A 127,881-nucleotide genomic window follows, 5' to 3' on the forward strand; every position below is an offset into this window, starting at 1 on the left:
CCTTGGGTGGGCCAAGTGTGTTGGCACAACTGGGGCATGCTTCAAAGAGTTGTACCAAGGCAGCCTGCAGTAGCTGGCACTCTTACAGAGTTTTTACATGTGTAATATCAGAACTGAGGTTTTCTTTAGCACAGCAATTACTAATTTGTCCCATTTTTGCCAAAAGCTGATCTTTTTCTCCAATATTCTGCTTCTGGAGTAAGGTTTTGTTCCACAGAGGCACAGGAATCTTTCTACAGCATCAATGGGTACCCTCCTGAGCCACCTATTGCAGTGCCATGATTTTGTACTCTCTGAGAAGGCAACTTCTGCTCCTTTCATCTTGGCTCAAGATTCTCTTGAATTCCTTGAGCACTGTAGAAGCAAGACTCTTCATCTTCTCCATGGTCTAGGCTGTGCTGTGTGGCACAACAGCTTCTGTGCCCGTGTTTGAGCAGAATTGAGCAGAACTGAACAGTGGGAAAAATAAGGTGAATAGGCAAGGTAAGGCTAAGGTCACCCTGATAAGAAGCACAGCTGCAGGGAAGTGGCCTTGGGGAGGCTAGCAGAGAAGCTGAGAAAGTTAGCTGCTATCTCTAGCTGAGCTGTGCGATGGGGCCTTGAAGGCGGGCAGGCTGGTTGGCCCTGGGAACAAGTGAAAGGTTGCTGTTAGTGAAGCCTATCAGAGTTACATACGTCTATACTGAATCCACTCTCAGCTTCAATAAACAGATTGACCTTCTGTGTATCACATTGGTATAAGCTCGTGTCTTTCTGATCTCCTGCACGGCCTTTGAGCAGCCCAGTGCTTCTGTATTCATCCTTCTGCCAGGTGAGTGCCCCTGTGCTTAAGAAGGGCAGAGAATTACGAGCACTCGTTAGTTATACCAGATTGTGCTGATGGACTAGGAAACTAATCATTTAATTGTTCTGATAGAAATGATGGGCACGATTCACAGGAGATGTAAACTGGCACAGCCCTTTTTAAGCCAGTGAAACTACCCTGACAATGGTCAGCCAAGAATCAGGTCGCTTGGCTTTAAGCAATTTAATGGTGGGCTGGCCAGGTCATTAGAGAATACAGTTACTAGAACGGTCCACATGGAAACTGCAGTGGAATATGGGAACTAGTAGTGGTAGAGCTTTTGCCTTCTCTCCCTTGTCCTTTTCGGTAGTCAGGGCTTAGGTAGATGCAGTTTGAGCCTTGAAGTGGCATAACAGTTCACTTAGCAGATAAGCACAGGCTGGGGGAAACCTGGGGGACACTTTTGCACAATACTGTTAAAACAACCCACTTTTGGGTGACTTTGAAAATACAATCCTTTTACCCCTGCAGCTGCTGATACTGTTGAGTGCTTTGCCCATCCTTAGACTTCAGTCGCTGCTGTTAAATTAGTGAATACAGGAGGAGGAGTGAAGGAGGTCACTGTGATGCATCTGGGTCTTGTTAAGGGAGGAATGTTCCCCGGTAAGCATCTTCATTTCGCGCTCTGGATGCCTGTCCTGGTAAGGAACTTGCATAAACATGCTTGCAAATATTTTTTAAAGTATCTTAAATAAGAATGATGAAATTGCAAACTCTCCCTGGAACTACAACACATGTTTCTTCTCATTTCCTGCACCTCTGGGGCCATAGCACTGGAAAATGGATGCAAAATCCCATCAGTTTGCCAGGTGCTTGGTACAGGGGTCCTGGCATACATTTAATTCCTCACTGTTTTTGTCCCTGGAAGTGAAAAAAACCCAAACAAAACAGAGAAGCTGGGATTTATTTCCATGTAAAAGCTGTTCCTGAACTCAGGTGAGCACATCTGCTCCCTCAGGGGCTGCCAGAGGGGTGGGAAAGCTGCGGCTATGTGTGCACACATCCCACCCACGGATGGCACAGGGAGTGCATGCTGGCACAGCTCTTCTTCCGTCACTTGGCCGTTGGTGTTCCTCTGCAGCAAGTGGAAGTGATGCCTGCAGAGGATGCACCTTCACAGCAGGCTGGTTTCAAGAACTCTGCTGTCAAGCACACAGAGCCATGCTGTTTCCTACACCTTCTGGCTTGTTTTACAGGCAGTATTTTGCCCTGCTGGAATCCAGCTCAGTTCTGAGGTTGCACTGCTAGGCTGCTTTATTTCCTAAGTTGATGTCATGACCAGGAGAGAAGTTAGGCTAAAAAGAGAAGGAAGGACTGCTTCACTTGAGGCCCCGCTGCAATGTTCTCTAGTGCTTCTGTCAGTTGTTTACAGTTCTGGTACTCTCTGCTTGTGTAGCACACTTGGGGGAAAATTAAGGTTTGAACTCAGAATTTGGAGTTTCACAGAGTTCCTGAGTCTGGATCAGTGTCACCAGGGCTGAGAGAGGATTTCAGCCAGTCTTACTCACAGGGATTTTGGAAGTAAAATCAAGTAAAGGAAAAATACAGACAGACAGACATGCAGAGACACACACCACAGCCAGGCAGCCATGCACAGTTGTGCTGGCACTCCTCTGGGCATGAGCACAGCTGTGTGCCCTCTCCAGGTGTGATTAAATATTAATTAGGCTGCTGATGGCAGCAAGTGAGTTCACAAGCCTGGGTGCTGTGTCAGTAATGCCTGAGGTACCCAAAGGCTTAGCCTGGGACTCCTATTGGCCACCTTGGATTTGTATAATTAGGAAGTTTCATTATTAGCAGTGGGTAGATCTGCCTGGCTTGAGGGACTAGGAGAAAATAAGCTGTCTCGTTAGGGAGAAGGGAATGAGGCAAAATATGCAAACTTGTTAATAAAAAGAGAAGGAGGAGGGGGCTGAGAAGGGATCTTTAGCAGGGGCATTTTCCGTGTATGCGCAAACATCTCCGAGCGCATAAGGAGCTGAAGTTCAAGTAGGTGTGATCTGCACTAGTGCTGTTGGAGGGACTTGTTTGTGAGGGTCTTGCTGGATGCTTCTCTTCTCGGTGTAAAGCAATCCCATAATTTACAGAATGAGCCACAGGTAGCTGAAAGGGTTGTGCAGAGCAGGAGGTGTGGAGGTCAGAGACTGAAGCAGTCCGGGGCTGCCGCCAGAACTGGTGTTGTGCATTGCAATTAAATCTCAAGGTCAAACAATTTACAGACAATTACTTTTCTAACATCCCCAGAAATGCCTGCTTACACGTCTTTAATTTTAAATGATACTGATATTCCAATCCTCCCCAAAGGTTAATGCTGACTAAATCCAGCTGTGACCTGACACGATGCGACAGCACAGCGCCTAATTATCCTCTGGATAGTCATTTACTTTAAACCATTAAAGAAATAGGCTGAGAGGAAGATTTAGGACCCAGAAAAAATGTTAGCCTGACTTCTTTCTTCTGGAGGATGGGATGGGCTGAAAAATACAAATAAAATCTCGCTAAATGTTAGCCATTTGCTTTGATGGCAGAAAATTGTTCATCCCACTCTGTTTCTTTTCCCAGGTTAAATTGCTAACTAGTTCATTTTATCCATTGCCTACGGCTGGCTCTAAATGTCAGTGACAAATTCTGTACTTGTCTTGAAGAATGAATTAAGTTATGCACAAAAGCTGTGGTGCTCTTTTTGAGATGAGTGAATTGCGGGGGGGGGAGCAAAGTTGCTGGTTTGAAAAAGGATTCTTTCGATTAAAGGCCTTTTCCATTGTAGTGGAAGACAGGTAGTGGTTTAAGATAATTCTGACAGTTACCTCCCACAGAGGCTGCAGTCCTCCACTAGAAATTTCTTTAAGAGCACTTGTGTCAGATTATATACTGTGATTATTATCATAAGACCGTCTGTGACAGCAGAGGAGGGGAACAATTACAGAAAATGGCAACTCGGATTCATTAGCTGCGGCAGACCTGCGCCTTCCCCCGCGGGGGCAGCGCTCGCACCGCACGCAGCCGCTGCTCGGGAGCGCTGGCGATGAAAAGCCCCAACGTGCGCTCTGCCAAGGGCTGCTGGAAGGAACAGTTCCTTCAGCCATTCACACTGAGACGGCCCAGCACAGACTTCCCAATCCATCTGGCTTTTAGCTGGCTGGCTCTGGGAGCACCCCAGCAGCTCAGAGGGAGTCGAGGCTCTCAGTCATGGCTCCCACCACAGCGTTTCAGCCTGAGCTGGTTTGCTGCCCGTGGGCTCAGCCTAAGGGAGCTCTGCATGGTTACGCTTTGTGGGGTTCTGCTTCCACGTGCACTGTGTCTGTTTATTGACACAGACCTTGGAGCTGCATCTGTTACAGGGGCTGGCATCGGCAAATCAGCACCTCTCACCCCACGGTGCTCTGCTGCACTCACAGGGCTTAATTTGCGCTGGAGGTAATTACTGCCAGAGGGCAATGACTGTTTTTGCTGTGTTTGTTTTGGGTTATGGAAGAGCCTGGCACCTGCAGCTTTAAGCAGAGTACCATTGTGCTGTGCACTGTACAAAAACACAGCTCTGAAAAAAACATTGTTTTTAGTGGCACCCACAGGTTTTGGCAGCTACTTTTCTCTTCTCACTGTGTGCATAAATATTTTCACTGATACCAGCTGTAGAAAGTGATATGGTAAATGCTAATCTCTGTACAGTCATAGCAGTCACAAGTGGAAGTTAGATCTGTAGCTTCCAGTTGAAAGACAAAATGAAAACTCTACTGCCCTAAGGTTCTGCAAGATTCCCCTTCTCTCTGTGCTCTCACGCTCAGGCAAGAGGAGAAGGTTTCTTGCCCAGAGGGAACAGAAATACAGACGATCCGTTCTCTGGTGATAGCACTGCAGCTCCTGAAGGCAGCCTGGCTCTAAAAAGTGACCTGAGCTGGCATGCATCTGCCCTGATTTTAGACACAGGGAGCACAGTCTGATCCTGTTCTCTTGAGAGAAAGAGGCAGGACCTGTTCCATGGGATTGCATGGATGCAGTCTATGGAATTTCAGGCTTTAGGCGGAGCTGAAGGTGCTTGCGGCTTCCCATTAACTTGCAAGAGAACCTAACTTGGTGGCAGTTTTAGATTCCCACATTAGGCCACATGCATCACACCACTGCTAGTCTTCCTTAACTCTTCTTCCCTGGCCTGCCTGCTCACACTTGAATAATTCATTTCCACTCCCTCTTCCTGAAAAAGTGTCCTGCAGAGTTTATGTGAAGTGTATTTTAAGCTGTTCTCTGACATATCCTTTCTGTTTGTAAATGCCCACGCTGCTGACCTTCCCTCTGACGAGCCACTTGGAGCACCTTCACTCCCATCTTTCTGGCTTTTTTCTCTAACCTGCTGTCACTTCTGTAACTCTCTTCACACCTTCTTTGCAGTGTGAATACATGTTAGGAGAGAGTGGTCTCACCAGGGCTGTGGCAGAGCCTCTTCCTGGCTTCTGTTTTGTGCCATGTGAAATGTTGTTAACTGTTAGTGCCACAGCATTGCAGGCAGCAATTTCCCTGAGAGAGAGTTGTGGTTCCTGCAGGACTGCTTTAAAAAACATTGGGATTTGCTCACAGGCTTTGCCTTAGGCTGCAGGAACAGCTCCATCTGCAACTGTGCACTTTGCCGGCTGTGCCACTTCAGCTGTGTGTCCTTTGCACTTAAGCTTGGAAATAAACTACTGCAGAAGTTCTGCTTCCATTAATTCTGTTGAGTCATTTTCTCTGTGAGTATTTGGCTTGCAGTCACTGGGAGCTTCCTGTAAAGATGAGTAGCAAAATATTTTCCTCACAGACAATACCAGGATGCAAACAAGTTGTGAATCCGTATGTCCTGGTTTGGATGTATCAGCTGATCAAGTGGGCATGTGGCAGGGTTCTTGGTGGGGCAAAGGGAGTAAAATCCAGCCACTGAAAGCAAGCCTGTTGTTGTCCTCAGGGAGGAAGGTGTCATTTGCAGAGGGAGTAAGCTGGCATGTTGGAAATACCGCATGTGCTCCTGACACAGGCTTTATGTTCAGAGCATATTCCTGCCCTGAGATTTCCATTTTTCATCTTGCATTCATGTCAGCGTAGTTTAATTTCTTCCCTGCCATGCTGCCCTTCACCTGTTGAGCCAAAGTGGAGGTGCCTGACAGCTTGGAGCATCAGCAATTCTTCTTCCTCTTTTTTCTGGAAAGATGTTTCCTCTCAATAATGCATTGACAGCATATCCAGACAGAGAGGAGTTCAGAGGGCAAAACCCCCTCCTCAGCAGCAGCAGCAGAGGCAAAGCTGTGTCCTGTCTGCAGGCACACCAGCAGCAGGGCAGCAGCAGGCACTGCCCCTTCAGCTGCACATACCCGAGGTAGGCTGGTGACAGCAGCTGCCTGGTGTGCAAGTGGCTCTTGGTCTGAAGTGCTGTTTGCAGTCCCTTTCAGCCTTTTCTCTGGGTGACAATAATTTGGTTTACACTTCCAAACATCTCTCCTGGGGCTTCTTCGTGACCCATTCTAAAAAAGCCCCAGTGACCTGTCATGAGTGAAGGATCTGTGATTCCAGGTGAGCTCTTCCACAGAGAGTGTTCAGTTTTATTTTAGTACAGACTCTCTTTCATTATTGCTTTATGTTTTTCACATTGCCTATCTCGGATGTCTGCTGTGTGAAGCACCACACAGGCTCTGAAGTGGTTGGGTAGCTCAGGCTCGCAGGGTGATGGAAGGAGCCTTTGCTGCCTCTCCAGCTTGTTCCCTTCTTTCAACTTCACGCCAGCACATGTGAAGGTGTTTGGTAGAGACTCTAAGGGTAACAGAGGCAATGTACAATCAAGAACAAAGTCAGATTAGTTTCATTTTGCCTTTTTAAACGCTGTCCTGGCATGCACAGTGCTGTGAAGCCGAGGGCATTGCGTGAGCAGTGCTCTGGTGTTTATCAAGTGCTCCTCATCTACCAGCCTGCCCCCGTAAATCCACCAAAGCCTTTATTATTCAGGGGTAGGTGAGCAGGCAGGATGAAGGGAAAGCTGCAGAATGATTTAAACTCTGGGAACGTAATCAATAAGACTGTTGCAGAGAACTCCCAGGAAAGAGTTTTGTTTTCCATCCAGATGCTAATGAGGCAGACTAGCAGCAACCTCTGGAGGAGAAGGAATGCTGGAGAAGGGATTTTGTAGCGCAGTTTTGCTAGTCGCTAATTAATAGTTTGAGGCCAAGGGGATACCTTCTTCCCCTCTGATACTTGTAGTTTCTTCCTGTCTTGTCCCACACCTCCTCTGCCTGCTGGGGTCCCTCTGTGCTGGGTTAGGTACGGGAGTGTTGTCCAAATTGAACACCAGTGCTACAAAGCTGAGTTTACCTTTTGTTTCCTTCCCTTGTTCCCATCTTTATATTATGGTATAGCTCTTCATCCTTCAGACTGCCAAGAGACTGCTCTTGTGTAATCTCTCAATCTCTGTGACTTGCACCCCAGTTTCTGACAGCTGAGCTTTGGTTTTGACACCTCTGGTCTGACCCAAGGTGGAGAGTGATTAAACATGACTGATATTTGTGATTTGCAAAATTAAAGCATTTTAGGTGGTGTTAGCCTGAAGAGGTTGAGGATGTTTGTTTCATGGTAGTTAAGTTCAGGATTGATTTTTCTCAGCTATATCTGGAGTCCAAAGCAGGGCAGGATCCACTTTGGCACAGCTGAAGCCCTGGCTGAGCGGTGCCATTACACCTGCATCTTTGCGACAGGTATTTGCCTTGCCTGCTGGTTAGCAGCAGTCCTGCAGGCTCCCAGCCCAGCAGTCCCTCTGCTACATCTCCTTGCTTCCATCAGGCAATTTCCTGCAAGATTCTTGGAAGATTTTCTTTAAAAGTTTTCCTAAGCTGCCCTTCCCCTGACTCATTCCTGCTGCCAGCAGAGCACACGGATCACACTCTGTTGATGCTGTCTTGATGCTATATTGTGGCTTTTGGTGCATTGCATTTTGCTTCAGGTAATTTCTTCCTAATTGTTTTATTTACCTGCCTCTTGGTGGTCTCAGCAAGTGCTAGGTTGTCCCTGCTCCTGCAGCCATCCAAGGCAGGAGTCTGACAGCAGAGGAGCAGTAGGGTGGTTGTGCAGTAGCACTGCAGTAGCTGCACCTGTGTGCCAGTGGATTTCTCCCAGTTTCACAGCAAAAGGCCCCTGGGACCATGACTGCTCCTTTGGTTCATGCTGATATGGGAGGTCTGTGCCATCTTTGATAATTTGCCACAGCAGATCGAGCTCTACTGGATAATAAAAGCTACAACTTTCAAGTGTTAAATGTTGTTTAAAGGATGTGTTTAAGCTTGGGGGAAGTAATCCAGAGATTTTTTTTTTTCACTGAATTAAACAAACAAAAAAAAAAAGTATAATCACAGTCTGGGCACTTAGGCAGGTTCAATACCATTTCTGTCTTACCTGGAAATTCACCTGATAGATGCAAAATCAGCCAGAAAACTTGATTTGGATATGGAGCTTCTGTAAGACATTGCATATTCATTCCTCTAGGCAACTGTCAGCATTTGAACCTAAAAATAGCACACTGTCAGTGTAATTTGTAATTAATAAACTCAGCTGTTGTTTGGGGACCACTGACTGTTCCACAGCAGGGCTGCTGCCTTGGCTTTCCTGGCTTCGCTCAGTGCTGGGAGTCTCTCTTGGTCCCACGCTTCCACAGGAAGCTGTTGGAGGCAGAGATCTTTGCTTGGGTCAGGGCAGCACCTGGTGCTTTGGTTTCCCGGTTCAGAGGTGGCATTGTGAGAAACAAGGACTCCATAAGTGACTGATGGTAGCACTTGAAGTGTCTGCCTTCCAGTTCCTTGGTGCTCATCCTATCAGGAACTCAGGCTGCAGGAAGGTTCAATGGGCAGGGCTGGTAACACATCACCAGACAGGAGATCTCTTCAGAAGTGAAAGAAAGCATCACTGTGAGACACAGAGAACAGGGGTGCAAAGATCAGACCCAAGGTTGGAGCTCAGGGTAGCCACAATGGGCAGAAACTGCAGCCGTTGGGTCAGGAGTGATTCCTGGTGGACACCACAGTGACACACACGTGGGTACACCCTCCCCAAGCTCACTCTGCATTCGCAGTAGGTCTCCAGGCATTGCTCAGCATTTCCAGTGAGGTTGTTTGTGAGCCATTTGTATTTTCACTTCTTTCGTGTCTTGGCAGGGTATAATTATTTCTGAAACACATAATAGGATCAAAGCACGCTTCATTATTAGAGAAATTACTGCTTTATGTTAGTGCCACCTTGACTGCATGAAAACCTTCATCCACTTCTGGGTTTTATTTTCAGATGAGAAGGTTTTTCTTAAGAAAAAATAGTGAAATTAATTGTTTGCTTTCTCCCAACCTCTGAGGGGTCTGTAGCTTCAGAAGATACCAGGTAGAGGATGATGACATGTAATGAGAGCAAAACGTAGCTATTGAACTGCTTTGACTCACTTTAAATATTGATTAGAGAAACACTTCTGAGCAAATATTTCTGTTGAGCAGTAATAGATCTGGCAGTGCTTTCCAGTCATCTCTGGAGTAGCGTTGCCCTTTCAGAGGCAGGGAACTGAACAGAGACAAGGAGAGCTTCCTGGGAGTAGCCAGCTCTCAGCACACTCGGAGCACGCTGCCTTCTTCCTCAGCAGTCTCGTCCAGGGTGAGGCTGGGCTGGAGCTGTCGGTCGTGCACACCCTCCACAGAGACTTGAAAATCATCAGTGCTGGGGACGTGAGCACCACTCCCTGCAGCCTCTGTGCTGCTGAGGCCTCAGACCTGCCTGGGGCTGTGTCTACAGGTGCTGGGGGGTAGTGCTTCAGTTAGCATGGAAGATGAGATGAGATAGAGAAGCTGCATATCGAGTGGAAAACCATATTAGAAGGAACTGTTTCAGCCTGTTGCATGCATCAGAAAGGAAGATCAGCTTGAGAGATTCTTGTTGCTACAACCTGAAAACCATCCTTCTGTGGGGCAGTTCTCCCAGGCTGAGATTCTCACATTCCCTTTGGAATGGCCCTTTGGAAGCTGCTCTAGGTGAAGAGGTGCTCACAGGGACAAAGTCTATTTTCTGTTGGCACAGTAAATTTGCTGCCTGCCAATTGCCCCTAGTGCAGCAGGCGTCAGTTCAGATCTGTCATTGGACTGAATGTTCTAAGTGTCCCCTTGAGATGTGCTCACTGACCCTAGGAGCTGGCTTAGCAGAGAGAATGGAACCAGAGGGTGCAGGCCACAAAGCGCCAAGTCCATCACCTGTTGCTCTGCCTGGGAAGTGTGCTGAACTCCCTGCCTGCTTCACCCTTCCATGTGCTTCATGCTGAGGTCTGGGAGGACAGATCTGCTCTCTGTAAGTGCTGGCTCCCAGAGAAGGAGTCTTTAGCTTTGGACTGGGAAGGCTGACTTTCTCAGTTTGGCAAAACACGCTCCGCAGACAGGCGGGCAAGCAGAAAACTCTCCCATCCCTAAACCAGAAGCTGTGGCCTGGGAGGAAATACTTCTCAGAACTGAGAAACCACCAGACACTTGAAGTACTGAATTTCTTAGACTCCTGTTGGCTCTTACTGGGTCATTTAGGGCTAAAACAAAGAAATTGGTAGAATCTGGACCTTAGGCTTGCTTGGGAAAAGAGGCCCAGAGCCATTCTGTAATTCCTAAATCCTTGGATTGTGTTTTTGATTACCCAACTCAGTAACTCCTGCGGCCCAGGATCCTTCCCTGAACCACAATGATTTCTGCTCTTATTTCATCTGAATGCAGAAAACAATCTCTGGAATATTACCAAAAGCCAAGGCTATGGCAGTGGCTTTGTGAGCTTCACCTGTAAGCACCAGGGCAAGGAGCTGGAGGTCTGGCTGTGCACCAGCAGCATGGCAAGGGCAGAGGCAGCCGTGCCCATTGTTTGGCACCACTGGCACTGTGCTGAGCCTTTAGCACAGAGAAAATGCCCAATGAGAAATGTGGCCTCCAGAGTCCAGTCTGCTTTATTACTTTGCTGCTTCTTCTTTTCTCCACCCCCCCCCCCCCCCCCCCCCATTTTTTTCTTTATACAGCACCTAATTTTGGCCACAGACAAAAAGAAAATGTATCTTGAATATGCATCACGGGTTCCAAAAATGAAAAGAAATTGGATTTGGATAGCACTTACTCAATAGACAGATATGATACATGGTAAGAAGGTGCACTGTCTGCCCTGTGATAGATTAAACTACTTTGTAGGAAAATTACTGTGAGCCAGTCACCACCAGCACCGTGGCTAAATCTTTAATAAAATTCTCTTCCATATTCAAGAGCGAGGTATGAAGTACACAATAAGCAGAGTGGAGTAGAGTGCCATTTATCAAAGCACAGCTAGGTCTGTAATCTCCTGCTTTATCCTTCTTTAGTACTTTATTTGTCTTTATTGTTGCACGGGAGCACATTTACCCAGGGCAGTGGCTCTGGTGCTGATAAACTCTTTGTTTTAAATTCTACCTGTGGGCTCTTTCTCGCTCTTTGTTTTGCTCGTTTAGAGTCAGATAACCGTCCTGACACTCTGTGGGCGTTTGGTTTGGGGGTCCCTTGCTTGGTAGGTGCTCTTTCACCCTTCTCTGCTTGACCTGAACCTACTTCTCCTGTCTCTCCGCTGCAAAAAAGCACTCCAGAGGCTCCAAGACACTTGAGAGAGAGCGCTGGAAGCTGCGCAGGCGGTAGTGTGGCTGTGCGCGGTGCTGGCCAGCGGAGGCTGCCTGGCAGTGTCGAACTGTGTTGTGCTTGGCCCCTGGGTGGCACTACGGGGCCAGACCTGCGACCAGCAAGAGCGGTTTGGGACGAGGGCACAAAAGGTAACTGGAGAAGTGTTACGTTTGTAAACTAGACAGATCCTGAAGCTGAAGCTGCCGTTTGTGAACTCCATCCCAACACACTGCAGTGTTGAACTGTGCTCCTTTGACTGAATGAGGCTCCAGAGCCTGCTCCATCTCCTGACTACCTGTTGGCATCTGGATCATTGTGGGCCACAGGCTGGCATGAAGTGCAGCTGCAGGGGAAGGCTCCTGTGGGGAGAAGGATGTGACTAGAGCTGCTGCGTGCTGCCTGCATATGCACACTGCCAGGCTGCGCTGCAGCCCTGGGGGTGGGTTTTTTACTACTATTATAACCCTTTTTATTGTTTGAATAGCAGTTTTATGACAAAACATTTATATTCAGCCTGCCTTTGTACTTGACTGAAAGAGAGCAATCACTGAGAATGATAAGGCAACAATGGTAATGATAACTGCATTTATGGAGGCTTGCAGAATTTAAACAGGCTTGCAAAAAGAGGCTCCCACTTGTGTTCTACCTGCAGCTGAGCTGCTTTGGGTGTATTGCTGGTGCTGCCCTGTGCCTGCTTCTAGTGCAGATGGTGCCTCTGCTCCCCTTTTCCTGCCCGCTGGCATTTCCTCCCTGGGACTCTGACATCTGTGTATATCAGGTTTATCTCACCCCGGAGAGGTGCCAAACTGGGATGGAAGAACATCACCACCCTTCAGAACCACATTCTTAAAGTTATTGCCCAACTCCAGTGTCAGGTTTTCAGTGCCTGTGGCTGTAGGTCCCTGCAGCATGGCCATTAGGTGTCCGCCAAGGACCAAACAGGCGATTCTTGCACTCTCCCTGGAGAAGTGAGGGACAGATCGGGACCCTGGGCATTTAAGTGCAGGTCATCTGTTGCCAGAGTATTTTAAAGCCAGATCAGTTTTCCTTTTGCCTCGTTTTCTCCCCCATAGCTTTTCACCGGCCCAGATCCAGGTATTTCCTGAGGTGATTGCTTGTAGAAGAGGATCAGAAGGCTCAGTGTACTCTGGGGGAGAGAGCTGGTTACTGGAACCCCAAATTTTGTGTGAGGGGAGCAGAATAATGCCCAGGGCTGCTCCCACTGTACGTTGTGTGTGTGTGTGTGTGTGGGGGGGGTTGCAGTGCCTTTGGCTCTAAGGATGGCTGAGCAGGCTGCGGGAGGCTCCTGGGGAGCAGCCTGGCTGTGTGCAGGGGAGTGGCAGCCCCAGCCCACAGTCTGACAAAGTAGTGTGCTGAACCGCACAGGAATTGGCTCAGGAGGCTGTTGTGCAGCAAAGTCTGTGCACAGGCTCTGCCTGTAAGACAGCAACGTGTATTTTTGTAACAGTGACCATTTCAGAGGCTGCTAAGTGCTGACCTGTGCATTGGGAATGTACTGATCCTGAGAGCTGGTGGTCTCAAGATCACAGGCTCACAGGATGCCAGGGGTTGGAAAAGACTGTCCTGGAATCCTGTATACCCCTAAATTCCTCTCCCTCTGTGGCTTGAATGGGAGAGGAAAAGCTGCATGGTCCCCCTCCGCCTTGCCCTGCAGGCGTGAAGGGGGCAGCAAGGGGCCCTGCCAGCACGAGGGGTGCAGTGCCTGTGCAGTGCCCACGCTGGGATCGGGCTGGGACTGGCTGTGCTCTTCCCACCCAGGCAGTGCTAACTCTGCTCTGTGTCTGGGGAGGGTATGAATATTGGGGGACTGCCCACCCTTGGGGTGCCCACCTTAGAGATCCTGCCTGCCTGAGACTTCTGCCCCCCTTGCCTGGCCTGGATGCAGACAGAGCGCAGCAGCGCTGCAAAGGACTGCCTCACCCATTACCGTCTTTGTGCAGACCTTAACGACTCTTCTGCGGCATCAGAAGAGAGCGAGAGCACAGCCGCGGGACCGAGCCAGCCTGACCGGGAGTTATTCTGGCTCAGCTTTGTTGTTAAGTGGGAAATGTTATTCATTAACAGCTAAAGCCTTTTCCAACTTCTGACATCCGAAATAGTCAGATTATCCATGGCACCCTGTAGATCTTCTCAAAGGAACTGAATCTGGTAATTAAAAGTCAATTAATTTCTGTATATAGTTTTGGGGCAGGCTTTCGGGAAATAAAATAACTGTTTTTGTATAAAGTCCCTGACTCTGCCACATTAATTCCCTGCCTCCACAACAAGGACCCAAAGAGAGCATCCAGTCCAACCCCCCTGCCACAGCAGGACCATACAATCTAGCTCAGGTCACACAGGGACACATCCAGACAGGCCTGGAAAGGCTCCAGAGAAGGAGACTCCACAGCCTCTCTGGGCAGCCTCTTCCAGTGCTCTGGGACCCTGACAGTCAAGAAGTTGCCCCTTGTGCTGAGCTGGAACCTCCTGTGCTGCAGCTTCCATCCATTGCTGCTTGTCCCATCCCAGGGAGCAGTGAGCAGAGCCTGTCCCCCCTCCTGACCCCCAGCCCTCAGATAGTTATGGACATTTATCAAATCCCTTCTCGTTCTTCTCTTCTCCAGACTAAGCAGCCCCAGGTGCCCCAGCCTCTCCTCATCAGCCATGTGCCTCCCTTCTTCCATATTCTGTTTTTCCTATTAAATAGTTGCACTGTTTCCTCCACCTATATTTTAACTTTCTGTACCTACCAATCTGTTAGAAGCTGACAGCACAAAAAGCTGGGTGCAAAAAGCTGTGAGAGTGATGTGACTGCAGAGATATCGAAGAGAAAGCAAGAGATAAACCTGGGAGATGCATTTGCTTTCATTCCTGCTGCCACCTCACTCATTCAAAAGCTCATTAACTGCATTTTAGATGTGTGTGTATGATCACTGTGTGCTGACCTGCTCCTGTGTTCCTGCCTGTGCTATTTAGGCTTTAAATAACTTTAAATTAATAATTCAGAATGTTAATTATTTTTTTCCAGTGCAATCTGAGCAGTGCAAACATTGGCTGACTCTGCCCAGGTTCTCCTGGTGTTTCTCTGGAATGCTGTACTCCAAGATCTGTCATTTTAGACTAAACGTCTTTCTAATTATTTCGTGCAAATGATCCCTTTCCCCTGGGCCCAGCTACTTAGTGGAGATTATTGAACAAGTGTCTTTGAGAGCAGCTAAAAAAGTGCAGCATTATGTGGAAGAAATTTTTAGGAATATGCTTTGTGAATATTAAGCAAATACCTGAGGTTGCTGTGCTGCTGCCTAGAACAGCTCTTCATTACCTGTTACGTGCAGTGACTTTGAATGCTTTATTAGGTGCTGGGCTCTCAGCCTCTGAGGCTCCTGCATGGCGTGCACCAGCGCGAGCTCCAGCAGAGCAGAGCTCAGCACAGCTCCACCTGAAAGGTAAGGATATATTTTAATCCTCAGTTCACATTCAGAGCAGCAGAGCACCTGCAGGCAGAGCAGGGCAGAAATTGGGCTGAAGGTTGATTGTACATGTCTTACATTACACAGTGAGTCCAGGGATAGGCATGGGGAGCTTCAGGTACACCCAGGACATGGACATGGAAAGAGCAATGCCAGGATATTCACCCCCTCATTTTGGGCTATACTACATGAGTAGTGCAGTTTTTTCCAGGCTGCCAAGGAGAAAGGCTTCAACATACTTCTAGTTTAACTTCTCTCAGGTCTGTGGTGTTGATAGCCATGTTTTAAACAAGACAGTTCTTAAAGCTGAAGTGTGAGTCTGACAGGCAATGGATGCAGAAAGGGCTCCTGCTGTTGGCATTCCTTATGTGGTGTCAGCAAGAATTAATGAGCAGTAAGGGGGAGCAGAAAGGCAGGAGGAAACTGAAGAACTGAGGTAGGCAGGAAGGAGAGGAGCAAAGGCTCCACAGGAAAGCCAAAGACACCCAGGGAGTGCACCGATTGCTGCTTGCACTGAGAATGGCTTGGGCAGGCTTCTGAGGGTAAGAGACCTTCTACACAGGTCATGAGCGGTAAGTCCTCAGAACACCTCTTGGAGTGGTTCAGATCAGGTAGTTCAGGAGGTAACTGTGCCTCGGACCCCGTGGGCTGTGCTCAGCATGTGGTGATGCGCTGGTGGGCAGGGTAACTGTGTGTGAGAGCAGAAGGGAAGGGGCAAGGACTACTGAAACCCAGGACCAAAAGGGATCATCTTGGTCTCTCGGCTCCATTGCATCATAAGCTTAGCAAACTCCATCTCAGGAGGTTTTGCTTTAACAGAGATCTTGTCTTGGACTTTATTTTTAGAAACTTACTTTCTCAGTCTCATTTTTTCACTCCAGATTCATAAACAGCGTCTGTGCCAGACCTGGCCTCTTGGTTGTCAGCTGTCCTTCAGCCTGAGGTTTTACCTCTCAGAAGAACTTACTGCTGTGCAATTAAGATTTATTCTCGAGCTCAGATGAGCTGATGGTAGAATTTGATTTGGAATCCTCCATCGAAATTGTTTTCCAATAGAAACAATTGATGCTTTGAAATGAGAAGTGGCATTAGCATGGGTCAATAGCAGGAGATCCCTAATTTCATTTGGGAAATGAAGTCTTGATATTTTTGCAGTTAGATAATTGAAGTTTTTCAAAGTGCAGGGTTTTGAAGAGTAGCTTTAAAAACATTTGGTAATAATTATTAGTTCATTTGTGCTGAAGATTGCCAAATCAACGGAAAAGCATTTGGGTGTTCTGAAACTCCTGAATCTAGGTGCATGAATTTTTCATAGGTGATGGAGTTGGCCAAGGCAGTTTTCCTGACGTTTGTGGTGGGGTATTTTGAAATCTCCCCATCATGTGCTGCCTGCCTGCCCACGAGATGTCTGTCTGCAGCATGCTGCCTGCTGACCTGCCAGCACACCTCAGCCACAGAGTGCATTTAACTCAGCAGCACCATCTGGAGTTCTTCCCCTTGGCATGGCAGGGGTGCAGCCGTGCAGCCAAGCTGTGTTGTGAAGTGATGGAAGCTGGTTAGGAAAATCTTTTTTGTTGGACTTGTGACAGTTGCCTTGCTCAGCAGATGCTCGAACTGCCTGTACCTGACATGGGTTCTATAGCCTGTACTTTCTCCAGTCTCAGGCTGAGAATGCAGTTAGGCACCAAGGCTGTGCTGTTTTCACCAGCACTCAGGGGTACAGTGGAAAGCATCTGGTAGTGTTGCACAGCAGCTGAGTCTTTTCTCTGTTCAGCATAACCTTGTGTTCTGGACATTCCTCCTCCTGTCACAGCAGGGGACACTGTGTGTTTGCAGAAGGCTGATTCCACATCAGCAGTGTGGCATCTGCTTGCTGTGCCAGTCAGTGGCACGTTGAGAGGTGGTTAAGTGCTGGGCAGTTGCCCCAGCAATGGTATTCCCCCCCCATCAGTTCATATCCTATAAATGATCTGTTCCCACCACACTTAAGCGCTGCTTTTCTTGCACACAGGATGTGTGGGTGACAATCACAAAGAGGTCAAGAAATAAGCAGCTGGCATGAACGAGGGAACTGCCAAGGCTGGCACTCAAGTTTGCTACTCCAAAGAGAATCTCCCAGGGCTGCTGCATGGAGAGCTTTGGGGTGGTGCTGCGCAGGTCTGTATGAGTTTATTCAGGGAGCTGCGCAAGAACTTGGGCTGCTTGAGTCTCCCTGTTGCATGCCCAAGGTTTAAAAGGTGAAGTGGCTGGAAGCCTGTCTCAGGGTGGGCTGGGGAAAGCAGGGGTGACTGTGTAGGGAGACTGCTCAGCACCAAGGCTCTGCTCTTCCTCAGACCAGCAAAGAAATCCTTCGCCCAGGAAGAGGATTTGCTTTTCTTACAAATCTGCCAGCAAGCTTTTCCCTTCCTGCGAGGCTCACACCTGAGCTACTTTTCATGGTGACTTTGGCATCTTTTCTCTTCTCTGATGCAAAGAAATAGCTCAACAATAAAGAATGCTGATTTCCTTGTCTTCCCCATTTGTGTCTGGGAAGAGATATAATTTATGGAAGAAAATTACAGATCACGTTATGAACTGCTTAAGGATTTCAGGAAAAGAAACACCTCTTGGAAGGAGAGCAGAAAAAAGAGTAGAGAGACTAATATTTGTCCCAGCAGCTCAGGCACAACATTTCCTTTGTGGAAATGGACACAGGAAAACTGGATTGGACATTTCTGTGATGTCTCATAGGAAAGGGATAGAAAATGGAATAGTTCTTTCCATCTTTCCATCGGGAGGTTTCATGGGCAGGCCCACAGCTGATGTGAGCATTCCTCCTTTGGACTGTTGGGAGGAACATCTGCCCCCTTGGAGCTGAGCCTACCCCCATGGGCAGGGCCACCTGCACAGTTGCATCACCACACTGGTGTGGTGTTGTGAGGACACTGGTGTGGACTGGCCTTTTCCAGGGCATGGCTGTGTTGCCATCACAGGTAGACCTAGCAGTTAATTGTCTACATGTAATTAAGTGCATGTGAGTTGCCCTGGGGTCACTCCAGTCCATAACCCGGAGAATGACCAGAGCCAGCTCCCGGTGGCCTTGCTTTCAGAATGGGTGGGGCAGTCTCCATCTCTTTGGGCTTTCTTAGTTCTGTTCTTTGGACAAGTACTAACTGCAGTGACAAATGTCACTGAGAGCAGAGCTGTTTGTTCAAATTTACGAATGCAGACTTAAAAAATCCTGAGTTCCTGTGCTTGCAGGTAAGGCTAAACAAGGAGCTGGTTCAGTCCATCACTTGTACCAAGCAAGTCTGAAGCAGAGGCAATTTAAAGAGTTTCCTTACCTTTTGAACTGCATTCACATGAGATTGGACAAAGGGGAGAAGGGAAAAAATTAACCAGTGGACACTGAAGACCCACAAAGCCAGCGTCTCCCTTGAGCACCAGCAGAGGGCTGACCCAGCTGCAGTGGGATCTGTGGAGCTGACAGAGCCCTGGGTGGGATTTTTGTCACCCAGAGGCAGAGTTTTAGTGGGAGATCCTGCCCTAGAATCATATCATCAAATAGGTTGGAAGAGACCTCCAAGCTCATCCAGCCCAACCTAGCACCCAGCCCTGGCCAATCACCCAGACCATGTCACTAAGTGCCCCAGCCAGGCTTGGCTTCAACACCTCCAGGGACAGCCACTCCACCACCTCCCTGGGCAGCCCATTCCAGTGCAATCACTCTCTCTGACAACAACTTCCTCCTAACATCCAGCCTAGACCTTCCCTGGCACAGCCTGAGACTGTGTCCCCTTGTTCTGGTGCTGGCTGCCTGGCAGCAGAGCCCAACCCCACCTGGCCACAGCCTCCCTGCAGGCAGCTGCAGGCAGCAATGAGCTCTGCCCTGAGCCTCCTCTGCTGCAGGCTGCACACCCCCAGCTCCCTCAGCCTCTCCTCACAGGGCTGTGCTCCAGGCCCCTCCCCAGCCTTGATGCCCTTCTCCAAACACCTTACAGCACCTCAACATCTCTCTTGAATTGAGGAGCCCAGAACTGGACACAGCACTCAAGGTGTGGCCTGAGCAGTGCTGAGTACAGGGGCAGAAGAACCTCCCTTGTCCTGCTGCCCACACTGCTCCTGAGCCAGCCCAGGATGCCATTGGCTCTGCTGCCCACCTGGGCACACTGCTGGTTCATGTTCAGCTCCTCTCTACCAGCACCCCCAGCTCCCTCTCTGCCTGGCAGCTCTCAGCCACTCTGGCCCCAGCCTGTAGTGCTGCTTGGGGTTGTTGTGGCCAAGGTGCAGAACCCTGCACTTGGCCTTGTTCAGTCTCATCCCATTGGCCTCTGCCCACCCATGCAGCCTGGCCAGGTCCCTCTGCAGGGCTCTCCTACCCTCCAACAGCTCCACAGCTGCTCCTAGGTTGGTGTCATCTGCAAACTGACTGATGCTGGACTCAATCCCCTCATCCAGATCATCAATAAAGATACTCAACAGGACTGGGCCCGGCACTGATCACTGGGGAACACCACCAGTGCCAGCTGCCAAATGGATGTGGCACCATTCACCACCACCCTCTGGGCCCAACCCTCCAGCCAGTTCCTGACCCAGCACAGAGTGAATCTGTCCAAGCCATGAGCTGCCAGCTGTGCCAGGAGCTTGTTGTGGCAGACAGTGTTGAAGGCATTGCTGCACTCCAGGCAGACTCCATCCACAGCCTGCCCCACATGCACCAGGCAGGGAACCTGATCATAAAGGGAGATCAGGTTGGTGAGACAGGACCTGCCCTTCCTAAACCCATGCTGGCTGGGCCTGAGCCCTTGGCCATGCTGTAGGTGCTTTGTAATGGTACTCAAGACAACCTGTTCCATGACCTTACCTGGCACTGAGGTCAGGCTGACAGGTCTGGAATTGCCTGGTTCCTCCTTCCAGCCCTTCTTGTGGATGGGATCACATTGGCAGCTTCCAGTCTCTGGGGACCTCTGCAGTGAGCCAGGACTGTTGATAAATGGAGGAGAGTGGCTTGGCCAGCTCAGCTGCCAGCTCTCTCAGCACCCTAGGATGGATCCCATCTGGTCCCACTGACTTGTGAGGATCCAAGTGGCTCAGCAGGTCACATACTGCTTCCTCCTGGATTACAGGGGGACTATACTGGTCCCCTGCAGACTTTGCTTCCCCAGCAGAATGAGCAGCAGTGTTAAGCTCTCTGGAATTGTGTGAGCTTTTTGTTTGGTTGGCTTGGGGTTTGGTTGTTTGCTTTTTGCCCCAGGCTTGCAAGAGGAGCAGAGACGGAAATTGATGTTTAGGAGAAAAGCAAAGCTTCAAACGCCAAAGTGTCTGCAGCTAACTGTTGGTGTAAAGTGGAGACGTTGATTAATTTGTTAAATATCTAATTTTGTACTCACTGATTCATACCATCGAGGCCAGGAGCTTCATAAATATTTAGCATCTTTAGTAAGCTTCTGTGACAATCTGAGGCAAAATGAAGCCAATAACCTTAAAAAGAGAGCAAAAAGGGTTCACGGGTTGAAACCACTCAGTGTTGTCTAATCTGCAGTGCTAAATTATTAAATCCTTCAAGGAAGAGAAATCTCATACTATGGGAAGAGTGTTTGGGAAAATGACTTTCCAAGATGAGGGTAAATTTGCTAAGTTAGAGAGGCTGATTTCAGTCGGGGCACGAATGCTGGGGATCGAGACTGCCCAGCTGCTCCTGTGAGCCACTGCAGAGAGTCCCCTGATGTTTCACAGGGAAGCTGGGAGGAGAGGAAAACCCTGTCATGGCCTTTGGGGTGGATGTTAGCCGCCCGGGTTCGTAGGCAACTCGCATCTTTCATAGTAAAAACGCATGCCAGAAGCTTCCCAAAATATATTTGATGAGATTTGTAGTGTGGCACATATCTAAGATGTCTCTCCACCTGCACTCCCATGCTGCTGTAGGACTGACAAAGCAGTCAGGCACAGATCCTGGTCCTGGTAGTAGCCCTGTGGTACTGCAGCTGTGTGTGGGACAGCACAAGTGATTTCATTCTGTGCAGCTCCGAAGCCTGCTGACAGGTGAATTGCTTCTGACATTACCTCACTTTCTGACCTCTGTGGCAGGCAGAATGTCACAGCCATAGGAGAGGGTCTGTGGTAATTGGAAAGTGAAGCAGACTTGGTGGTGCACTGGGTTAGTGCATTAGCCTCTGCCCTCTGGAGGCCTGGGGTCACCAGCGAGAACTCTGCTTTGGAGTCCTGCTTCTCTTTGCACACTTGACAACCAAGGCCTGTATTTGGGGAAAAACGTTGTCTTTCTTCACTCTAAAGGACTGTCTGGGTGAGGATCTTGAGGCTGATGTGCACTGGCTTTGTTCTGCTCTCCACCACCTTCCCCAAAAGACCCCTCACTCAATATGGTGCTGAAAGGGGAAAAAGGACAAATTTCTCCTTCATGTGTGTGAAATAATGCAGGTGCTGGAGGAAAGTCCAGCTCCATGATGCATCCCCCATTTCCAGCTGGAATGACTCCTGCTAATCTCTCACCACTGAAGTTAATTTGTCTGTAACTGCTTAACTGGATCCTCCCTCTGCCTGGGTGTTTGGAGTGCCAGGGAGCTGCTGTTGTGCAGGCAGTGGTGTGGAGCAGGGATGCCATCCAGTGATTAATTAGCTCCAAAAGTAGATGTTTCATGAAGGTATCCTGGGAGCCTCTTTAGAAGAAACATATTGCTCTGTTTGCAGCTACTGGTAGCTGGGTGTGGATTGGTGACCGCTGGTACGCTGCCTTCTGCTGCATCTGTACAGCTTGCTCCTGTTGCTGTGTGACAAAGGTGCTGCAGCTGATTGTGCTCAGTGTTCCCATGCAAAGAGCTGTAACTTTGTCTTATCGACTCCTCCTATGGTCATCTTCTCATCTCCTTTGCCATGTCCAACTTGGAAGTGATGCCAGGGGTTTGCAGTGCTGTGTGAGCACCCCGACTGCCCACAGGACTGTTAGCTTTGCACCTTTGAGAGCTTCCCTCCTCCAACACAGCTGCAGTAGCCAGGATCAGGCCAGCCTGAGAATCTTAGTGACCAAAGCAGTCTGTTCAAGGGCAGAAAGGCATCAGGGAAGGGAGAATCACTGTTTCGTACTCTTGCTGGCAACAGGTGGTCACAGCTGTGGCTGAAGCTCTGGAGCTGATGACAAAAACTATCAGCCACAGCGCCCAGCCTTTAGCTCTGTCTCCCCAGCCTGAGGAAAGCATGGAGTGGAGGTTCAATCCAACTTTCTCTTTTTTTTCCCTTCAGTAATAACAAAACAGATGGAGAGGGATAAGCAGAGAAGCAAAGGGTTGAAGACAGGTGGGAGGAGGCTGGAGCAGAAAGCAGCAGACAGGAGCAGAGCTGTCATCTGGCTGAGAAACCATTCTCTGCGCTGCCAGACAAAGAACCCCTGAGAAGCATCTGCCTTGACTGATTGTTTTATTTCCCACTCACACCTCGTGATTTAAATTGGGCTTGTTTCTAATAGGGTGAGAGGAGTCTGGCTTCAGACCTGGGCCTGCACGAACCACCTGAGGAGCTTTGCTGGTCTCTTGGTTTTGCTTTGCCCTCTTTACTGAGGGTCCAGACCGGGGTTTGAACATGTTTAACTCTTTAGTGTTCAGTGCCGTTTCTCACCTGCAATTCGAGTGTGCTGTGTGTAGTGGTAGCTGTACAGGACTCACACATGTGTTGTCTCAGCTATAAAGGTTGTTTCAGGACTCACACATGTGTTGTCTCAGCTATAAAGGTTGTTTCAGGACTCACACATGTGTTGTCTCAGCTATAAAGGTTGTTTCAGGACTCACACATGTGTTGTCTCAGCTATAAAGGTTGTTTCAGGACTCACACATGTGTTGTCTCAGCTATAAAGGTTCTTTTACCATTTGTTTTTAATTACAGAAGATAAAAGCTGAAGGCAGTGCAGCAGCTGCAATGAAGAGCTCCGATTTCTAGCTGCCAGGGGAGGTGCCTGTACTTCTGGACTTGATTTTAAGTTGAGAAAACAACCTGACAGCTTCTTTTGACACCACTTTAGTCTGTGGATTTCTTGGTAAAGTTTCCATGTTAGGTATGATGCACAGGAGCAGGGTGAGAAAGTGATTTCATGCTCTATTTCTCCAGGGGAACTTTTGTGCTCTTCTGACCAACACTGACATGGAAACCCAAATTGCAGCTCGCAGGTTTAACAAAGGCAAATAAAAATTTGCTCACAGAAGTCACAGACAGACGTTGCAAACTTTGGAAATGATTTGATATCTTACCCTGGCACAGATTAGCTTAGGAAAAGAAGCCTGTCTTGGCTCTAGACTCCCAAATGCTGGCTGGTGCTGCATTTTTTAGGTAGATCCATGGCATAATTTTAAGTGCTATTGAAACACACCAGAAGTTTAAGAGAAGAAAGGAACTGGTGACCATGTTGGGGATTTATTTTGCAGTGGAATTACCTTGACTGTCTAAATTCAAATGAACATCCAATACTTGGTAGGACAGAAAAGAATCACAGAAATCACAGAATGTCAGGGGCTGGAAGGGACCTCAAAGGATCATTCAGTCCAACCCCTGCCAGAGCAGGGTCTCCTAGAGCAGATCACACAGGAATGCGTCCAGGTGGATCTCGAGTATCTCCAGAGAAGCAGTTTCAGGTCTAATTTAAATTCCCAGAGACTCAAATATGTTTGACAGAACCAATAGCAATTTTATAGAGTGCCCTTCCCTCTTCCCCCCTCTTTCCCAGAAGAAAGGAATTAGATGTAGAGAGAGGAAAAGGTAAGCACACCCAAATAAACAATCTCACTCTGATTGGGAAGTTAAAAAGAAGAAAAGTTTAACAGTAAATTAAAAAGGCATCTGAGGTAGGGAAGTCACAAAGGTATAGGGAAGGGAAAACAAATAGAAAATGTGTAAATACAACCAGGTTGTGATGGTAAGGGGTTTGTCTGCCTCCTGGGTGATGGCCACGTCGTAAAACAAAGAGAGCCAGGAACAGGATGGTGATGCTGGGAAGCAGTGAGGCAAGGAGTGAGAACAGGAAGTCCCCCTGCTTTTATAGACCTTTAGACAGGAAGGGGAGTGAGCTAACCATGAATCACCTGGTGGTGTTCAGACCCCCCCCCAGTGAGGGGTCAAGACCACCTAGGGTCAGATTCAAGGTCACTCCCCCTGGAGGGTTAACCCTGTGCAGAAGGAAACTTCGCAACCTCCCTGGGCAGCCTGTTCCAGTGCTGTCACTCACAGTGAAACAATCTTTCCTCCTGTTTCCATGGAGCTTCCTATGCCTCAGCCCCCACCATTGCCCCTTGTCCTGTCACTGAGCCTGGCTCCAACCTCCTGGCACTCACCTTTACACCTTTACAAACACAAACGAGGGCAGCCCTCAGGCGCCTCCTCTCCAAGCTGCACAGCTCCAGCTCCCTCAGGCTCTCCTGGTAAGGAAGATGTTCCACTGCCTTCATCATCTTTGTGGCTCTCTGTTGGACCCTCTCAAGCAGTTCCCTGAGGTCCTTCTAGAACCTGGGGGCCCAGAACTGGACACAGTACTCCAGACGCAGTCTTAGCAGGGGCAGAGTAGAGAGGGAGAACCTCTCTAACCTACTAACCACAGCTCTTCTCCTGCACCTCAGAATGGCATTGGCCTTCTTGGCCACAAGAGCACATTGCTGGCTCATGGTCAACCTCTCATCCACTAGGATCCCCAGATCCTTTTTCCCTTTCACTGCTCTCCAACACATCAGACCCCAGCCTGTGCTGGGCTATGGGGTTGTTCTTTCCCAGATGCAAAAGCAGCTGTGGATGGGTAAGGAAGAGTCTATGGCTTTTAGTTGACTTCTTTGTCCTGCATCATCAACAGATTGCAGCAAAACATCCCCAGTTCTCACTTTAGGTGACCTCAGAACTGTGGGCAGACTATGTGAGCACAGCAAGGTACAACAAGAGTGCTAAAGATGTGTCTCAGTTTAGTCAGGTCTGTATCAGGAAAGGATGTGGCTACCTCTGCAGGTATTTGAGTTCTGTTTGGCTTCAAACAGAAGTCAAAGCTTCATTCTTTCATGTGTTTAGACCTTTTAAATGGATGATTCCTTCAAGAAGACAGCAACTCCTGAAAGGATAAAAGCTCAAGAAAGCAGAGAGTGCTGAAATATGCACACAGACTGTACCTCATCTTGCCTGGTTCTCCATGAAATGTCAAAGCACCTCCTACTGCGTCAGGTCTGCCAACCTGATTAAATCTCTGAATCATATCAGTCAGGGCATCTTGTGAACCAGAAACCAGAACATTTCTGCTCTGGTTTAGCTTGAGACTTCTTTTCCCCCTCGTCAGATGCAAAGAATAAACTGTGACTGCTGTTATTTGTGGCAATTTCCTGCTCGTACAGACCCAGAGTGTCTCTGTGTTTGTGTGGGAAGGAAATGGATTTAGGAAGCATTTTGCCACAGTAAAATAATTTTGTGATTTATTTCTGAATTTTGTTGCATCTCAAAAGAAGGGAACAAAATTAGGTGTCCAAAGCCTGGAATGTGAAAGTCTCTTGAGAGCAGAACAGAACACTCAGGTTGGAAGAGGATGCAGTTTCCTCTCTTACATTTTTAACCAGTGGAACAGCAAACTATAATCAGGAGGCTGGAGGCACAGATTTGCCTATGACAGAAACTAGTGTTACAGGGCTGGTGGTCGTTTCTCACACCCCCTCGGGGTGTGTGGCTCTATGCAGGATCTCAGTTTACACATTTCAGTGGCATTCAATATCTTTGACCTTTTGGCACCACGCACCAAGGTGAGGAATCTGCTCCTCTTGAATTGCTGACTGCTGCTGACTGCAGTCTGAGCCACTGCTCAGAGGATTCCAGGATTATGAATTTCAACCTATGATGCACAAAATCAAAGTGCCTTTGTTCCCATTCTCGTCCCAGGCTCATGCTCACCCACTTCTCTCCCAGGGTGTTGTGCTCAGCTACTCGCCCTGGCATCTGAATGCCTTCTGAATGCAGTGAGTTACAGGAGCAGAGAGTGCAGCGACCATAGTGGGAACATCAGCTGTGAGAGGCAGGGCTCAGAAATCTGCATGCAGCTTGGATTGCTCCCAGCCTGCAGCTGGCTTCCTTCCAGCCGCTGGGCTGACTCCAGTGACCTCAGCCCTATGGTCACTGCAGGGACTTGCTTTAGGGATGGTGCTTCTCACAGGGCAAGGCAGGGAGGATGTGTTTGTGTGACAGCTTTTGGTAGTTTAGGCATCCATTCGTTGTTGGGTAGCCCTCAGGGTAGCTCAGGCATCCACTCATTGTTGGGCAGCTCTCCAGGAAGCCTAGGCATCCACTCTTTGTTGCTTAAAATCTGGGTTACCTCCTTCTGTTCCTCCTGGGAGTCTGTGATTTTCCCTCTTGAACCTCAGAATTCTGAAGTATCAGGCCACAGTGAGGAGAAATGAGAAGCCCTGAGCAGTGTCAGAGCCATGTGCTGGTGTCGATTGCAAAGGCACTCCTGTTTTTCTGGTTTAAAGGTGCCTCCAGAGTGAGACACCAGACATCTCCTATTCCCTCTCTACATTCTCAGGCTGGCTAAACATGTAAAGGTAGAAATTTGCTGTAAAACATATTAATGGGCATTTGTTTACATATTTTTATCTCAATTATCTATGCCCACAGGAGCCATTCAATCAATTTTTCACTAAGTAGTTTTCAAAATATAATTACTCTTATGGGTAGGCCTATGAACAGCAGTGTCATTTACACTAGAGTTCACTAATTGCACTTCCAAGCCATTCTAATGAATTATCCTGGTACATTCCTCGGGAAGATCAGTGAATGCTAATCACTTCTATCAGCGGATGCTAATCGCCTCTATCACATCTAGCGCCGCAAGGACATCCATCTAGGGCAGTTCCTGCCTTCGCAGCCTCTTCCTCCTCTCGTTTTCTTGCACTGCAAGGCGTGGGGGTGTGCTCGCCCAGCAATCGCCTTGTAAACCCAGTGACAGAGAGGGGCTTGAAGCTTAGGAGATGTGCTTGGGTTTGCTTGTTTGAAATAAACTGAAGATGGAAACATGTTTGTGTCACTGGATGTGCAGCTCTGTCAGGCCAGTCAGGAGCTTCTGGATATAGGAACAACAAGAAAGAAGTAGTTCTAGTGTGAAACTTGATGCATTTCTGACTGGGGTGTGTAGAGCAGACAATCTGTTGTGTTATGTGGCCAGATTTGTTGACTGGTTGCTTTCCTAGCCCTATTTCTTTGGGCTTGGACAAGGCAGAGCAATCTGCCCTGCAAAGCAAGGAGCTGAGTGCTTTGTCTCACTAATCCAGAGGCTGAATGCCCCCATCCAGGCAGCAAAAGGGTGAGAGAGGGTGCAACAGTGATGTCACACTCGCATGGAATCCTTCTGGCTGGCTCGGCAAGGAAAGGGCAATGTCTTGTGATGTGGGAAGCTTTGCTGGGGAGTTAGGCAGAAGCAGCTTACTTGTCCCAGGTGTGGCAAATGAGCTGCCACCTCCTCTCTCCTTGCTGCCATCACAGGATACAAGGCAGTGTAGCCTGCTGGAAGGTCTGGAAGTGGTGGTAACACAAACAGCAAGGATCTTAGAGGCAGAACAGGCATGACCAATGCATTGCTGTGTGAGCAGCAAGCACTGACCAGGATCAGCAGCAGAGCTGTTGGGGCAGGGAGGGATCTTCAGAAGGTCTCTGCAGGTGTCCTCAAGCTGGCTCTGGCCAGCCTGATCTAGGGTAGAATGTCCCTGCCCATGGCAGGGGGTCTGCAACTGGATGATCTTTGTGGTCCCTTCCAACTCTGGGTGAGTGTAAGATTCTATGTCTCTATGTCTGAGTTTTCACTAGTGAAAAGAGACCGTGTCTGAAAGTGGCAGGAACAGGAAGCAAGTGGCTCTCTGTTAGTTTCCAAGTTGAAAGGAAACACTGAGGAAGAAGTTACAGTTCAAGAAAATGCAACACAAAGAAATCTTGCAGGGTCTGAGCAGTGGAACTGCCTTGCGAGGGCTCAGAGGTCAGGGACTGAGCCGACTTGCTGTGCAGGTGGAGAGAAAAGGGGCAGTAGTATTCTAAAACTCCTCTTTCTTTGGCCTGTGGGCTTAATGCCTGCAGCAGGAGGCTCCCACCAGGCATTCCAAAGAGCTTTTTCGTGGTGCCCTCCCACTGACCGCTTCACTCCATTGACCTCATCTAGAGCTGCTCCCACAGCAGCTGGTGGCCTCTCCATGCAGGACTTCGGAGGTGTCTGTTCAGCAAAGCCGGGGGGCTGCTGGCTGACTCCTGCACCACAGTTTCTCCAACTCCTGTGGATGGGTGGAAAGGAACAAGCTTAGGGAAAGTCAGGTTGATGGGGAGTTTCCTAGCCATCAGTAGAAGATAGAGTGATAAAGAGAGGGAGATGAAGAGGTGAACTTGCACCATAAGGGAGGAACAGGCTTTGCAAGCAGCCCATGAGCTGCACCTAGGAGCTGGGGTGCAGAAGCTGTAGAGCAGACTAATCACTGCAAGAGACCTGGTTGAAAGAGGTGCTGCAAATCCTCCCCAAAAGCAGGAAGAGTCAGTTCCACACAGCTGCATCTGCTTGTCAGCAGGAGCACAGTGCCCTGAGAACATCCCAAAGAGCTTTTCCATGAGCTATCTTGTAGCTGCCAAACTATGAAATGTGGATCTTAGATGATAAATCAATTTTATGGGAGCAAGGAGAATTCCACCATTATTCTTTGTGTCAGGAGAAATCTATAGAACATCAAGTTCTCAGAATTTATACCAAGGCTTTGTCCTTGTGCATCTCTCAGAGTTTTAATTTGCCTAGTTATTAGATACACAGAGTATTCTTTTCTCAACATTAGCACCTCAGAACAAGCATTCTGGTAAAAACACCTCAGCCAGATCATTCCAATGGTTTGTGGGGGTTTAGTTATTTATTTTATTGCTATTACTTGCTAAAAGTTCTTTCAGGTGTGAGCTTAAGCTGCATGGAACTGCATTCCCCTGGAAGAAAAGCAGATGAGCCACAGAAGAAATATCCAGAGAAGATGGTTTTGCCTTCTGGAGTCCCACACTGTTTGGCACAGATCTGTGACTCTGAAAGGTCCTCCAATGGCAGGCAAATTTTTTTGAGTTCCCAATCCATTGTTCAAGGTGTGTGAGTAAAGCCCAGTATCTACAAAAGTGCTGTTAGTCTTTAAATGCCACAGCTTCAGGGTGCAGCTGTGCCCTGATGCCTGCTGGCAACATGGAGAGTGGAAGTTACCTCAGCAAGCAGCGAGGACTGGGATGCTTTGCATATGTTCTGTTCTTCAAGACCATTAACAGAGCTGGAAAGCAAAGGCAGTGTATTCAGAGAGCGAAGGGTTTGTTAAAAGAGGAAGAATAATACAAGCAGAATCTAAATTAGGCCTAAACTTTGCATTGTGCCCTCTCTGCACAGTTATTATCAAGTAGCAAGCTGTGTAAAATGTGGAAACAAGTTAGTAATAGACCAGCAAATAGCCTACAAAATAAAATGAGTAATTATAGGATGCACTTCAAAATAGAAAATGGGGTTATTTTAAAGCAATACTTGTCACTGAATATTTGTAAGACTGTGTAAAATAGAAGGAGATTAGCCAAGAGGAATTCTAGTGCATCAGATTGTTATAAAAGACAAAGGGAAGGATTTGCCTGGGAGTGAAGAAGAAGCATTTGTATCTGCCAGGATCCTGCTGCAAGCGAAGGGCAGGAGGGCAGCAGGGGAGCTGGGTGCTCTGGGCACAGTCCAGCACGCATCTCAGTGCAGCAGCAGCGTTCATGGCAGCACTAAGGAGGGATGCTGGGGTTTGGTGGTGGCTTCTGTCTTGTCTTTCTCAACCCAGTGCTTTACCAGCTCCTTCCCAAGCTGCATACCATTAGCACTTCTGTATTCTAACCTCTCCCTTGCTGCTTAAAATTAGCACTTCTTTATTTCAAACATGGCTTCTTATCCTCTGCTCTGCTAATTTGCTTTATTACCCCAGACCTCTTCTTGCCTCCACTGAAGGCAGCTTGACATTTTTTCATCAACTAATCCCCCTTTTCACACCCCTCCCTCCCCCCGCTCCCCGCCTTTGCTTCTCTCTCCTCCCCTGGTGCATTCAGAGCTGAAGGGAGCTTTTCAGCAGATTCTGAAACCTCTGGAGAAAATCAAAGTGATGGAAACATAGCACGAGAGCTGGAGGTGTTTCTGCTGGGCTGCCAAAAACTCCAGGTACCATTCCCAGTGGGGTCACTGCGCCATCCTCTCCCTTCCAGCTGGCTTTGCTTACGGAGTGTAGGGAGCCTGGCAGGGAGAGCAGTTTGTTTGGCTGCTCAGCTTTGCATCAACAGGCTGGGAAAATACCAGGGCACTTATTCCCTGATTTCTAAATGAGTGTGTCAGGAGTTTAACAAGCACGAGGGGATGACAAAGCAGGGGCTAAGGCGAGGCAGGGGCTGGGCTTGCAGCAGCCAAGTGTAGCACTTGCATACAGAGCTGCCAAACCATGATGAAGTCTGTTAGGAAAGTGTTTAACAGAGTAGCAGCAGGTGCCTGAGAAGAACACCAACACTCCTTGGGGTGCTGTGGAGAGCAAGAGCTGGCAGGAGAGAGCCTCGCCTGAGCTGTTGCTTCAGAAACTCCCTGCCTAGGATGCTGCCAGCAGGCAGCTGAGGAGGGATGCAGCATTCCAGTGTGGCCCCTGAGGTCTCTTGGTCACTTCTTGACAAATAAAGGTAGGTTCTTCCCTGTGGGATGGGCAGAATGGGCCTTTCGTGCCCCAAAGAGCCTACACAATGGAAAGAGCAGGGAAGCAAGGTGCCCTGGGAGGCTGTGCCAGGTACTGTGGGAGAATTTCTCCCGCAGTGGGGCATGAGCTGTAAACATGAGACCTTGTGATGGGAGAGCTAGGCTGTTAGGCTGAGCAACCCACGCACACCTGATAGGGGATGGAATCTGCCAGCCCCTGGGGCGTACGCAGCTCCAGGGGGCTGACCCTGCCAGCCCCGCTGAGGTGGGACCACGGGCTGTTTGGATAAGGGAACCTACCTGCACCCTGCAGGTGGCTTTGGGCCAATCTGTACTGTCCACTTCTGCCAGCCCCAGGCTGGCTGGGCACTATATCAGACACTGCATTACCCTGATAAAATCGTACTGATGCGTAGCAAGCTGCTGAGTCGAGTCGTCAGTACCCCGATCTCGCCTCTTGCCAGCCTCCAGACCCCAACAAGGTGTCAGTTAAAGGTTCTCTCTTGGAAAGCCTCATGGTGGCTCCTGCCCATGAGGAGCTGGGGAGAAGCAGTGGTGCCAGCCTGCTTTCCAGTGCCCCAGTGCTGCAGGGCATGTGGGACCAGGCTTGCCTGAGGCAGGACACCTGGGTAGAAAAGAGATTGCTTGGAATCAGGAGCCTGGGGGGAGCAGAGTAAGGGTCAGCTTTGAGGACTTGTGCAGATCTTTTACTGTTGTTTGTAGCATGACTCCAGTCTGCTAGTGACTGTGTTGGAAGGTGGAGTTCGGAAGAGTAGTTAGAAAAGCTACTCAATAGCTTTAAAACCATTTGTTGTGTGAGACTTGTTCCTTAGCTGTGTGTTTTAAGCTGCTGTCCTGGGCCATCTGTTACCTTTCAGTCTCCTAAAGACAGCTGAGGAAGAGTCCCATTGGTGAGGACCAGCTGGGACCGCTGCTGTGAAGAGCCTGCCCTGGGCAGCGACGCAGGCTGCAGAGATCCAGCAGAACTCCTGTCTGCCTGAGGTCCATAATGAAATAAGTTCATTTCATACAAACAGACATCTAAAGCTTTCTTGACAGTCTAAAAATGTAAAAATGCCTGCAGAGGATATGAGTTTATTGAATTTTCTTACTTTACTGTTTCACAGACTCCATCCTAACCAGATGGCATAATCTGATTGTATCAACTGAGAAGTATATAGGATTTTATTTTAATGTTAAAAAGGTCAGAAGCTTTGGCACTTGGATTCTTTCTGTCTTCTGTACTGCACTAGAGTCTCAGCACTGAGGTATTACCAGATAACTTCAATAAAAAGAAGTGGAATTTTATAAACTCACATTTACTTATTCATTTCCTATATGGGAGCTAAATTCTCTAGCCGAGTGCTCTCCGAGTCTCTGGCAGAGCAATATATCCTTGATTGAATGATGAGGGAAATTCCTATTAATGTTGTTGATATAGATAGAGGATTTCTTCCCGGGCATTTTTGCTGCATAACTGTTATTGAATATTACATCTTTTTATCACCCCAGATGATATTCCAACGTTTGAGGGCTGTGCTCTAGCATCGAAGAGATTTCACTTCTCCCAAAGACATCCTCTGCTCCCTTCTGTGCTCAGCCACCTCAGCAGCAGGACTGGAGTTGGAGTGGAGACTGTGGTGAGGTGCAGCAGTGGCTGAGCCATGCCAGGCTTTGCAGGGGCCCTGCAGCAAGAGCTCCTTTTGAATGATTTTTGTCAGCCTTCCACGAACCTTCTTAAACCCTGGCTCACGGCAGACACAAAGGCTCAGCATTTCCTGTGCCGTGGAAGAAGTTTGCAATCATTTTCTGTAATCCAAGCAGGCTTATTTAGCTCTGCTGTTATGGGAAGGGTTCTGCAATAATAATGCCACTATTATAATACTATTCCTGTAATAATAGCACTTCTGTTAGAAAACACCATCATTACAGCAATGCTATTAGAAGACAAGCTCTGTTATTTAGAATTGCTTCGGCAATAAAAGTGCTAAAAAAGTCTGCTTGGATTACAGAAAATTATTGCAAATTTTTCTTGCCTGGCAGTAGAATCTTGTCTGTCACTGCCAGGAAGCTGCTCTGCTGTGCTCTGCAGCCTCGCTGCCTTGCCCAGCGTTGTCTCTTTAAAACAGGGGATTGCTGAACAGGTGAAGGGGGCACAGACTGGCCTGCATCTGCCTGATTGCCCAGGTTCCTCGTTTCTTCCTCACGTTTTCGTCACAGACCAGCACCTGTTTAGGGTCTGTGCAAGCCTATCATGCAGTCCTGACCTCTGTGCTTAAAGTAGAGGAAGGGGAAGAAAAAAAAGATGCAGAGAAAGGGAACAAACTCCCTCCTTTTGTTTTTTCAGTTTGTTTCCTTGCACCCTGTTCTCGTCTCCAAGTTTGAGGGGAGTGTTTCATCTGTCTCCTTTCTCTCCACCCCTGATTACAAATGTTAGCACGGTGGCTGCAGACTAGAATTCTCTTTTCTAAAGTGTTTTTGACTCAGTTTTGCTATTGAGTGGAAAGAAAAAGAGCAGGATAGGTTGGGGACTGACCTGTTGGAAGGCAGCAAAAGGGAAAAGGATCTGGGGTTGACCATGAGCCACCACTGTACTCTGGTGGCCAGGAGTGGCAATGCCATTCTGGGGTGGATTAGAAGGGCTGTGATAAGTAGGTCGAGAGAGGTTTCCCCTGCCCCTCTGCCCTGGTGAGGCCACATCTGGGGTACTGTGTCCAGTTCTGGTCCCCCCCAGTTCAAGAGGGACATAGAACTGCTTGAGAGAGTCCAGCACAGGGCCACAAAGATGCCGAAGGGAATGGGACAGCTCTGTTAGGAGAGCTTGTGGGAGCTGGGGCTTGGAGCTTGGAGGAGACTGAGAGGTGATCTCATCAATGTTTATAAAGATGTAAAGGTGAGTGCCAGGAGGCTGGAGCCAGGCTCTGCTGGGTGATGTCCAGTGACAGGACAAGGGACAATGGATAGAAACTGAGGCATAGGAAGTTTCATGGAAACATGAGGAGGACTTTTGTTCCTTGTGAGGGTGACAGAGCACTGGAAGAGGCTGCCCAGGGGGGTTGTGGAGTCTCCCTCTCTGGAGATATTGAAAAACCACCTGGATGTGTTCCTGTGTGATCTGCTCTGGGTGATCCTGCTCTGGCAGGGGGGTTGGACTGGATGAGCTTTTGAGGTCCCTTCCAGCCCCTAACATTCTATGACTCTATGACAAGGCTCCTTTGCACTTCTTTAAGCTGATGGAGGCTTTGTTTTCACAGTGCTGAAGATGTGGTTTAGTCCAAGGAGTCAATTAGTGCCTTTGGGTACCATATTTTCCTGAAAGCAGCACACACTTTTTGCTTATTTGTATCTCCTAATGCTCCAATGCTTGTGTTATCTTCTGTGTGTTATTTTTCAGTTGATACCAGTGCTGGGTTGGGTAACATCTGCTGTTTTGCTTCTTCATTGCAACAGCTCCCTTAAGACTTTCAGTACAAAAAGTGATTTCAGTGTTAGCAGCTACAGTGCCACAAAGGCAGTCTTCTGATGCTGATTCTCTTTCTTTGGCAGAGCACAGCAAAAGGCTCTTGGCAATTAGCAATTTGCTCAAAACCTTCATTTCTTTATTTGTAAGGTACATGATTTTTTTAACTGCAGAATGTGTCCCATAGCTTCAGCTGCATAAGTGCCACCAGGAGTTTAAAAACCCAGGTACTTGTACTGCATCCTCTGCAGCTGATGCTTCTATAAATCAATATTAGTTTAGAAGGCTAAACACCAGCCCAGTTTCTCTGCTCTGGATTCAGCTTTGTCAGTGGCCAGACTGGCCTCCAGCAGTACCAAGCCCTTGCTGAAGACAAGGCTTTGCACCTGCAAGCCACTGCTGCAGGTGCTGTCTCTGGCAGTTCGCTGGCTGCCTTCACCTCTCTTCTGCATCTTGCTGCTGCTTCCTTTTCTTTCAGCGCTGCTAACTGCATTTGCATCTTGCTGCCTCAGTGCTCTGATGCCCAGCTTCAGGTTGATATCTGCCCCATTTACTGTCATGCTGACAGGCTATTTATCTTCTGCTGCAGTGATGGAACACTGCCACAGAAATTCACCCAAGGAAGCCATGCTGCAGGTGGCTGTGCTGTGCATGCATGGGCTAGTGCCTGCAAACTTCCATGCACTGAGAGGAAACACTGTCTGGCTTTAATCTTTCCCCACCTGACAGATGTTGTGCTGGTTGTCATAGTCTCTGCAAGTCTCTTCCAAAGTGGCTTTGATTTTGTGCTCTTCTGCTTTCGGTATCTTGACTGTAGTCTGGATTTGCATTTGTATTTATATTTAAGACAATTGTCCCCTTCCATAAGCATGTTTGTTCACTTTGAGTTGTGAAATGATGGACTAACCCCAGATCTGCTTCACCTGGAGGAGCTGCAAATACAGAGAACTTCTGTCTTCAGTGTGGATGTTCCTAAGCTAGAGCCCAGCTTTTGTGAGTGGTCTCTGTTCTCAGCAGAGGCAAGTGTTTCCTGAAGGGGATTGTTTGAAGTCCTCTATCCAACCACCCTGTTGTACTTAACTATCCCAGATTGGTCTGAGCTGTGTCCAACTCAGACAGAGCTTGTTGCCTGTAGGAGGAAGGATGTCATCAAATGCAGCCTTCCCAAGCACTTCTGATGACAAGTGACAAAGAAAGAGGAAGCGAGAGTGTTCTACAAACTTACCTCTTTCCTTGGTGCTTCCTCTGGGAGCAGGCTCAGCTTAGCTCCACCTCAGGATCTCCTTGCCATTGATGTGACATGGTTCAGAGTTCCATGCAGGCCTCTCACCCTTTGTTGACTGCATTTTTAGGATCTGGAACACTGTTCCTCACAGCACTTACTCTTCAACACCACCATCTAAACAGCCCCACCATGTACTGACCTTTTGTGGCACGCCATGGTCCAGGTGTTTGTGTTCTGTCTGTGAGTGTGCCCCAGCTCCTCCTGAACCTGCTGCTGTGTTGGTCACTAATGACTGGCACTGTTTGCTTGCTGGATGTTTTGATTCACCTGTGTGAGAGAGCACTTGTTAAAAAAAACCCAAACAAAACTCCCCAGGTGTGCCCCCTGCTCCCACCCCATTGCAGTGGAAGTCTGAAGAAACACATTAGAATATAATTGGTATTGATGCAGGAGCTAAAGATGTGTGACCATAATTCCACCTCCCTGGAGAGGGCTGGTCAGCCCACCGAAGGGTGGAAGATGGGAGTGATTCATCACTCCCTGCCAATCTGCACATGTTGTTACCACACCAAATCAAGTGGCATTACTGCCTGGGGACCAAAAGTTAGGATGTGTGCTTGTTAGGAGTTTCACGTGTGGTGCTTGCTGTGCGGTTTACCTGCAGCTCTAAATACCTTCTTGTTCTCATCTCCTTTTAACTACAAATGATGTAAGTGAAGTAACTAAATTAGCTTAGTCGACTACTTTATTCAATAATAAATTTCCTTTCTGGGTTCTCTTTCACCTGCAGTTAATTTTTCCAGTAGCAGAAGTGGATGCTCGAACTCTTTGTCGATAGCTGAATTATCACTGACTGTGATCCTGTTGCTTTTGCCAGTGCTGCAGCAGCATCTGGTGGTGTGGTGAACGCTGATCAAGTGAAGGTTTCCTGTCTTCTGAATTAAGTTTTTGAAACACCCTCTCAGGAAGGAGCTCTGCAGGCAGTGATGCAAAAGTTTGGCATGTCACCTCTCTGCCCTGCCCTAGTCTAAAGTCCTGTCAGTGTAAGCCTGTTTCTGCTGTGTTTCCAGAGGCATTCAGAGAGAAGGTTTGACAGAGCAGGGATAGCCCTGAGCCCTTTCTCCCTCAGCAAGCCATGTAACCTGTGTGGAGTCTGCACCAGCCTTATGAGGACACTGAAGGAAGAGCAGAGATGCTGACATACTCCAGTCCCCTTCTTGCCATTTCACATGATCACACCAGTCTGTCAAAGCCGTGACTGCAGAGACCACTGTGGCTCATCCCTTAGGGGGGTGCTTAGGTTGGAAATGATTAGACATGATTGCACCCCAAAGTCATCTGGTGTCTGAGAGGTTGTGGGGAGTCTCCATTATTGAAATGTTCCTTTTTTCTCCTTAGCTTCCCTTCTCCTGGGAAAAGGCTAGACAATTATTAGTGCTAGCTAAAGATTGCCAGATGAAGTTTCTAGCCCAGGTCTGACTCTGGAGCTGAGTCTCTCTAGTTCAAAGCTTGCTGGGTATGTGTGATTAGGTTGGCAAATGTGAGACGCTAAAATCCTAACATGAAATGTTTTCCTGATTAGCTTATGTTTTAAATTCAGGTGTCTTATTGTCAGGGAGACTCAGATGTAAACCATATTTTGAAGCCATTGCATAACTGCCTCCAATTTTTAAACCAAGCAAATCCACTGGTTTTGGTTGCATGACTCCTGGTTCATATTGGTGTCGTTGAAAATGGAATCACTCTTGTAGAATTGCAGAAGAAAAAAAAAAGTCACTAAATTGTGTGGAGTAATTAGAAGAATAAATGGAAGTGATTTGAGAATGTTGTAGACAACACTAAGCACACTCGAGGTCTATAACTTTTTGAAGGGAACAATCCAACAGAGCCACTAAAGTTTAATGTGCACCTCTTAACTGCACTTGATTACTGAGGGCTTCTACAAAATCAGAAGTTATCAATACGACTTCCTGAGGCAGAGCAAGTTGTCATGCTTTTAACTTTGGGCTTTAACTGTTCATTGAAGAATTTCCCACTTTCGGGTCTCAGTAGATGGTTTCTTTTTATGATTTTGGCTTAGCAGTTTGAATGCCCTCTGACCATTGCCTTGTTTCTGTGGGCTGTGGTGCTGCTGCTCTGTCGGTGGCTGTAAAGCAGCAATCGGCAGGCAGGGGAGGGTGTTTCAGTGGCTGGCTGAAGTGCTGCCATGCTGCTGGAGGTCTGCTTGGCCATAGTCAGTCATTTTTCTTTTCTGGCTTTCATAGAACCTTAGAATCAGCCAGGGTTGGAAGGCACCACAAGGATCAGCCAGTTCCAACCCCCCTGCCATGGGCAGGGACACTTCACACCAGATCAGGCTGCACAGAGCACCATCCAGCCTGGCCTTAAACACCGCCAGGGATGAGGCTTCCAACACTTCCCTGGGCAACCCCTTCTAGGCTCTCACCACCCTCATACTGAAGAACTTCTTCCTAACATCCAGTCTGAATCTCTTCATTTCCAGATTTATTCCATTCTCCCCAGTCCTATCACTGCCTGACAGTCTAAAAAGTCCCTCCCCAGCTTTCTTGTAGCCCCCTTCAGGTACTGAAAGGCCACAATAAGGTCACCTTGGAGCCTTCTCCTCTCCAGACTGAACAGCCCCAACTCCCTCAGTCTCTTCTCACAGCAGAGCAGCTCCAGCCCTCTGCTCATCCTCGTGGCCCTTCTCTGGACACCTTCCAGCACATCCATTGTCCTCTTGTAACAGTAACTCCAGCACTGAATGCAGTACTCCAGACTTTGATACAGTCTGATGAAAATAGGGTGGATGTGATTCATAGAATCATAGAATGGTTTCAAAGCCCATCCAGTTCCAACCTTCTGCCATAGGTAGGGACACCTCCCACTAGAATGGGTCACTCAAGGCCTCATCCAACCTGGTCTTAAACACCTCCAGGAAGGGAGCATCCACAACCTCCCTGGGCAACCTGTGCCAGTGTCTCACCACCCTTACTGGAAAGAACTTCTTCCTAACATCCAGTTTCAATCTCCTCTCTGCCAGTTTAAACCCATTACCCCTTGTCCTGTTATTACAAGACCTCGTCAATAGTCCCTCCCCAGCCCTGTAGCCCCCTTCAGATCCTGGAAGGCCACTCCAAGGTCTCCTCCAAGCCTTCTCTTCTCCAGGCTGCAGAGCCCCAACTCTTTCAGCCTATCCTCATAGCAGAGCTGCTGCAACCCTCTGAGCATCATGGTGGCCTCCTCTGGACTGGCTCCAACAGTTCCATGTCCTGCTTGTATTGGAGGCTCCAGAACTGCACACAGTGCTCCAGGTGTGGTCTCAGGAGAGTAGAGCAAAGGGGCAGAATCCCCTGCCTTGCCCTGCTGGCCACACTGTTCTTGCTGCAGCCCAGCACAGGGTTGGCTGCGTCCTTGTCATTTTTGAGGCCTCCAGCAATAGCAAAGCAAGCCTGTGGTGCAGTTAACACTGCCATTGAAATTCCTAGAAAGGCTTGCTGCACTACTCCTTAAAAGAGCACTGCAAGCACATTAATTTAGCTTTGGAAGGTAAACGCATCTCAGAGTGGAGCTTCAGAGATCTCTGTGCTGGGATGAACATGCTTTGACTTTGAGTCTTGTTTATGGGTGCATGTTTGGCTTTTTTCCAAGGCAGCACATGACCTGAAAGATGCATGGTGATGCTCTTCAGAGTGAGGGTGAACTGGCTCACTTTGTCCAAGGAAAACAATTTAAGAAACATTCATTCCCAATAAGCAGTGGCAACACAGGGCAGTGGTCTATCTTCTAGCCATCTGCTTTTTGGGCCTGTTTGCAATACTCTGCAGCTGTGCTTTGCATGTCGAAATAGCTCTCTCTGTCTGAGTCAGGAGACATTAGATGGCTTTCAGGCACTCATAAACCTGGGAGCTACCCAGTGCAGAACACATTTGGGTGATAAAGATTCTGATCTGGGAAATTTAGATTTGGCTGCAATGTGACCTTCTCTTGGAAGACAGAAAACTTCCAGCCAATCCAGGGGCAGATCCAAAGACAGGCAGAGAGAATTCAGATATCCAGCTGTAAAGTGAAATTTGATACCCAGGTCTAATACTGAAGATGCTCAGCTAGCTGCCATCTCATAAGGAGGCTAAGCAGAAGGATGAAGGCTACGTCAGAAGGATGAAGGTTATGTATTTGTTAACTTCAAAATTCCTCTGGTGCACAGAATTTCAGTTATGAGCTTTTTCAGGATCATCCCAATCCTGACCATGCTACACAGATGGAAACCTATGCCAGGTACAAGCCAGATATGTCCAGAAACAGTTATTTGTAGTGTAGAATGCTAAGACTCAGTCACTTGGCAGCCTTGGTGTCTGCTTCAGACGTGGTAGCTGCAGCAGAATCCTATCAAAATGTGGGTATGGACTCAAACTCCTAAAATCAGTTAATAGATTTACCCTTTTATAGAGTGACTACATATTCAAAATAATTTCTCTAATATCTGAAAGCTTGGGCTCACTTCCTCCCTCCAGCTGAGCAGGTTTGAGTCTGCACTGTTCAAACCCTGTCTGATGCTGTGCGGTACAAGGCTGCTCTGGGCGCAGCTCATCGCCTCCAGTCTTACTGCTGAAACTCTGCCAGAGCTGAGATCCACTGTGTCAAGGAGAGAGAGCCACCCGCAGTCTGAGGAGGGAGAGCATGGCAAGGAAGTTCAGGCTTCTGGTCCCCTGTAGGCACAGGAACTGCTTCAGTTCCTGAGTTAGGAGGTTTGGAAATGCATGCACAGGGCTGGTCTGTAGCTGCTCCCAAACACGATGTAGGCATTTGCTTGTTAACTGTAATAATTTTAGGTAATCACAGCTCAAGGCTTCACTGGCTCCTCCTAAAATATCTCCTTTTGCCCATGTTCTATTTAGGAAACCTGGGAACTGAACAAGATTGTTTTGATTTCACTCCAAGAATCAGGAGCTTAAAAATTATCTCATTTTGGCAGCTAACTTTTAAACGCTGAACTTTCTTCCTGGTCATGGTCTTGTTGCTGGTGGATGGCACCAAAGTTAAAAATGCTGGATCTTTCTTCAGGATTGTGGTTTTTTTCTTGGGTAGTCACAAAATCTGCTGAAAGAGCGTAAGGCCCTGGGAATTAAATCCCAGCCTGAATTTGTCTGGATACCAAACTTCAGGCCAGCATGGGTGCTGAAGAAAACAACAGTGGTGTGTGCAGCAGCTCACACAGCACCCGGAACATCATGGTGCCTGTAGGTCAGAATGACCTGGAGTCGCCTGTGTCCATGCTGTTTACCCATCAGTTACTTGTCTTGCAGCTCTGTGGCACAGGTCTTTCTTGGCTTGTGTTATCTGTAGCCTTTCCTAACCAGAGATTATTTCTAACACTGAGTGCAGCCCAGCAGTGTGCGAGCACCGAGGTGCTGCTGGTTCTTTTCTGAGGCTCTCTATTTGGATATAGTGAGTTTATTTCATGCACTTCAGTAGTTATTTGATGGTGGCTTAGTAGCTAGGGCCATTCTCCATGCACTGCATTAACCTGTCAGGATGTAGTGTTTGGGGATCTTGCATGACTGTGCCTTTGTGTGGTTTTGCACAGTGAACGCTGTGTGCCAGCCCTGACCCACAGCCTGGCACTTGCCGCTTGTCTGCAGCGGAGGAAAGAGCACTGTTGGCAGTTGCTTGTGGACGTGAGTAAATGCAGCACGATCTTGCAGAGAGAATCTTAAGACCTAATGACTGTGCTCTTGACTCGTTTTCCTTGTGGTTGGAACCTTTTCCTGGTTTCACCTGTAAAAGGGAGTAAGAAGCAATGATTCTAAAGAAAGATTTAGTAACAGGGGAGAACAAGGTTGGACACAGCTTCCACTAACAGGAGGTTTAGCTTTCCCTCCTTCACTTGCAAAGGTTTTTCCAAGGAGAGTGCTTTCATTAGACAGGAATCATCCTGCATGAAGAAGTATAGACTGAGAAATGAGGAAACAGAGAAGATTAAACAAATAGCCTGCGAGTCACTGGCGCCTGGGCCCCTGCAAACCCTTCTGCCAGCTCAGCCTGCCCGGGAGGAGCAGCCAGCTGAGGGCCAGGTGGGATCAGTGCAGCAAACCACACTATTTCCCTGGCCTGCTGGAGAGGGAAAGCCACTGGGAAGTATCCGTGTTGCTAAAAACCTCTGCTGCAGGGCTGCTGTGAGGATTACTACAGTGCTACAAAAATATCATAGCTTCCTACAAGACGAAATCATGTCCTGGTTCAGGCCCAGCCACAGCCAAGGCCCACCCAGCTGCCCCTCTCGCCCTGCCACACAGGGGTGGGAAGGAGAAAGTGTGGGCAGGATGGAAAAGCCTGCAGGTGGAGGTAAGAGTTCAATGCAACAGCACAGAGAAGAGACGAACCAGCAGCAAGAAGCCATGTTATAAACAGAGCAATCCAGAGCGCCATGCATGCAGCTGTCCTCTGCTGCCCGTGCAGAGCTGCAGCACTGGTGCTGGCCGTTCAGTGTCAGCTGAGAGCGGACGGTGCTGGCACTGTGCTGCACACGTCTGCTGCAGAGCGACATGGCCCCAGAGAAGGCCTGGCCCCGCTCGCTGCTCCAGACCTGCCTGTGCTGCGGGCACGGTGTGCTGAGCAGTGCTGAGCACGCCTGAGGTGCCGAGGCAGGGCTGCCGTCTCTGCAGGCGCGAACACTCCCAAGTGAAGCAGCAGCACCTTCCTGGCGCCCAGCGCCTTCCAGCAGGAGCTCTGCGGGAGGAAGCAGAAGCCAATGAGCCCGGAAGTTTGACCCCTCTTAGCTAAGCTGCTTTTATGGCAGCTTTTTAACCTTCTAAATAAGCCTTTTGCTTTCTCTTCTCCCCTCCCCCTGGAGCCAGTTACCAGCGTTTCTCATGCTGGGCCCGAGGAGCAGGCTGCTTAAATTCAAGACTGATTTTGAGGGGATAAAGTGTACAAGATTTTGAATTCTTGCCATAAGTCCCTGGCAGACAGCCAGGAAGCCTCAGAGGAATAGGGCTAATGAAGGGAGGGTAAAGGAGATCTGGAGAGTGTGGCTGGTGATGCAGTGTTCATTTAATTGGGAGCAGGTATCGGTGCAGACTTCTCCATTTTAATTGGAATGAGAAGGGGGTGTTAAGGACGATGGAGAAAAAATAAGAATGTGTAAAGTTTTCAAGCAGAGGAGCCAAAGGCAGGCCTGTATATGGCAGAGAAAGAACTCAATTTAGGGCAATTTGCTCTGCAAGCTGGGCTGCAATCTCCCCTGGGGATAGGGATGAGGAAGAAAATGAAACCAAAAGAGAACTTGATAAAATCACCTAGCACTGACAATCTCAGCAGAATAGGTTTTACTGAGTTAAATCTGCCCCAATCAATGTGATTCTTTTCATATAAGTTACAAATAAAAAGCCACAAGATTACAATAAAAACCGAGGATGTGCTGCTGGTGCTGTAGCACGCAGGAGCCTTAAGAACTTGTTGTGGAATACAGGAGTGTGCAACCACCGTGTTTAGGTTTTGCTTTTTACCTAGCTAGGGAGAAAATCCTCAGCTCTGCCTTCTCCTGAGCCTTGTATTGTCCTTGCACTCAAGTTAGTGGTAGTGTATGAGCCTTGCAGAGCTTCATTTTCAATGCGCTACAGAGATGAACATGTTTGGGCCTGGAAGCTGCTAAACTTGAGGCTTTTTCGGATGCTCTCTTGTTTTGCCTTTTACATGACAGAGGTTAGGAAAGGAGAAGGCACTTCTCACCTCTTTGCAGCCACTGCCCTGCCATGTGCATGCAGAAAGGAGAGCGAGCGCTGGGGTTCGGGGTGCCCAAGGCAGCATTTGACAGAGGTGTCTGCAGTGTCTTTCTCAGTGCAGAGCTAACAGAGCTGGAGCACCAAGGGCTAAGCAGCCGTTTGTGCTGCATTTGAGGACAAGCCTGAGTCTCTTTGCCTTTTGTTCCCAATCCTGGGTCATCCTAAATATTTTGTTTAAGGACCTCCTTGGAAGTGGTGCGGTTGTGAGCTGAGCGTTGGTGGTGGACAGCTGCTCTTTTGTCTGCACTGTCACACAGCTAAGAAAGATGAAGTGGATCCTGCAGGGTCATTAGTTGTGGGGGAGGTTTGCTCCAGAAGGGAGAGAAGCCGAAGCGCACGTTATGTGTGTTGGGATGAAAGAGCAGAAGCTGGGAGAGTTAATAATGCAGGCCCAGGCGAGAAGGTGGTGCCTTGCAGTTGCAAGCCCGTTGATGAGCAGAGATCTGCAGCTGAAATGCAGTGGTTTTCCTTGTTACCCTGCTGCAGCACTGATTGTCTCTGGTAAGCTCTCTTCTTCGTGATTGTCTGCGCTGGCAAAGGCATAGACAAAGAGGACTGGCACTGCTCTCTGCAACAGGCACAGTCCTGGAAATGTGTGGGTACTGCTGGTTTAGCTTTGCCTCCTGATTTCTGTTCGCCTGCTGTTGAGCAGTCTGCCCAGCCCCTGGGTGTTCTGGTGGGGGAATGGAGACCTTAGAAGCTGATGTGTATACAAGTTTTGCACAAACAGATGGCTAAGCAGAGAGACATATCTGCCACGATTGCTACAGCTCACCCTCTGCTCCTCGTGGCAATGGCCAGCCAGAGGCAGGCAGCAGAAAACAGCCCTTAGGCAGGCTGGAGCTTGATGGGTGTCAGGGCAGAGAAGGGGAACAGATGACAAAGACAGGGCACTAGGCAGGAAGAGATGGGGCTGGGAAGTGTGCTCTGGTGTGAGTGAAAGGAAAACTTGACCCAAGTCTTACCAAATAGTGATTCTGGGAAAGCACTGTCACTTAAGCTAAGCGTTAGTCCTGTAGCTGCAATTCCCAGCATGCCTGGAGGGGTTCACAGCTAAGTGGAATTTATTGAGAGAAGAATTCTTAATTCCATTCATACCTTCCCTTGACAGGAACAGACTGCACAGCTTGCTGCATAGTTCACTGCATGGCTTGCTGCATGACTCACTGCACTTCTTGCTGCATAGCTCACTGCATGGCTTGCTGCATGGCTCACTATATGGCTTGCTGCATGGCTCACTGCACAGCTTGCTGCTTAATTCACTGCATGGCTTGCTGCATAATTCACTGCACAGCTTGCTGAATGACTCACTACATGGCTTGCTGCATGGCTCACTGCACAGCTTGCTGCTTAATTCACTGCACAGCTTGCTGCATGGCTCACTGCAGAGCTCTCTAACTGGATACTTCTACCACAGATGCTAAAAGAGTAAAGCATTTTGAGCCTGCAGAGTGCTGGTGTGACACCTAGTTCGGTGAGCTCAGGAGTGACTGCAGGTGAATGTGGTGCCTGTTCTGTTCTGAGGAGAGGTCTTGGTGGTAAGAACAGTGACGTTTTCTGCATTCAGCTCTCACCTTTTGGGCCTTGTTTTGTTGTGCTTTGCACAGATGCAGTTTAACAGCACAAATCACGATCCATAATTACAGGAAGACCTTACTCTGCTCTTCTTCTATTGACATCTCCCTCAGCTTCAGAATCTCCCTCTGATTTGTTGTACTGTATATTGACTGCTCTCTCCTTCCAGATGAGGGAATCTGAGGGCTTCTCCTTTGCTCAGGCACTGTGCATTCTTTCTGATCTCTTAAGGCAGTTTCTGTATTAGTGGAAACTGTCTCCCCTCCAGTGCCAGGTGCTTCATGGCCTTGCTCTCTGCTGGTGATCGCAGTGGTACCCCCTTTGCCTCCACACCCCTTCCTTTCAGAGCATCTCTGCCGGCTGTATTTACAGCTCTTTATGTAACTGTACATTCTGATGACTGCTGTTTCTGTGGGTGATTTCAGCATGTTTCTTCCTGCTGTGGGTGGGAAGGAGCCTCTTTGCTTTAGCATTGCCCATCTGCTGCATCTTGGCTCGTGCCTGTGCCATGGACAGGGCACATGGTAAATGCAGCTTGGGTGTGAATCATGCCCTGCTCTTTCTTGGCCTTGCCTTTGTCCTGTGAAGCTTTTCCTGGATTGTTTTCAACCTTTTGTTTGTCTCTTTTTTTTTTTTTTTCCCAAGTTCCCTCCAGGTTTCCTGATGGATGTCTCAAAGTGCCTTGTAAAATAATGGGAGTTATACCTTCATCGGGTGGTCGTACCAGAAATATTCACGGTCTTAGAGAGGAGCTCATCTTTGGAAAATTAAGATTAGGAATATGGATCCTGTTAAGGGAGACAGAAGAGGTGAATCTGTGAGATGTCTCAGATCTGAGTAGCTTTGAGCATTTGGGCTGGTGCCCAACCCTGCCTTTTCTTCCAGCCAGAAAAAAAGGAGTCTCACAGCTCGGTCACCAGGATAAGAGAGCTAGATTGGGAAGGTGGTTTCTCTAATGCCATCTTATTCTTTGAACCCACATCCTCAAGGGGATGAGGAGTACAGAGAGTCTCATGAAACCTGTGATAGAGGCTGGAGAGAAGGCAGAGGACAGGAAGAGCCTGGGCCTGTTCCTTTACCCAAGAAATGCTTAGTTCCTCAGTTCCTTTGAATTTCCAAAACATGGCTTTTGTTTCTTTCTTTTCTATGCTACCCTGTGCTGGTGTTGGCAACTGCTTGTGTGACAAGCAGTCCTAGACATTGCCTGATTGGCCTCCAGCTTTAGCTCTGCCTTCAGACACAGCTGGCTGTGGGAAGTTAGCCTGGCAGCTCTGTCCCCACCTTTAGTATTCCTGTAAAGATGTGTAAGGCTGCATTCCACCTCTGGCCTCCAGCCCTCTTATATAGGTTTATTATTTTTTTTCCTTTGAAATGTCTCTGTTCAGCTACTTGGGCAGCCTGATAGCTGCTGGTGAAGGTGTCAGAGCTCACACAAACTTCATTTTCTGACTGATCAGTACCGGGATGAGCTGCACAGACTGCTCCTCTTCCTCCTTCATATTCCGATCCAGACAGGGTGCTTATCCATGTATGCCAGGGTCACAAAGCAGTGAGTCTCCTAAGGACGCTTAGCATTTGACAGCTCCAATTGCTCTGTCTTTGCAGAACACAACTGAGCAGGTCCCTTCAAACCTTGATCCAAGACTTCAGGGTTCTTTTTGGCTTGTCAGACTCTGTTCATTCTCGTACCCAAGTGCCTAGACAGAAATGGAGCAGAGGCATTGACAGCTTCAGTGCAAATGAAATGGTACAACTCTAGCTTCTCTTCATTTAGTGCCTTCTCATCAGTGCCTCTGAAGGCGTGCCAGGAGCTGTGGCTCTGCTTGAAGGGACTCAGTCCTCTCCGCCCAAGTGCGGCAGGTATTTAGCAAAGCAAATGAGGCATTGTCAGGATTCTGGATACTGCCCTGGAGTTTGGTTTGCTTTGGTGGGGTCTGAGTGTTTTGTTTTTCTTTCCCAGCCATGCTGTACTGCTCCTCATCGTCATATGAATTGTTCAGAAGGGGACAGTGTGCTCCTCTTGCTGCGCAGTTGCCATTTGATGAGCTCCAAATTTAATGCAGAAATGGCTGTTAATCTGTTGGTGATTGCCCTTGCACTCGGAGCAGTTACAGCTCACCCCATTTCCATTATTCCAGGCCTAGAGATCTTCTGTTTCCCCTTGCATGGCATTAGAATGCTTTGTATTGAAAAATGCCTCCTGACATTGTCATCTGCATATTTCATCAAGCACTTCTGATTCTTTCTGATTAAACGAGGAGGGTCTCAAGAGTGAGCCACGGAATTTTTTTGCAGTAGCTTCCAAGGCAAGGGCTGAATCTGTAACTCCAACCTGGTCCTGTCAGCAGTGGCCAGCTCCTTTCCCCTGGACACCTCCCCTTCTCCAGCTTCACCAGTGATTTGCTGTGGCGCTCTGCCAGGTGCTTCCCTAGTCCGGACGAGCAGGAGCTGCTCTCTGCTTCTCCGAAAAGATCAGCCCTGTTAGGAGGCAGCGCTGCGGTCAGGGCTGCCGAGCAATGTGCTGGCCTGAGGAGGGGCCACAAAGTCACCCTGCGCTGAAGGGAAGCTGGGTGTTGTTACCGGCGCATCTAGGCAGTAATCGGCAGTAATTTAACAGGTTCCCTTACGTTTCAGTTCAGTCTTTAAAGTAGTTTAGATCCTTGGGATCACTTTAAAGCTGAGGAAGCTGTTTCCTACTGCCGAAGAGAAAATAATCTCTGATTAACTCTCTGATTAATCTCTGCATTTCAATGGAGTTTCTTACAAATGACTCCAAACAAGGGCCATACAAATCACCTATGTTATCCATGTTAACACATTTCCCTTCAGAGGAATTGCAGTGAGGCTTTTCCAGCAAGGCAGTTTATAACAAATTCCAGGCTGGGAAGGAAATATTTTCCCAAATTGTGAAAACTCTTTACTGTATGCCCTGGGATTTAGGTAAACCCAGCAAAATGATATGTCTACCCATTTTAATTCAGTAGGGTTTTGCTATCAGAGGCTTTTGATGTCCAGATATTGACTACAAGGTTATACAGCTGAGCAGAGCTCTTAAGGCAGGTACTCACAGCAGGAAGTGCTCACTGGAGGGTCGGGCAGATGATGCTAAGGTTGTTCACTTTTCCAAGGTGAGAGGTGGGACAGGGGGTGGCTGAGGAGGAGGTTTGCTCCTCACTGATAGGGCTGCATCCTCTGCAAGAAGCCAGGCAGAGGTCTCAGATCATTTCTCCTCTCCGTTGTTGTGCCAGTTTCTGGTCCATAAAGGGTTTGGTGTCAGGCATGATGGAAGTTAGGACTGCTCAAAGAGATGCCAGGGACATGGTGGATTCTTTCAGTGGTGTTTTTTTCTGGGGTGCTGTGAAAGCCCAGAAAAGAGGTGCCCAGACCACAGCTCCTCACACAGCTCCATGAAGAGGCCCTGTGTCTTTTGTTGCAAATCCTCAGTCCTGCACATTTGGGACAAGCAACTGCCCAGTGGTAATTGCTCCAAACCTATTGTCCCCCACTTGATTTCATGCAGTCATGGCCAAACCTTCCATCTGTCTCTGCCCTCCAACAATGATTTCTGACACTTGAATCTGAAGCCAAACTGTGGGGTGGGGTTTTGGTTTTTGGGTTTTTTTTTTTGGTGTCTGGGTTTTCACCATCACAGCCCTTGACAGGGTTTTGTTTTCTTTGTCGTACCTTCTTTTCCCTGTCAGTTCTCAACAGCCCTCCCTCTCAGCTGAATGCTGTTATCACTTCTTTATTCTAATCCTCTCCCTAGCTGCCTATATTATCACCCCTCTGTTTCAGAACTTGGATACTTACCCTTTAATCCACTAATTGGCTTTTTACCCTCCGATCTCTTTGCCTCCTCTGGGTGCAACCTGACTCTTCCAGCCAGCGCACCCTGCGCTGTGCTCTGCCCGTCCCTAGGTTTTGGCTCTGGTTTCTCTTTTCAGATAATCTCATGCTTTATTTCTTGTCACAAAGGAGGACTCTCTAGTTCAGTATCGCTTTCAGTGTTGCTCTGTTTCCTCCTTGTGTTTACATATCCCTTTTTTCACTGCTTCTTAACAAGGCTGGATGTATAGAGCAGGGATAATCTGGGCAGCAGGTATCTGTGTTGCCCCCAGAATGGGGCCACTTTCTTATCAGAGCTCAAAAGTGTTGGGCAACGTAGTAAAATCTGGATTGTTAGGGAGCAAACACATTCCCTTGAAGGAGATTATCTTTGGATTGAGTTGGGTTTCTGTGGCTGTTTGCATGCAGTGGACGTGTACATTTCTTAACTTTCTTTTCTAATCGTGTACCCTTTGTGTGTCAGTTCTGGCTGCATGGAAGGGAGAGGCTTTATCTGTGCTGCTGCTCAGGCCGGGGATGGTGCTGCTATATTTAAGAAATCCTGCCTGCTCTAGTTAGCTTTTTCTTAGTCAACACTGGCACATGCAGACTGTACAGCAAAGAGGCATGCCAGGCTTTTCCTTTTGCCACCTCTGATGTTTGCTTTATGTAGGATCTATGAATACACACATTTGATATTTAGCAAAGCAGGGAGAATTATCCTGGTGCTAATGTACACAGAGCTATTACACCCAGTCATGGTTAATAGCACTAAATGGATTTAGAGTGAGGAGTCTAGACTGCAATCCTGTCAGCATCTGCCCCTCCCCAGCCATCTCTTTGGGGTTTGCACCTGCAGGTGCTGAACTGGGACTGCATTCATGCAGCATTTTGTGTCTGGGTAGCAGGCACTGAAATAGGAACGTTTCAGAGGAGCACTAGACACAAGTGACTGTGCTACCATTGGCTTATCTTCCTTGTTGTCAGCATGGAAAACAATGGAATCCTGATTATCCAGGATCTCCTTCTCTAATTAACTCCCTAATCTATTGCCCCCCTGATTATTAGCCGTATCTTGTGCTTCCCAGTTGGTTGAAAGGCTTTACGAGTGTTCCAGTTTTAGCCCATTCGCAGTCTCTTTGCTATTCCATGCAAACACAGTGACAGTCCCTTCCTGGCTGTGATGCCATCGTCGTGCTCCAGAGCTCCATAAGCCTTCCTCAAAAGGTAGTAGATGTGCAAGGGCTGGGAGAGAGCAGGACTGCAATGCTTATCATGGCTAGAAGTCCTTTGCCAGCCTGTTTCTAAACTCGTGAAGCTCAGAGTCCCCTTTCCCTCCAGCTTTAGCAGTGTGTGTTCACCTGCAGGCAGCCCCCAAGTGAGAGGCTCTAACCCCTTGTACCATGCAGCCCTGGCAGCAGGAGGTTGCCTACAAACTGCAGAACGAAAGGATGTCTCTCTCAAGTTCTTTGATCTCTAACAGAGGGAAAATAAATTCTCTTCCTTTCGTAACAATGTCTTCACACCCAACTCAGGGAATCCAGGCAGCAGACCTGGGCAGATCTTTTCTTTCCGTTCCCCTGCAGTATGGTACCGTGCCTGAATGGCAAAGCTGGTTTGCTTCCAAAATGTGGTTAGTAGGTCACACCTACAGTCACGGCTTAGAGCTAATTACTGTGTCTAGTCTCAAAACAGGTCTATGATAATAAGTGTCTTACTACCTCATTGTCTGCACTGTGGCTGAGCTGTCAGGGTGGGGATTGTTAGAGGTGTCTAATCAATACACAAACACAAATCCTGTTAAAACTCTCCCTGGCTCTGGGAAGCAGCTATGTGCTTCAGGAGTCAGCTGTTCTTCCGTCCACATCATGTTTCATTTTGCATGGGAATAGCTGGTGAAGGGAAGGAAAGGAGCTCACAGCCTCCACTGTACTTCAGGACAGGAGGTCAGAGTGGCCAGCCACTGGGAGTGACGTGCTGAGAGGCAAGGCCCTCCTCAGGGGCAGGGGGTGTGGAGGTGCTGATGGGTGTGTGGGGATGCTGATGGAAGGAATGCAGTTTGGAGAAGGAAGAGTTAAGGAAGTTCCTGCTGCTGCAGTGCACACACCCGGCTTCCCCAGGCTTTTAAGTCTTCCCAGCTTGCTTACAACAGGTTGTCTTCATGCCTGGAAAATGCAAATCTCTGGGCTCCTAAGAGCAGCTGACTAGGGATATGTATTTCATCTTAAAACAAAGAGCAAAGGGAGGGGAAAAAAAGAAGAAAAGTAATTCAAAGGCCTTTGGAAACAGGTGTTCTAAATCAGGAGTAATTGGATTCAGTTAATTATTCTTTATACTTTAGGGATTATAGGAGAGCAATATAGTGGGAAAAAGCAAGAGCAACTTCTCTGACACACTAATTGTTCTAATGTTATTTAGGCTGCATAGCCCCTCATTCCCCTTGCCTCCACCCCAAGTATGTTGTCCTATAGATGACTGCCACAGTGGCTGGGGGAGAAGGATGTGGTGAGGAAGCAAGGTGCAGCCTTGGGTAGCCTGCGTTCCCTGGGGGGTAGTTAGGGGCTGAGTTGTGTGTGCTCTCCTTTGCTGGAAGACCCAAGATAAAGACAGCTGCTAAAAGGCTGGGCAAGGCTGCTTTCAGGCACCCAGGACATTCCTCTGATGTTTCCCCTCTGGCAGTACCTGGCTGTGTCCAGAGCTTAGACCAGGCCAAGGACATATCTGCAGGACTAGCAGAGGAGGGCTAGGTGGAGGACAGGACACTGTGAAGGGCTTTTGGCTTTCTGCTCCACTGTTTTACGTTTCTTGCCTTGATGTCTCTTTGAAGAACTCCCCCTTCTGTCCGAAGAGCAGAGCCCTGCGGCTGGGGCAGGAGATGCTCTGCCTGCGTGTGAAATTAGTGACACAGCAAGTTTGAGAGGTTTTGGAAAGCTTGCCTGAGGGCAGCTCCAGTTTGCACTGCAGCCTCCTGCATGTGTGACGATTTGCCAGCAAAACACTGGACCAGGGCTTCCCACTCCCAGGAGCTCCCCACAGTTAATAAGGAGATACCCTCACAGCCTCAGGTATTCACCATCCCTGCAAACAGCTGTACAGTCACTCATGTACCTGTAAGTCCTAACAGGGGCTCTAAAGAGCTGACATTCTCCTGATCTTAGGAGACTATTACCCTGAGGGCAGTGGCTCTGCCACGACCCAGAGTTCTCGTGCACCCGGGCCAGGTTCTGCAGAAGAGATGCTTCAGTGGAGGAAAGGCTTCAGGCATTGGTGGCTTCTAGAGATCAGTGCCTGTGTTGCTCTCCTGAGCTGCTGGCACTCAGATGGCATCACTGCCATGCTGTGCAGGTGATGGCCATTTCTCTTCTCCTGTCACTGTGTCCAGCTGACAGTGAAGTGCGCAGGATAAGTACCTGTGAAGTTCTGGTCAGGAACTGCGAAACCACCAGCATCTGGCATTAGCTGTGGGCTGTGTAAGCAGGCTTGTCTGACTCGTTGTTTCCCACATGTGGCCCTTCATAGCTTTTCTGGGCCACCATTCCTTGCTGGTTGTGTTGCTTGGTAAATATACTCCACACCAGCTTTAATCTTGCTTGCACAGAGCATGATTTCTATTTGCAAATGAAGGTTCACATTTTTAATTCTCATAAAAGGAAAATTCTGTTCCAGCAATTGTCTCATGACTTATTCCATCAGTATCAGCCTACAGGAGAATGTATTTCCAACTGAGTTTGTAGCTGGTGTGGCAGCTGTGCTTTATGCTCTTCTCCACTGCATGCAGCACCTCAGTACTAGCAGTGTGCTCATGCCCAGAGATCTGGACCTCTTCTTGCCTTTGCTCCCCCTCCGACCTTGCTACAAACTTCATCGTGCTCTGTGGGTGACAACTGACTGCCTTTAGAAGGTGCCCTTTGTATCAGCCTTGACTTTTTGTCTGAGATGGGAACCAGCTTGGCTGTGCTCAGTCATAGGTGTGGAGCAACAAACTGTCAGTGGCCAACGGTGCTCAGCTCATGGTGGTTCTCTGCAGCTTTGGTCTGTGCCTCTCTTCCCACACACGAGATGGAACTTGAGGGCCTGCCCAGAGCCCACTGAAGTCAGCCAGAAACCCACCACAGAGCTGCATGGCCCTATGTGGTTAGATAAGGGTATGTGAGTCAGCTCTATGGAAGAGCCACACAACAAACAAAGCAAAGAGCAAGTTGGATTCAGTCTCCTTAGGCCTTTCCCACTGTCCTGGGGAGGAAAATCCCTGCACTGTACTCCCAGTGCAGTGAGAATGATTGAAAGTAAGTCTGACAACTCTCCTGCCAGGACAGTGCTGTCAGGAGGAGCTGGAGCTTTGCAGGGCTGGGCTGGCTGTGGCTGCCTTTGCACTCTGGCACCTTCTGATGGTGCTTTGCTCACCAGGGCTGGTGTACACAAAGCAGTTTATGTAAAGCACAGACGTGGGGCTCCGTGGCAGGAATTTCTGTGGAGTCAGTGTCATCTGCTTGTGAAATATAGCAGGGGGAAATATTTATGAGCACCACAGGACATGAAGCTCCAAGTGCAGCCATTCCTAAATGAAAATTATGTGACAGTCCATCAGTATTTAATGCTAACATTGCTTGATCTGAGCATAAAGAATTTAGCAGCCGTTTATCAGAGCATACAGTACTGCTCCTTCCCTGATTTGCCTAGGACACATTGGTGTTTGAATCCCAACATGAGCCACAGGTCTAATTTTAGCTGTTTAATGAAAGGCAAACCCGAGGAGAGGCAGCTCTTGCACATGGCTATTAGGAGCCTGCTCCCACAACTCGAATTGCTTGGGCTTTAATGCCGTGCCAGCAGCCCCCGCCTGCTCCCTGCGCCAGATGCAGGTGTTCCCTTGTGCTGTCAGCCAGCAATGATTAATGAGGATTTGCCCCTACTGAAAGCAGGCTTTGGAGCATTGTTCAGGGCATCTGTGGAACTGTCGGGGGAGACAAGGACACAAGTGAACAACCAATTATTTGGCCATCACCGAGGCAGCATGAAAAAGACATCAAATTGGACAGAGGAGCACAGCTTTTGTTTCCTGATCATATTTTTAGGTGTTAATAGTAACAGAGGACTTCTACCTGGACTGGTTGGCCCTTTTTTTTTTTTTTTTTTTTTTTTTTTTTTTTTTTTTTTGCCAGGGGAGAGGAGGACTCAGGCACTACTTTAAAGCTAGGAAGGGATGTGTAAAAGAACTGATGATGGTCCTTTGAAAGTGCAGAATGGAGGCAAACCAGCCTGAATTGATTTCTTGGTGGTTGCTCTGTGTGTATAAAGATGCAACGCTCTGCTCAACTAACACTAGGGAACAAGAGCTAAGGATTCTGTGAGGAAGAGGATTGCTCAGGCAGAGAGCTTCTTAATTGTTGGCCAGATACACCAGTGCAGGAGCTGAGGCTCCAGCAAGTGACAGTGCAGGGAGGTGTTGCATCAGCCTCCTGAGAGGGGAAGCGAGGGAGCAGAAGCAGAAAACATTTGCAAGCTTGCATTCAGCATTCAGGCTGCATCTCTCCGTCTTGAAGGTGCAGAAGAGTGAGCGGGAAGAGGGGAACAGAACTAAAGCCACTTTGCATGTTTGTATTTACCGAGAGCTGTGAGTCTAAAGGCTGGTTTTACACCAGAGGGAAGGATTAGGTTTTCAGAACAATCCAATTACAGCATGGATTGTTTGCAAAAGACATTTTATGCTCCCTCCTGTCAAGCCTCTTTTTACCACAGTACTGAGAATAAAAAACTCAATTCTACAGCTTAATTCTAACAAGGAATAGAATATTATATTGACTAGCACCACATAGTGTCATTTCTGCTGAAGTCATAGAAGTAGTAGTTGCAGTGGCTAATTCCCTGACCTCACAAGTTCCCCTGTGCAAGAAGAGGGTTTCAGATCCTGAAACAGTTCCAAATCACAACCCCAAGCTGTCTGGATCAAAGGGAAGCCTGGTCTCTGAATCGGCAGTTCAGTTATACTCAGGAATACCTGCGTTTAGTGCAGTTTTTATCCCCAGTGCTTTACCCTTTAGTGGCTGCCATTTGTCCAAGGGCACTCCTGGCCTGGGATATCTCTGTAACACGAGCTAGCTCCAGCCTAACAGCCTCTTTCCTTCCCTTTCCAGGCAAGGTTTGTGTGAAGTGTTTGCAGGCAGAAGGGTTTGTGTGCTTCGTGTTTGGGATGAGATCCTGCAGGTAACTCTCGGACAGAACTGATCCGCTCTTCTTGTGAAACCTGGACACTCAGCTGCTGTCTGTTTCCTACAGAATGACCATTTGGTTAAAAAATGAAAGCAGAAAAGTAAAAAAATCACGGGGATTTAATATAATCATTTAACCTCAGAGAAAGAAACCCCCAAATGTGCACAGCTGAGGTTTTGCCTTTTATGAATATCACCACATTGTGTTTCTGTGCACAACCCAAGTGAAAGTCGTGACCAGAAGAAAATGACTAACCCACTTAGCAATCCTTAGGCTGTTCCAGCATTCCTGTGACTGGAAAGCTTTACACTGGGAGCAGGCTCAGCACCAGCTCTGGAGCTGCAGCCCTGGCTGCTCAGCTCTGCAGCTCTGTCCCTGCCCAGCAGCACAGCTGTCGGTGACACTGCAAGGAGCTCTGGTGCCTGAGCGCTGTCCCCTCTGGTCTGTGTGCTGGAGCCTTGCGTGCCGTGGTTAGCAGCTGTGACACCCGTGTGCAGACACTCAGCTCTCTCTCATTGTTAGGAGAACCTGGCATCCACCACTGCGTCTGAGGGACATCATCCCTGGGAGAACAGCCTGCGAGACTCCTGGGTGAGAGGTGTCTGCTGCTGGAGAGGAATGAGAAAGCTTCCTGAACTGAAAGGAGAGACGAGAGCAGCTCTTAAGAAGACATTTGCTTGTGACTGCAAAGGTGCTGAACTGAGTCTCCTCCTCCTAGAGGAGCAGAAAGCAGGCGTTCCTCTGCCGAAGGCTGCACCTTCTCCTGCCAGGTATGGACTTAGATGCAGTAACTCAGGGCTTGTCTCTGTCTGTGCTGGATTACTTCAGACTCTTCCGCTTGAAGCCATCAGCTGAAGAGCACAGATACCTCAGCTGTTAGAGCTTACTACAACTTGTAAATAACATGAAGGAAAGCACAGCCTCGTGTTTAGCTGGCAGCAGCAAACATCAGAGTCTTCAAGGACATGGCCACCCTCTCCAGATCTCCTGATGGGTGAGCATCTTTGGGATGGAGCCCCTGCGAGTCCCACGGGACAAAGAGCAGGACAGTGCTTTCAAGCAAGGACTGAATCCTTTGGGTGAAAATTCTTTGCCCTGAAAGAGAGGATGGGATTTGCCAGCTGGTGCCCATAGTGGGAATGCCTCTGTTTCCATGACATTTCTCCTAGGACGGTGCCATCTCCTCACCCATTACCCTCCTCTGCAATCCACATGCTTGTCAAAACCAATCCTTTCTCTGCCAGCTCACGTGATGTTTTCCCTGTAAATTCTTATCTCTGTATTTTTGTGATACTTCAAAAACCCCACCAGAATTTAAATGCAGAGCCAAACGACCCCAAATGGGCAAGGACCAATGGAAAGGGCTAAAGCTATTACCATCCTTGTTATGAGCATAATGTGCTGGAAGCAACAGCTCTGGCTGAGCTTTGAGAGCTATAGCTGCTGGAGATTTATTTTACAAAGCTACCCAAAACTCTGAAGCTGTCACGTGTGTTTATGGTACTCCACAGACTGCAGAGGGGTAAGAAGCAGTGAGTTAGGAGGAGGGGAGGATGGTTACTATCAGAGATGACTTTCTTCTTGTCCCACTCCAGGCTGATGGTCCTGTGTGTCTGAGCAGTAGATGTGTCCCACTCCAGCTCACAAACTGTTGGTACAGCTCTTTGTGATTCCTTTTGCTGCAGGAACATTTCTTTGTCTGTAAACAGCTTGGCTGCCATAACAAGAGTGGTTGGAATAATGATGTTGCAACATTGCTATAAACATACTTGAAATAGTAGTTTGTGAGGTTTGTGTTGCCCTGTCTCAGCTGGCAGCCAGAAGAGAGCCAAAGGACAGTTTCAGAGAAGTTTGTTAACCCCCCTGCATTTGAGAGGGTACAGCTCCATATCCCTGCTGCCAGAGGCTGCTCCAGGCTCTCCCCTGATGGATGCAGGCTCTGTTTGCTTTCAGAATTACTGAAGCCAGAATTAGGCTGTGAGCCTGGGTGAGCTTTCTTCACCTCATTCCAAATCTGCCTGAACTTGGTGACTTTCTGTATTGGATTTAAGCTTCTTTGCATTTGCATTCAGTAGAGGAGAGGAGTGCAGGTGATGGGAAGAGAGACAGAAAACCCAGTGCAGAAACAGGCAGAAGAACCACTTTGGTCTGCATGGTACTGGATTGCTATTTCTCTTTTAGCATCTTCTGTGGTTTGCTACATAGATGCTTTCCTTGGCAAAACACCAAAACAAACCAACAACCAAAACAGAAACAAAACCCCCTGGGCTGCTGTTTTTGTTTCTAATGTAATCAAAAGGTTTTTGCTTTGTCAGCTGAAGCCTTAGCAGATAAACAGAGATGGTGATTGATTTGTGTCCAGCTTTGAAAGCTGTTCTTCCAGAGGCAAATGTTAGTGTGCCAGGGACATGTGGAATGGAGTGATCTGTGTCCTTGCTGTCTGCAAGGAAGTCTGTCCAGCCCTGGTTTTAATCACCTCCACTTAGTGGTCAGGTTAATTCAGCTTGCCAGTCAGATCATCTAGTTCAGTGCCCACTGCTGTTAGCACAGACTGGAGGTCAAATCTTTTATCTGTTTTCTCCAAACACATTTGGACACTCCTCCTTGCTGCAAGTCTCTGGAAGGAGGTGATAAATCTTCCTGCTAGTCTCCCAGGAGGCAGCACCACGCCTGCCTGCAGGCAGATCTTCAGCATTCTTCCAGGCTCTGTGGGTACAAATAAAAACTTTTGAAAGCCCTGTGGCTCTGCTTGGTTTATTGTCACAGGCTGTGACACCACAGTAGCAGGGGGTAACAGGAAATGGGGCAAAGGCCTGGTACAAGCCAATCCAATCCCATCCGAATCCCACCCCTCTGCTGCACCCCAAGCATAGGGTTATGTATTTTTTTTATCAGAAGGCCACACAAGAAGGTTACAAATCATCTCAGATTGCCATTGGTTATGCACACCTGCGTTAGGATTGCACACTACCTGGTGCAGACACTCTTCATGGTCTCTCAGCAGCACGTATGTTGTGTCTGGCGAGCCTAGGTCAGCAGAGAGAGGCAAAACCCACAGACTCCAGGCTTCCACTTGTTTACATTTGCTACACCAATCCCTAAGGTCATTCCAACCCTCTATCAGCACTTACTGAGCTCTCTCCTCTCCATGGCTGGACAACAGCTGCACCACAGTGAGACAATTACATAAAATCACTGCATTTATCATTACTACATCCAACAGTTCATTTCCATACCTGTGATACAAGAGCCTCCACTTCTCAGTGCCGAGCTGTCAGCATGGAGTCTTCCAAGGCTTCTTCTTCATTTTGCTGCCCCTAAGCAGGACCTAATCATACCCCACAGCCTGCCTGTGTGCACAGCCTTTGCAGCACAGCCAGCTTGTTACTGGTGATGGCCCTGAGAACACAGAGCACAAGGGCTGGGGCAATACTGCCCCATGGAGAGCCTCTTTTGCCTACCAGGAAACCATTCTATGATTCTATAGAAGGTGACCCAACCACCATCGTGATGCTAAGTGACCACTAAGCATGTCTCTGTTTGTACCCTAACGAGCCGGGGGGCCACACAGGCCCCCCGGCCTTTTGAATCCCCTCCACCATTCACCAGTGCACACCACAGGGACTCACCGGTGATGATCCGAGGAGGATCCTTCTGCCCACAATGGGCAAGCTTGAGGCTTGCTACTGCTAGGGCCAGTTATAAAGGGGAGTGGGCAGGGAGGGCAAAGTGGTGACACCTGGGGTGGGAGGAGACTCCAACAGGACCCAGGTGCTGTGCGTTTGGGGGAAAATGCTGAGTGGGGTGGATAGGGGAGGTGGTGCTGAAAGGAGAGAGATGGAGAGGAAAGGAAGGAGATGGAAAGAAAAGGAGGAAGGTGGGGAAATGGGAGATGAGGGGGAAGTGGGATTAAGAAAAAAATAAAAAGGCAAACTGGACTGTAAACAAACAAAGCAACAAACCAGCCCCAGGTGGTCCTGCTCTGGCAGGGGGCTGGACTGGATGGTCTCCCGAGGTCCCTCCTGGCCCTCATGTTCTGTGTGAATTTTTGGATGGAAAAGGGCAGGGATTTTCTGCCTGAGATCTCTGGAGACCAGGAGTGCAAAAGGCAGCTGGAAGCAGCTTTCTGGTGTGCCATGGTTTCTGTGAGCATGAGCAGCTGTGGGCCAAACCCAGCAAATGCAGCATGTGTGGCCAAGGGCCTCCTGCTTTGCCTTGGTGCTGAGAGTTAATTCAGGGCATGGCCTGGGCATTGCCTTGGTGGGGCTGCCAAATCCTGCTCAGTCTTTTGCCCTTACTGACGTGGCACCAAGGTCAGCAGGGATTGTGGCCTTCTGCCCTCTCCCTGCTGTGGCACCCAGCACACCTTGGTCAGACCCAGGGATGCAGCTGCCTGAGAGGCTGCTTCCCAGCAGAACTGGTTACAACAGGCTTACGCTGTGTGTGCTCAGAGAGCTCAGCCCAGCTCGCTCAGCTGCCTCTTGGCACAGGCATCCCAGCTCTTGGAAGTGTCGCACTTTGATACCACAGACTGGTGAGGACTTGCAAGGACACTGTGTGGACTGTGTGCTCTTTTCTTCTCCACCAATCAAGTGGCTTTTAAAATTACTCCAGTTTCCTTTTTTAACCTTTTAAAATGAAGGTGGCAGGGGTCTGTGGTCACTTTCGAAGGTGACTTGCTGAGAGTGTCATTGAAACCTTGGCTGCATTTTACCTGAATGGCTGTATGGCTTTAGCTGCAGCCGTGCTGAAAGGGGAGAGAGATGTCCCAGCTCTGCTGCAGACACTTTGTGACCTTGGCCACACTGCTTATACTCTGGCTGAAATCCTACCTGCATCAAAGCCAGGAGGACTTTTGCCATTGACCTGAGCAGGACAGAGATAGCACATTGGAACTCTGTTGGTAAGATCAGGGTAGCACCTACCTACCTCTCACAGCTCTCGCACAGCTAATTAATCAGTGGAGCACTTTGGGATCCTCAGAAGTATAATAGAAGCTGCAAGTGCTATTATTTATTTGTCATGTAATTGGAAACCAGCAAGGTAAAAAGTCATTGATAAAAATCCACATCACAAGGTCATTTCTTTCAGCATTGCAAATCTCTGCTTCAATCAAGAGCTTTGTAACTGATGAAAAGTGGAGCCTAATCAGAACGTTATCAAGGCAATTTAATTGGTGCTCTGGCAGCACACCAGAGCTGAGTGAAGCCATTTTTGGTAGTTACAGGTTTGAAAATATTTTTATAGCACTCTTCATCCTAGTGGGAACTTTAAAGGCCTCGCAGGCAGGGTTGAGATTTCCTGCCTCTGTTGTGCAACTGCCTTTGTGCGGCAGGGGCCAGCTGCTTGGATTGCACCTAAACAGACTGGTGAGAACGATGGTGCTGGCTTTGGTCTTCTCCTTTGTACCTATGGTGCAGCCTCCACCTTTAAAGTTAATGCTCAGGGCTGCCCAGGTACAGAGGCAGCACTTTTGGGCTAGAGGGGTTCGGATGTTTTCAGGGTGTAACTGTTGCTGAAGCACAATTTGTAACCAGAATCTGTGCCTGAGAATCTGCTTCCTGCCAACAGAAAGGGCATTGCCTTTCTGGGCAATACTCTGTTGCACTTTGGCAGAAACTTAGAGGCTGAAACCCTGGATGGGATTTCTGGCATCCTAGGAGACCACTTGGAGCAAGAGTCATTGGGTGTCCACCAGCATCCTCTGATTGGCTTAGTTTGCTGCGGTGTAAGCTGCTGTAGTGCAGTAGATGCAAGTGATGTCATTTGTCTTTTCCTTACCCTGCCTCTTTCACGGCCAGAAGGTCTCATGGCTGGTGTGCCAGTGCCAGGTTCCTCTTGTGGCTCCCACTTGCCATCATTCTCCTCCTTAAGGAGCAAAGTGCCAGGGCTGCAGGTCCCCATGGTGAGCTCCAGCACTGCTCATGGCTCGCAGCCACTGCAGAGCAGGCTGTTGCTCCAGGCTCTCCCTTGCCTTTTGTTCCTTCAGCAGGGACACCTGAATGAAAGCCCAGTTTAAAGTTCAGTCCTCAGAATAAGCAGCAAACACACAGGGCTGTGTTATGGCTTCAGAGGTGATGGTGCTCACAGGGCAAGGAGATTAGATCAGCTCAGTGCCTGCTAGTTCCCTGGAGGGAAAGTCTGGGAATTTCTGCACAGGGCAAACCCCCAACAACAACAAGCCCCAGCACAAATTCATATCTTCTACGGACAAAGCAACAAAGTGTGTTGTGATTTCCCCACATTTCCAGTTCCCCAGAGGTATTTCTTGTTAGCCTTCGCTGCTCACAAGCTGGGTGCTCAGCTCTTGTGGGTCGGCAGGCTCCCTGTGCTCTCCACAAAGGGATGTGGCAGAGCAGTTGTACCACTCTTGGCACATAATTTGCTGCTATGCTATTGGCATCAGCAAATGGAGCTCCTCAGGTTCCTGCAGTTTTCTGGTTGCAGAGGGGTGGGAGGATGGTTTTGGTTGCCTGCCTCGCAGATTTCAGGAAATAGCATGAAAATATCACAGTATCACAGTATCATCAGGGTTGGAAGAGACCTCATAGATCATCAAGTCCAACCCTTTACCACAGAGCTCAAGGCCAGACCATGGCATCAAGTGCCACGTCCAATCCTGCCTTGAACTGCCCCAGGGATGGCGACTCCACCACCTCCCCGGGCAGCCCATTTCAGTGTCCAATGACTCTCTCAGTGAAGAACTTTCTCCTCACCTCCAGCCTAAATCTCCCCTGGTGCAGCCTGAGGCTGTGTCCTCTCATTCTGGTGCTGGCCACCTGAGAGAAGAGAGCAACCTCCTCCTGGCCACAACCACCCCTCAGGTAGTTGTAGACAGCAATAAGGTCACCCCTGAGCCTCCTCTTCTCCAGGCTAAACAATCCCAGCTCCCTCAGCCTCTCCTCGTAGGGCTTGTGCTCTATTTGCAGGGTCCTCAGTCTGTCTTGCTCAGTAGCCACTTACTGAGCTTTCCAGGGGTGGCAATGTTAACCAATGCTCAGGACAATGGTCTCAGGAGAACCTTTTTACTGTGCACCAAGAGGGTGACAGAGCATTGTGCAGGGGAGTGAAATTTCGGGGCAGCAGCTCCACTGAGGGCTCGTTAAATCTTTCATTTGGGCCATCCACCTGCTACTTGTAGGCAGTGTAATGTCAGACAATGGATGTGAAGGCTAGGAGGGGCTATAATGACATGAAAAGCAAGTTGGGTGACTGCGCAGGGTGGAGAGAGAGAGATTGAGACTCACTCTTTTGTCTTTGGAACAACCTGAAGCACAAGTTACTAAGATCCCAAACACTGCAGAACTTGATTTCAAAACCTATCAGCTAAAAATATCAGTCAATAAATAGATGTTCCCCCTCAGAAAAAGAACAATCTGCCCCTGACAGTTCCTGATCTCTGTGTAACTCTCATTAACATTCACCAAGACTGGAATCTGCCCCTCTGGTTATGTGAGGCTTAGAGCACATAAAAGCTGCCTGAAGTAAATGGTGAAACCAAATCTGCCTGCTCTGACCACCGGGACAGGGCTGGCTTTGCAGTATTCCATTGCCCCCCAGCCATGCTGCCCTTGCCGGCATTAAAGTGCTGCTGGTTTAGTTTAAGCCAGAGAGTAAAGGAGTTGGGAGCCTGGTAAATTGGGAACAAAGGCAGAGGCTTTGTGCGCTGCTGCCTATGGCGCAGCCACGCTGGTGGTAGCGATGTGCTGTGGGAGCTATTGGCATGCTAAAAATACACCACTTGAACAATAATCCCTGCAGAAAGAGCCTGAAAGGAGATAGGCACAAACCTAATGAATTCCAGGCCTTGGCCGTGCTCGACACTTAGAGGTTGAAAATTGCCACCTTCCGACGGCGGAACTTCAGCAAAGGTGCTCCAGCCCCGGCCGAGCGCAGAGGGCAGTGCCCGGGGCTGTGCTGGGGCTGCCCTGGGCCTGGCTGCTGTTGCGCCAGGAGAGCTGTCAGAGTTTCTCTCTATGCAAAACAGATGCGGGGCTGTAAATACAGGGGAGCTGTAATATTCCAAGCACATATTTAGGGACTTCCTCCCTTTTCCAAATCTCACTCAAGTGGAACATACACTCATTTCTGTAACAAAAATTCTTTCTACTCTATTGGCAAAATGAATAGCATCAACTCCAAATAGTTAACAATTTAGTCACATCCGCAGCTCGCAGCCTATAAGGAGCTTTCACGCTTTTGGGCTCGCTTTAGATCTTTAATACCCTTTCCTTTTGTGTCAAGGAGCTCACGAGGTGTAAAGAAGCACTGATAAACCCACTTAGATCCCTTCCTGGGCCGTCACCTCTCCCTGCCAAGCAGCTTTAGGTGGTAACTGATCTGTGACAGGCTGCCACTCAAACCCGGCGCGGCTGAAGGCTGACACAAAAGACTGAGCGCCGAGAAAGGGCAGGAGAATAAGAAAGGGAACCAAACTGTATCAGCGTCTCTGGCCCCCAGCCCCCTCCCCTGCTGCCTTCCCTGCTCCCCTTCCCTGCTGCCCTCCCTGCTCCCCTTCCCTGCTGCCCTGTCTGCTCCCCATCCCCTGCTCCCCTTCTCTGCTCCCCACCACCTGCTCCCCATCACTGCTGCCCTCGCCACCATCAGGTTCATGGCGGGGGCAGCTGGTGGCCTGAGGAATGGAACAGACCCAATGATGGGAACAGTGGCCACAGTGGCACAGGCAGCAATGTGGGGCTGCTGATGAGGCCTCTGCTGCCTGGGGGAGTTGGAGCCAAGGGCAGGGGTAGTGGCATGGGCCCAGGAGGGTGGGAGGGAGGGCAGCCAGGGCACACCCTTTGCCTTCACTCTGGGACCAACAACCCCCTGCACTGTGACAGGTGAGGGGTGAGATGCTGGAGAGCAGCTCTGCAGAGGAGAACCTGGGAGTGCTGGGGGACAGCAAGACCTCCATGAGCCAGCAATGTGACCTCATGGCCAAGAAGGGCAGTGGCATCCTGGAGTACATTCAGAAGAGTTCTGCTCCCCCTCTGCTCTGTCCTGCTGAGGCCATATCATAGTCTCCACGAAATTCCCCCAGAGTCAGACATCCTCCAAGTCTGGAGGCCAAGGTCTAGCCCATGGGGATCAGAGCAGGCTTCTTAGCACAGATCACAAACTCCAGTGGTACTCAAAAACTTTAAAGGGCTCCTGCACTGGTTCTAGCCTCAGGAGCAGGCCTGGCTGCCAGCTTCTCAGACAGGGCACCTAAAATGTCCTAAGCCTGGAATACTGTATTTAAACTATAAAGAATGTGAGTGGTAGGGATTTCCAGAGCTACAGCCCTGGAGAGGTTCAGACCTTGACCTCAAAATTCTGAGCATCCTGCTCTGTGTTGGTCCTCTGAGCTGCACCAGATGACTTTCAGAAGTTCTTGTGCCTTGAAAGCACTTTGGTGTACAGCACATCCATGTTCACGACGTTGGTGTGCAGTGTGCAGGACATTGGTGTACAGCACTCTGGTGCACAGCACATCAGTGCACATAATGTTGGTGAACAGCACTCTGGCATGCAGCACTCTGGTGCACAGCACATCAGTGCACATAATGTTGGTGAACAGCACTCTGGCGTGCAGCACTCTGGTGCACAGCACATCAGTGCACATAATGTTGGTGAACAGCACTCTGGCGTGCAGCACTCTGGTGCACAGCACATCAGTGCACATAATGTTGGTGAACAGCACTCTGGCATGCAGCACTCTGGTGCACAGCACATCAGTGTACATAATGTTGGTGAACAGCACTCTGGCATGCAGCACTCTGGTGCAGAGCACTCTGGTGCACAGGACGTCAGTACAGGATGCTGGTGTACAGCTCTCTGGGGTACAGGGCATTGGTGTACAGGACGTTGGTGCACAGCATTCTGGTGCACAGCACTCTGGTATACAAGACGTTGGTGTACAGCAGGCTGGAGAAGCTGCTGGCAGCTGGTGAGATCTGAAGCAGTGACAGCAAACCTCAGCCTCCGGTGCCCAGCATATTTGCTGTTTGGGGCTTCTCTGTCCACTGGTGCATCATCTCTGTCTGCTCCACAACAGAAACCTTCTGCATGGCTTTGAAGTCCGAGGGGTGCAGCTGTGGTCACCTGCTCTGACTGATCCTCTCCACTGGTCCTGCAGCACAGCCATCCCCAGCACTACTGCTGGGTCCAGCAGGTGTGGCTGCAAGGGAGGCTGCCAGCTCCGGGAAGCTGAGACCTGACAAGTTAGCTGGTGACAGGACGCTGAGAGAGAAGGACAAGCTGCAGGGGGGCTGCAGAGGATGTGCTGAGTCAGCACAAGACCTCCCCTGCGCAGGAGGCTTTGTGTGGGTTTTTTCATGTCTACTTGAGATGCAATTTTTAAATTTAGATTTAATTTTATTTCCCTGCTCTGTCAGTATTCTTTCAGAGTTCAGTGTTCTTTGTTTCCCTGAAGAACAGACGTATTTATTTGCAAAACAAAGCTCAGCTAAACTAAAAATAGACATCCTTATTTCCAAACTCAGCTGAATGGAAGCTGTGGTTGAGAATATGCTGCAGCCTTGCTGGGGCTTAGGCACTGCCTTCTGCTTTTACTCTGCAGTATTTCAAAGCATTTAGCAGTGGCACTCACTTGCAGCCCGGGACTGCCTGGGGGTTCACTGGGTTGGGAGGAGATGCATGGACTGTCAGGAAGCAAACCTGGAGGACAGGGCTAAAGGCAAAGATCATCTCCGGTGCTCTCAGCCCCTCTGGAGCACAGCAGAAAGAGGCAGGCGCAGCTGCCATGTGAGCTGGGGAGGCCGGGGGCTGCTGTGGGGAGGGGAAAGGCCCTTCAGGCTTCTGAGGCTACAGCGTTTGTATTTAAAGGCTAAATTGGGTTTCTAGGCATGTGTGGTACACAGCAGTTTGAAATCATTGGAGGGCTCCATATTGCTAAGAGTGCTTCAGTTTGAAAGAGTGAGGCTCTGCTGCAAATGCCACGGAAATTGCTCTGCAAGTCCAGAATCTTTGATCACCTCTGAATTGAAGGCACTGCTGTGTTCTAATCATTTTACAGCTCTCTGATTCCCATGCCTAGAACCCCAATCACTTCTCAGCTGAAGAGCTCTCATTATTTCCAAGCTTTATGTGCAGTATAAAATGATTTAAGACTATTCTGCAGCTTTTCAGTTTTTATTTTGCAAAAAATCAAACTTTTTATGTTTTAAAGACCATCTCTTTGCTCTGACAGCCGAGAGCCATCATGAGCTAATTCAAACATGTCCTGTTTGAAACGGAAATGGAACCAAATTCTCTCCCAGTTGCAATGGTGATGGCTGGGGGAAAAGAAGGCAAAAAAGAGAAGGCAGTGCCTCATGAGCTGAGAAACGCAACGCAAGAGGCTGTCAGTGACCCTTGCTGGGAGAAGAGTGAAGAACAAGAAACATATTGTCAGTGCTCAGGTGCGGCCGGGGTGAAGCGGGGAGGCTGAATGCAAGCTACAGCAGTGTGACATGGAGGGACACGGATCCACCACCTGGCCTGGGAGGCAGGCGAGCAGCAGACGCAGGAGGCTGCTTCGCGTCTTGCTTCAGAGCTGATGTTGCTGTGTTCTGTCCTGCGGCGTCCTCAGCTCCGTCTGGAGCTCCTGACTTTGCCTCTGAGGGTGGCGCTTGGGGTCCTCCTGGCCACTGCTCCTGCTCCCTTGTAACGCGTGGCAGCTCTCAGCACCACTGCCTGTTGGCAGCAGCATCTTCTCCAAACCATGCACCTCAGCACCACACCAGCAAGACCTCTAAACACCTCTGCGGGTGGGCACTGCCTTGGGCAGCCTGTGCTAGGCCATGACAGTTGTGATGTGATGAAGTTTTTCCTGATGTCCAGCCTAAACCTCCCCTGGTGCAACCTGAGGCCATTTCCAGACCAGTTTCACAGTCTACCTCTGGACCCACTCCAGCACCTTGTCACTGTCAGGTTCCTTGTACCTGTGCTGCAGGGGCACTGGCGAGGGAGGGTTACTGTGAGGGGTTGTGCCTGCCGTGGCCGTTGCCTGCTCTCCGCCAGGTCACTGTGTTCTGTCGGGTGGAGAAGGGATGGAGAACCCTCTGTGTTCTGTGCCTTACCTGCTACCAGGCCTATCTCAGGAGGGCAGGATGTGGTCTCTGTCATCAGTCTCCCTCTGGCACTCCCTCATGCTTCTCAGCTGTTACCAAGCAGAGGAGGTTCTCTGGGTACCCCTCCCAGGGGTGTGCTGGCTGCCATCCTCTCCGGTGAGAGCAGGACACATCTCTCCCACAAGAAAGAAGGGGACAGTCTCTCTTAGCAGGGCCTGTTGTGACTGCACACACTGTGATGGGTTTAAACCTAAACCAGAGTGGATTTGGACTGGCTACAAGGGAGACATTTTTTTGCAAGGACCCTGAACGTGGCACAGTTGTCCCATCCCTGACAACACTGAGGGGCAGGTTGGATGGGCTCTGAGCAAAGTGATCTAGTTGAAGATGTCCTGCTCACTGCAGGGGGGTTAGATGACCTTTAAAGGACTTTCCAACTCAAACACCCCAGCCAGATGACCTTCCAGCCCCACAACACACTCTGTGGTTCTGTGGATTCCAGCACTTTCAATCCTTCAAGCACTCTGTGCACCACCTTCTCCTGGCACAACAGCTCTGCAGTTTTGGTTATTTCACTGGCTGAGGACTTCCAGGCACCTCAGGAGACCCTCTGATGACCACAGCTCTGTTGATCTTGGACACTGGTTTCAAACTCTGCTGCTGGTGCTATGGTAAGGAGGCTTGTGAGCCTTCTCTGCTGCCCCCCATCATCCATAGGCCATCTATTGATGCCTGTATGGTGAAGAGATGATCTCACATGGTGCAATGAGAGTACAGCTGGAGGGTTGGAGCTTGAGCTCTCTTCAGACATCTCTGCTTGTGGAGGTGCAGCTTCCAGAAGCGGGGCAGGGGCACTTCACACTATTGTGAAGCCTGAATCAGCTCAAATGTGTCTCGGATGTGTGGCAGCTGACTGCAGGGAGACTGCTGCTCTCCAGGCTGCTGTGTGCCCCAGGATTTCCAGTGACTTGTGCATCTCAAATGTATTTATAAGCACAACTTACAAGGCTAAAAACGCAATCTGGAAATCTGTTAAGAATAATCAGGCTCAAAAACTCCTCCTGGACTGTTTGTGGCAGGTACCTCAATCTGTGGGGGAATGATTTGCTGCTTTGCTGCTGTGCCAGAAAGCACTCCATGAGCCCAAGATTTCCCTTGTTCCTCTGGTTAAGGGTCCTCATCTTTTATCTTCTCATGGTCTTCTTTCTGTATCCCCACTCCTGACAGATCTGGCTGTCCTGCCCCCTTTTGCTTAGCCATTCCTCAGCTTTTTCACTTTCCCATTCCCAGCCTTTCTATTTCCTTTGCATCTTCTCCGTCTCTCCTGCAGGTCCTTCTTGTGGCAGCTCACTTCTGACTGAGCTCTGGGGCTGCTACTGGGGGCACAAGAGGAGTTCCTGGAGTGTATCTGCCCCTGATTCCGAGGCTTTCTGACTGCCTGAGAGTTGGGGGAGATCTCTGTGTGATTGTCTGCTAAGCAATCCCAAGCTACAGGGTACCCAAGCATGCTCCTAATGTGTTTGTGCTCACATTTGCATAATCAGTGGCCTCAGTCAGCAATTAGAGTTTCACTAATATCCAAACAAACATCATTTTCCAAATTATACAAAACTCAATCAGAAATTGTGTTGTCTTGTTTGTAGTAGCCTGTTGGAGGGTACCAAATACCTAGGAGAATAAAGATTATTTTTTTAATGTGAGGATTAGTACTCCTGGCAAGATTCCATTTACATAGACGCAGGGAAAAAAAAGGTAAGAAATAATTCAATACCTTTTTTTCCCCCTAAGGGTATCTCTTGCTGTTCTACAGTGTGGTGCTGTGTAAACCCCAGGAGGTAACAGTGCTCTGGACTGATTTATTCAAAGGTGATCTTTGCTGCTCTCAGGCCTGGGTTTGGGGATGCAATGTTCCACAGGATGTGTGAACAGGTGAGTGGATCCATCGCTAAGGCGATGCTAGCTAGTGCGAGAGGCCCTTCAGGTGCTGCTCCTGAGGACTTGTGAAGGAACCCAAAGCAGACTGCTTCAGTCTGCAGTCTCCAGCTTGTTCAGCAGCAGAGACACCACGGACTCGGTGCTGCCCTGTTCAGCACTCAAATGTGCTGCTTTCAGGTATTGCACACCAGCACTACCCCATTTGGTGTTACCCTTCCCTGGGAGGGGAACTCTTCATCCTGCTCTGCTGCCTGCAGCTGTTGCTGGTACATGCACAGAGCTCTTCCTAGGGGATCTGTAAACCCTGCATCACCTTTTAGCTGTGCTTGTGTTAAGTAAGGCTAAGATGTGGAGATGAAGGTGTGGGTATTGTTGCGGCAGTTCCCCGGCTGTGCTCTGTGCGGAGCGGTCCCAGTGCCACCCAGGCTGGGGTGGTTGTTAGATATGCCGGCTCAGTTTACTCCAGCTCTAATACAGCCTGTAACGAGGGACTGCTTGTAACATCAAAGCACGGGCAGACATTAGCTCTTTCCCCCTGTAGCCTCTGACCTGAGAGCTTTGCTTTTTATCTCTGTATAAAAGGGAAATACTCTTTTCAAAGCAGCCCAGCTAGAGTGTGGATATTTTCTCCATTGTAGAATAAGAGCCTGTGAAAGTAATCTACAATTTTTCATCTCTGCTCAGAGCATTGTTTCTTTCTGGACATTATGCCTCTTGTGGGCTGCCAACTCTGCCTTTCAAGTGATACTGCCTGGAAGTGCTTCTGAATCTTGAGGCTCTTCTGTTGCCTGTAACCCTGCCAGCCTGAAGAAAGGAGACCAACCACTTCTGGGGGCAGAAGAATTACAGATCTGTATTAAGAGAAAGAAAATAGCAAAAGAAATAATTAACATTCAGAATAAGGGCTAAGGCCCAAAGACAGTAGTGTGCAGGGTTTGTGAGGGACCCTGGCTGGCCAGTCTGAACTGCATTTGGTAAATCTAAGCCACATTTTCTCTCACAGGTGTTCCACTTAGCTAAAAAATAAACTGTCCCGTGTCATCTATGGACTGGGTCACCTCTGTGCTTCTGCTTTGAAGCGTAAGAAAGCACTGCAGAGCTGCTTCAGCACAAGCTTTGTAAGCTGTCCTGTTGCCTGGTCCTGTAATCCTTTGCTTTGCTGCTTGAACTACGCAGAGGAAACTTCCCTGCAGAGTTAATTCCATGAGCAGGGTGCACATGTGTGTCCTCCAGGGACAGGCAGCTAACCCCTGCCTTAGACAGCAGCAAGCATGTCCCCGGTGCGCTCCCCAGGATTCCTGTCAGCAGAAAGCAAAGGAGAGAGGAGAGAAGAGGGTTCGTGGGCTGGCTGCTGTCTTCCTGGGTTGTAAGGACAGAACGTGTAGAACATTCACAACGTTTCTCAAGGTGCAAGTGTAAGTGAGGGATCACCTGGGCTAGTGAAAAGAATCTGGCACCTCCTGCCAGGACTGAGGCTTGTAGCTTGCGCTCAGCCAGGTGCCAGCTTATGGGTGGGTACCCAGGGCTTGCTCGTGTTTGCTGCAGGGCAGCTGGGTGCCTACCAGGCAGCTCATTACAGAGCCCAGCCTGCTGCCATCCCGGGGTGGGATGCCAGGAGCAGTCGTGGTGTGTGCTGTGGTTTCATGTCTGCACTGCATCCCCAGCTGTCTGAGTGCAGTGCTTACGGAGCACTGTGCTGGGGCTGTTAGGCTGCTTCAGGGGGTGGCAAGTAAGCGGAGGCAGTTTGTTTGGTGGAGCTAAGCCAGAATAAGCTGTGTCCTGAAGGCGTTCTGCTGGATATTGCTGGCTGCAGAGCAGCACAGCAGCCTGCCTGTCAATTCTCCTTCATGGGTAGCAGCCTCTCTCTCACTGTTTTCTCTTGCCTCTGTGGCAGATGGGGCAGGAGAGCTGTTCTGGCACTGAGCTGGTTCAAGTCTGGTTCTCAGAGATGCTGTCTTGGTTAAGACTGTGGGCATGTGGGCTGGATTCCAGCCATGACTGAAGGGGGGAGGGAGGGGGCTGAAGGACTGATGCTCACATGGCCCAAGATGACACTGAGGTTTCCTGCCTGATTTGCAGTCTTCTCAGCCTTGGTGTAAGTTTGAACAGCCAGGAGCCCCCTCAGCTGTGGCTGACCATTGCCTCAGAAGTGCAACTCTGTGTGTGTGAGGAGGCAACGTGATAAACGAGGAGGAAGCTGCTTCTGGGTGTTTCTAGAGGCCAGCTGCATTAGTAAAACATGCAGGAGCTTCCTGCTGGGTCAGAGCAAGGCTCCTGGCAGCTGTCTCTGGCAGTGGTGCAGTGATATGAGCTGATGATCAGTGCCGGGGCAGGAGGAGCCTCTCTGAAACAGTGCCCTGGGTGGAGAATCCCAGCCCTTCGGTGCCTCCTCACCTGGAGGCAGGTCCTGTCCTTGCTCAGAGCTGTGACACAGAAACCCATGGTCATGTTCTGATCTCTTCTCTGCCTGTTTCCCAGTGGTTCTGATCCCTCTGCAGGCTATAAGCTGCCTGCAGGCCTGCAGTGAAGCATGGAGCACAGCCCTGCTCCTTCAGCATCAGAGGAGATGCAGCTCTCCTAACTGCAGCTCTGAGTCCAAATGGGGGCTGTGGTTTGTTGGGTCTGGTGTGTAAAGGAGGCTCTGGTAGGACAAACTTCCTGTAACTGTACTTCAGTGTCCTGTTGAAAATTGTTTGCTTTGAGCTCTGCTGATGGAGTCAGATAGAGCTGAAACCGGGGGGAGATAGCATGCAGGTGCCAAAGAGGGTTTGAGTGCCCAGTGTGGAGGAGCTGTCAAAGGGTTACCTGGGAATAGCTGGAGGCCTTCTGCAAGAGCTGGAGCTTCTTTAATGGCGGGGGGGAGCATATGAAGATATGCTGAGAAGTGCTGAAAAACACTCTTGTAGGGTTCAGAACACGGCAAGGGAAGGTTCTAAGGAAGAAGCAACCTCTTGGGAAAAAAAGTGCTCAAGTGCTAATCCCTTTCCTAACTGGAAATAAGTACATGTAAGGAAGTACTTAAACTGGTGTCCAGCAAACAGATCCATGAACCAGAAGAAAAGGAGCTGCCGAGGGTGACTTTGCTCCACAGGCTCTCAGCTCATCAGGGTCTACCCACAGTTGGAAGAGAGGGGAAATTCGGACTAAGAATCTCAGCTGCCTTGGCTCTCAGCAGAGGGTACTGTGGCAGGAGACGGTGCCACTGCTTCAGTCACAAGATTTCTCATGCCATGCTCTGATGATGAGAAGGTTTTTTTGTTGTGGAAATGTGTGGTCTGCCATTTTTGGATATACACGGATGGTCTGGCTCAGATATCTTGTACATCACAGAGCTGGCTTTGGGAGGCTCTCCCTTTGCTTGTTAATTCATCACTTTCCTCCCATTATTGACTTGTAAAGCACAGTATCATCCTGCTTGTTTGTCCTTCTCTTGCCTCTGGTAAATGATGCTCGTGTCCTTTGATTTGACTCCTCTTTTTCCTGCTTTCCTGATTATATTTGCTTCTTTCTCTTTGATCTGTTGTACTCAGTGACCAACAGGTTCCACTTTCATCCTTGTGCTTGTTTGATTTTTAAATGGGGTGTTGTAGTGGTGCTGGAGATTGTACCCTGACGCCCTTAGTGCACAGGATGAACAGGCTTGTGGAAGTTCAAGAGCTGCACTCGTGGGCATAAAACTGTCCGCTAATTTCCTTTACTGGGCTCATTTTCAGTACCACAGAGCCCCATTTTGAACACTGCTGCCCAGATCTGAAAATGCACTTTCCACTGGAAACCACTGGAAAAAAAGTGTCCTCAGATGGGAGCCTGGAGAAGGGCATTTTAATTGGAAGCACGTCCAGTGTGTATCTAGAGAGAAGCATCTTGACCAGCAGTGTTTCATGGCTTCCAGGCCATCTCTCACACTCTTGAAGCACAGACAGAGCTTTATTTCTGCAGTCACACTTTCACTGCTGCAGTGGATAGAACGAAGCATGAAGCAGTCAGAGCAATACATCTGACTTCCCCCCCCACTCTCCTGCAGGAAGGCAGCTCAGATAACAGGCAGTAATTAACTCCCATCCAAACTGTGTCTGAAGTTTTAGTCTGTAGGCTCCCTGTGCCTGTGTCAGGCTGAAGATTAAAGGCTTCTCAAGTGCACAATGACACAGCAAGCTGAGCAGGCTGGGAAGGGGCTGGTGGGGTTTGGATAACAACTGATGTGTGGCTCACTGGAGGAGTCTGGGTTTGTGTGTCCAACCCAGATGCACACAACTCTGTCTGCTTGTCTCCATCTGTTCTTATGCCACTGGGGCCCACAGTGCAGCCAGTGTGGCTCCTGTGCTGGAAGCAGGTTGTTCATTGGGATGTTAGATGCATACACCCCAATAAAGTTAATGTTTGCTTTTGGCAGCAAGCTGGGGCTTGCTAATTGATTTGGTGGCCGTTTGCATAGTTGTTTATTTATTTATTTAACAGCTGTGAAAACAATCAATGCATTTCGGGGGCTCTACAGTCAGGAAGGCAGCTCTGCCTAATGTGCTCTGAAGTCCTGTTGAGATTATCCTTCAAGATTTATTAGCACAAAAAGGAAAAGGGTCTAAGGCATTTACAAGTGCAGAGCTTCCAAGCAGTGTCCTGTGTTCTCTTCAGTTGGAGGAAGCCTGAATGTAGCCAAGCAAATTGAACTGACCTCAGGAAACGGTTTCACCTTCTCAGCCAGGGCAGTCAGAACTCTCCTCAGCTCCAGCAGGCTGCCCTCTTGGTTCTCCAGCACCTCGTGCCCAGATGCCAATCTTCAGTTACCCTTCATCACTCTGGCCTTCTGTCACTTATTCCTCCTGTCAGTCCTGCCACTAGCATTTGATGTCCAGTAATGAATTTCAGCCTCTAATCAGACTGTGAGTTCCATTGGCTGTTTTTGCTGGACTTGGAAATAAAACTGGGTCAATTCCATTCCAGTTCAGGTACCATCTAAATGAGTTAGATTGTGCAGGCGTTACTGCTATCACCAGAAAGTTTTGCTTATCTGGAGACTTCAACATGCCCTCACATTGGACACAGAGAGGTTCCCAGCAGACTCACTTTCCCAGTTACAGGCTCAAAGGATATTAGGGGTTGGAAGGCACTCAAGGAGTTCATCGAATCCAACCCCCCTGCCAGAGCAGGACCATACTATCTGACACGGATCACAGAGGAACACATCCAGACAGACCTTAAGAAAGCAAAACTGGAGGTTTAATTAATACTTGATGTCAGATCTGATGCTTTTGTTCTCTCTTTCTTAAGAACATTGCTGAATGTTCTTGGGCTTAAGGAGATGGAAGGGAAGTAACAAAATTATGATCCGGGTCCTTTATTTGTGGCTGGGTTGCTGGGAAGAAGAAAGGCAGTGGGCCCCTGGGTTTGGGTAGTTTCGTGGTTGCACATCCAGGTCCAAAGCACTGACTGGGTAACATCTCCCAGAAATATTGCCAAGGGCAGCAGTGGCCACAGGAGCTCAGCATTCAGCAGGCTTAGAGCAATGCTCTGATGAGGAATATGGGATGTTACATCTAGGTAGGTCTCAACTATTTCCAGAGAGGGAGACTCCACAGCCCTCCTGGGCAGCCTGCTCCAGTGCTCTGTCACAGTTGAAGCAGAAAGGCAGCAAGGATGCTGGTGACACTGCTCTGGAGCTTCAGTGCCACTGTGAGGCTGGGTGATTCCTTCTGCTTCCCCATGCCTCTTCTGTTCCTTGCCAACAAGAAGGAACTGGAAATGATGATGAGAAATGCTGCAAGTGCTGTTGCACCTTCAAGTGTTCTATAGATGGCATCAGAGGGGCCTGTCCTGATGACGGCTTGCAGACAGAGATCACTTAGCCTGCCAGCGATTCTCTTCTCCAAACTGGAGCTGTGCTGGACCAGTTTGAAGTCTTGTAAGTGCACACTGCATCCTTTGGCTCTTATCTCTCCCTCAGTCTGTGCATTTCAAACCATCAGGAAGGTGTCATGTTGGTATGAGTATTCTTCAGTGATAAGAGCAGTAATTGTAGGGAGACTTCTTAATCTTGGGTCACTCAAATCCCTTTTAAAGCCAGCAGGTGCTCTCCAGAACAAGCATTAACAAGAAGAGATTATGAGGGAACCTGTTGTTCTTTATATCTCAGCATCTCCTGACAAAGCTTGCCATCAGCTGGTGTGTGGAGCCAGGCAGTGCAGGCAGAAATCAGATGTGACTCAGGAAGGAGCTAATGTTTGCAGCACTGAAGAGTGGCTTCATTTACAGCCTGAGTACAGGATACTGGTACAGTGAAACTGATAGGAGATCAGTGGATGGCAAACCCCAGGAAATGCAGCAGGAGCTCTATGCAGATATTGGTGGTGTAAAGCAATCAGAGAAACCTGCTTCCTCCCAGCCTCAGCTCCAGAGTGCAGCTTGCCAGACCTGTCACACTGAAGGCTTCTGCTCCCTTCTAGCCCTTGGCTTCTCCCCAGCTGTGGCAGCAAGGTGACAGTGAGTTGGTCACTCCCAGCAGCAGTCTCTAGCACTCACACTTGGCTCATTCACACCTGCTGTGCCCTGGGCTGCTCAGCATTCCCGGGCTGAACTCTGGAAGCTGAACGTGCTCAGGGTCCAGCAGAGCTCTCCCAGGGGTGATCGCAGTGGAGCAGAACTGGCTGCAAAATTTCATCTCTCAATCTTTATGAATTTCTGGTCCAAATACCAACTAACTTCTGTTAAGATTCTGTTATCTAACCCTGTCCAATCCCATCGAGATCACAACACAATTACTTGAGCAAAGCATGTCTAGGGCAGTCTTTGTGGGGTCAAGAATTAAGCTCAGGATGAATCACAACATTCAGATGATAAAGCCATTTTCAAAAGCAATTCAGGAGAAGATTTTTTGGAAGGCATTTAGATGCAGAGGTGTACTTAGCATGTCTAGGAGCACACTAATCTCAGTCAGTGTCAGGGCCTTAACCCTTCTCCACTCTGCTTTGAATCAGAGAGCACAATGGATCAGCTGGGCACCCCTGGCTGCCTCCGAGTTCCTCAGTGCTTAGGAAGAGATCTGTGCTTTGATAGCCCAAATCCCCTCGACTTTCAGCAAGGCTTTTCATCCCTGAGTCTGGATCCTCTCAGGTTTAGAGGATCTAACTCAACTGTCTTGCGTTAGAGTGTGAGCCAAAGTCCCAGCTACCCTCGAATGGCTGAACCTTGGTGCTCAAGTCACTGCTAAAAGTGAGTACTGAGCTACTCATCTCTTCAGGTACTTGTGAAATATTTTCTTCTCCCCTCTGAGAGACTGTTCTGCAGGATTTTATGTTGTTAACCACTCACTTTGTCCTCAAGTTTGCCAAGCAGGTTTGTGTAACATTTATTAGAGATTATTGACTCCTTCTCCAGGAGGAAGGAAGTCCACATTTTAAAAAGGAGAGGTTAAATGTACACTTTCCTTACACCCCTGTGCTTTCAGTAGGCAATGTGCTTTTTAATGGATTTTAAAGAAATGGCATTTTTATGATAAAAAAAAGCAACAGCAAAAGCAGTGATTATGTTTTTCATAGTTCATTTGCCTCCCTTGCCCTGCAGATCTTGTACAGAAGGAAAATGAGATCCCTGGTGAAGCTTACAATGTCACTGACTCTGAAGAAGGACTCAGAGACCCATTGGTGTTTAATGACCCTTATTGGCCACAAAAGAAACTGGTATGGTCTACTAAAAGAGACATATGGCTCCTTGGCAGGATAAAGGAGCTCTGTTTCCTCATGGCTAAACACTGCAGTCATGCCCTTCTGAGCACTGCCTGCTCCGAGTGGCTGCCTTTGGAGTGGCAGCCCATGTTTGGGGAGGGACTGCACTCATCTTTTCATTGGCATTTGATCAACAGCAGTGGTATTCCACACCACTGCAACCATGGGGTTGTAATTCTCCTGTCCTTCTGCAGTGCAGTATCAAACCAAACAAGAGGTGAGAGCTAAACAGCAGAGGGAAGAGCAGCCAGGCTGGTTTGCAGGGCATGGGCACACTGGGTGCTGCAGTGGCCTGGTGCCAGCCCAAGGCTGCAAATGTTGGAGTGTTTTAATACTTCTGTATCCACTCCTTCAGAAACCTAACAAATGCTGTGGGAATCCTTACTGCAGTTGTGCATGAGACTGCAGTGGCAGAGGGAAGCAAGGGGAGATGGAAGGGGAGAAGGGGAAGGAAATGCAGGGGGCAACCAACAACAAGAGTGATGGAGATCCAAGTGGGACAACATAGGAAATGAAGAGGAGGAGCTAGACTGCAGCTGTACCACAGAGTGAGCTGTGCAGAGCCAGGAGGAACTACTGCAGCTGTACCACAGAGTGAGCTGTGCAGAGCCAGAATCTGTGTTGTGAGTAGACTGCAGGCAGCAAGGCAGTGCTGGATGTGTCTGCACCTCTCAGTAGCCACCTGCTGTAGACATGTCCTGACGGGCAAGCATTGTGCTTTGTGCTCCTCTCACGGGTGTGTGTCCTCTGCAAGAGGGTATCTGTGTGACAGGCACACCACTGGCATCATTCCCTGCTCCTAGAGGTGCTCGGCTGAGGTAACCCGGGAGGGCAGAGCCTTAGTTTCAGGTCCTCTCAGGAGTGTGCTCCTTTCCTTTCTGTAAGCATTCCCAGGAGGAAGTGCCTTAGTCAGACTTTACAGTAACTGATTTGTCTCTCCACATGCATAGTAAAAACAATGTGATTGGTTCTACTAACTTACAGTTTTTTCCTACTTCTGCATCCTTCCCAATGCTCCTCTCAGGCCATGGAGTTGAATCTGGCCTTCTTTTAAGAAGTTTCCTGAGAAGCAACAATTTATGTAAACCAAGATTCCTCTTGAAAATCAATTCAGCAGCTTGGAGTAATGTACATGTCACATGGGAATATTAATATGAGAGAAAAATGACATGGATAGATAAGAAATTAAACTAACTGCCTGTGTGGAGATCCCAGAAAGCAGCGATGAATACCCTGTGCTGCTTGTTGCAAGATCCTTCCACTCCACAGCCATCAGGAAGTATTCTGGAACTGTTTTTTTCTAATCCCACCCCAACGATGCAGACAAATTCTAATACCCTGAGGCTGCTGCACTGCACAGCACCTGCCACAGCCTCTGTGGCTGGCTAGAAGCCTCTAACAGGAGTGCACAGCCCAGCTCAGTGTGCAGTGCAGTGCTGTGCTGGGAGGAATGGCAAACAAGCATCTGCCTCTGACTGACTGCAGCAGGGAGAGAAATTCTAGTGGGGAATATCCGAAGTTCTGACTGCCCTGTGATGGGGCTGATGAAATGCAAGTCAGGGACAGTGCCTTGTGAAGCAGCCAAGTCATTTATTCCTGGCAAGGCAAGAGAGAGGCAAGAGAAACTGTAGTTCTCCAAGTCCCAATAAGACCTTTTTACCCTATTCTGCTAATGTGAAGAGCTTTAGGATGGATTTGCATTCACTTTCAAGCCCCTTAGCACTGCTGGAGAGTTTAAAGTTGTCATTCCCAGGCAGAACTCATTCTCTGGTCTACTCCCCTGGTAGTTCAGTTGCCTTCTCTTGAACCATCAAAGTGCTGTGCTTCAACAGTCCAGTCAGGCTCAGGGGCCACACCTGAGTGTTGCTTGCCCAGAGCGTTCAGAAACCAACTGCCCACCTTATTAGGGGTTTTCTGGGTGGTTATCTTTAGCTGTTAGTGTTGACAGCCATAACTAAACAGCTGTCTTGAGGGGGTTGTGCATGGTGCCTGCTGGGGGGGGCAAGGAGTGCAGAAGTACTCATGGGATGCTGCTGCAATTTCCCTTTAAAGAAATCTGCTATTGCTTTCTTTCAGTCTTGCTGCTGCATTAGTTATGAAGTGACTAAACAAGTATCAACAAATAGTATGCAGCCCAAAATCGATTAAGGGTTAGCCAAAGAATGCAAATCTGTTTGATACTGCAGTCTGGTTTGGAAGGAGCTCACATCTGAACGAGAGATCTGCCTTTCACGGTGCGCACCCTGCACACACTCAGAGATGGCAGCAAAAGGGATGGCACAAGAGCTGTGGTGCTTGGCAGTCTTGCCCTGCTGGCTCATTGCTCTCTGTTGACTTTGCCCTGATACGCCAAAGATGGATAAATGTATTAGTGTGGAGTTTACAGCACAGGTCAGGGATCTTTCTCATCTGACCTTGGAAACAAATGTTCTATCTGCTCTGCATGGATAATTCATAAGATTTAGTGACTCAGCTCTCTGTGTTTGGCATTCAGGAATGGTCCTTCCCCAGACTTGTCACTGTCCCCTGCACTGCTATGCTGCCTGCACATTCATGAGGCCAGGCTTCCATTGCACAGTGAGTTTTGGGTGCCAGCAGGAAGGCCAAGTGTGCTGCTAACAGTCTAAGCCTCTCTAGTTTTCATGAGGTTTGGTTGTGCTTTGTGCACAGCTGAACTGTGCTGGCTGAAGAAAAGTGCTCAATGTAATTTAGACAAAAAATGGGCAATGGAGAAGCAACACTCATGAGGGAATGTTCCAGTGGCCAGTGAAATCTGTTCACATGTGCTGCAAACCGGGGTTCTGGGTCCAAACCCAAGGGAGATGACAGCTGAGAGTAATGAATCAAAAGCTAAGGTGAATATGAGTCTTGGATTGCTCTACTGTGCTGAACTACAACAGTCTCCAGCATGCAAACAAAATGAGACCAGAAAGCAGCAGAATGAGGCCAGGTTTCCAGGTGAGGCAATGAGAAGATGTGAAACCTTTGAGCACTGCACGTTTTTTAGTGGCTAAGCTTGAAGGAGACCTTCATGAGCTGCAGAGGGAATCGACCAGCTGAGCACTGTCAGGATGTGCCCCTCCATGTCCGGAGCAGCAGTATTGATCTGCTGGGTAAGCAGCAATAACCTCTCATCAGTAGCTTAGTCATTATTGAGTCTCTGGTCATCACAGCTGCACAGAGCTCTGATATAGGCCTGTGTCTGGGCATATGCTCTCAAAAACTCCCCAGGCTGTTCAGCTGCACTTTGCAGGCCTGGCATTGGTGTCTAGAGAGCTCTCTGCTGTGTCACTACAAACTTGCTGGTGCCACCACAGGAAAAGCTGTAGAGCTCAACTCTCGGGAGCAGTGCAAACTTCCCCTAGCTGAGGGTGTGCCTAGGGCTGTGCTGGCAGGGGAGCTGTGCCCAGAAGCAGACAAGCAGTGCTAACAGTACCCTGCACCCTGCAGGGGTGGTGGCTTCAGCTCACCAAAGGTTTGTCACTTCTGTGAAGTTTCTGGCATGTTAGCACCAGTAGCTGATGAGAGTGCCAGGACTGGGGGGAATGGAGCAAGGCTGGAGATGGGTGGGTTCAGGCTGGAGGTGAGGAGGAAGTTCTTCACCATGAGAGTGGTGAGAGCCTGGAATGGGTTGCCCAGGGAGGTGGTTGAGGCCTCATGGCTGGAGGTGTTTGAGGCCAGGCTGGCTGAGGCTGTGGGCAGCCTGCTCTAAGGCAGGGTGTCCCTGGGCATGGCAGGGGGGTTGGAACTGGCTGGTCCTTGTGGTCCCACCACAGGGACTGCAGAGGGCTTCTGATCTAAACATGAGCCCATTTTCATTCTCCCCTAGGTGCTCAGGGAGCAGGGCACCCAGCATGACCAGGCTGGGTTTGCCCGCTTCCCCACCATGTCCTTTTCAAAGCAGGAAGCAAACCTCACACTTAGCAGTTTGGCAGTGGCTTCTCCCACCCCTCCCCTGCTCTCCCCCTCCCTCTCAGCTGACAGGCAGTGACTACAGGGGGCAAGACAGCCCCAGCAGACAGCCCCTGTGCCTGGGCTCCAGACCACCTTCACAGGCAGAAAATTTCCCACCTCAGTTTTAGCTTCTGGCAATAGTTTGTGTTGTGATAACTGCAGACTGGATTGCTGCTTGGCCTCCATCCAGCGGCAGGCTGAACTTCAGGTAAGCTCTTACTAGTCAGATTTACCTTTTCTCTAAATGAAAGTTAATAAATGATGATTTTATTCCATACTACTAATTCCAATTAAAGTAAAACAAGACATAAGAAACTACAATAATTTGGAAATTCATTTGACATTGATCAGGAAGCAGAACTACTCCAGGTCTGATTCAGTAATTCAATCTATATGCCTGTCAATATTTCTGGTGCAGTTTAATTTCTTCAGATCAGTTTCTTTCTGGCGTAATGCAGCCCCAGGAGCTACTCCAGCCCAGAGTGCTTAAAGTGCTGCTCTTGTATTTTCTAGGATTTTGTGGGAAAAGGTGTTTATATACTGAAGATGCTGAATGGAAGGGTAATTGTCACAGCAATAAAAACAGATATTAAATGGGTTGCATTTTTCTTGCCTTGATTGAAGTGCACTTCACAGCAAGGGAGCGGAGAAGGTACCAGTGACAGTTCCCAGTGTTCTTGCTCAGCAGTGCGTGTTCCTGCTCCCCAGCTTTCTGTGTCTGGGAAGGGAGCAGTCAGAAGATGCAGAGCAGAGCTTCTCTTAGCACGGTAAGAAAGCTGTCGTTGCACAGGGCTTGCTGTTGGTTTTATTCTGTGCCATTAATGTTTGTGACAGTTGCTGTTTACCAGAGTTTCCCTGAAGCAAAAATGATTTAATGTTCAGCACATACATTAAGATGTGGTCTAGTTTAATATGTTAAAGCTGAGAGAATTGTAGTTTAAGCAGAAGTCTGTGCTTGACATTGCAGCACACAGGACCTCTGTGCAGCGGTGGAGCTGGGACTGCTCTCTGGAGGGAGAACAGAGCCAGCAGCGCTCTGCCCTAAAGCTTAGATACAGCTGTGTGCTGTGTGTGCGATGGAGCTCAGGGCTAGGCAGTGTAGCGTGGGGCTTGCTGCAGAGGCAAGGCATGGTTTTAAACGTGGGCTTGTGGGGCTTGCTGTTCTCCAGCATGGGCTTTCGGCCTTGCTCTCTCAGTATGGCTCACACCCAAGCCCAGAATTCTCAGCTGCAGTGTCTTTGCAGTCTTCTCCCCCATTCAAACTCAGACCTGACTGTTTAGGACAGCAGGTGTCAAGTTCCAGAGGGAAGTTCACCTGCTTCACTGAGTGCTGTGCATTCTGAGTTCCTCATCTGCCAGTGTGAGCACTGCAGGTTTACTCAATAGCTTACTGACCTTTACTTAGCCAGGTACACATTGCAGTGGGATTTTTCAATGCTTTTTCACTAAAAATCGTGTCCAACAATATTTCCTGATCATTAAGACCTGTGTACCCAAAGCATAGACTGAGAATATCTTCTACCAGCCCAGAATAGCAATCTGTGCCTTTCCAGATAAGCACAGCCTCTCTCATTCTGTCATTTGTCAGATCCAGGTGAAAGCCAGCTCTAATAACTCCTGGAATTGGATCCTGCTGCTGGCTCTGACCAGCTATTTCTGCACGCTGATAGGGTTGGACTCTTCCTTCCCCTTGTGCTGAAGAACGGTTCTCAGAGTGAGGCTAGAAAAGAATCTGTTGAGGTTGGTTCTTTCATGTCTGTCCTCAAAACCAAAAGCCCCAGAAGCTGCAGAACAAATGTTAAGACTTCAAAGAAGTGAATAGTTCTCTTCTGTAGCCTTGTAGATGCAAAATAAAAAGAGCAAAGCTCTTTCACCAGGTGAAAGTGGTGGTTACCTACTCACAACGGCAGGAGCTGAGCAGCTGGACAGGGTCTCGCCTTGCTCTTTCTTACAGCTGGCAGCTACAGTAGTTACTCTGTAGAACTTTCAGAAGGTAGGGCCAGACCTGCACTGCTGGTGCAGGCCAAGCAAAGCTCCTCCAATCTGCTCAAGTGCTTTGGAAAGCTAAAGGTGACCTGGTGACCATCGTCAGTTTGGATTTCCACAAAACTCCTAATGTGGTCCTTCATAAAGACTATTCAGGGGAAAATCTAACTGTGAAGAAAGGAGAAGAGTCTGACAGTGGGGTAAAATAAAACAGTGATGGCAGAAAGCATCCACTGAATGTCTTCTGCAAGTGTGAAGAGGCAGTTAGTGGGGTGCTCTGGAGAGCCACGTAGGAGCCAGGGTCAGTGGGAGTTGGAATGGTTTGGTCATTCTGTCTGCTGCACAGGGCGAGCACGGAAGGCTGCTCGGTGAGAGGGCAGTGAGATAGCAGACTCTGAGCTGCTCAGTTCAGGCTGTGCAGCAGGTGTCACACCCTCCCTGCTGAAGCTGGAGTCCACTCAGCTTCTTCTCGTGGTGACAGAAGTTAGAGCTGACAGATGGTGCCTCCTTCGGAACCGAGAGAGGTTCACCTAGCTTCAGTATAAGCACGGTGGAGAGAATCTGCTGTGTTGCTTTCTAGAAACCTTCCTTAAAAAATAAGGGAAAATCAGAAAGACTCCATCTGCAGTGAGGCAAAACTGCAGCCTTCCTAGGGCTGAACGTTTTGGACTGTGAGTCAACACAGGAGGGGAAAAAAAAGATGATTTCTTAGTAAAGAAACGTGGAAATGAACCCATTTCTAGCATTTATCTTGATCAATAACTCAGCCATTTAATTTTTTAGTGGAAAATATTAATAGAGTCCTTTAAATAAAGGGAATGGAGGCGGTGGGTTTCCTTCTCTTTTGTTGTTGCAGCCCTGTTTGTATTTACATCCAGTCATTTATTGCCCATTAAAGAAGTAATGCTATGTTAATGTAAGGGAAAAAATCAATGCTACTCAGATCAGTAGCTGTGGGGAAACAGTGCAGCAGCTGGTTTGCAAACAGCAAGCCCACATAGATCAATGAAATTACAAGCTAAATCTGCTGATGCTCACAAACCGCTCCAGCATTGTGATGTCTAACCTTTCTCAAGTTCAAGATCTCTGGCAAGCCAGCAACAGCTAAATGGAAAAGAAAGCAAAGACTGAGAGGAAAAAAAACACCACAACACCCTCCCACCCCACACCCCCCAAACAAAAAAGCAAACAAAAACCCTCCAAACCCCCTCCCCCAGAAAACCCTACATCAAGCAGGCAAGAAACACAGATGGGGCTGGTGCAGACTTCTAGCCGGCTGTGTAGTATTCCCCTGCTGAAATGATCAGTGTCACTGCACGCCTGCAACAAGCAGAAGCCCCTGCAGTCTCCCAGGGAGCAAAGCTGCCATCTCCACACTCTGGAGATTCTCTTCCTTAAGACTACTCAAACGTGTCACGTTCTACCTTGAACCGTGGCACTGCAGGGCTAGGGAGCACCTCAGCCTGGTGGTTGTTAATGTGAGCTCCGGGAAATGTTTGTCAATGAGCAGCAGCACAGCTCCTGCTGGGAGCAGTGGCTTTGGTTCTATGGCAGGATTGTAGCCTCTGGCATGGGTGGAGTTTGGCTAACTTGTAAGTTCAACCTGCAAGAAGTATGACTTGTTGAGTGCAAATTTATTTGCACTTCTTGTGGTATTTGTGTGGTGAGGGAAAGAGCCTTTCTCCGAGGAGAACAACCCTGGATTCATCAGATTGCCTTCATCACACACCTCTCAAAGGAGTGTTTTCAGGACAGCCCTCACCCTACTTGTGCTACCTTTTTAATCATAGCAGTGTTTCTGAGGCACTGATCAGCACCAAGATGGGGAGCACCAGTCTCTGAAGACTGCTATAAAACAAACTAAACCAAAATACATCTTACACCAAAGAAGAGCTTGAGTTCCCTTCCAATGCTGACAGCTTCTGTGGAAGACAGCCTGGGCGCTTTGCAAGCATAGAGTGCTTGCTGTGTGCTAGCCCTCCGCTGGCTGCCATCTATCACATGGCACAGGATCCTTTCTATGTTACCTGCTTGCCAGGCAACTAAAATAATATTGAGAGGTTGGAAACGTGTTCTGGGCTCTTCCAGCCAGTGATGAGCAGCACAGAAAATGGAACTGCAGGCCTGTGAGCTGGCTGCTGCTGCTGCAGGCGTGCAGCTTTGCAAAGGAAGGCTGTTCAGAAGGAGAACCACCAATGTGGTGCCACGTGGTTATTTTTCTGCTCTCAGCTGTTGCTCCTGAAACATCCCTTTTGGAATCTGACTCAGAATTTACTTTCTCCTTTTTTTCTCAGACACCTAATAACAAAAGACATGAAGGAACGTTTTCATATTGAAGTGCTGGGTTTCTGTTTCCTTGCAGACCTTCCCAGGAAGAGGTAGGATTCCTCTCTCTGCTGATCTCCCTGTCGATGTGTTCCTTTACAGAGCTGTGGGCACTGCTGAGGGCAGGAGATTTCATGCTTGGTGTGGAGGGGGAACTGACTGCACAATAGCTGTGATAGCTGCTAATGAAGTTGACTGTGTGCACTACCACTGCTGGTGGTGTGTTGGATACTAATGGAGATTTCTCCTCTTGCTCCACTGCTTGTCCAGGAGTGAGAAAGACATGCCCAGCAGAGGCAGGAGGTGCTGCACCCAAGCCTGATCCAAGATCCACAATGGTTGTGAGGAAAGATCAGTGTTTTCTCCTGGCATCAAGGATCAGCAGCATGGGTGTGCTCATGTCCAGGATAGCACTTCTGAGAGCTTTGGCTTCAGGCTTTATTGAGGTCCCCTTCTCTGTCTGGGCTTTAGTGAGAAAATGCTGCTGAAAATGCTGAAAGTGCTGAGACATCTGAACTAGGGAAGGGGCCTGTTGGAACCAGCACCACCAGGATGTTACCAAAGAGTCTCTTTGAAGCAATTTGTGATGAAGACTTTGTAGTTATGAAAAGTAATTGAAAAAAACTTCTGTGAGAAAACTGTTCCCATGAAGAAATTGAGCTAAGGCAAGTGTGAGAAGAGAAGAGATTAACCGAGCCTGTGCCTTTGTCCGGCCGACAGGCTGCAGGATCTGTTAGTCCCTTGTCTCTTGCCATGCAGAATAGTTTGGCAATCAAAGCATGAGCCTTGCACATTATGAGGCAGTGCATCATTGTAGTGGAGAAACAAAAGGGGTGATTGTGGGGGTGCACGTGCATTGTTCAGCCTTTTTTCATGATCACAAAAGCATGCCGGTGCCCACAGATCCCCGGCAATAATTTCTCTTGACTGCAGTGAGTACCTACTTGGGAGGAGAAGGAAGCTGATGAGCTGCAGGCTTCCCTGCTGCTAAATTCATCTAACAACCCACTCCTGATGTTTTCTGTTTTAAAGACCAATAGGAACTTTATAGATTGGTTGGATGCTCTTCTTTTCAGGCCAGATCAGATCCTGAAACTCTTCTGTTGATCTCAGAAGCTGGATGCAGTTTGGTTGCTAAGTGGCATCCGATCTGAGCGTCATTCATCTCAGCTGCCACACCAACCATAGGCAGAGTTGCAGTTGTGCAGAGGTCTGTGATTATGGCTCTGCCTGATCACCTTGAGTGCCAAGGACCCATGGGTTTTGTAGTTTGACCTTATACCTTCATCTGCAATATGAGGTGAGAGCTCATCTCTGCAAGGATAGAAACCAAAATCCTGAAATATGCATCCTGAAGTAGCTGAAATCTTTAAAACTGGGCTCAGATCAGGTCTGAAGTTTGAGGCTTTGGTTTCTATCTCGGTCATTTCTGACTGTGATGAAAATGGGAAGTGCCTCAAAATGCTCTTTAAACAAAGAACAATCAGCTCCTCTCACGAGCAGGAATATGGCTGGGCAGTCTTTTCCTTCAGTCTCTGTTGTCACCAGCAAAGTGTGTGCTGAACTGGATCTAGAGGAGTAAGTGCTGTGACAAAAAACATACTTGGATTGTGTCAGAATATTGCTGGGAAGCACCATCAGAGGCCATGAAAAATGCTGTTTGGATGAGACAGGCATTGAACCTCAAACAGCAGAGCTCTTGGGTGCTCCTTGGGAAAGAACCAAACACTTCACATCCACCCATTTGCTGCATGAAAAAAGTGTTTCTTGGGAAGTGCCTGTGCAATGCACACAGCTCTGGAGCTGTGCTGAGCAGAGGCACTACCAGACTTCAGTCAAGTATCAGTTTTCCTAGAGGACTTGAGTGCCCCCAAGTCAGCACTTGAGGTGTTGGCAAAGCTGCTCTGCCTTTTGGAATCCAAGGTTTGTATTTTCTTGAATGTTACAGAAGTTCTGCTCCTGGCATGTGCCAGGTGTGTGCCCGCAGCCAAACGGGACTCTGCATGCTTTCTGGGTTCCTATCACACTGTGGCCAGCATGGTGAGGGGCATTTAATTAAATGATTATGCTCCCATGAACCCAAAGTGCTAAATATGCTTAAACATTTCTGTGAGACTTAAACTCTGAGGCTCTCTGGCAGGCACTGTACTGCTGACACATGGCTTTGTCTCTGTCTTACAGAGCTGGGATGACAGCTGGGATGTTCACAGCCTGGCCTGCGAGGGCATCTTCAATCAAGGATGGAAAGCCAGCAGTGAGAGATTTCATGCACTGTTTTTCTGGGCAGCTGATAATTTTTCCTGTGGAAGTGGTGGGCTGTAAAATGATCCTTCACAGTGGGTAAAATGTTGGTTCTCAATTACCCAGCGCTACAGAAATGCCAAGCCCCAAAATCAACAGCAGGATTAAGGCAAAAAATCCATCAGGGAGCTGCCTCTCAGCACAGAGGAGCAGCCCTGTTCAGCCTGGGATCTCTCCCTATGCAGGAACTTAGCAGAGCGACAACTTAACTGAGGTTTGATTTCCTTTTCCTGTCAAACTTGCTAAGTTTCTCTTAACCCCTTGGTGGTGCCAGCTGGGGTTTTGTCAGCCGCAGTCCTAGGAGAAGGGCAGCACATTCTGAGTGCTTTTGGCCTCCAGGGCTGAGGACATTCCATGGATTAGAAGGAAGTTCTTCGCAGAGGAAGCGATTGGCATTGGGAGGTGGTGGAGTTGCTGTCCTTGGAGGTGTTCAAGACAAGCCTGGATGGGGCACTTATTGCCATGGTCTGGTTGATTGGATAGGACTGGGGAATAGGCTGGGCTGGATGAGCTTGGAGGTCTCTTCCAGCATGCTTGATTCTATGATTCCATGGCTCTATGATCTCCTGGGATGCTGGGGGTTAGTGCCTCCTGTTCTTCGGCACACACCCTGGATCTGCAGCCCAGTCATCGGCTGCTTTTGACGGGGCAGCTTTGCAGGGTGTGGGACTGCTTCAAGGGATGTCACACTGCTGCCAGCCTCTGAAGGTCAAAACCAAGGGTGGCACCCACAGTTTGCATGTAATTAGCTGGGGCTGTACTGGGCTTTTGTGCCAATCTCTCGACAGCGTCTAACCTTTGGGGATCCCAAGAGCAGTTCTGGTGGATGTGAGGACAAACTGCAATCCATCAGCAGCAGGCTGCACCTTCAGCAAGTCACCGGAGCCTTACGCTGTGCAAGGAGGAGCAGTGCAGGCAGCGCTTGTGCGAAAGCAGAGAGCCTGCCAGGCTTGGCCGCGGCCAGCGGTGCAGAATCGGTGTTCGTGCAATGCTTAGCTCGCTCTGCCTGCTCCTGGATCCTTCAGCTGAAGGGCTGGGACAGTTGTGATTTTTAATGAGGCATGTTTGAATAATTATGCTAATTTACAGAGCATTAGAACCAAACCAAGTGATCAAAGTTTGGATGATTGCTGTCGTGTTTTGCAGCTCCCCTCCTCACGGATAGACTCCAGCCCTGGCCGCTTCTTTTGTCATTGTTTGGAAGTTGCCACTAATCAATGCAGAGCATTAAAAAAATATAAATGACTGTAGAAAAGAAACATTTTGTGTTCTGCCTCCGTGGTGGACTTTGTCTGAGTTCGAAAGTAATACAGCTCCAGCAGACAGCAGCCTAAATACAGCCCCAAATCAATACCGAGCTCTGCCTTGACAGAAAGCTGAATTTTTATCTGTTAAACGCGTGAGCTTGGGGCAGCTCCGTGTCTGAAGTGGTTTAAATCTGAGCTGTGATGCGCTGCGGAGAGGGCTGATTGACATCTTTGTTTATTGAGAAGTATTACAGGAACAACAGCGCTCGGGCGGGCACGGAGCACGCCGGCGCCCGCCGCCGCGCTGCGATTTCCAACCCGATGTGTTCTGCCCCTTTGATGCTTGTCTGATCTAATAGAGCCGCAAGAATCTTCTCGCATTCAGTAGCAAGGAATCTGGACAAGAGTGAGAGATGGAGAGAGAGATCGGGCGCAGGAGCTGGGCGAGTCACTTTCAGGAGCCAGCTGCTTTGGGGATCAAAGTTCCTGCATTTGCAACTGGGATGCATTTAATAAGCAAATGTCTGAGGCTGCTTGAAGTGGTTTTAAATATGCGCTGGAAGAGAGGAGAAAAGAACAATGATGACTAATCTTAGAGCATTAAACATGCAGAATACAGAATTAAGTTACATTTAAATTTCATGTGAGAATAATTATGCTGTTCAATGACATTTCCCCATGTTTTATTAAATCTTTATTATGTCAAGGTAAATAGAGGTTAATTCTGCTGTTCCCTCTTCTAGGAAAGTATTATCTGTAATCTTGCATTAATGAAATAGTAGTAAATTACACAATGTGGATAATCACCATAGACTGGTTCAGACCATTCTAACATGGCTGTCTTTGGAGCACAGTGCAGTCAAATACAGATGTCACAAGGAAACACAAAACATCAGAGAGCTTACAGGAAAAAAAAAAGGGGCTTTTTTCTCTGAGAAACTTGTAAGCACAGCTCCTCCACCCATCGCCTCCCTGGCAATATGCATGGCACACTTCTGGCTCTGCTCTGCCTTCTCACAGTTAGTTTGCCCCCAGTTGCAGCTCCTTTGACTTGCCTCTAGCACAGCAAAACCTAAGCAGGAAAAGTGTTTGTCTTCACTGAGTCCAAACAGTGAGCATTGCTCCAGGGTCAGCATGGAACACAGTCCCAAGCCCTCAGTTCCTGTGCATCTCTCTGGGTTTTGGCAGTGCTCCCGAGAAGCACACAGAGGTGGGGGCTTGGAGCTGGGTGATCTCTAGTGTCCCTTCCAACCCAGCCCATTCTCTGCTCTTGTAGGAGTGTATGAGTACAGCACTGGCAGCAGAGTGCCCGTGGGGGTCACCTGCTGCACCCAGGACTAATTTCACAGACTTGCTGTCAGTGCATCTTCTCTAGATAAAACCCAGTTGAGAAGCACCTGGGTCACTGAAGTTTCTCAACTAAGCATAAAGATATGTTCAAGGAATCACAATTCAATTTATTTCTTCTTGAAATGCTAACATCACAGTGAAACCTTTCTCAGCCCTGCTGGACTCCCAGGGGTGGCATAGGCTGGCAACACGAGCCCTTCCTGAGATGTGTCCTGTGTAAATGCTCTGCAGTCAAGGTGGAAGCCTGGGAGACTTCTTCAGATCCAGGCTTACTCTTTGCCTTGAGTTTCAGACATTGCTTACTGAGCCCCTTGCTAGAAACCCTGTCTTGTCTGCCTGGGATGGCCCCTTCCCATGCACGAGTTTCCAGTGCAGCCCTGAGCTGCACAGTGACACCTAAAGACAAAAAGGAACGAAGTGGTCTGGAAGCTCTCAGCAATAAACTAGCTGGAGGTTGCTGTGTGTGCCTGAGCTTCTCCTTGGCATGCAGGAGCTGCTCACACCTGAAACACAGAGGCAAGCCCCTGAGATGTGAGCTGACTGAATGGGAAGCAAATGCTTGCAGAACTCTGTAAGAAGTCCTTCGTTGCAGCTTTTTGCTTCTCTCTCCTTTCCTCCTTTTTTTTTTTTTTTGGCTATAGGATGACCTAAAGGAAGATTTTTGCTTACTGGACATGTTTTTGGGCAGGGACCTCTTTCCCTTAGTGTTTTGCAAGCTGTAATGCCAGAGAGGTGGTAAATAAAGTCTCAGTAAGTACTGAAAGCCTTTTTAAAGTGGAAATATGTAAAGCATGCAGGAGTCTCCAAGCATCTGTTCCAGGGACATATTAATGCATTTGAAAGGATATTAAAGCTTAACACAGAGGGGAGAAAAAGCAGCAAGATGAAAAACTGCTTATCAGGATTACATCAGAACTTTGTGTGTTTGATCGCAAGAATAAATCATCTGACAGCTGCTCAGGTGAGAGCTGCCAGGGCCTGGGGCGGGTTTCGCTGCTCCGGTTCACCTAAGCTGTGTGTGAATTCGTGCAGCTGCTGAAGCTTGGAGCAGGATTTCTGGTGTCCCCACCACGGGCTGAGGATTGCCTGATGTGCAGAGATGAGAGAATCACCAGCTACAGCAAAAACCTAGTCTGCTCCTCCTAGCCAGCACTTGGCTGTTAATAGTGGTCAGAGCTTGCTTAGGGACTCTTCTCAGCTTAATGCTGCCAGCTAACTTGCCTATTGTTGTGGCCGACTTGGTGGCACAGATGAAGCTCAGGTTCTTCTGAGTTCTTCTGCAGACCTGTCCTGAGGGATGGGGCAAACCTTGAGCCATGAGTCAACCTTATCTGACTTAATGTCATGCAGATTTGAGCCACTTGAGGCCCTTTCTAGGAGGAGGATGGGATGAAGAGGCAGAGAAGTGGAGCCCCAAGACAGGGCGAAGACAACAAAAAGATTATAGAACCCCAAAGGTTATAGAAAGAATAAGCAAAGCAAACCCCCTTGGCCTTCTGCTGCCTCTGGCCTCATGATTTTGAGATTCCAATGAACTCAGTGGCCAGGGACAGATAAGGCACAGTGGGCAGAAAGCAGAAGTTCCTTTTTCCTTGAGCCAAAGAAGCAAGGATGCCCTGAAACAGCATCTCTTGTGCTGCATGAAATAGATACACAAAAGGAAAAGGCAGGAGCATACTTTTTGCCCTCATGTTAACAGCATGAAGCAGAAGTTGTAGGTATTTGTTGTATGTCCCACACTCAGTCCTGCCCAGGGCATGGCAGCTCTTGTCACAGCTCCACCTCAGCAGAGTGGAGCCTTACAGGTCTTTCACCATGATATAACCTACAGATCCCATCCCAGCTCAGACTTCTCTGCTCCCAGCACAGCACAGCCTTCACTGCTCCCACCCCAGCACAGCTCAGCCCTCATTGCACTTGCCAGGTGAAGGTTTGCCTGGAAAAAGCCATGAGCGGTCTCCTGTGTGTGCTGCCTACAGGTGTAGCATTTAACTTGACTTGTCATTTATGTTCTTGACATTCTTAATTCAGGGCAATATTTAACAGCAATGGCTTAAGGACACTTCATTTCCACTCCTAAATATCACTTTCTCCAGGATGAGTTGATGGTATCTCATGTATAAGCACAGTGCTCTCATCAAATAGGAAAAGAAATGTTTCTGTAGGTAGATGACAGCCAGCTGTAGAATCTCTCTTCTTTTACAGACAATGTGGAAATCTTTAGCTGCCTAAATGCTTCTGGGCTTTAACCATGTCTGAGTGCTCAGTGCTGAGTGTTCAGTGCACACAGGATGTTTAGGCACTGAGTAACCTCCTGTTTGTTTAGGTGGGCATCATCTGAAGGCTGCATCAAGATCTCACCGAGATGCTTTCACTCAGGGTAGCCTATGGGCAGAGCACACAGCACCCAAAAGGGAGTCACCACAGCCAGTGGGGAGCCTCCTCCTGCTTCACTTGGCTGCCTAGGAAGGCACACAGAAGTGGGAGGTGCTTGTACAGACAGATGCATGTCGATTTTCCTCTTTCTAGAGAGCCAAAGACACGGCGGTCCCTGAAGGAGATTATTTGCTTTGGTTCCTGGTGTGTTCAACTGTTTTTAGCATCCTCCAGTGGCACACCAAAAGGGAAAAGGATTTAATCTCTGTGGGGGCCTGTGAGTTTCACGCAGTGCTGGCTTCTGTGACCAGAGTTCAAAAGGCATTAATGAAAACAGGTTAATTTTTGCAGCAAGAGACCGGAGTATTGCACTGCCCCACGCAGCGACGTGAAGTGTCCCACAGGTAGCTGTGGGGGACTGGCTCCTGGGACCTACACAGAGTACAACACTATTTACTGCTTTAATTGTGGGCAAGAGCTGGTTGCCTGTGCTGGAAGCTGCAGGGCCCATTACAGCAGAAACAGGACAATTACTCAAAAGATTGTGCTTAATGTCTTTTATGTGCTTCATTTAATGCTTTTGCTTCCAGAGTTGTTTGTATTCCAGCCGGCAACAATTGGCAGCTGCAGCTGATTCACAGCACCTGGGCTGGAGGCTGTGCGCAGCGACGATGCATTTCTGCTGCCTGTAAACATGCCCTGGATCGTCCCAGGGTGTCACAGGATCTGAATCACCAGGAGAAGCAGAGAGACTTTATGCTGCCGCTGCTCCAAACACTGCATGCTGCAGCTGCTGATGGTGAGCACTGAGGTAGGGACAACCTGGCCCAGAGCAGAGGCATGAATGGGGCTTCCTATCACCCTCCTCCTCCTCTTCCTTCCCTAGGGAAGCCTGGGTGGTATGGTGCAAACAGAGTACCAGAGAGCATGGCCTACGAGCTCAGATGTCACACAGAGGGCTGAAACGTTGCCTTTTGGTGCCTGTTTCTGTCCCTGGAGCATGGCAAGGTATTAGACCTTGGAATAATCCCATCTTATATACAGATCTGTTTGGGGTCACCTCCAGAAACCTTTGTACTGCATCCTATTTCTTGCTGCAGCTCTGGGCGTTGGAGAGAGGAGCAGACACAATTCACTGCCAATAGTTTCTTAACAATTGTGACCTCTTCTAAATGGCTTTCAAAGCTGTTTTGACAGAAAGAGTATACAAATGTCTCTTGAAAGGCACTGCCATTTGTTACCTCAGATCGAAGGGCTTGAGCCCTGGGACGTGGGGTTCTGATGGCTCTCCTCAAGATGGCTTGTGCAAAGTGAAATGATTGTCACGTAGAGCTTCCTCCCTTCCATGGAAATTGAGTTCAGTTATCCCTAGCTATTTGCATCCCTGAAAACTGCTTGTGAAACAGCAGCCTCTGCCCCTGGCCCTGCCCAGCATTTCCATGCAGCCACCAGGAGTTGTTGACGTGTGGATGAGCACATGGTGACAATGTGAGCTACAGAACCCTATGAGAGAGGCTGGAAATAAAAAGAGATCTCCAGATTCAAGCACAAAACTTCCTGCTTTGTTGGCCCAGCATGAGGGAATCCTGATTCCTCACTTACCTGCTGTGTTGCAATATTATAACTCAAATATGCTCACATAAGAGCTTATTGATTGGAAGAATCACTGTCTCCTAGTGCAACACTTAATCAGGCTGCTGGTTTGAAATCTGTCCAGGGACCCACAGTAGAACCTTTCCTAATCCATCTGTTGAAGTCTCAGATGGTTTCAGTGCTCCCCTCACTCACCAGCACTGCTGGAATGTTAGTGCTTTATGATTAAAGGATATTGTTGTTCTTTTCATCCATCATCCTGCACTTTGCTATTAATAATACAATTTGTTCTTTGCTTCTTTCTTTTGTTTTTCTTACTTTTTCCTTCCTCTCCCACCCCTTCCCTTCCCTTTTGGCTGTTTCCTTAAAGAGCTGTTTGCATTTTCTGTTCCTCTCTGGCTTGCATTTCTTCCTTCAAACAGGTAGCTTTCAGCAACTTAAGTTAGATGGGCAAAAAAAATAAATGGCATCAGGTCTTGCTGGGAAGTGTGCACTGCCTTTCAAGTGTTTGACAAGTGAGTGGGAGAGAGACAAAAGACAATTAAGACAAGATGCGAGAGAGGGAAAGATGGAACTGCAACAGGAGATGCCAAGCTGCAGGAAACTCTCTGTGACTCCAGAAACACGAAGCATTGCTCTGTGCTCACAGTAATATCTAAAAGGTGCTTGTTTTTAACATCCCTTTGTGATGATATTATGGGGGAAATCTTGGGATTAATTTCTACTGAGACATGTTAGAGCCATGAAAAGGTTTTGCTGCTTGTAAAGCAGCTGAGCTGGGTTTGGATGTAGCTGCTGCTTGGTGACATTTCAAACAACACAAGGAACCTTCCTGAGGTTTTGAGCTCTCTCCAGAGAAAAAGGGACTCAAGCGAAGACAACAGCAAGTATTTAATGGCTTTTTCCTTTACAGGAGGATAAAGAGTAATGGGTGTTAAAGGAGACTTATTAATCAGCTGCTGTGGAAGGGCAGGTAGCAGCTTGGGTCGAAGGGGACAAGTGTCAGCTGCAGAGCGTCTCTGCCTGGGACAGCAGCCGCGGGAGGAGAGCCTGGAGCGCGCCAGGGACGCTTCGCATTCAGCCCACGGCCCTGCGGAGGGATGACAAATGAGCCCTGTCTAGAGCTCTTACCTCAGCACCCACTGGCGAAAGGAAAATGTGAGCTTGGGAGCAGGGCTCTCTGAGGCTGAATTTTGCCTGTTTTTTTTTAGCTCTGCAACAGGCCTCTGGTGGTTCCAGGTATTGATTGCCAGAAAGCAATCTGTGCAGCTCTGGGGGCACGCCAGCCCCACTCCTGGAGTCCACTGCTGCCTCTCCAAGGACACGCTCAGCTCCTGCACTGTCCACACCAACCCACCTGTCAGCTCTCCAGCTTCCCTGTCTTTGCTGAGTTCCCTCCTTGTGGGGAGCACAGCTCTCTTAAACACCAGCAAACACCAACCATTGCTGCTCTAGAATGTTCTGCCAATGTCAAAGAGTTTTTTATCCCATTTTTTAAACCCTCATTTTTCTTCTGTAATGATTATTTGATTCTGTAATGATTATTTGATTATTCCATTCCTCTGTTGAGACTTTTACATCTGCCACACAGCTTTGCTTTCTCTCCCCAGAAGCTTTCTTCCTCTCCTGTGCATGGTTTTGGGTGTTTGGTTGTGTGCTTGCTTGCTCTTTTTAACGTTTTTAAGATGTTTCAGTATGCAGAACAAACACAAGAAGAGTTAAAAACTGGCGCAGCACAGGAGAGACTCAAACCCAGCATTGTGCAGAGGCAGGACAGGGAGCCTGAGATTCCTGATGAGTTAAGGAACCAAGAGATACAGCTGGGCAGAACTGGTGGCCAGACTCTAGTCTCTCTGAATTACTACTGTTGCCTTCCAAACATCTGTAGGGTTTTGTAGATAAACAGAAGAGGTCAGGAAATGCTGCATCCCCCTTGCTGTCCTGGCTGCCTTTGGTGCAGGGGTGACAGAGTGAGCAAAACCAAACGTTGGGTACTTAGTGAAAGGTTTTGAAGAGCCATGCAGTCCCTTACTGACACAAGCCTACGGGAAGAATTCTTGGCCCTCCTTTTCTGCTCACTTGTTTGTGTTAACTGGAAGCAAAGACTTAAACCTGGTTGGTAGTCTTAGAAGCGTGGTGAAGAAAGCAGTGGGGCAGGGTGGGTGTGGTAGGTCAAACAAATGGCCTGGTGATCTGGTTTAGCTTTAGGTAGTCCTGTGAGGAGCAGGGAGCTGGAATCAATGATCTTTAGGGGTCCATACCAACTCAAGATAGTCCTAGTCTAGTCTGAAGACACCCACTGGACTCCTAGTCCAGTCTGAAGACTGCCGAGGGCTAACCTCAGTGGGAAGATATTCTCATATCATGGCAGAGTCAGAAGCTGGATGAGACTGACTTGCTGTTGGCCCTGTCCTGCAGGTCACCCAGTACCAGGGTGTGGGCTGACTGACATGGAGAGGACAAAGAGGAGGAGTAGGAACAGCGCTGGGCCCAGGGAATCAACAGCACTGAGCTGCTCTGGTCTTGCCTAGAATGGAAAATAATGAGGTGAAGCTGAACAAATTTGTCTTGATTTGTCTTCATACAGAACTGAACCATTCTAAATCTGCACTAATGCCTGACAGTGACCCAGGCAGTGACTGTGCTCTTAGGGGAGAAGCCTGGACGCAAGGGTTGTGTCCCCAGGGTATGGTCAAGGAAGGGCTTTCAAAGGATTGTCTCCAGTAGGCTGTGCACCATCCTGTGTGTGCAGTGCTCACCTGAAAAGCTAATTCTGCCTTTGTTACATCTGATTCTGCTTTCTCCTGCAGTGAACTGCAGTGGCTACCTATTAATAGATTTTGTTTTCAAGCTGCTGCTTGTTTTCCTCTTCCCTTCTCCTTCATGCCATCACTTTAAGACTCCAGAGCCACAGACCAGAGTGCTTGTGTCGGATGAATACATTTGACAGGAGTTAAGTCTTCTGGGCATTGCAGTAGGTTTTCCTCATCTTGGCATGTGAAGACTCAGTGTTCTTTGACACCAGTAGCAGAGGATGTGAGCACAGCAACTTCCTGGGCATTGGAAGTGTCAACGTAAGGGAAAACCAGCAGAAGTCAACAGTGTTGAGGTAATTTCCCCACACCATGCCATGAATTGAGCCAGCTCCTGCTCCTGTGAATTCTGGCCTGACAGAGCTTCCCTCTTTGTTGCTAAATATCACACAAATTGTTCTGTCAGGACCAAGGCTCATTCAGGCCCCTCGTGTAGTAAAGTAAAAATATAACTCTGATGCTCATGTTTGAAACTTGAGCATAAGTTAGCCAAAAAAAACAAAGGGAAAAAAAGAGTGAACCTCTCCAACAGGCCAAGGCTGCAGTTTGGAGGTTCATTTTGCAGAACATCATGTAGTCAATGCTGTTGAGAAGAGCTGAAGGCAAAAGATATGTAGGGCACAAGCACTAAAAATTGAAACTCCTCCTGCCACGAAGAGGCGTGGGCTTTGTGCCAGCTCCAGAGACAGCAGTGGCAGCAGCAGCCTGCCATTTTTACTCTGCTTTTACTTTCTGCTTTCCTCATCTTTTTATGTACATTTGACTCCTGAGAAAATGAAGTAAAACACACGGTGCTGGAGCGGCTCGCGTGGCTTCTAGCTCAGATTTCCCACTGCTACTAGAGTTAGTGCTGCTTAGAGCCCAGAGTCAGGAAAAGTCCTGGGTGGGGTCAGGTTAGGGACTTCTGTTCCCAGGAGTGCTGATAGATGAGCTTCTTGTGCCCAGCTGAGCTTTTGTTGAGGTGCTTAAGAGCAAAAGCATCTGAAGGGCTGGGCTCTGGTCTGTGGAACAAGCACCAGACAAGAGGAAGTGCTCTGCAGCACCAGAGAGCTTCCACTCTGACATGGGCTCACCAGGAGCATTTCTGCACCTGAAGGGCTTACAAGTGGGCACCCGGGGAAGTGTGACCTCCTAACGTTGGTCTGCACAGCATCACCTTTCTCTGCTTCTGTTTGGAATGTCTAGGAATGGATTCCCATAAACACACACCCATTTCTGTAGGATCCCACTCAGGAAAAGCATTGACTTCAAAGTGTGAAGAACCACCAAGGTCTTGATTGTATTCAAGGAGTGAAACTCGAGAGTCAGGAGTGACTCGATCCACTGTGGAAAGAAGCTGCTCACTGTGGCTTTCCCTGTGTTTGACCATTGCCCAAGGACCCATCTCTGACCCTTGGGTTTACCAGGATAAACCTCATCTTCCTGCAAGGAGGGCTCCTGAGCTTCTGCTTGCACCCCTTCAGCCAGTGCTGTTCTGCTGCTCCTGTCTAGGTGGATTCATTTTGACTCCAAATTTGATAAAGTCTCTTTCCCTCCAGGTGATGACACTTCAATGTTTTAAAAGGGCTTCTCACAAAGATCTTCTTGTCCTCTTAATCTCTACTCTAAACATCATGGAGTTCTCCCTACTGTAGTGAAAAGAACAGGGCCAAATGGTGGACTGATGAAGGAAACCCAAGAAACCTGGAGAACTCATTCCTGGGAAAGAGTTTCAATATTTCTCTCTTCCTCATAAATATTATACAGGATCAGCTCTTGGAAGTAAATAAAATGTAATTACTATTGATGCTTTACAGAGTGCTCAGCATCTCTAAATGATAATCCAGGCTTAAATCTTTGTATAAACTCATCTGAGTCATTTCACCTTAATTAGTCTGTCCTTTGTTTGTGTAACAACCTATGCTGACTCTTTTTTTTAGGCCAATTGAATACACAGAGTAGAAGGAGCTGCAAGCAGACCGTTCTAAGAGCGATTAACACAGCCCTGGCAGTGCTGTTCAGCTGCTTCTGGTGTGAGAAGGTTGGCCTGGGGGGTCAGCCTGTGCAGGGGGTTAGGGTAGGACGTGCAGGAAACCACCAGCCCCTCTGAGGCCCTTTCTGCTGGTAAACTGTTGGTGCCATTTCTGACTGGAGAAAAGGCACCTTTAGTTTCTCTGCTTGCGACGGCATCAGCTTTGTGGCAGCATTTTCAGGCTAGAGAAAGCGATGAGTGACCGTTTCCCCCTCCAGCCTCCACATTCCCTTGCCCCCCTGCCACCCTTTCTCTTGTCACTGGAAGAGCTGTAGCCAGGCTTTCTGGCAGAGTGCATCATCCCCAGCTTCCCCACGTCCTGCCTTGAAGTCGCTTTTGTCTGTCTCCATTACACCCATGTGCAGTGACACACTGTGCCTGCACAGTGGGAGCCTGCCGCTCTGAAGAGGCTTTCCAGCACTGCTTTTTAAACTGAAATCATTACAATCTTCAATAGCTACTTGGATTTGAAAAACTAGCACATTATTATTCTCTGGACTGTCTGGATGTAAAAAGAGGCTATTTTCTTCCTTCCTTCCCTTTTTTTTTGGTCCCTGGGTACACATTGCCCTTACACCCAACTTTACTTTGTTTGGATCTCAATTGCAAGCTGCAATTCTGATGCCGTGTGCTGTTTGTGTTTGTCTTTCATGTGGGGCTTTGCATGATAAATGCCAGCTCTCTGTCAGGGAGATTTGTATGTCGGTTACACCCAGTGCTGGGGAGCTGCACACCCTTGTGTGGGTGCAGTTATCAGAGCTGTTGTTAGCAGTGGCACGGCGCAGCGCTGTGCGGGTGCCTTACCAGGACACTGTGCCATGTGGCGGAACAGGTGTCTGAGAGCAGGCCTGCGAGTCTTGGGTGCATGGCTTCAGAGGGCAGCCAAGTTACCTCATCTCAGGTAAGCCACAAGCTGGATCTCTTGCACCAGTACAACATTATCCCAAGCACAGGGCCATGGTTAGGCTGATTCCTCATGGGACACAACTGGCAAGGGGAGGAGAGCTCGGGGATACCGTCAGCGCCTGAGGTCTGTGCTGTGAGTGAAATGGATTAGGAAGGGCTTGCCCAGAGGCTGCTGGCTCTGTTTTGTGACTCTTTCTCCAGAAAAAGGGCTCTGAACGAGGGACTGTAGCCAGGAGTGCTCATGGATTGCAAGTGTGGATCAAGCTTGGCAGCTAAGAACTGCCCAGTTTGGAAATGATCAAATGTCTCAGCGACAGCAGCAGATCTGCAGGAGATACTTCAGTGCCTTGCTTTGTCTGCCTTGCACTCAGCAGCTCCATATGCACATGGCTGAACCTTCCGGAAAGGCTGATCTGGATGTAGGTTCTGGCAGTGTCTGTCACCATTCTGATGAGCAACTGTCAATTGTCCTTGCTGTTGGAAGTGTGAGCCTTGTTTTCTCTCTGCTCTTCTCTGACTCCCAGAAGTCACATCCCACAAGGCCTTTTCCAGACTGCAGAAACCTTTCTGCTGGAGCTTCTGGGTTTTGTGTGATTAATTTCTGTCTTGGCTTTCCTAGCTCCTTTTGCCGAGGAAAAAACTTCCTCAATGTCCAGAATAAAAGGCAGGTGCCACAGAACTTTAGATCTCCTCACAGCTCTCACTAGTTCATTGGAACTGTAAGTGACCCAGCTCTAGCTTGTTGGATTCCAAAGGTATGCGAGAGGTGTGAAGCACCTTTAGCTCCCGATAGCATCAAAAAGGTGACGTTAGGTAGAATCATTTATCCTGCACAAGGCACACTTGGGGCACAGCTGTTCCCTCAGTCCCGTGTGCAACTCTGCCTGCCAAAGCGAAGAGCCTGCACCAGCTGAAGCAGCCACACGCTCCTGCTCCCCTAGGGCTCCGCCGGCTCCGCTGCAGGCAGACTCGGAGCAGGCTTTGCTGAGCAGCAGGACTGCTCTTTGCAAAGATGATGCATTTAAATATGAAAAGTAACGAAGCAAGCATGGCCAAGTGTGGTTTAGTTGGAATCTAATTTTCGTAGCCTGTTTTTTTTTTTATAAATTAGAGATAGAAATCTCTATTGTAAGCACAGAAAGAAAAGTAAAGGACAGGTAAAGAAGATGGCTGCATAAATTAATCTGCATCTGCTGGAGTTATTAACATCACAAAGCTACACGGTGGAGGTAAATGCCTGACCTCACTGCAGTCAGGGATGTGCTGCTGCCTTCAGCAACCTAAGATTTTCTTCTCGATTTGAATTGGGTGAGCCAAATTCTTCTCGTGCTCCGTTCAAGAGCACAAATGCAGCTGCAAATATAAACTCAAGGCAGAAAAATGACTTCTCATCACAGAGAGGCCAGGGAGGGGAGCAGGGGAAGAGGAAAATGTGGCTCTGCTTTGGTTCTGTTGAGTTCTATGTGAGGACAGGGAAGCACCAAATCCTCTTGGACAGGCAGGAACAGTCTCACCTTTTAGAAATGATCATGTGGAAGGAAGCACTGGGAACAGGTGGGAAGGGCTGGGAAATCCACTGCAGGGCATTTTCTGACTTGTTTGCAGGAATTAAGAGGTTTAGAACCACACTGCTTACCAGTATGCCCCCAGTGCAGATACTGTCAGCTGGGATGTTCTGCCGACGGCAACCGCAGGGAAAGCTTTGTGGTGCTGGAGAAGGCTGTGGCTGCATCATCCTCGTTTCTGCTTGGTTGGGGTTTTTCCTTCACACAGACGTTTAGGGATACAGCAGTGCAGCAGAAAGCCTTAAATGCTGAGGGAGAGAGCTGGGAGCCTACCCAGCAGAGGCAGCTCCCAAAGCCCTTCCTGGGTCCTTTCCTGGCAGGGATTTATGGGTGGGCTTTTCCAGCTCTCTGTTCTGAATGGGTAGGTTGGCTGGTTAGAGGTAGCATCCTGGAGAAAGGCAGGGTGCCCTGAATGCTGCTTCATTTCTCTTCTATTAGGCAGGAAAGTGAAGGGAAGCATTTTTAGGGTAATGTGCTCAATATTTTTTCCAAGCAGCAAAAGCCTTTTGCTTTCAGAAGCCTGGATAATTTCCCAGTGAATCATCATTAATGTCTCTGTTTATGTCACTTTATCATGACTTGGAATATGAAGTAACTTCTAATAATTCCCCTTTCAGCTCAGGCCTGCAGAATCTGTGCTTGCAGGGCTGGAATCACATCCAGAGCCAGCCCACACTGGGCGAGTGCTGTGAGTGCTGACAGGGCAGGGCAAGGGGAGGCTGACCAGGGAAGGGCTGCACACACAGGTAGTGCTGGCTGATGAAGCCATGCACACACGGTGAAGAAAGCACACCTGCTAAAGCAGGGGTTTAAACAGAGAGGAAGGAGCTGTGACTAGCTCCAGAGGCTTCTGAAGTTCCCTCTCCTCCCAAATGTCACTGCCACAGATTGTCTTGGCAGCCTCATCCGTAGTGTCTGCTCCATGCATAATGATTTCCCTTTTTCCTGCCTTCCCTGAGCAGTTTTTGCCTTTCCAACTAGTTACTGTTACCACCATTTAATAAGGAGGCTTTCCTGGGCTCTCTAATCGAAAACTTGCTTTTATCTTTCTTCATAAAAGAATTGAAATGGCTTCTCTCAGGTCTCTGCAGCCTCTGGGGAGATAAGGACCCTGCGGTTAACAGGATGAGAGATTTTTGTTTAGAAATTTTTATTTAGACAATGAAAAATGACCTCTGTAAACTCAAAGCTATCTTATTTTGGGGCTTTAGGCTTCTGGCAGATAAATCAATTGGGCCCTTGGGACAGCGAAGGAAAAACCTTTGCAGTAACTGTGTCAGGACAACGCAATAGATTTGTTGTGAGGATGCAGTTGTGGTGAAGGTGGAATGCACTTAAAAATAAATATCATTTTATTTTCTATAAAATATTCAGGATTTGTCTAGGAAGCTTTTCAGCTGCCACAGGAAAATATTTTTTTGTTTGATATAAACTTGAGAAAAGGCCTGATTTCTGCTGGGAAGGCAGCAGCAGAGGGAGGTGAGCTGCAGGGGTAGCAATGAAAGATGAGTTAACAATTAAATATTCAGTTCTGGAACAAAGCGCTTGGGAGGGTTTATTTCCCCTATTTCTCTTGTAAAACAACTCCCCTTTTCAGCAGTGTGAAAGCCTCCCTTCTCAAACCCAAACTGCTCTTCCTTCAGTCGTGGCTGTGAAGGCTTTAATTAGAGCTGGGCTGAGGCCACGGCTGCTCTGGAGCAGCACAGCACTCTTCACGCCTAGTGGGACCCCAAAGCCTTTCTGACCCTCGCAGCCTGAGCTTGCGTGAGGTGTTCGTGCTGCAGAGCAGGTGTGGCACTTTGCTGTGTGCTCTCTGCCTGTCTCATGCAGAGCAAAAACTTATGCAAACTGCAGCCTTGAGAAGGGAGTGGAGCAGAAGACAGGCGCAGACTGAAGGTGTTGGTGCGAGGGGCTTGAGAAACACACACAAGGTGCAGACACGAACCCTCACTGCAGCTGAAATAAGAACTAATGCATGTGGGGAGTGTGGTGCAGAGTAAAGAAAAGCAGAGAGGGGTCTGTGAAAAGCAGAAAGGGGCCTGTGAAGCTGTGACTACCCTGGTGCACGTGCTCAAATTCCTTGGCACCAGCAGCAGGCTCCACAGCTGCTGCAGAGAAGCAAAGGGTGCTGAGGAGGCTGCCATTGGCATCCAGCTCCAGGTGCAGCCAGGTTTGGTGAGGTGTCTGGCAGTGGTAAACGCCTCCAAACTCTTCATCTCTGTCTCTGTGGTTAAGCAAGGCTTGACACAGGATGATAATGAGGTGAGTGGGTTTGGACTTACATCCTCTTGGGTCCTGTTATGTTGTTTACAGTACCAAAAGGACCCAGGTTCCCAGGTCTAGTTCTGTTGTTTTAGTGACTTCCTGGAAGAGTCATACTTTGTAATCATCAAACTGATGTTTCCAGGCATGTTTTCCGTTTTGAAGGCATGATGTTAGTAGAGACGTCTCTACTGATGTTAGTAGAAGCAGAAGAGAACTCCTGTGGTGATCAGAATCTGAAGAGTCCTTCTAGACTTTGTGTAATGTTTACTTACTTTGCTTGCCCTCAGAGGTGGAGCTCCCCTGCAAAGGGCTGGGCACCTGCTGGACATCCTGCTGGACAATTTGTGTTCTGGTTTCCCTCCTCTGGCTGATGTGCTGCAGCCCAAAGGCAGTGCTTGTGCTAATGTGAGGCTGTGTCGATGCTCAGACTGGGCTTAGCCTCATGCTGCTCTGTGTAAGCCCCAGCCTGAGAGATGCTTTGCTGCTGAACCTCACCAGCACCACCTCTGTCATGCCTCTACAGCACAAGGGAAGTGCTGGGAGGCGTTGGTGTAAATGGTGATGGAGCTCCTCAATGCAAGCTGCTTTCTGCTCCTGAGCTTTGAACTAAGAATTAGCCAGGATTTGGTTTCCCTTTCCCCTTGGAAGCTGGGTGCTCTGTAACACAAATGGCTACTGGGAAAATGCTTCCCTGGGCCTCCTTGTCCCAAACCAAAGAACACATAGTGGACTCCAACATATAAGACAGCAAATAATTTCCTTTTAAAACATTTCTTTGCAACCAATGTGTGCTGTAAGATACAAGAATTTGTCTAGGAGAACATTTAGCTTCCTGGATTCACCTGATCTGGGCCTTCGTGCTGCTCATGTCCACATAACTCATCCTTTACAGTCGCAGACTGATGTGACACAGGGTAATAGAAGGTGATGCATTGCCTGAATTTAAAGGAACAGAGGCTGCTCCAGGACTGGCTGTGCAGCGTGAGATCCGTATCGGGTTTGAAACAAAGCTACCCAAGCAGACAGAGCAGAGAGATACCCACAGCCCCATTAATCAGGATGGAGCCTGCCGCTGCTGCTCGCGTTGCTGCTTTGGCTCCTCTCCGTGTTCACCATCTAATGCTGTTTGCTTGGTGCCTTTTAAAGTGAGGACAAATGCACAGCGTTACTTGAGAAACCATTTACAGATCTTTGGTCCTCTCTGGTTTTTTTTATTTCAGTGGAAGAAATCAGATTTCTCTAACCCCAAACACCCTGCCGGAGTTGTAGACCATCAGGATGTCTACATAAGCTTGAAGCTGTTAGAATACAAAGGAGTTCTTTGTTGTGTGCTCTCTGCATGCAGGGACAGGTACTGCCACGGCTTTACGTCTGACAGCATCTCCACACGTGGCATTCCTGCAGAACCTGCCCTGCCGTCACTTGCAGGGAACAGAGACTCTTGTTCACACCTCCTTTGACGCTAATAAACTGCTTGGATCTGAGCTCTCCCAGAGCAGCGCATCTCCTCCTTGCCAAAAGGCCAGTGCACTTTGCTGCCGTGCGCAGAGATGCTCCTAAAGACTGAGGGCTTTTATAATCCCTGTGCACACCTTATGCCAGAAGAAGGCTTTCTGCTAATGTCCTCAGTCTTCCCCTCTGGAGCCTGCTTGAGAATTTGGGCAGAAACTCCAGGCAGCCCTCAAGTGTCTTCTGAATGAGCAACCACCAGTACGGGTGGTCTGCAACAATCGCTCACAGCTGCCCGTGGCTTCTCATCAGCTTCTCCTTTCTCTTTCCTCAGTCCAGTCTAGTTGTGCTACAGCCCTGTGCTAGGAGACTCAGTGGGAAGGCCACCTTCAGCTGTGGTGGTCTTGGCAGAGTACTTCAGCAAGCTGCTGGTGATCACAAGTGGAGTGTGGACTTGGCTTAAGTCTCAATCCTTGTGTCAGAACTAGCAGGGAAGAGAAAGTCTCTTTCTGAGGCTTTACAAAAAGCCTTTCCAAACATGCATGTTTTTGAACACTGATTTGACAGGACACTGCTCCTTCCCTTCATGTAGGAATACCACACTGTGCCTCCTCACTGTCCCACGACCTTCCATCATCTCTCCCTTGCCATGCAATGTGCTTTAAAAGATCCTGGCAGTGTGGACTTCTACATGGGGCTTCCATCAAAGGAGTCAAAATCTGAACCAGGCAAGCATCAGCACTGTTTGCTCACAAGAGCAGAACTTTTGGGTTTTTTTAAGCTGTCCAAATGTTGTTTGGACCTTTCTGCAGAGGTCAATAGCAGAGAGCTTGATCTTTAGGTAGCACAGATGCTGCAGCTCCCAAACAAGCAGGCTGTGTCTGCAGAGAGGCTTCACAGCCATGCATTTCAACATGCCTTAAATCAAATTCGTGCTGTGACATTGTGCATGATAGAAAGTTTTAAAGCCAGACACCTTCTAGCGATGAGAACTTCAGAAGCAAAGCCTGCTGAAACCATCTGAACTGCTTCAAAAAGAGCATCCTGCTCTCAGGGATCAGCTCTTTTTCCCAGGTTTGAAATTCTAACCTGGTAAATAGCATCGACAGGGGACTTTTCCCTCAACTCTTTGGGAGAACCCCACAGATATGAGCATCTTCAAAGCAGGATCTGTTAAAAAATGTAACAGTCTTCAAAGGGGAAACACCACCCTCAGCAATCTGAAGTTCTTTAAAGTGGGAGCCCACCAGCACTGTGAATCCTCGGAGGAGCAAGTCCCAGAGCACTGTGAAAATTTGTAAGAGAACAGCCCTCTCTCCCCAGTACCCAGTGGGCTCTGATTTTCCTTTAAGAGGACTCTTACATGTGTACATTTGTAATTACAGAAAGGGTCTTATTTAACCAGAGCCCTGTAGAACTCTCTTGCTTTTAAAAACAAATATTGATTAAAAGAAAAGAATGACAGAGGAAAACAATTTGACTGGGCTGGTTTCCTTTCTCTTCTTTTATTTATAGCTGATCTCAATATAATACACCAGGAATGCTGGGCTCCTGCCTCCTTTGATCTCTGCAGCTCGCAGTGTTCTTCAGGAGATGTGAGGAAATCTTCTGAGGGCAGTTGTCCACTGGTACTGCTGGTTAACTGGCAGGCCAAAAGCTCTGTCAGGAGGCAGTTAGCTCTTCTGTACCATTGCTGTGTGCAAGGAGGTGCTTCGAGGCTTGGGGGTCCCACTCCCCTCCTTGTTCTCTGGCACTTTGCTAGGTAGGAGTGGCTGATTGGGATGTGAACCTCATTAGCAATTGTCACAAGTACTGTCCAGGCATGCTGTGAGTGTCCAGGTAAGTTGGGCAATGGAGCCAGCTGCCATGGTGGCCAGGAAGGGAGAAGTGCTGGGCTGGTTTGGGCTACCCAGGTGTGCCTGGGTATGTCTAGCTATGAATGCAGGCATGTCCAAGCAGGCCTGAGCTTCTGAGGGGTTGCTGGGGAGCAGAAGAGCCCTGTTGTGCTGAGATGCAGGCTGGTTTGCCTGTGTCAAAGCTGCTTTCTGAAGTCAGTTCCTCAAATCCCAGATCAGAAGAAGGGTTGTAGGGTTGTGTCTGCAGGCTTTTGTCTCATCAGCCAATAATGCAGCCACGAGCACCCCTGGGGCTGTGAATGTGTCCCCTGAACACTGGTATTTGTTAGCAGCGTTTCTGGCTTGTGACAGATACCTCCACACCTGTGGGAGCAAACTCGTGGTGCTCCATTCATGCATTTCTTAGCTTCTCTCCCTCACAATGCCCTATGATTTATGGTGCCTAATGCAACTGTAAAAGCTGAGCCTTCCATATCTTGCATTTAGCCATGTCCGATGCTTCGATTCCCTGCTCTAAACTGATCCGAACATCTCTGCCAAGAATATGACGTCTCGTGGTGGCCTCATCCTCTGCTGTTGGGAGGGAAAGACCTCTAGCAGTAAGTGATAAACATCTTTACATTTCTTCGGGGGCTGAACAGTCTGATAGTTGTCAATTTCTTCTTAGTGGAAATAACATCTTCTGTTTGGAGTTAGCTGGTTGTGTCTGGCGATGGTTGAGGCTGATACCAGCAGACACATTTATCCCCCAGCAGACGAACTGTGCCTGGCAGGGAAGCACTGGTGGCTGCAGCAGCACCAGTGGGTAAATCCACCTGCACACACGAGGAGAAGCATCAGAGACCAGTCAAGGGATGTTTTGACAGGTCTGGGCAGGTCGCAGTGAGTCTCTAGTTGGAGGGCTTTCCCTGGTGAGCCCCAGCAGCTAGGCTCTCCAGCCAGATGTGGCAGTCTTTCACTAACCCTTTTTCCTATCATTGAGCTCAGGTGGCAGAATTTGATAAAGGAGAAGCTAACTCTGCTCAGAGCAGGATTTCCATTGCTGTCAGGCTCTCAGGGAGTCTGGCTGAACCTTTGCCCCACAGGTGAGCCCAGACCTCAGAGATATGAGTGTAGGCACTGAGGTTATTAATATTTCTGCTCGGTCAGATCTGGTTTTGGGGATGAAGTCTAAGAAAAACGACAAAATTAGCAGTGGTGTGTCTTAACATCTCTGTTAAAAAAGAAAGCTTAGATCACTTGCTGGAAGCATTTGTCCTCTGGATCCTGCTGGAGCAAACATTCCCTAGGAACAGCACAATAGTCATGGGGAAGAAAATTTTCAGTGCATAGCAAAACAACTCTTAGGTTTTACTGTAGCTGTGTCACACTCAGTGGAGTTACACCAGAATCAAAGGCTGTGCTCAGCAGCTGGGAAGGGCTTTCACCACTGCATCCTGCTCTTCCTCATGCAAAATCTACAGAGATGTTGGCAGAGGAGCCTGCAGTCCCTGTGCAGAAGGTGGCTGCAGTGCCCGTGCAGAGGGTGGCTGCAGTCCCTGTGTTTTCCTACCCTTGTGTGAGCTGCTTCTAGCACAGCAGCCTTGAGCATGGCTGAGCAGGGCAGAGCCAGAACAAAGAGCTGTCACCTCTAAGCAAGTGAAATATTGGAGGCACTCTCTAATGTTCAGGCCCAAAAGGAAAATAAGAAGATTCCAAGTTTCCTGAATTCCATCCCAATTATATTTCATTTAATAACACTCAGTGAAATATCTGGTGGCAGGGGAAATGAAACTACATGATTTTATGGGATCATTCATCAAGAACTAATTGAAGCTTTCATAGAGTTTAGTGCTGATAAAACACTGTAACAATAAACAATAACAATATCCACCAGAGAAGGATTTGTTTTGCCGTGAGGAAAATGGTTCAGTTTCATCCTGGGGATTCCTGGTTAAAAGTCTCCAATTTAAAAGGGGATAAGCACAGGCTCCTGTGCATGATGACAGAGTGAGAGCTGTGGCAAATGTATTAGCATTGCTCCAGTGGAGCCCTTCTCATCGTGAGGCTCTACTATTGTGTGTGGCTGAGGGAGGATGCAAACCACCAACAGGGTTTTTGGAAGGTTCATTATTTTTAAGCAGCTCCCAAGTAGTTTTATGAAAAGTGAGTTACAGCCCCAGCAGGAGCAGCTCAGCTCAGGTGCTGCTCCTGAACTCACTGCTCTAGATTTAGTGAGCACAGAAGTCCTCTTCCTCCTCTCTGAGGGCTGGAGCTGGTCTCACAGTGGTGGGTGTTCAGAGCACTCACAGGGGTGATGTCTTGTCAGACCTTGAATTGTTGAGGTCCCTTCATTTCTGGTCTCTTTTCTCTGACCACAAGATTTGGGCAGTCCCGAAGCACCACAAAGAATATAAAGAATGTGTTACTTTGAGCCAAAGGGTGGAAAATGAATGTTTCCTCCATGGGCATTAAGAACCTGGGCAGACTTCCCGGGAGCTGGGGCTGTGGAAGGTGGTCACTGTGTCACTTCATATCTTGTCCTTTCGCCCTTCTGCTCTCTTGCAGTGCAAACTCTTCTGGGGTCAGCACGCATCTCACTGCCCATCTGCAGGACATGCTGTCCAGTGAGCCTCCCTGGGCAGCTGGAGCTTCTGCCAGCGCCAGAAAGCAAAATACATCTGCAGGTAAACGCCTAACCTGGCAAAACAGTCACTGGGTGCTCTGCTCTGGCTCCTGCCATGGGCACCATCACACTGTGTGTCCACAGGAGCTGCTCCTCTGGTTTGCAAGCTCCATCATAGTCCCACTGCCTGATCCCTCTGATCAGCTCGGAGGGCAGGGGAGGTCGTCCTGGGTCTGCTCAGGTGTTTTGCTTATTGGAGGTGTAAATGCATCTCCTTACACACACCCTTCTGGGGCCTCTGTGATAGTTTTTGTTTCTTAACCCACCATCGAACAACAGGTGGAGTCTCCTCTGTGTGCCTGGCAGCCACAGAGACAGAACCAGCAGGACCCAAGCTCCAAGGCAGCCTCCCCTTGACTGCATGGGCTGCTCCCAGCACCTCTCCAGCTCCAGAGACAGGCTCTGCTCCAGGAGAAGGCCATGCTGTGTATTTTGCAACCAATACATGCCCTGACATTTCTGCTTCTCAATTCCACACCGTCAGGTGGCTCTCCAGCTCAGTGGTACCCAGGACACAGGAGATGCTCTCCCAGCCACCTGCCTGCCCTGGGAGGCACAGGGCCAGCCCCCACCCTTCTGAAGGAAGTCTGATTTGTGCCTTGGGTGGTTTTCTAAGTCTGCTCTGTGTGTGTGTATGGAGTTGTTTGTGAACTCAAATTAGGAAGTACAGAAAAATGAGGTGAGTTCTGTGGCCAGAATTAATAAGGTCTCTCCAGTGACCAGTGCTGAGGCTGCCACTGAGTTCTCAGTGCTAGCAAAGGCATCCCCTGGAGCTTTGATTCAGGAAACCACTAAGGCATGTCACTAATTCCACTGATGCAGACAGGTGCCTAATAATTTGCAGGATGTATCAGGACTGCCCAATTGCTCTAAATTGAGCAAAGGCTTAAATGCTTTGCTGAATAAACCCTTGCCATTGAAATCAAACCATGGTAACCTCGCTGGAGTCAGCCACACTGAGCTATTACACAGTGAATGGGAAGCTCCCAGAAGGGTAGCTGCTGTGGCACTGCTAACACAGGCACTTGAGGAATGGAAGAGATCTCACCAAGATGTACCTCTAAGTCTAGAATATTCTTTTATGTGAAAAATAGGTGTAAAATTGTACATAATGAGGAAAAATGAGGCGCTTTTGTGTAAACTGCTCTCATGCACAAAGATGAAACAGAGAGAAACAATTCTTGGCTGCTTCTTGTCTGTGAGCATTCCAAGACTTCTGGACTGGGGGGTTCCTGTAGGAGCAGTGTGGAAGGTGTCTCAGGGCTGTACCTTTCTGTATTGTTAATAAATACCTTCCAGTCTCTAGTGCCTGCCATTTAAGCACTTTGAGCCCTCTGCATTTGAAGCTCTGCAAGTCTTACGTGTAATAACAGCAGCTTGTAGCTGCTCTGGCTGTGCTGTGCTGTTTGTGCCTGGCAGGACAGGAAGAGAAATTCAGAGCTGCTGTTTACTGATGCCATTTGCTAGCATCCAACTTCAGCTTGGTAACTCTGAACTGCCTTTGCTGCTGGGTGGTTTTCCCCCTAAGTGACTGCTATTTCACAACAGCACATTTCACTACACAGTCTTTAGATCTTTCTTAAGGCAAAGCAAGCTGTAAAGAGGCTCAGAGCACTGCACGTGTGCACCTTGGTGATCCTCCCAGCCCTACAAGCCCCCTGCATGGCTGCAGAGTCAGCTTTGCTGTTTGTTCTCAAGAGCAGACTGTCTGGACTGGGGAACCAAGGAACAGGAGCATTAAGCAGAGTGCTCTCTATACAGGGAATCTCCTGAAAAGCAACCAGCAATGGAATTTAGGGTTAAATGTACCTAATCCAGTTGTCAGTGTCTGCAGTGTTGATTCCTAGAGCTGAGCTTGCCATCCCAGACGCCTCCTTTACTCCAGGGTACTCTCATCTGAGTATTGCTCTGACTTGCATTAGGCAGATGCTTCAGGGTGCAACAACCTGCACATTGCAAATATCTATATTTAGTCAGATGAAACCCCCTACCTGGTGTCCTAATTATGTCCTTTCATTACAGACCTTTTGCTTCTCTACCCTAGGCACTGTCTCTGGGTAGGCACTGATGCTGCTCTTCAAGCATTTCAACTATTCTTCTGTGACAAAGAACAGTAACATTTGAGACAGTAGAGTAAGAGTCAAGGCAAATGCAGACAAGCCCTGGCCTTAGCAGGGAGCAGGATGGCTCCCTTTCTTCTGCCTAGGTCCTTCCACAGGGGCTGGAGCTGCCTGTGCTGCTCTTGTTTCTAAGAGATACCAGGATGCCTACAGTCAGGAATGAAACCCCATAGGAATAGAAGACAGAAGTAAAACCCTCTGCGTTCAATTGCAGACAGAGTAAGCAAGGAGACAGGACTAAAGAGGCTCCCTTTATTTCCTCAGTTATACCACAGATGGAGGAAGCTCTGCAGAAGATACCTGGTTCAGAAAAGTCTACAGCCCAGTCCACCATATAACAAAGAACTTCTCAGCTCCCCCAAAATGGCCTACAATATGCTAAACCCCAATAAACCATAACCAGGACCTGCCAGAGGAGCGGAGCAGATCAAAGGTTTCATCAGTCAGAGGCAGTGGTGTAGTTTGTTAAAGAAAGTGCAGATCCTACAGGGTGAGTGGGAAAAAGAACACTTGGGCCAGTCTCTGTGGCTGAGACCTAGTGGAAATGGTAAAATCTGGCTGCTGGTTCAAGCCTGAGGGCACGAGCAGGACCACAAAGCATGCCCCCAGCAGTGTCCGTGCTGAGAGCCCAGCCTGTTCTGCCGCGGACAGCAGCAGTCCCTTTCCAGGGGCCAGGGAGATGACAAACTCTCCAAGCAACAGCTAATCCACACCTTGAAGGCTCCCCTTGTACCTTTCTGACACCTACAGAACCAGCAAGGGAGATTAATAACACCTAAAGGTGTTAGGAATCAGCAAAGCTACAAGACACCACCACATCGAGCACCTCAGCCCTCCACATCCCACTCGCTTCTACATTGTAGCCGTTGAGCTACAGATTGATGCAAGAGGGAAGTTAGTGAGGAGACAGAGCTCCGTGTGTGCCTGGCTGCTGCTGGCACAGTCAAAGGACTGGTTTCAGCCATCACTCTAACACATCCCTGCCTTGATTTGCCTATCTGCGTTGTCGCAGACAGCTGAAAAGCAACTTCAGGTGGAACACTTTGAACTTCCAGTCTGAATTCCCTTGCAGCTAATTTGTGACCATCCAATTGTGTGCTGCTCTTTCTCTCATGGCTCGCTGGCCCCTCAGGTTCCCACGACCCCTCTGAACTCTTCTTTCCCCATGACATATAACAGCCTCTTCATTCAAATTTCCTCCTCCTTCTGCACGCTGCTGTGGACCTCTCTGCTGGCAAAGTGTCTGGATTGAACTTTTATTCCTTTTGGTCACTGTTTTACAATTTGCCTTCTGTTTCAAAAGGGAATTGGGCTAGAAAAGGCTTCACCAGCCTGGGAGCAAGAGGACTCCTTTATGCTGACAGTCCAACCAAAGCGGTGACTCCACTGCAGTGCTCTGCTCACTCTTCCAAGAGCTTCAATAGCAGGGACTGTTCTGGGACATGTGGCAGGGGCAAAACCCTTGAGAAGCAGTCACAAACAAATACACCTAGAGAACTGCAAATGCAGGAAGTGTTAAAAATGGTCAAATCCAAAGAAAAGCCAAAGGAAACCAACCAGGCCATTAAAACATCACAGCTAAAGCTCCTGTGTCGATCTAGCGGTGTGAGAGTGCTCCGAGCGTGCGGCCTGCTAACTTCAGCTGTCCAAAGCAAGGAGGAGCTGTCAAGGAGGTTCTCGTCAATCTCATCTAATGACTTCAGAAGCATTTAGCTGATCTGAGTGGCACAGCTGGATTTTCCTCCAACCCTTTCATTTGGAAGCTCTAATTTAACACTTAGAGGAAAACTCCTGCGTTGCTCTGTCAAACTTTGCCTAGATAAACACATTTTTTTTTAGGAAGAATTCTCCTGGTAAATAAAATTTCAAAGCAAAAAGGCATTACTGAGGGCATAGCTGCGCCAGCTGCATTAATTCAGGAGTAGTGGGGAGCGCATCCCACAGAGATGGTTCCACCAGGCCACCCTGACAGCTCAGCCTGCCACCGATACGCTGGGAGAGAGGCTGAGATGAGAGCAGAGCTCAGGAAAAAGAGTCAGAAAATTACATTTCCTCCCACGAGGGACACCAGGGTGCAACCCCCCACGGCACAGCCTGCAGAGCACCCAGCCACAGGTCCTGCGGCCAGGAGGCACCCAGCCCTTCACAGCAGCCACTGCAGCAGGGAGGGAGGAGAGCTGCAGGGCTCTGCAGGCAGGGGGGTGTGTGGATTTATGGGGGGTCAGAGGAAAGTGTGGGGGGCTTCATACCTGCCCCAGGTTCCAACAGACGCTGTGGAACAATGCCCATGAGAGGAGCAGGAATGTCAGCTCCTTCAGGAAGTGCAGGAGGGTTGGGAAGTACCAGGAAGAAAAGAGGGAGGACAATTCCTTGGGTGTAAGGTACAGACACTTTTAAAGTCCCTGGGAAAGAAATAGGTGCCCAATGTTTCTGTATCAGTCAGTGAGTAATTAATTACAACTACTTTATGACCACTGGGTGTAGCAGCAGACAATGCAGGAGACATCCTTCCAACAGCTTCAGTGAAGCTCTGGTCAGGTATCAAGAGCAAGAAGATAGTCCATGTTCAGGGACCTGGTCAGGATACAGAAGGATTAAGGTGAGGTTTAGGGTTCTCCTTCTGGTTGTGGTCTCTTTTGGCTTCCCAAAGCTGTCTGTAGCTACCTCAGGGTTCAGTGGTTTGTAGCTGGTGTGCATTTCTGAGTTCCTGGCGAGGAGGTGCAGGTCTAAGTTCTCAGACAGGTCACCTCACACAAAGCACATTTTTCTCTCTCTGTTTTTTTCACATGACAAAAATAGCATGCAAAATAGGGCATTTCAATCCAAATCTGGACTGCCAGAACAGATTGGTGATTTTGGTACTGCAGCAAAAACCTGATTGATTGTTTTGGTACTGCAGCAGAAACCTAACAAAGCAAAAAAACCCTGACAAAAGCCAAATCCAGATCTCTCCCTCTTCAGTATTCACTCAGTATCATAGCCCATGCCTGCTCTCTGTCCTCTGACCCACTCTCTTGCCTTTCTGACGTTTGGGACCTTCTCATGACTTTTGCAGTGACAGCTGAAATACACAGGCTTGGGTTTCTTCCAGCAGAGCTGCGTTGTTGTAATTCTGTATGGCTGACACACATTCCTGGTGGGATGAGTTTTCGGAGCCAGAGGCATGGCACTTTCCTCCTGAAGTAGAGAAATTAAAATGCTGCCACATTTCCTGGTCTCTTCTGCCTGTACAGAGGCGCTGAAAAGGCATCTGCCAAGGGGTATCAGCTCCCTGGTTACCAGCAGAGATTGCTACTGGTGTCTGAGGTCTCTCACCCTTGGGGGTGTGGTGCTGTGTACCTGCGGCAGCGCGCTCGGGGCAAGGGCAGCTCCCTCTGGAAAGCAGAGTTCAGTCTCCAGGAGGTTCGAAGCGGTCTTGAAGCAAATGCAGGACCCAGTGCTGACATTTCACACCTGCACCCTGCTTGCTATGAAATGTGAGAGGGTCCTGGGGCATTTATAAAGCGCTCCTGCATTTTTTGTCAAGGCTTTCAGGCTGACTTTGCTGCCCTACCCTTGCTGTGTAAATTACAAGACGTTACCTGTGGATGGGACAAGAGCCTTGTCTGAAGCTGTCTGCACAGCAGTGGGGCCCTGGGCTGGGAGCCTCACCCTGGGTGTTTCAGCGGCTCTCAGGAGTATTTTCTGCGTCCCCTGCCTTGCCAGGAGAAGTCTCTTGTTGAGGGGCTGAGGAAGAAAGCCTGCAGGCATAGGCTGCTCTGCTTCCTCATCTCCTGCTCTCGGCAGCAGAGTAATCTGATCGTGGAGCATTCATTTTAAGGGAAGCCTTTTGCAATTCCACGCTGAGTTTTTAAAGTAAGCTTTCAGACTGAGAGTGTTTGAAGCCTCCTGCACACGGGGATGTTACCTGGGATAGATTTCCTATCCTGGAAGTGTTTTTCATGCAAATTGCTTGGTAATTACATTTCCAAACTGCATTGATTTCTTATATGTCAATACTTATTAGAGATTAAATGTCCAATCCCTGTCAGCCAGGTGAGGATCTAGATCTGGAGCTCTTGTGAGGGATTGTTTTCTCAGGCAGTTGTGTTCTCAGGATGCTTCCTTTTTTCCTTTCTGCTGCTCCCTCTGCTCTCTGCCTTTGGCTAGCAGCTCTCTGTGTTCTCACTCCTCAGCTCTCTTCAGAAGTGATTCAGGGAAGCAGCTCAGGCCTCCCTCTGCAAAACTCCCACTGCAGGTTGAGAATTTATCTTACTTCTGCTAGGTGCTATAATTACAAGTTCCAACCAAAGTAGATCTTTGGAGGCACACGTTTGTGCCGGTGCCTTAGCAGGAATGCAAATGTTATGTATTTAGCATGCAAATGAAGTGAAATAAATACAATGTGTGGAGCCTGTGTTCCATCTCAGAAGTAATTGCAACGTGCAGCAAGGATTCAGCAGCCAGGTTGGAGGAGAGAGAAGCCACAACAACTGCAAGAGCTCTCATCTCTGTCTGTCCTCTCGTGGTCCTCCTGCCCTAGAAATACATTTGGCATGGATTTCTGTGCCACCTCTGCTGTATCTCACCGCCTTAGGCAGCATCACCTTTACAGCCTGTGCGGAGCAGGGGCCACCTGTTTGTGCTCAGGAGCCACAGGGTGGCTGTGAGCCAGGACAAACGCCCACGGTGCAGCAAACGGTGCTGCGGGAAGGGCTGCAGACAGGGTGCTGTGCAGCAAGTCTTTACTCGGGGTACCGCCAGCTTCTGGCACACCAGCAACCAGCAGAGGCTTGCGCTGGGCTGCCAAAGGAGCTGCTCCCTGGCACTGGCTGTGGGAATGTCCATTTGCTGCTGGACTCTAGCAGAGGGGTGGGACTGGCCCTTGCAGTTTAGCTGTGCTTTCTGCAGGGCCCATCTTCCTTTATTTCAGACCTGATGTCGACAGCTGGGTTGGTCACTACTTGTCCCCCAGCCCTCTTCTTACAGCCATTTTGGACGATTTTACAAACTTTTGCCACTGCCTTCTTTATCTTTTCTTTTCCTTTATCTGTCTAAATGCCAGAGCCCCAGCTCATGTAGACTGGTGAAGTTATTCCAAGGATCTCATCACCCTTTCCAGACTTCTGTGTTGTCAACTGAGGTGAGCATAACTGCACACATTATTTCAAATGTGGCATTCCCCTGCAAGCATAATGGCATGATTATATTAATGTGATTAGACCTCTGCAATCTACATGACTTGTGATGTAGTACAGCTGAGCTTATTAATTACTGACTGGTTAAATATTGCAGGCAGCTTGTTGTAAGTAAATGAATGAAAGCTTTGCCACTGTGCTCACATCCAAGCCTCACTTGGAATACACCTGGCAGTTTAGTCTGTGGGCAGCTGTAGTCTGCCCTTTTAGATTCAGTTCAAGTCAAACTGAGATCTCAGAGGGAAAAAACAAACAAACTTAAATTCTAACCACAATTGCTTTGGTTTTGTTTCAAATGTTTATGAATTTGTAGTTCTCTTCTTGCATCTCAGTCTTGCTCTGTTGGGAAGCCCTTTTGGGACACATCAGGAGTACACCGGTCCAGCAATGCAGTAGAAGTGACCTGCTCCAGAGTGAGCCAGCAGTGATCCCTGAAAGCACAATTCCTCTGAAATAGCTGCTTCTACTTGAAACTGCTTCTGCAGGGCAGCTGTGGGAGACTGTCCCAAATCTGGAGGGATGAGTACCACTATCTGAGCATTTTTGTTAATTAAAGTATCTTTCAAGAGCCACTCTTGGCAAACATCTTTAGTAAATTCCCAGTTTTCCATTGACTTCATAGGTCAAGTCCTGACCTTCCTGGGGGCCGGGGGGAAAGAAGTGCTCAAACATGCAGAGCTTGACTGATGTCAGTGCTTCAGCTCTCAAAGGAAGTCAGGAGACCAGAGGGCAAAGTCATCAAACTGCAAGCCCTGAAGATGCAAAGGAAGCCTGAGTTTCTGGGCGCCTCTGAGCACCTCTCTCGAGCTGTGCTGGTGCAGATCAGGAGGCCAGCAGGAGATGTGCAACAGTAGCTCTGCACTGCATTTCCCTAAGTGCCTGCACACCTTCCTCCTGGGGAGGATCTATGGCTGTCCGTATCCGTTCACGTGCACCTCGCTGCCATGCTCCAGCCACATGCTGGAAATATTTCTGCAGCATCTACATTACCTACACCACTGAAAGCATCTGTGGGGAGACAAAAATGCACTGACTGGAGAAGCTGCTTTGCTGAGCTGCTCATCCAGACTGTCCATTATGAGGAATGACATCTCCAATGCAGAAGAACAAAACCACAAAGACAGAAAGCTTGTGAGGTGAGAGACCAATATAAAAAGTCACAAGAAGTTCCCTAGGCAACACAGGGCCAAGGAAGCACTAAACACTTAACCAAGCTTTAATGCAGATGTCCTCTGATTTAGCCTCCCAGTGCTGCTCCTTTGGTTTAAGCTCAAGTTTCTCTTTTTCCTGGTTGTCTCACACATTGGTCTGCGACTGGTAGGCTCAGAAGAACCTTCATTTCCTAGGGTTTAGTCTGAGTCTGGAGCAGATAAATATTGCAGTGAGTTAAGTGTCACTAGGAAGAGATAGAATGGTCCAGGGAGGACATTGCTCAAGAATGGAAATGTTTATGCATGAGTCACTTTGACGTCCTCTAGCAAGAGAGGAACCACAGTGCTGGACAGCAGTCACAAGTGAGTAAGCCACATCCCTAAGGAGCCAGGAACTTTGGGTAGGAAGCTTCTTTCTTCTGTGCAAGTGTTGGGCTTCTGCCCTAACTGCAAGCTTTTCACCCCCTTCCACTTAGGTGTAAAACAACATCAATAGCTCTTGACTGCTGCAGGACCATGAAAGTTACTTTGAGCCCCCGCTGTAATTCAGTGGCTGAAATTCTGTCTGCCATAGATGAGGAGCACAGGCTCCGTGCAGCCATGACTGCTCTCATGGAGGCCAGTGTCAGCAGGCACTCTGCTTCAGACTGCTCCTCCAGCAGCCCCAAGTGACCAGCATCTTCACCTGTCAGTGTGGTAACACACTGCTCTGTTGGTGTGTCCATGCCTGTGTTTGTTACGATGAACCTCTAAATATGTTTAGCCTTCCAAATGCCTCAGTTACACAGGATGCACTCTACTGCAGTGAACGCGGCATGGCCATGCCCTCTGCACATTGCTCTCCACACCTTGTCTGGCATACTGAAGAAGTAGATTCCATAAACTGCTTTGAGCTGAGATCTGCTGTCTTCACACCAGATGATTTGCAGCAGCAAAAGCCTGGTCTCAGAATTCAGGCTGCAATTTCTCTTGCTTACCCCTTGCTGTATTGAGACTGGCAAATGTGAACACCAAGGTGTGCTCTAGAATTACTTTTCTCCCAGGGCTGCTGCTGGTGTCCAGTTCTATAATAGGGAAATGAGAAATTTTGGAGTTACTCAGTCCTATTTTGACCACTTCATTCAGCTCTTTAAATGCATTTTGCCTACTTCCCAAGGCTAACTTTGTTCTCAAACATATTTTCAATAAGCTGCTTCAACAGCTGAAGTTGCAGCTCCAGCTCTGGGTTGTAGCTCAGAGCAGCTAATTTGCCAGTCCTGTTTGAGAGACAAAAGCAGTACAAGGTAAGCAGAGGGGAACCTGTCATCTGCAATGTATATTAAAAACACAATAAGCTCAATTCAAACGAGGTGGTACCAGATCTGCCTAGTCTCAGGGATTCCTGACTCGTGTAGAGGCTGTGCATACTAAGTGCTCCTTTACAAACTGTGTCATTACCTCACGATTTCCATCTCCTGACATGAATTGATGCAGACTAACTGCCTTCTTCCCAGCCCCACTGTGACAGGCACTGCCTTCCTTACCTATTCGTGTCCTGCAAACCTTCACAAGTGCCCAGCAGACTACCAAAAGCAAGGATACCTCACGGCTACGTCTAGCTTCTGGGGCTGACTGCATTCCCACCCTTCCTGCTCTCACCAACTTTTATTCCGTCTTTCGGATGAGTCATAGCCTGGGAGCTCCTGGAATGTTTCTGTGTACGCACAGGAGCTGTCCTCACCCTCTGCTGTGGTCTCTGCTCTCAGCTCCAGACCCTGCCATGCTTCAGTCATCCCCAGGGCAGGGCTCTGGGACAGAGCAGGCAGCTGAAAAGATGTATTTTCTTCAGCAAAAGAAAAAAAATAACCTTTTTGTGCCAGAAATTCAAATCTGTGAGCCCAGAGCTTGAATTGCAGGCATTGCTTTGAACACTTTCTCCAGGCTTAGGACCTCTGCATCTCCACACTCCAGGAACACTCCTGGTGCAGATGCTGGCTGCTGATCTCAGTAACCTGCTAAGGAAAAGATCCTGGGACAGCGCTGCAGCTATGGCCTCACCAGGGGATGTAAGGAGTGAATGGCAGGCAGGCTGAGACACCCAAGAATTCCACCTCAAGAACAAAGACAGCTTTTTTGATTTCAGGGTGCCTTGGCTGAAAAATTCCTCTTCCTTGCTGCTTTTTAACTGAGATTGAAAATGATGCATTTGTGGAGCAGCAAGGATGGACAGGGGAACTGTTTCTTGTATATTACAATCTTATCTAAATCCAGTAACCTGCTTTTGTGTACTCTAAACCTAAAATCAGTAGCCTAAGAACACAGGCACACACATCCAGAGGTATCTGTGAGGACTGTTGGCAGGCAGCTTTCAAAGGTTTCAGAGGGTGAGGAGCTTCTCCTGGCGTTGGTTGCTGGTGTCCCTTTCTCTTGGGTTTAGCTCAGCATTGGTCTCCCAGCAAGGCAAGCAGTGACTGTGCAGAAGGGAGGAACAGAGAATCGCTGCATTGCTGACACCAGCAGCCTCCTCTGAGGGTCACCTTTAAGGACTGAGACCAAGGGCTTTAGAACAGGAAACCTTGGAAATATACAGGCCTGAGGGGTAAGTTTAAATGTTCTGCATATTCAAGTCAAGATATGAAACAGCCCAAGGGCAAGGCAGAGAGATTCCAAAGGCTGCACTCATCTCCTCCATTATGGTATTTCAATCAATTCTCTTTCATGGCTCTTTTTTCACAGATTGGTAGGAAGTGATAAGTTGTCAGCCTTTGGTAAACCCTCCCTGCATCTATGTCTCTCTCATTTATACACCATTTATCTTGCTGAGTCCCCTGTGTTTTATTTGAGAGGTGCCTTATTTATTGTGAGCCAATAATGCCTTGAATTGTGTGTGCACTGGCACATTAGCTTGTTGAACCATTCAATTAAATATGATAATGTTGAACACACTGCCACAGTTAAACACTCAGGTGAATGAGCAATTCACTGTGAAGTGCAGAAATATTTAAAGTCATCTGTGTGCCTTCAAGCAATCTGTTTTATGTACAAGAACACTCCAGGAATCAGAGAACCATATATGTCTGAAGTGATAAAAATATGGCAGCTTTCAAAGCATAGCTCTCATGGCCCCGAACTGTGGCAACTTAAAAGGCCCAAGCCCCCTCCCTGAAGGACAGAAGTGCAGCACCCAGCTTACTGTGCAAGGAACAGGCACAGCGGGGGGATGCTGAAGACAAGTATAGAACCATGGATTGGGTTTGGGTTGGAAAGAATACCTTAAAGGTCATCTAGCTCCAACTCCACTGCCATGGGCAGGGAGACCTCCCACTAGGTTGCTCAAGGCATCCACAGCCTCCCTGGGCAACCTGTTCCAGTGTCTCACCACCCTCATTGGCATCAATTTCTTCTTAGATTAAGAAGAACTCCAATCTAAGCCCTCCCTCTCCCAGCTCGAAGCCACTGCCCCTCGCCCTGTCTCCACAAGCCCTTTCTAAACAGACTCTCCCCAGCTCTCCCGTAGCAGCCACTGACCTAACTGAGCCATGTCCCAGCGTGACCCTACAGTTTTGGAGGAGACCTCTCTGCAGTGGGGGATTGAAATGTTTTCTCTGGGGTACATAAATACATCCTTGGGTGAAACTTTTGCATCTACGTCCACCTAATTCTCCACTGATGTCAGTTCCTGTGCTCAGTACCAAGGGTTTCAAATGCTTACAACTAAGTCACACCAAACCCAAATTTCTGCAGAGCACTCAAAAGCTTTTCTCCTTAGTGCTATTTTCCTGCCAGATGTAACCTTTCATCCCCCACCAGAAGAAAGGTGTCCAGAAGCCTGGCTTTGCTCAGCCCTTAGACGCCTGAGGAGCCTGGTCTTCCCCTCCAAGCTTCAGAACAGAGCATGAGAGCCACAGCCAATGTCAAATAGTAATGGAACAAATCCTGGGGAAAAAAACTCCTGGAAAAAAAGGTCCAAGACCTATTGGGCAAAAAGAAAAGTTTGTGAATTTCAAGCTGAGTTGAAAGGTTCAAGAATTATTGAATCCTGATGTCATCAGGTTGGAACAGAAGGCATGATTCAATTTGATACTCAGCTCTTACTTCTATTGCTATCGATTCCTGCGCTGCTGCAGGAGCGCCGGGCGGAGCTCAATGGGCAGACGGTCACCAGGCGCTCCGCTGAGGAGCAGCCCCGGCCCGCAGGCTCCGCACTCGGTTTTGCAGGGGTGAGGCAGCCCAAGAGCTTGCAAAGATCCCCTTTTGAAATGAGGCACAGGCGTTACTTCTGCGTTAAACCGCGGGGGGAAATCTACTCCAGCTCTCAAAGAGGATTCACTTAGAGGTGCCAGGTTATGAGTTTTCTGAGAAGCAAAGGAAATCTCTGGTTTGATATTAGAGAAGAGATGTCTCTGGCTACACTTTGCTGAAGTGCTTTATCCAAGTCTCATACTCAAAGTGAGACCCCCCCAGTGAGGCAGGAGCTCATCCAAATAGATCCAGCTTCGAGCCCGCCCTTGTTTGTGCCACGTCGCTTCAGAGGACATTTGCCAGTATCTCAGACAGAGGCAAGAGACTTTCACCTTCACCCAGCATCTCCAGGCAAACTCTTGAGAAGGGGAAAAAATTCACTCAGCACACAGTTGCTAAGGCTCTAAGAGTAGATGTATTTGTTTTCCTAACCTTTTAGTGCTTATCATGGAAATCAGCTTTTCTGCTATAATATAATCCTGTTTTTGCCCACTGGGTCATGTACTAACGTGTCTGTGACACCGAAGATTTTCTCCACTCCTCATTCAACAGCTCTTGTTCCCATACAGCTTGAGTAATGCAAGGCCTGTGAGGAACCCGGGACTAAGCATCTGCACTTGCTTGGATTTGAAAGGTGGTGCAGCTCTCCAGGAATGTGCTGACATCATTCACTTCAGATGTGACCCTGCAGGAGGGCGATGGAAAAGGGTTTCACATAGCTGCACGCTGAAAAGAGAAAACGAGTTTGTGAATGGTCTTCAGCAGAGGAAGCCTCTATGAGGTGCTGAGGAGGAAACAAGAAACAACTGAGTTAAGCAAGCCCCTGCACAAACCTCACACAGCAGAGGTCATGCCAACAGGGGCTCTGCTGTTGGGACACTTCTTGCTCCTTAATCCCAAGGTTTCTGCAGCTACTTCTAAATGTTTCTGCTAATCAGAGCAGTTTTGGACCCCACAGCACAGGAACAACACCACTAGTGCTGGGGCTTGGGACTCCTTGGGAGTCTTCACAGCCTGGTGGGACACAGACCCGAGCAGCCTGGCCTGACTCCAGAACTGACTCTGCTGTGAGCTGAAGGCTGAGTTAGACATCCCCTGAGGTCTCTTCCAACCTGAATCTTCCTGCAGACAGAGCAGCTCCTTTAGAGCCAGCTCCTTGTTTCTGCCCAGTGTGGGCATAGCTACAACCCCAAGATGTCTGAAGGTGCATTTCAAGGAGTGAGGTACCCAGATGAGCTCCACACCCTCCAAATTCTGCACCCTGCCCCTCTGAGGAGCTGAGATGAGTGGCCTGATGCCTCCAAGGCATTCAGACAGCCTGAGAACACTCATCACAAGATCACAGCAACACCCAGGCTGGCAAAGCCCTTCAGCATCACCAAGTGCAACCTAGAACCCTGCTCTACAAGATTCACCTTAAACCATAGCCCCAAGCACCACATCCAAACCACCCTTAGACACATCCAGGCTGGGTGAGTCCACTGCATCCCTGGGCAGCTCATTCCAGTCCCTGGCCATTCTCTCTGTGAAAAACTTTTTCCTAATGTCCAGTCTAAACCTCCCCAACTTCAGCTTGAGGCCATTCCCCCTTGTTCCCTGTGAGCAGAGCCCAGCAGCAGCCTCTCCACAATGCCCCTTCAGGTAGTTGTAGACAGCAATGAGGTCTCCCCTCAGCCTCCTCTGTTTCACACTAAACATCCCCAGCTCCCTCAGTCTCTCCTCATCAGATTTACTCTCCAGGCCCTTCACAGATTCCTTGCCCTCCTTGGGTGCAGCCCATCCATCCCCACAGACTTGTGTACATCTAAGTGGCACAGCAGGTCAGTGACCACTGCCTCATTTATTGTGATGATCTCGATCTAATTCCCCTCCCTGACTCCTGCTTCCCGAGGGTGGGTGCCCAGGGCACTGCTGGATCCAGTGCTAAAGACCAAGGCAAAACAGGCATTGAGCAGCTCAGCCTTCTCCTCATCCTTAGTCACCAGGTTTGCCTCTGCATTCAGTAGAGGATGGAGATTTTCTCTCAACCTCCTTCTGCTGTTAATGAATTTATAGAAACTTTTTTGCTATCCTTAACAGCTGTAGCTAGGTTAAGCTCCTGCTGTGCTTTGCCTCTCCTAATTTTCTCCCTACATAGTTTTGCTACATCTTTATAGTCCTCAGGAGAGCCCTGCCCCCTCCTCCAAAGGCCAGAGACTCTCCTTTTGCTCTTGAGGTCCAGCCAGAGGTCCCCATTTAGCCCTGCTCGCCAGGCTTTCTGACCAGACTTTCGAGCATTCTGCACTGGCAGTTCAGCGAACATTTTGGCCAGGGAGGATGTGAATTCCTCAGTGGAGACTGTCTGAAGTCATTATGAGTTGAAAGGGAAAGCTGGCATGGCGTTGCTCCTTTAGTGGCAGCAATGCATTTTTGATGCACAAAGTGTTGGTTCTGGAGTGACTGCCTGGGCTTGATCCTTCTCAGTGGGACTACAGGAAAGAGCAGCTGCCTGCCTGCTGCTTGGCACAGTGTAGGCTGCTCTCGGGTGAGGAACCACTGCTGCAGCTTTGCAGACTGCTGCTTCATTCTGATGCCAGCCACTGTGGCCTGTCAAAGCCCAAGGGAGGTGCAGCACAGAAGCAGCTCTGGTATTAACTGCAACACCTCTGCAGAGGCACTTTGTAGGAAATAGTTTTCTGCTTCTTTTGTCCTGTTTGCCTCTTCTCTTTCCCCCTCTCTCCACGCTGCAGCGTTGGCTCTCGGGTAGCTCAGCTGCAAGAGGAGGCTGACGTGTTGGGCACATGGATATCAAGGATGTGGTTTCCCTGGCAACAGTAACCACATAAAGGGTCTCAGAACTTTCTCATGGGACACTGCAGCTTCTCAGACGAAACAAGCATGGGTGGTGCACGTGATTGGCTCAACAGCAGCATAGGGCAGTGTCACAGAACTGTAAGCAACCCAGTACCAGACTCCTGAAAGCAGTACTGCACTGGAATATTGTCTTACCTCACACAGAAGAGAATCTTGAAAGCCTGAGAGGCACTTGGCCATAGCATCATAGAATGTCAGAGGCTGGAAGAGACCTTGAGGGATCATGTGGTCCAGCCCCCTTGCCAGAGCAGGATCACCTAGAGCAGATCACAGTGGAACACATCCGGACGGTCCAGCAGAACTTTGCTACTTAGACAAGTTTGAGTTTATTGAACATCAGGTTTTTGCAGCACTTATCTTTACTTCATCTGCAAACACAGCAGAGAGACTTCCTAAAGACAGAGCACTTGGGAGTTCTGTAGCAGGCTTAGAGAGCAGCAGTCAGGGGCTGAGATCTGGCACTAGGAAGGCAGCCTGGAAGACAAGGTGTTTCCCTAGGGTGTCACCAAACTGAGCAGGCAAGTAGACACTTCCAGAGGGAAAGCCACCCTGTAGGAAGGCCTGGATAGGCTGGAAGAGCAGGATGACATCCCATAGCTTCGCTGGACAGCCTCCTTGACTAGGCTGTGCTTCTGGCAAGAGGCTGGGCTGGCGGTCACTGCAGCCTCGGCCCATCTGGTATTTTGTGACTCAGTGATTCTATGAAGTATGCAAGGAGTAAACTTGTAGAGGTTGCTGAGACAAAGCAGGAGCATGCTGCAGGAAGGCTGCACTCTCCTGTTGCATAGACTGTGCCTAACATGTGTGCACCTCGAGAAGTTCTGTGACTTGCAGGAAGCCTGAAGAGGTAAGTTAAAAAGAGCAGAATGCTTCTGATACGATTTTTGACCTTCAGATTTGTTTTCGTGGCAGCAGAAGAGACTGAAGAGGAACATGACTAAAATGTTGCCCTTTTTCTGAACAGAAGGTCGAATTATCTTCACTTTGCATTCGCTTGGATAGGAAGGATGCTGCGAGCAGCTTGAGGTTGTAGGCCAGGGAAACTGTACTTACATCTGGAGATGCCAGGAGATAAATGTATGCAGAAAGCATAAAGCTGTAGCCACCATTGACTCGAGGAACACAGAGCATTTTAGATATTAGCCTATCTGCAAGCACGGAGGAATCTCTTTACTACAAAGGCCAAGCCTTGTAGCCATGGATGAGCTGCTCAAAACAAAGAAAGGCTCCTTGAACTGCTGAGGGGCGAGAAGCAGAAGAAAGCTTTCTTCAAGACTAGAAAGCTTTTAACATCCTGTGGAGGCTCAGATTGTTCCCTTTTGCCCTCAGAAGGATGCGTTCTTCTCAAGGCCAAGTTACTCTGTTGCAGTTTAGCTAATCTCATCTTCTCCAGTCAAATGATTTACAATACAACCGGAGTCTTTTCTGACCACATAACATAAACAGTGGTAACGACAGCTCTTGTCACTGTGCACAGAGCATTAACAGGTACAGGCGGCACAGAGGAGGTGATCTGCCCAAGGAGAGCCAAGCCAGCTGCAAAGCAAAGACCTGGCCCCTGGCAGCTGGCTCCTCCCAAACTCAGCAGAAGCTGAACGTTTCCCTGCTGCCTGTCAGCTCCCCCCATGTCTGCAGATTCCTTGGATCCAGGCCAGTCACAGATCCAATCTCGCCACTTACAGAGAGAACTGGTGCTGGAATCTGGGGCCAGGATCCAGTGTTTTGTGCAGTGATGACTACTGCCTTACCAGTTGCTAACAACCTTGGCCCTGGGTAAGCAGCAGGAAGGTCTTTGGGTGGTTGTGTCAGAAAAGTTTTAGAAGTGTCTAGAGGTGGGCTTTTTATAGCCCTGTGTCTGTATCAAGACAAACAATCCCCCCCATTTCTGACTGGATGATGCCAGCAGCACCTCTGGCTGCAGAGCAGAATCTAACAGCCCTGGTACAAAAAGGGCAAGACACATCTGTAGGAAAATGGGGAATGTACTGGGCTTTGTCTTTGCTCTTCCTATTTGGTGACAAGAGAAGACTTCTGCTTCTTAGAGGAAGCCAAAATCCACGGCAGGCTTTGCAGGAAAGGCTGCAATGTGCTCCTTTCTGGGCTGCATGCTGCATGTTTGCAGATGGTACAAGGACAAAAGCAGTGACCAGCCCAGAAGCACCCTTCTGGCCAACTTCTGAGCTGCCCAAGCTGGAGAGCAAACCATCCCGAGCCACAGACACTGCCGCTCGGCAGAGCCACTCTGGTGCACGCCTGTCTCACTGTGGATTGCTTAGAGGGTTCCATCTCTGTGGGTTGTGTTTGTAATGGGCAGTGCACATCTGTACATTAAAATTCAGCTGTTTCCTGTTCAGGATGTGGGCCCAGGCCCTTGGTGAGATGCCAGGTTATTAGCTTTACCTGCCATTATATATTAGGGAGATTACTAAGCCCTTTGATGCAGACAGCTGTGGTTTGTGTTAGCATTTGTGTGCCCTCATTCTGCTGGGGAGCCAAAGCTGAGTGTGCTCCTTTCCTCTCGCAACTGGGCTGCTGGTAGACCTTTCCAACAAACCCCATAACACTCCACCCTCAAAAGTCTGGCCATGAGGAAGAGCAATCTATGAAGCTTGTCCTAATTTAACTTTCCAGTATCTGCTGAGATTGATTTGCTGAGATGGCACTGCAAGCAAACCTGTTGCTAAATAATCTAGTTCAAGCCAACTGCCTTCAGCTGCGGCTTTGTATCTGTGCCCCTGCTCTGCTGCCCTGCCAGCAACCAAAGGCTGTGTGATGTTGCCTGCCAAACAGCACCCTGGCTGCGAGCTGCAGCGAGGGTGCCAAGGTGAGAAGTGAGACAAAAGGAGAACCGGATGGATGCTGGAGCACATATGTGGTTTGTGCTGGCTGCAACCACAACCCTTCTGATTGCTGCTCCTGACACCCGGCCCAAAGCGCTGCCTGCACCCGCACTGGTGGGCATTGGGGGTGCTTCCCCTGCCGCGCTCCTGGGGAGCCTCTGGTTCCCTCCATTGCCATCACAAGGGGTGCAGAGCTGGGCACAAGGCCCTGGCACCTCACTCCTCACTTCCAATTCTTTGTTGCCTTCTTAGGTTAACATCGAACATAATCCCCATAACTGCTTTCCCGGGAGGTGGGGGCAGGCTGCGGGCACCCCCACCCCACGAGGTGTGTTTGTTTAGTGGCAGTGCCACGGCTGCCTCTGTAAAAATGCCTCTGACAGCAGAGCTCTCGAGTCAGCGCTTTCCCTCATTTTCCCCG

The 127,881-nt window shown here is 48.7% G+C and overlaps 3 long non-coding RNA genes across 3 annotated transcripts; 2 read left to right on the forward strand and 1 right to left on the reverse strand.

Moving 5' to 3' along the window:
• The first annotated feature begins 724 nt into the window (after positions 1 to 724).
• Positions 725 to 57,468, forward strand: LOC135189535 (uncharacterized). The gene is made up of 6 exons (XR_010308129.1): positions 725 to 811; positions 1,316 to 1,447; positions 14,847 to 14,936; positions 16,972 to 17,117; positions 54,655 to 54,724; positions 55,253 to 57,468. It is a non-coding gene; the product is annotated as an uncharacterized LOC135189535 (long non-coding RNA).
• On the forward strand, positions 30,437 to 32,565 carry LOC135189536 (uncharacterized). Its single transcript, XR_010308130.1, has 3 exons — positions 30,437 to 30,638; positions 31,530 to 31,653; positions 32,164 to 32,565. It is a non-coding gene; the product is annotated as an uncharacterized LOC135189536 (long non-coding RNA).
• On the reverse strand, positions 54,832 to 58,395 carry LOC135189534 (uncharacterized). Its single transcript, XR_010308128.1, has 3 exons — positions 58,360 to 58,395; positions 57,967 to 58,129; positions 54,832 to 57,436 (listed from the first exon to the last, which is right to left on the reverse strand). It is a non-coding gene; the product is annotated as an uncharacterized LOC135189534 (long non-coding RNA).
• Between the last annotated feature and the right edge of the window lie 69,486 nt (positions 58,396 to 127,881).

The sequence above is a fragment of the Pogoniulus pusillus genome, chromosome 33 (assembly GCF_015220805.1).
Source record: "Pogoniulus pusillus isolate bPogPus1 chromosome 33, bPogPus1.pri, whole genome shotgun sequence".
Classification (NCBI taxonomy): Eukaryota; Metazoa; Chordata; class Aves; order Piciformes; family Lybiidae; genus Pogoniulus; species Pogoniulus pusillus.